This window comes from Aspergillus affinis (genome assembly GCF_023601865.1).
Source record: "Aspergillus affinis strain CMG 70 chromosome Unknown NODE_18_length_386147_cov_86_015627, whole genome shotgun sequence".
Lineage (NCBI taxonomy): Eukaryota > Fungi > Ascomycota > Eurotiomycetes > Eurotiales > Aspergillaceae > Aspergillus > Aspergillus affinis.
In genome coordinates this window covers 1-116078 of record NW_026515799.1, presented here as the reverse complement: position 1 = coordinate 116078, position 116078 = coordinate 1, and the positions used below count along the sequence as shown (strand labels likewise).

At 51.5% G+C, this 116078-nt stretch overlaps 39 protein-coding genes across 39 annotated transcripts; 19 read left to right on the top strand and 20 right to left on the bottom strand.

Annotated features, from left to right (window-relative positions):
- Positions 1-3594: 3594 nt before the first annotated feature.
- KD926_003578 (MFS transporter) lies at positions 3595-8280 on the bottom strand (the record flags this gene model as incomplete). The annotated part of the gene is made up of 7 exons (XM_053097588.1): positions 3595-4383; positions 4451-4778; positions 4841-5187; positions 5256-5600; positions 6315-6965; positions 7025-7940; positions 8018-8280. 7 exons carry the CDS (start codon positions 8278-8280, stop codon positions 3595-3597), a joined length of 3639 nt encoding a protein of 1212 aa, XP_052958408.1.
- A 1192-nt stretch (positions 8281-9472) lies between these two features.
- On the bottom strand, positions 9473-14500 carry KD926_003577 (inositol polyphosphate kinase KCS1; the record flags this gene model as incomplete). Its single annotated transcript, XM_053097587.1, has 3 exons — positions 9473-11402; positions 11489-13833; positions 14435-14500. The coding sequence occupies 3 exons, from the start codon at positions 14498-14500 to the stop codon at positions 9473-9475; spliced, it is 4341 nt and encodes a 1446-aa protein (XP_052958407.1).
- Positions 14501-17539: 3039 nt separating this feature from the next.
- On the top strand, positions 17540-24166 carry KD926_003576 (PalH-domain-containing protein; the record flags this gene model as incomplete). Its single annotated transcript, XM_053097585.1, has 9 exons — positions 17540-18326; positions 18393-18624; positions 19773-19922; positions 20011-20152; positions 20270-20665; positions 20756-21116; positions 21197-21630; positions 21692-21767; positions 21909-24166. The coding sequence occupies 9 exons, from the start codon at positions 17540-17542 to the stop codon at positions 24164-24166; spliced, it is 4836 nt and encodes a 1611-aa protein (XP_052958406.1).
- Positions 24167-24733: 567 nt separating this feature from the next.
- KD926_003575 (uncharacterized protein) lies at positions 24734-26913 on the top strand (the record flags this gene model as incomplete). The annotated part of the gene is made up of 2 exons (XM_053097584.1): positions 24734-24844; positions 24928-26913. 2 exons carry the CDS (start codon positions 24734-24736, stop codon positions 26911-26913), a joined length of 2097 nt encoding a protein of 698 aa, XP_052958405.1.
- Positions 26914-27459: 546 nt separating this feature from the next.
- KD926_003574 (uncharacterized protein) lies at positions 27460-28521 on the bottom strand (the record flags this gene model as incomplete). The annotated part of the gene is made up of 5 exons (XM_053097583.1): positions 27460-27822; positions 27879-28002; positions 28053-28069; positions 28141-28394; positions 28446-28521. 5 exons carry the CDS (start codon positions 28519-28521, stop codon positions 27460-27462), a joined length of 834 nt encoding a protein of 277 aa, XP_052958404.1.
- A 1568-nt stretch (positions 28522-30089) lies between these two features.
- On the top strand, positions 30090-31402 carry KD926_003573 (pepsin-like aspartic protease; the record flags this gene model as incomplete). The annotated part of the gene is made up of 3 exons (XM_053097582.1): positions 30090-30412; positions 30469-30995; positions 31065-31402. 3 exons carry the CDS (start codon positions 30090-30092, stop codon positions 31400-31402), a joined length of 1188 nt encoding a protein of 395 aa, XP_052958403.1.
- An 800-nt stretch (positions 31403-32202) lies between these two features.
- KD926_003572 (putative C6 transcription factor) lies at positions 32203-35806 on the bottom strand (the record flags this gene model as incomplete). The annotated part of the gene is made up of 6 exons (XM_053097581.1): positions 32203-32979; positions 33031-33326; positions 33446-33493; positions 33553-34529; positions 34581-35508; positions 35611-35806. 6 exons carry the CDS (start codon positions 35804-35806, stop codon positions 32203-32205), a joined length of 3222 nt encoding a protein of 1073 aa, XP_052958402.1.
- An 848-nt stretch (positions 35807-36654) lies between these two features.
- KD926_003571 (putative UV radiation resistance protein (UVRAG)) lies at positions 36655-38524 on the bottom strand (the record flags this gene model as incomplete). Its single annotated transcript, XM_053097580.1, has 2 exons — positions 36655-38376; positions 38444-38524. 2 exons carry the CDS (start codon positions 38522-38524, stop codon positions 36655-36657), a joined length of 1803 nt encoding a protein of 600 aa, XP_052958401.1.
- Positions 38525-38900: 376 nt separating this feature from the next.
- On the top strand, positions 38901-40011 carry KD926_003570 (mitochondrial 54S ribosomal protein mL67; the record flags this gene model as incomplete). Its single annotated transcript, XM_053097579.1, has 2 exons — positions 38901-39179; positions 39259-40011. 2 exons carry the CDS (start codon positions 38901-38903, stop codon positions 40009-40011), a joined length of 1032 nt encoding a protein of 343 aa, XP_052958400.1.
- Positions 40012-41382: 1371 nt separating this feature from the next.
- Positions 41383-43134, bottom strand: ptcG (type 2C protein phosphatase PTC1; the record flags this gene model as incomplete). The annotated part of the gene is made up of 2 exons (XM_053097578.1): positions 41383-41829; positions 41896-43134. The coding sequence occupies 2 exons, from the start codon at positions 43132-43134 to the stop codon at positions 41383-41385; spliced, it is 1686 nt and encodes a 561-aa protein (XP_052958399.1).
- Positions 43135-44141: 1007 nt separating this feature from the next.
- KD926_003568 (PPIL2 family peptidylprolyl isomerase) lies at positions 44142-46065 on the bottom strand (the record flags this gene model as incomplete). Its single annotated transcript, XM_053097577.1, has 4 exons — positions 44142-44649; positions 44712-45904; positions 45971-45987; positions 46056-46065. 4 exons carry the CDS (start codon positions 46063-46065, stop codon positions 44142-44144), a joined length of 1728 nt encoding a protein of 575 aa, XP_052958398.1.
- Positions 46066-46550: 485 nt separating this feature from the next.
- KD926_003567 (mRNA decapping enhancer EDC3) lies at positions 46551-48810 on the bottom strand (the record flags this gene model as incomplete). Its single annotated transcript, XM_053097576.1, has 3 exons — positions 46551-46798; positions 46869-48629; positions 48696-48810. 3 exons carry the CDS (start codon positions 48808-48810, stop codon positions 46551-46553), a joined length of 2124 nt encoding a protein of 707 aa, XP_052958397.1.
- Positions 48811-50974: 2164 nt separating this feature from the next.
- On the top strand, positions 50975-52899 carry KD926_003566 (synaptic vesicle transporter; the record flags this gene model as incomplete). Its single annotated transcript, XM_053097574.1, has 2 exons — positions 50975-51285; positions 51363-52899. 2 exons carry the CDS (start codon positions 50975-50977, stop codon positions 52897-52899), a joined length of 1848 nt encoding a protein of 615 aa, XP_052958396.1.
- A 628-nt stretch (positions 52900-53527) lies between these two features.
- Positions 53528-56296, bottom strand: KD926_003565 (DEAD/DEAH box helicase; the record flags this gene model as incomplete). Its single annotated transcript, XM_053097573.1, has 5 exons — positions 53528-54395; positions 54455-54873; positions 54929-55987; positions 56114-56230; positions 56288-56296. The coding sequence occupies 5 exons, from the start codon at positions 56294-56296 to the stop codon at positions 53528-53530; spliced, it is 2472 nt and encodes an 823-aa protein (XP_052958395.1).
- A 250-nt stretch (positions 56297-56546) lies between these two features.
- On the top strand, positions 56547-59318 carry KD926_003564 (BRCT domain protein; the record flags this gene model as incomplete). Its single annotated transcript, XM_053097572.1, has 7 exons — positions 56547-56568; positions 56627-56688; positions 56766-57042; positions 57107-57693; positions 57742-58018; positions 58066-58146; positions 58192-59318. The coding sequence occupies 7 exons, from the start codon at positions 56547-56549 to the stop codon at positions 59316-59318; spliced, it is 2433 nt and encodes an 810-aa protein (XP_052958394.1).
- Positions 59319-60073: 755 nt separating this feature from the next.
- On the bottom strand, positions 60074-63037 carry KD926_003563 (mitofusin; the record flags this gene model as incomplete). Its single annotated transcript, XM_053097571.1, has 4 exons — positions 60074-60435; positions 60495-62548; positions 62603-62651; positions 62728-63037. 4 exons carry the CDS (start codon positions 63035-63037, stop codon positions 60074-60076), a joined length of 2775 nt encoding a protein of 924 aa, XP_052958393.1.
- A 325-nt stretch (positions 63038-63362) lies between these two features.
- On the top strand, positions 63363-64287 carry KD926_003562 (ESCRT-III subunit protein DID4; the record flags this gene model as incomplete). Its single annotated transcript, XM_053097570.1, has 5 exons — positions 63363-63368; positions 63427-63641; positions 63713-63773; positions 63835-64095; positions 64150-64287. The coding sequence occupies 5 exons, from the start codon at positions 63363-63365 to the stop codon at positions 64285-64287; spliced, it is 681 nt and encodes a 226-aa protein (XP_052958392.1).
- A 1511-nt stretch (positions 64288-65798) lies between these two features.
- On the bottom strand, positions 65799-67437 carry KD926_003561 (FAD-dependent oxidoreductase; the record flags this gene model as incomplete). Its single annotated transcript, XM_053097569.1, has 4 exons — positions 65799-66111; positions 66213-66553; positions 66617-67185; positions 67299-67437. The coding sequence occupies 4 exons, from the start codon at positions 67435-67437 to the stop codon at positions 65799-65801; spliced, it is 1362 nt and encodes a 453-aa protein (XP_052958391.1).
- Positions 67438-69431: 1994 nt separating this feature from the next.
- On the top strand, positions 69432-71456 carry KD926_003560 (uncharacterized protein; the record flags this gene model as incomplete). The annotated part of the gene is made up of 1 exon (XM_053097568.1): positions 69432-71456. One exon carries the CDS (start codon positions 69432-69434, stop codon positions 71454-71456), a length of 2025 nt encoding a protein of 674 aa, XP_052958390.1.
- A 585-nt stretch (positions 71457-72041) lies between these two features.
- Positions 72042-73273, top strand: KD926_003559 (triose-phosphate isomerase TPI1; the record flags this gene model as incomplete). Its single annotated transcript, XM_053097567.1, has 6 exons — positions 72042-72079; positions 72234-72513; positions 72577-72651; positions 72741-72853; positions 72958-73172; positions 73245-73273. 6 exons carry the CDS (start codon positions 72042-72044, stop codon positions 73271-73273), a joined length of 750 nt encoding a protein of 249 aa, XP_052958389.1.
- Positions 73274-73708: 435 nt separating this feature from the next.
- On the bottom strand, positions 73709-75307 carry KD926_003558 (mitochondrial distribution and morphology protein 10; the record flags this gene model as incomplete). The annotated part of the gene is made up of 2 exons (XM_053097566.1): positions 73709-75132; positions 75211-75307. 2 exons carry the CDS (start codon positions 75305-75307, stop codon positions 73709-73711), a joined length of 1521 nt encoding a protein of 506 aa, XP_052958388.1.
- Positions 75308-75684: 377 nt separating this feature from the next.
- KD926_003557 (ribosome assembly factor MRT4) lies at positions 75685-76629 on the top strand (the record flags this gene model as incomplete). The annotated part of the gene is made up of 2 exons (XM_053097565.1): positions 75685-75878; positions 76086-76629. 2 exons carry the CDS (start codon positions 75685-75687, stop codon positions 76627-76629), a joined length of 738 nt encoding a protein of 245 aa, XP_052958387.1.
- A 976-nt stretch (positions 76630-77605) lies between these two features.
- KD926_003556 (U1 small nuclear ribonucleoprotein 70 kDa) lies at positions 77606-78991 on the bottom strand (the record flags this gene model as incomplete). Its single annotated transcript, XM_053097562.1, has 3 exons — positions 77606-78255; positions 78360-78662; positions 78730-78991. 3 exons carry the CDS (start codon positions 78989-78991, stop codon positions 77606-77608), a joined length of 1215 nt encoding a protein of 404 aa, XP_052958386.1.
- Positions 78992-79363: 372 nt separating this feature from the next.
- Positions 79364-79910, top strand: KD926_003555 (mitochondrial 54S ribosomal protein mL43; the record flags this gene model as incomplete). The annotated part of the gene is made up of 3 exons (XM_053097561.1): positions 79364-79402; positions 79475-79557; positions 79619-79910. 3 exons carry the CDS (start codon positions 79364-79366, stop codon positions 79908-79910), a joined length of 414 nt encoding a protein of 137 aa, XP_052958385.1.
- A 575-nt stretch (positions 79911-80485) lies between these two features.
- Positions 80486-81770, bottom strand: KD926_003554 (putative RING finger domain protein; the record flags this gene model as incomplete). Its single annotated transcript, XM_053097560.1, has 3 exons — positions 80486-80635; positions 80694-81503; positions 81606-81770. The coding sequence occupies 3 exons, from the start codon at positions 81768-81770 to the stop codon at positions 80486-80488; spliced, it is 1125 nt and encodes a 374-aa protein (XP_052958384.1).
- Positions 81771-82187: 417 nt separating this feature from the next.
- On the bottom strand, positions 82188-83870 carry KD926_003553 (WD repeat PRP19 family protein; the record flags this gene model as incomplete). The annotated part of the gene is made up of 5 exons (XM_053097559.1): positions 82188-82651; positions 82714-83177; positions 83240-83684; positions 83753-83797; positions 83858-83870. The coding sequence occupies 5 exons, from the start codon at positions 83868-83870 to the stop codon at positions 82188-82190; spliced, it is 1431 nt and encodes a 476-aa protein (XP_052958383.1).
- A 484-nt stretch (positions 83871-84354) lies between these two features.
- On the top strand, positions 84355-84906 carry KD926_003552 (DUF4604 domain-containing protein; the record flags this gene model as incomplete). Its single annotated transcript, XM_053097558.1, has 2 exons — positions 84355-84385; positions 84440-84906. 2 exons carry the CDS (start codon positions 84355-84357, stop codon positions 84904-84906), a joined length of 498 nt encoding a protein of 165 aa, XP_052958382.1.
- A 420-nt stretch (positions 84907-85326) lies between these two features.
- Positions 85327-88911, top strand: KD926_003551 (GTPase RIA1; the record flags this gene model as incomplete). Its single annotated transcript, XM_053097557.1, has 6 exons — positions 85327-85389; positions 85473-85493; positions 85567-86510; positions 86560-88077; positions 88154-88476; positions 88532-88911. 6 exons carry the CDS (start codon positions 85327-85329, stop codon positions 88909-88911), a joined length of 3249 nt encoding a protein of 1082 aa, XP_052958381.1.
- Positions 88912-89634: 723 nt separating this feature from the next.
- Positions 89635-90384, bottom strand: KD926_003550 (exosome non-catalytic core subunit CSL4; the record flags this gene model as incomplete). Its single annotated transcript, XM_053097556.1, has 1 exon — positions 89635-90384. One exon carries the CDS (start codon positions 90382-90384, stop codon positions 89635-89637), a length of 750 nt encoding a protein of 249 aa, XP_052958380.1.
- Positions 90385-91000: 616 nt separating this feature from the next.
- Positions 91001-93043, bottom strand: vac8 (protein anchor VAC8; the record flags this gene model as incomplete). Its single annotated transcript, XM_053097555.1, has 6 exons — positions 91001-91332; positions 91392-92141; positions 92197-92442; positions 92500-92613; positions 92669-92789; positions 92876-93043. 6 exons carry the CDS (start codon positions 93041-93043, stop codon positions 91001-91003), a joined length of 1731 nt encoding a protein of 576 aa, XP_052958379.1.
- Positions 93044-97565: 4522 nt separating this feature from the next.
- KD926_003548 (FHA domain protein) lies at positions 97566-99455 on the top strand (the record flags this gene model as incomplete). The annotated part of the gene is made up of 3 exons (XM_053097554.1): positions 97566-98617; positions 98673-98769; positions 98832-99455. The coding sequence occupies 3 exons, from the start codon at positions 97566-97568 to the stop codon at positions 99453-99455; spliced, it is 1773 nt and encodes a 590-aa protein (XP_052958378.1).
- A 1325-nt stretch (positions 99456-100780) lies between these two features.
- On the top strand, positions 100781-103478 carry KD926_003547 (bestrophin family protein; the record flags this gene model as incomplete). Its single annotated transcript, XM_053097553.1, has 5 exons — positions 100781-101007; positions 101067-101191; positions 102228-102358; positions 102413-102954; positions 103073-103478. The coding sequence occupies 5 exons, from the start codon at positions 100781-100783 to the stop codon at positions 103476-103478; spliced, it is 1431 nt and encodes a 476-aa protein (XP_052958377.1).
- Positions 103479-103983: 505 nt separating this feature from the next.
- Positions 103984-104814, top strand: KD926_003546 (uncharacterized protein; the record flags this gene model as incomplete). Its single annotated transcript, XM_053097551.1, has 1 exon — positions 103984-104814. One exon carries the CDS (start codon positions 103984-103986, stop codon positions 104812-104814), a length of 831 nt encoding a protein of 276 aa, XP_052958376.1.
- A 122-nt stretch (positions 104815-104936) lies between these two features.
- KD926_003545 (uncharacterized protein) lies at positions 104937-106233 on the bottom strand (the record flags this gene model as incomplete). The annotated part of the gene is made up of 6 exons (XM_053097550.1): positions 104937-105153; positions 105207-105361; positions 105412-105579; positions 105627-105749; positions 105803-106012; positions 106069-106233. 6 exons carry the CDS (start codon positions 106231-106233, stop codon positions 104937-104939), a joined length of 1038 nt encoding a protein of 345 aa, XP_052958375.1.
- Positions 106234-106481: 248 nt separating this feature from the next.
- Positions 106482-109307, top strand: vp16 (tethering complex subunit VPS16; the record flags this gene model as incomplete). The annotated part of the gene is made up of 7 exons (XM_053097549.1): positions 106482-106626; positions 106700-106806; positions 106859-106987; positions 107043-107536; positions 107585-107679; positions 107733-109003; positions 109059-109307. 7 exons carry the CDS (start codon positions 106482-106484, stop codon positions 109305-109307), a joined length of 2490 nt encoding a protein of 829 aa, XP_052958374.1.
- A 55-nt stretch (positions 109308-109362) lies between these two features.
- Positions 109363-110029, bottom strand: KD926_003543 (Alb1 domain-containing protein; the record flags this gene model as incomplete). Its single annotated transcript, XM_053097548.1, has 3 exons — positions 109363-109572; positions 109639-109931; positions 110014-110029. The coding sequence occupies 3 exons, from the start codon at positions 110027-110029 to the stop codon at positions 109363-109365; spliced, it is 519 nt and encodes a 172-aa protein (XP_052958373.1).
- Positions 110030-110332: 303 nt separating this feature from the next.
- On the top strand, positions 110333-112321 carry KD926_003542 (ubiquitin-specific protease UBP1; the record flags this gene model as incomplete). Its single annotated transcript, XM_053097547.1, has 1 exon — positions 110333-112321. One exon carries the CDS (start codon positions 110333-110335, stop codon positions 112319-112321), a length of 1989 nt encoding a protein of 662 aa, XP_052958372.1.
- Positions 112322-112812: 491 nt separating this feature from the next.
- On the bottom strand, positions 112813-113537 carry KD926_003541 (EF-hand superfamily Ca2+-modulated protein; the record flags this gene model as incomplete). The annotated part of the gene is made up of 3 exons (XM_053097546.1): positions 112813-113179; positions 113241-113443; positions 113535-113537. The coding sequence occupies 3 exons, from the start codon at positions 113535-113537 to the stop codon at positions 112813-112815; spliced, it is 573 nt and encodes a 190-aa protein (XP_052958371.1).
- Positions 113538-114026: 489 nt separating this feature from the next.
- Positions 114027-115971, top strand: KD926_003540 (bifunctional C97 family peptidase/thioredoxin family protein; the record flags this gene model as incomplete). The annotated part of the gene is made up of 4 exons (XM_053097545.1): positions 114027-114062; positions 114125-114139; positions 114192-114413; positions 114466-115971. 4 exons carry the CDS (start codon positions 114027-114029, stop codon positions 115969-115971), a joined length of 1779 nt encoding a protein of 592 aa, XP_052958370.1.
- Positions 115972-116078: the final 107 nt, after the last annotated feature.

Sequence of the window (116078 nt, the reverse complement as noted above, 5' to 3'; positions counted from 1 at the left end):
CCTTCTAAGGAGTTCCCAGACAGCCTCTGTCTGTCTCTGTCTCTCTATGCCCGTTCCTGAGGGACTGAAGCTATTGAGCGTTTTCCAACCAAATCCATGCAGGGACGGCTGCCCGCACCGCCGGATCCTTGGCCGGCTGTTCCACGGTTCGCCGCGGATGAAAGCCAGGGATCGAGCCATTTGACGGAGAATTGCATGCATGGAATATGGATTCTACTGGAAGGGAACGGCAGACAGCAGTGGAAACATGGGCCCAAAATCCGTGTTACCACAAAGTTCGGTCCTGACTCCTGTCTGGGACTGAGTCCCCCGTACGGAGTACTTCTGCATACCTGGTGCATACGGAATCCACATCCAATCTCTACCCTGCATGCTGCCAGATCTCAGACGCAGGCGGAGAAGGCCCGTCCTAGCTTCAAGAATCAATATAGACGAGGCGACGGGAACCCGACCAGTTCTAAAATAACCTACTGGAGAACGCGACCGGTCAGACATGTGGCCTCGGGTGTCTGTTTCAAGTTTCAACCTCGTCCCCATTGCCAATTTCCTCTTTCTTCTCCGACGCCAGTATGAATGGGGAAGCTTGACTGGGATGGTGATACAGCCGGTGCTTCGATTGTCAAGCGGGCCCCACTGCCAGGATGAACTATGAAGGACCACCGATGGGAATTGACAGGACATGACATCCAGGGCGTTGTTGTCAAACAATGTAGACAAACCGGAGGGTGGTCTGCAGGCCGAATCAAAGTTCCAAACAAAACATATGAAAATCGAATGGAACTGCAGCCCAGTCCGAACCAGTGGAACGTGATGGTTGGAACGTGAACGTTTCGCGCTCTCTCTTCTCTCTCATATTCTCGGTCGTGTTCCTGGCTTCTCCACCAACGATCGGGCCAATTTAATTTAATTTGTTGAATTGCATGACACGGGGTGCCTTACGGTTCCTGTCCACGGATATGGTTCTACCGTTCTACCCGTTCTCTTCTCTCTTCTCTCTCTGTCTTTGTGTCTCTACCAAATCCAAAGATGAGTCGACCTGTCGATCGCTATCTCTGCACCACCATGGCTCAAAAAACAAGCAGAAAAAAAGGGGGAAGTCAACTTACCCAACTGGCCTAAATCCACGAATTTCCGATCGTAATTAAAGCATCGAGCCGTTGGACTCTTCCGTCTGTCCCGCCCGAGGACACTTTAGGGGGTACACGAGGGCACTAGGACCCGTCCGGTAGCACCAGAAGACACGATTCTGTTGCCCTCATTTTCCAACTGATAAATGCTACTCAGTACGTCGCTAGTCCCTCTTCTATCCGTAATATCGAATACATTTCCAACGAGACCAACTCGCCACCTGCTACGTGTTCTCAGGACGAACCACAGCCGATCCATTCCGTCGGCACTCAACCTCGCCTCCAGATCGGTAAAGATGATCCAGCAAGACGGTCCGTGGGCCGCGCCATTCCCCCCAAGCCGAGCGGAATCGAATCGAATCGTGCTCGGTGACAGGACAGCGGCAACTGACAAGTGTGAAGTTACTGTCAATTGACAGGCCTTCCTGCCTCGACCCTGACTCGATTTGCCAGCCGATCTGCTGAGACTAGCCCGCATGTAGATACTTTCCCGGGGTGGATAACCTTCATATCTGCAGTCTGCACGTATAACAGAACATTGGATTTGCGTCACGGTCACGGTCACGGTCACACACCGAGTGGATCGCTGGATAGACATGCCATTCGGGCTGGAAATCTATAGCCGTGGAGTTCTCAAGACCCGTCCTTCAGCTTTCACGTACAAGTCCCAGCCGTCCGAGAATAATCCAATTATAGATCCGAGGACACCGAGTCCTCCGTCTACAATTTCTTCATCCGTGGAGCCGAATAGAACAGGTCTGCCCTTTCGACTGCCAGTAATCATCGTCCTACTATCAAATAATACCTGCCCAACCATCGTCATCCCCATCCCCGAACCCGAACCAATCCCAATATGAACCTATAGATCAAAATCGATAGATAAACAGATAGTCCGAAGCAAGTATCCGTAACCCGCCCACCTATCAACGGTACTAGTTTCTTATCCCTTCCACCCCTTCAAACATTTTTGTTTTTTCAAAAAACAAGAACGAAAGAAAAAAGGAGCGATGCATGCAAGCAAGGACCGAACCCAAATAGAACTACGGATAACTCCGTATGCATGCCTATACTGTAACTAGCCATCGCCAACGCAAGGACGCGGACACGGAATCCCACAGATCAGAACGTTACACAATGACCCCGAGCAAAATCGATAGAATCCAATAATCCGAACTCTGTGTCTCCGATTCGAAGGCCCAAACGGAAGAACAAGAAAGTAAGAAAATGAAAGTTAAGAAACATTAAAAAATAAAATCGGAAAATAAATAGAAGATAGATAGATACATAAATGGCTGCCCAACCAACTCAACCTAAACCACCGTGATGGGACTCCGTCGCGTAGTCCATCTTCCAGCCACAAAAGAGTTAAGAGTTAAGACACGGGGAGGTATTTACTGAAATTACTGTGTTATCCCCGTCTGTAACCCCATAACTAACCAGAAACCAGCCCCTCTTACAAACAAATAATATGACCAGTCAATAGTCCCCTCCCTTCTCGGAACGCCAACGAAGGAGCACAACCGATTCGAGAAACGATGCTCGAGCCAATCTGAAATTGGCTTTCGGGGATCGTAGGTGGCGTCTTCCGGATGTAAGGGGGACGAGGGGGGGGGGGGGGCGGGTTTATGATGTAAGGTGCTATCTAGTGTTTCTTGGGTACAATATGTACGTGGGTAGATTGGGGATTTTATGCATGTATGTATATACATGCGTTGATTTGAGGCTCGTCGTGTTGGGAATGTAGTGTCTTTGTACTGTTATGATGAGCTATGGTGGGGGTTGGAATATATCTTAGGTGTTGTCAGCGATATCAAGAAATCTAGATAGTTACCAAGTAGTAGTATAAACATGGTAGATGGTATGGTTAGGAAAATATATTAAGATCAGAGGCAGATGGGGAACTTCCCCCGTTTTATCAGTCTTCATCTAGGTAGTTAATCATATTCTCAGTAACTATGGAGTAAGTTTAATAATCCGTCTACGATTACACGCCAATTACGGTGCTGATCTCGTTCCTTTGCGAGTATAGGTATTGTATGTAGTTACTCCGTAGTGTTTGTTGGTCTTATTCCTAATCAAATAATAACTGGCGAACGACCTGCATACTCGGCGACTAAGTCAATCCGATCTAGCCATACTCTAGTAACAACATATAGCTTGCTGTATAATATAACAGATCTAGACATAACGGATTAAAACAGCAGGTCCTATACCATCTGATATGGGGTTATATATACTTTCTGGTTGATATCCCTGCCTCCCTGAATATCGGATAACCATCGGATATCGGATGGTAGTGGTATTTGAAGATATTCCCCGCGACTGAAAGAAGGGGGAATTAGGAGTCGAATTTCGACTTACTATTCCTTCGCAAAGTCATCGGATCGGCTCTTGCTCGGGTTGTTGCAGATATCTAGGGCCCGCTTGCTTCCGGTGAACCAGGTGGCCACACTCGTGGCATCTCCACCTAAGCGAACAACAATATTTCGAGCTCTTTCATAAAGACATCATGGGTTCTCTGGAGGGGGTTAAGGGACTCAAAGCCCGCCCGACACGAAGGCGTTCTAGCGGAGTGATCACGCACCCGCGGAGTACAGCCCGCTTTGAATCCAAGGCAAGACAGCGGGGGCACCTCATCCTGGTCGAGAGAGTAAACCGAAACAGCGCCGTGGGCGATCAAAACATCATGTTGCTTCACAGACATCAGAAGGTCCAGGACAGAGAGCCTGCCACGACGACCTCTCCTCAGATACGCCGGGACTTGGGACTGTTCAAACACCAAGTTCACGTCTGCGCCCGCCGCCACAAAGAGCGGGACGATCTCATTTAGGATATTTGTGTCGAATCCGAACCGCCCCAGTAGAAGGGCCTCCCATGCGCTCTGACTCCCCGAGCCGTTCACGTCCAGGCCTTGCGCGAGGAGCATCCGCAAGACGTCCAGCCAGGCCGGTAGGAGCGGCTTCAGCCGCGGGTTCGATCGCGTCTTGGTCAGTGTGGAGAGCACATGCTTCAGCACTTCTGCGTCGCGTCCCCGCTGTTGTAACTGCAACGTTTCCCGCCCGAGATGCTCCAGGAGGTACCGGACCAGGCCAAACGATATCACGGCCGAGAAGAGGCTGTCGTAGCGACTGTAGGTCACCATGTCCGTGACATCTCTCGACGCTAGGCTCCAGTGCGCCTCGCGCGGTGACGGCGAATGGGACTCGGAGGACGAGAAGCATCCGAATTCCGCATTCCGTCGATGGTGGCTCATGACCTCGTCCAGCGCATCGACGTGTTGCAAACATGCCACTCCTTGGGTCTCTTCGAATAAGGTCGCGTACCGGAGGCCGCAGTACGCCAGCCCATAGTCGGATCGTGGATGGATGCGACGGCCGGCCCTTCAGCACCGTGATGCACGACGAGAGCAAAGCCAGATGGATGTCAAAACGAAGGTCTAAGTTGAGTGACACGATGTATTCCCACACGTCGCGCTGGCTCAGATAGTCACGGACCGTACGGTGCAAGAAAACCACGTTGCGATAGCTATCCAGCTCGAGTAGTCCGCGGCACCGGCTGCGTAGGCGGCCTTCAACCGCGTCGGCGATGGGGCTCGCAGCACGGGGAGAAAGGCGCTGGATCGGGGCGTTGACAGCCTTGGCCGGCTCCGAGCTACTAGCCTCGTGAAACTGAACTGCCATCAATGGGGCATGGCCCTGCACCTGACTGCTCACATGAGCAATCTGCAGCATTTTTGACGTTTGTTCCCGGTAGAAGGGTCCAGCGTTTCGAGCATGTGCTTGTACAAGGCTTCAAGCTCGCGAGGAAGCGCGTCCAAGCGCAGAAACAACTCGTCGATGGTGTCGAAGTTCCGTAACCCAGAGGCCAGAGACTCGACGACTAGAATGGTCCAAAAAAACACCCCCGAGGACCGCGTGACGATCTCGGATTTGAGACGATTCACCGCTGTGGCATCCTCTTGTACGAGAACATCAATCCGGGGCCGCTTTCCGAGGACGGCGTCAATGTACATTGCCATGTCGTCTTTTGTGAGATCCTGTAAACGCAACTTCGCGCTTTCCTGGAACGCTTCCACACATTCAGGAATGGGTCGCTGGAAGAAATGACTTTTAGATTCCTCCCACAGACATCGTTGAGGATCTGGATCAACGGATGGACCTCTCCATCAAGCTCATCAATCCCGTCGATAAGGAGACATATTTTGCAGTTGTCTTCTTCCAGTCTGGATAGTCGTCTGAATGCCTCCACGATTGTTCGATGTGACGGCACCACGAGCGTTTTGGCGGCCTGCGACTGTTCCTCTGGGGAGATGGTGCTCTGGTTGGGGGCTTCTGGGCACAGATGATCGCGTAACTTGCACGAGATCATATGCAGATCTGTCGTGACGTTGAGGAGCTCCCGGTTATCCACCGTGCCGCTGAACTGGCTGATCTCGAAGCCGGCGTCGACGACCTTGGCAGCGTAATCGATGAACTGGACGATGTTCCCCGCCAGTCCAACGGTGCGGATGGTTTAATCTCTTCTCGTGGACGCCCCAGTCGGAGAGGTATTCGGGGCATCTTCTGCGACCTGCGGGTATCCGTTGCTTTAATTCAACGGCGAGCGCAGGCTATGCCTGCAGCTAGAGAGGCGGAGCATCCATGTCAAATGTGGAATGGACACATCAATTTTCCTATACGCAACCCGGAAGTTGCAAAAGTACCGGCATCCTTCTGCCCAACACATTTCGTCGACATGCACCTACTTTATCTGAGTACCATACTTCATGATAGGATTCGAAGGGACGTGCCACTGATATGTGTAACTACTCATCATCTCAAAATTTGAACAAGTTCCCAGGCCATTTCACTTCTACCCCGTGTCAACAGACAGAATCGGCCCGTCTTATGGGAAGTTTACCATGCGGTCAATTCGTATGGTTTATCACTCACCATAGAAATGAGGGCCTGAAACAACATCTTTTTCTTGGCAATATATATGCCATGTCATTCATGCAATCCTACCTTATAACCACCTAAATAAGAGCAAGCCAAAAACTCCAAAGACCTCAATGAGTTTCAATGAATCACACGCCAATGATAGCCAAGCCTGAGTTCCCAAAGTCTATACTATGCACGTCAAGATTAAGATAGATTTCCGAACCATAATGTACGATATACCAAGTCTCCAAAATGTGCCAGATCAAACGGCGATACCCTTTCGTCTCCACAATCGCCAGGCAATAGCCCACGATGCGATGGCCACCCACACGCTCAGGGTACAGCCCACGGCCCAGAAACCAAAGCATCGCCAGCCGTGGCATTGGCCGTCCGGGGACCCGTTTCCACCGTCTGTGGCATCTTGGTAGCCTCGTGAGTAGATGATGCCCCAGGCGGCGGCGCCGGCTGCAGGGACCATGGCCACGATGCCCCAGTTTGTGCCGAAGTTTTCAACGCCCCAGACAACAGAGATGATGATCGGGACGAGGGAGAAAGCGCTGCCGTAGCCGAGGCCGATCAAAGCGGTGGTAACGTGCGATAGCTGCGGGTGGGAGATGAGCAGAGGGGACGAGAGAAGGAGGTAGCCGAGGGAGAGAAGGAGCGCAGAAGGGAGGAGGAATGAGAGCCGTGAGAGAGTAAAGCGTTTGCCGGAGGAAGACGATGAGCGACCGTCTTCGAGAGTTCCTGCAATAAGATGATTTGCCGGAGGGGCGAATAGGTCCGATAGAGACCCTGTGAGTAAGCGGGCAAGAGTCGAGGTGAGCGCAACGTTGGTAACGTGTGTCGATGGGAGACCTGCTGGGGAAGGGATGTTTGGAGGGTTTGATTCTGGTGTCAACGTTTGGACGATAGTGCCCAGCTTGAGAACCCCAAGGCGTTAGCGGTCTCTTTTCCTAGAAGATAATCGGGGCGACTTACATTGTTGATATATGCCTCACCCGGACCGGTGACCAAGAAAAACCCTAGTGCAAGGAACCACATAGTCTGGTCCTTGAGGAATAGTTTGGTTTCGTAGTTCAACAACCAGTCCTTCTTGCGGCGCTCCTCTTCTTCGCGCTCTTTCTCCAGCCGTGCAGCCTCCCGCTCTTCCTCTGACTGGTTCAAAGTTCGCTCATCGTCCGTCATGTCGCCATCGTCCTGCGAGAAGGTTCCGTAGGCTGCCCTCACTTCACTGCGGGGCTGGAAGAATTCGCTCTGTTCCAAAAGACCGCTCCGCTCCAACTCATCCACCGCCTCGTCGATGTACTTATCTTCTTCATCCACGATCACCAATCCAAATGTGCCGACAATTCCAATGGTGAAAAGCAGGACGGCTAGGAAGAGGAAATACCGGAACACATTTACATCTCCACGGCTGCCGTCCTCGAGCCATTCGCATAGCAGATATGTCCCCACCTGGCTCTGCCACATGCCACTGAGTCCGAATGCGGCGATAGGAACGGCGAGCATGATGCCTTTGTGCTTTCCTCGGCCAAAGTTCTTAGCGCAGGTTGTCACCGCACCCAAGTACATACAGCTCGTGGCCATTCCGATGGCCACAAATGCCAGCACCATAATCCCAAACGGCCATCCCTCTCCGCCTTTCTCGGGAGGAGGTCCACTCTTGTAGGTAAATGCCGCAAGAAGATAACCTGCCCCGAAGACCAATGCTGAAAATAGCGACAGAGGACGTGGCGAGTACCGATCACAGAGATATCCAAACAAGGGAACGGGGAGGTACATAGAAACCTCCGCAGCAATCGAGACCGCATTGACTTGGAGCTGCGTGTAGTGAAGGCGAGTGAGGAACAAAGGCCCATACAGCGAGAACGCAGTGATGCTCCCGGCTCCCAAGCTAAATCAACCCAACCCGCCATCGTCAATATGCTAGAGGAACCTCTGCGAGTAATACGAACATGCAGGATGACTCACCAACTGATCACACCCAATGCAAAGCTGCTAATCCGCACCACTTCTTTAGCCATCTTTCGTCGGTCTCGCTCAACAATCTCGTCGACCACATTGTTCAATAAGCCGTCTTCGCCGTCAGTGGAGAGGCTCGACTCCGGCCGGGAGAGGTGATTATCGCGCTCGACTCCATCAATGCTTTCGCCATGCCCATCCAGTAGGGGTCTATTCGTATCAAAATCTCGCTTGTCTATTGATGCTCTATGTCGGCCATTGAATCCAGTCATTGCGTGTGTTGTTTGCTGGTTCGGAAGCCGCTCAACAGGAGGGGAAATAAAAGGAGATGGGGGTTTGGGGTGATCCCGGAGAGGGAGCAGCAGCAGATATATAACCTGAGGTGTAATATAATTCGTCCAAAAGTGATCACTTGTAGTGAGCTGTCCTGGTGTCCACTCTCCACAGTTTAGCCAGCTGGGCCGATCAGTTGACTGGTTGAGCTCCGGTGGTCGGCTCTCCGCTACGTCACTGAAGGGGCAGTGGTGCCTGAGCGCTGGGAAGCAATGTTTCAACAAATAATGACGAAAGCAAACCGATAATATCTTTATAATAGACCTTACAAGACGCGAGAACAAGCAATAACCCGGTAGGAATCTGGGAAACCCCCAGGGAGAGAGGAAGGAGAGTTGATGGCCAGCAGGGGTTGGAGGAACTCGGGAAGCACACCGCTTATCGCCGAGGCACGTGATTCTTATCGGGGTCACGTCAGGTGGTTGCCTGGATGCCTGACAGCCTCACTACTGAACCAGTCGGACCGAACAGGAACAAACATATGCACAGATTATGGAAAATTAGCAATTTCGGATTATTCGGTTCTTCTCTGTCTAATGGTCTGCCCCCTTTTATGTACAACACAATCATGGTATGTCTGCCTTGATGATAATATGAAGGGGTCCAGGAAATCGGACAAGTTCCCCGGGAGGTATAATGTGTAAGGCGCGTCCGAGAAAAGAAAAGCGAGAGAAACAGAACAGAAACAAAACAGATGCTCGCCACATGCATGCGCCAATCCTGTGGACTATGCTCCAGGCATGCAACAGAAATCGGCTGTGAGAGGAGCCGTATGCCATGATTAAATCGTTAGTATCGTATCATTTGACACCCTCAACAGAATTTCCATCCCAGTCATTATAATGCCGTTGACATGATTCAACGTCTGAAGGGCAGAGAATAACAGTTCAAAGAAACAGAACGACAACGCCCAATCCGGTGCCATGCAATTTCGACGCCGCATCCCGATCCGCAAGTGGGATGTTCGATCAGTGGGAATTGGAGCAAAAGAAAGAATAATAAGGAAATCAAGCAGCCGCTAACTCCAAGAACAAACAGGAAATTACAGAAAGGAGAAAGAAAGAAGAACAAAATGAAAACAATAGAAAAGAATAAATAAAAAGGTGGGGATGAGAGATGTTGAAGAAAACCCTAGAAACTGACTTCGCCAGGATCACTCTCCATCACTCCTTCGTCCCAGTATCGATCTGTGGGGTTGTCGTGACCTGATACCTGGGACCGCAAGGCAATAGCCTCACCTTCACCCCTCTCGATGAATTCGTCTTGGCTGACCTCCTTCATAATACGCTGGAAGTACATCCGCAACGTGCGCAGTCCACGAAGGTAACCGCGGTCAATATCATCGGGGTGCTTTGGCGGGCAGGGCGTATCCGGGGGAATTCCGTCTTCGCCCGTTACGCAATTTGCGAAATCGACAATCTTTAGTTGGACGTCAATATTATTATGGCCATCGTCCGTGGCCCGACGCTGAGGAGAATGTCGTTGACTGTCAACACGAGCGTCACCGTCGGGCGTGTTTTGTTCGCCATCATAGAGGATCAGAAGACTGCTGGCGTAAAGACGGTATCGTCGAAGTCGTCGAATCATGTTTTCCAGCGTGGCTAGTTTCTCCAAGATGACGGGGATTTTCCTTGCTACGCTTGTGTAACTAATACCATCATAAAGAAATCGCGTCAGAGCGTCTTGGAACTCTCGCCCGGATTTCAAGTCTCGACCGAAGTATTTATCTTCAAAGGAGTACTCCTGCTTCTTCACATTCCAGGTCTGCATGCCGCAGAGTCGCACTCCAAGCTGCTGGGAAGTTGTGGACTGACACTTTCGTCGCTGGGACTTTTTCTTCTTCTCGTTCGCTTCGATGCCGTACTGACGGGTGCCCATCTTCAAATCCAGCACGCATGGCTTGTTCATGCCAGCAGTGAGATCTTCCAACAAGAGGAAGAACTGGACTCTTTCGTCCTTCCAAGTTTGTGCCTCTTTAGGGTTGGTGGGAAGCCGAAAGCGGTTATCTTCTTTTCTTGCAACAGGGGTAATCTCTTTTGAAGGCGACAGATGCAAGACCCCATTGGTGTTGTTTTTCGGGGTAGATGTTGGCGACACTGTCGCATGGTAAGGATCCACTGATGGCATCGAAGCATCACCCTCCATGGAGAATATGCCATCCTCCTTATCGCCGCCATACCCTTCGTCTTCGAAAAACATCAATTCTCCGCCGGTGCCGCCATCGTTGCCAGGGCTCATACTCCCCCGTCTCTGCAAACCGCTGCCAGAATGGCGTCGTCTGACCTGGCGAGTCCGCGACACCGAGCTTGAGCGCTGCTGGGATTCTTCCGTTCGGATTTTCTCAAGACGATTCTGGTTGGAGTCTAGAGCGGTAGACGCCGATGAGGACAGTCCAGGGCCATCGTTAGATTGTTTTGCAATGTCGATGGCTGCAGAACGTGGTGGCTCTGTGGGCGTCGGTGCAATTCGACGGCTGCTGGCGGTCTGATCCTCCGAAAGATTGGCTCTTCGTCGGACACCATCCGAAGACGTTCTCGGTAACGCGAAATGGCCCCTAGCATGACGCCGGTGGTGGTGAATGGCAGGGGGACTAAAGACCTCCCGCAAAACTTGTTCCTGCAGCTTCCTATTCACAGTAGTAGCACCCCAGCTAATTTTAGGCTTCTTGATGGCCTGAATAGATGTTTCGTCGTCCATAGAACCAACCATCAATGTTTCATTGCCACCGATGGTTCCGGCGCCATTTCTAGTGGACATAGTGCCATCAGAAGTCTTCGGCCTCTGCGAGCGTGAAAAGAGACCGTGAGGAATAATGTGGCGGTTGTTCTCCAATATCACTTTTGGAATAATCCCGGTTACTTGGCTTTGGCTGACAATGCGAGGTTGGTCCACAACGTCTGACACTCGCACTTCACTGACAGGCGGGAATCCACCGGCCTTGACATCACTTGAATGGGTTGCGGCGTGGCCATTGGTGTCATTATGCTCAATCTGGGTCTCTTGATCCGTCTTGCTGCGCTTCGCCGTTTTAGAGAAAGTGACATTGAGTACACCAATATACCTGGAACGATGGAGAGAAACATCATCCATTAGTCATGTGTCACGTCGATCGCCGATAGATTGGAGATGACGAAAGGAAGCACTAACCTTGGTAGAAACATGAGCATTTCGGGATGCCTGCGTTCGATGCGCTCATAGAATTCATTTTCCCTGTTGTTCAGCTGTTTACACACCGCACGCCTTGAGAACCGGAAGACAGTCGTGTGGCCACCCACTTGGTGTCGGTAGGGTTTCAATTCCACTGCCCCAAGAGGAGCGTTGGAGTCATGCTTGCGGCGCGGGCGCGGAAGCCGTTGGCGCTGAGTTGGAGTGGCTGTCGGTGTCATGTCGGCATCATCCGTCACGCTCGACTCCTCATCCGGAGCAGACAGCCCACTAGTATCTTCCAGAGAGATCACATCCGATTCGCACGTGGAGGATTCGCCGCTGCGTTCCGAAATGGCACCAAGAGACTTTTCATTTAGTTCTTCTAGTGGCGGAGCCTGTATGTCTTGTAGATCGCCGTGCAGGTATTTACTCTCATTTTTAGATCGAAGAGATATATCAACATGATGGGCCTCCTGCTCGTCAGATACTTTATGTCTCTTGGGCACTAAAACGTGGCTACTCTTCGTCGGTACATCAAATGTCTCTATGCCGGGTTGACCTTGCGGGAATGGTTGCACTTGGTCAACTCCATCAGAAACAGTGACGCGTTCATGGGGGAAATATACGGCGGAGGAAATCTGCTCGTCCTCCTCGTCCTCGAACTGAGCCGAGCCACGTCGCTGTTCTTGGTCGGTATCCGACAGCGGCGAAAGACCGCTCAAAAGCGCAGGGTCCTTGGAAGAGAGATAGTCCTTGGCTCTCTCTGCATACTGCGTGGGGATGCTACTCGAGAACGAAGTACCGCGTGCACCACCCGGAGTGAGATGGAAGTTTCGGATTTCCTCGAGCAAGCTGCGAGGGAGGGCCTTATGCGGACGCTTGGAAACTTCATCGACGGCAGACTGCTGCGATTCTGACGCGGTATCCGAAGTGGGAGTCATGAGCGGAACGTCAGTGAATGACAGTTGGGACAAACTCTTGGAGCTGCGCAGGCCATGTTCTTCTACTAATTGCGGGAGCTGGGGCTGCATGTCCGACCGTTCCAGAACAGGGCGGGGCTCTGAGTGCACGACCGCAACCTGCTTATCCTGCGGCCCTGGCTGTTGCTCCTCATGCTTTCTTCCTCGGTCTTCTCTTCGCTTGCGGTCCGGTGAAGTAGTATTCTCCTTGAACAACCCCAGGTAATGACTTGACTTACGGCTGCGCACATGAGAAGCCGGCTCCGCATTGGCGAGATTCGCCTCGATCGAGTGATCTACACGACCACGCCGACTCCGGCTCGAACTTCGCTCGACTTTCACCTCGGGCATATGGTCCCCAGAGCCTTGTTCGGACGACTGCTGGGCAGTCGCGTCCCAATCAGTAACTGTGGGATGGTTATCGAACGGGGGGACCATAGGTTGAGGTGAAAGGAGAGAGGCATCACTGAGAGAGGCAGAGATTAGACTGCGACGGGGCTGCGACCCCTCGAGAGAGGGCTTGGCACCCGCGCCATCAGACGAAATTTTGCGAAGGGGTGATAGACTCTCCCAAACAGGAACCACCCGCGACTTTTCGTCCGCTATCTCGGAGCATTTCTCCGGACTCTGGTTGGAGCCGATCGCAGCTAAAGGTGAAGAATGCGAAGGGATCGCCGACGGGAGCGATGGCGGCGAACGCAAAGAATGGTTTCTGCGGACGTCAACTTCCATGTGGGAGCAGTCGACGTGACTACCATGGGGGAGGACCTTGGAAGGAGAAATGGCAGGAGCAGGAGACACATCTTCTGGTTCAAGGTTCAAATTGTTCGGCGGCTCATTGTTTATGTCCTCCACGGCGGGAAGTTGCGGTGTGGCGTTGGACTCGTTATCAGAAGGTAGATAATGGGTTGCGAAAATGCTATCTCGCTCAGACAACTGGGGGCTGTGAGACAGATCCGGACGGGTGAGCTTTTCAGGCGAGGTAGCCGAGGACCTTTTTAGAGGGAAGGCCGACGACGGTTTGGCCCATTGACGAGCCGTGGGGGATTCGGCGCGGGACGGGGAGGGAGCTTGTTGGATATGTTCATGTATGAGCTGGTCTCGGGGGCGATGGTGGTGGATGTGGTTGTGGTGGCGCCGCTGCTTGCCATGGGGACGATCGGGCCCCCCAGAGCAATCATGTTGGGCAGATGCAGCAGGAGGTGTCACCAAGGAATCCGACAGGGTATTCTCTGGCGCAGACGGAATTCTTGACATGGGGAGAACATTGGTCGAGGCTGCACGGGTGAGGGAAAGGGTCGACAGAGGCCGAGAAGGGAGAGGCGTCGCAGGGAAGGTTATGGTTGGTGTTTCACCCAAAGGCGGAGGAGCAGAACTAAACAGGATCTGCCGTCACGGAATTAGCCAAGGAAATGGGCAAATCGAAAGATCAAGGAATCTTGGCCACGTTCCGGGGCAAGGGCAGCTTACAGGCTGAGGGTGAGTGCAGGGCGGCAGGATGACGGAGAACTCTCAGAGGCCGATGGATTGGGTTTAGACAGGTAGAGAATGATGTTATGGGACGGGAGGGTCTGGGTAAGATAGACCAGGCAGAAAGACCCCGACAAGGCAGTTCTAAATGCAGTTTAAAGCACTAGAAAGTGGACGAGCATAACCGGGGGAGTTTAGTGGGAAGAGTGGAAAGGAGACTAAGAGGAAAAGCGTTTGGCTGAACCAGGAAGAAATGACGAGGATCGGCGTCACCGCCTTTGTGGGTATTAGGGGGTTTTTACCGTTTGGCTACGGGAGATTGGGAGTAAAGGGGGCAGGAGTGATCAACAGGAGAAGATTTAAGGGAGAAATATTAGGAGGAAAAAAGAAAGAGAAAAAAAAAAAGAGAGAAAGAAACTCGACGCGACTCTCTTCAGTCCCAGATGCAGTCCAGGCTGAAAGAAAAGAATCGAGGGAATCACAAAATTCAGATACAGTCACGGGCCCAATAAGCGACCCTCATGACCGCTTGAAAACCGGGGCCGGTCACCTGCTGGCGGGCTAGACTGGTGGATGCATCCATCCGGCTGGGAGTCTAGAAAGATTCGATGACTTTTCCGGGGTATATCCATTGATTGATACTTATCACCCAGAAGTGTGAATTGTGATACTACTGGAAAATTGGTTGATATCCCCATGATCACCATGATCATGGCGGTTGATTCCCTCGGGTTCTTGGACCCAATCGACCGTCCGCAGAGTCCGGACTGTGCTCGGTTAGGCAACTCCCATTTGTCTATCCGTGGCTGGTTCTCTTTTCTCGCTCACCCAGACCGAGATCTTAGACAACCACCTCAGTGGACGAACACCTACATATGATGAATACCATCAACTCCCCCTTCGATCCCGGGGCCAGACTGGTCACTAAGGAATCGGACCTCTCGGAATGCACGCTGGTGCTGTACGACGCCGTGACTATCCCTATGTACCACTTTGTACGTACGTATGTACTCATCCCGTCGATTTCTGGTCGGGTACGTATACATCTGGAATGTCTCGATTCTTGGATCGGGGATTGATCCAATTCCACTCCCAGCCGTCGCCCTTAAACTCTATGTGAAAACATCCGTCATTTGACAAGGTCCAGAGATCATTCGTGAACACTGAACAGAGATTGGACTTTTATCGCCCTCTGGCGGTAACTATCCTATCTAACTACTGTCAGCACTAGCTAGGTAATGATAGAAAGATAAGTAAACACACATTCAGCGATCAATTGGGCGGAAGCACCAGATAACATCATCCCAGAGATCTCCGCGAGACATACGGAGTAGATTGCAAGGCAAGGTGTTACTCCGTCCATCCCTTTCATGGCAACTCTTCCCCGCTCACCTACCGACTCTGAAAGGAATGGGTAACTATCTGACCTACGGTTCTACCAATCAATGGACAACGTGACCAGCACGCTGGCCATGACCGGCTGATAAGCATCAGGAATATATCGACTTTTCATCACCGTAGATATCGAAATTCTTCACCCCTTGCTTCATATCTTCTATCCTTCCCTCCCTTCTCTTTTTGCTTTTTTTGGGCATTTTTCCTAAAAGGATTTCCGCTCAACTCCGGACTGAATCCCTTCCTTGACTATTCAGGAAAGGTCGGCCCCCAGATTACGTCTTGTTCTTCTTATGGAATTCCTAATGTAAACCCTGGGTGACGTCATGAATCTCTCGAATCATATACTGCCACACCAGTGAGTTTACACGGGTAGTGTGTATAAGAGGTTCTACTGTTTGTCTCAAGGCAGGATGGTCCCCTTCTCCCGTCTACCGCTCCAAAGCTACTCTTTTCTTTTGCTTTCTCTATTTTATTGTTTTACTCGATCGTCTTGTTTATTACTCTATTCTATCATCTTTATTGTTATCTTCTTTTCTTTCCTGTTGAATGTAATCAAGTCAATCCTCCAGCCCCGTATCATCATTATTGCCAGGGTGGCGATCCATTCTCTCACACTGAATAATCATACCACACCTACGGAGTATTTATTCTACGCTTCATCGAAGTGTCAAATCCAAGCAATGCAGCCATCTGCAGCCACACTAGCAAACACGCCTTGAGAACAGAGGCTGGGTAGGCGGCTTATAGTCTTATCATCCTACCCCTGCTAGTGGTACTTTTTCTCATTTCTGGCCGTGTTATTTGTCTGTACACTTAATTGAAGCACCACTGTAGTATGGTCGCATTGTCCAGGATCAAGTTCAAATGCTTCCACTGACTGGATTGGCCAGCTGTAGGTCGTTTCGAAGGATCGATAACATCTCTAACTCCAGGTCCGGGTGAGAAGACTTGAAACTCTAGTCCATGTGTGTGGCTTGACAAAGCTGTGTTCCGAGTTCACATCAACCCAATCTTGCTAGCACGTACTATCAAGCGCTCAGCCCCTCCGTAAGTGCGGGTTGTCTAGGATACTTTTTCCCTCCTACATCTATCGATCGCCTAGGTCACTTCCATAATTTATTAGATCATCTTCTTCCATCCTTGGTCTTTACACTTGAGCCATCATCTGTTTGTTTTGTTTTGTTTTGTTTTCTTTCCTTTTCTTCTATTCGCTTTTCCTTTCATCCTTATTCTGTTTTCTTTTTGTTATTGAGTAATCTTGTGACATCGTAGGACTTTGTTGGCCCGAAAACAAATATATTTTGGGGGTAAGTGAAAGAGCTGAGAATTCGAATCTGTTTCATCAAGGATTAGCAGCTGAAATCACACTCTAGTGTGAAATGACATGCAATTGCCCGAGCAATGGCTGACAGTTCCCATGCTCCAACCTGACTGGCCAAGTTCTAGACGCCGAACAAAAGATCGCCCTCTAAGCGCCCGTCGACATTGCGGCGTAGTCAACATGCCTTACAGGCAACACTCAACTCGTCCAATGTGGTTGCAAGATGAAAAGTTCAGCAACAGTCAAGTGTGACGCGACGGACCGGTGATGTGACGAGAACCACCTACGAGTCCAACGGGAGGTTCCGAGCTGCCGCCAAACCAACGAGAATCCTTACTGGCGTGGAGTCCACGCATTATGCAGGCCTAGGAAGTTGGCGCGACGAGTGATTCCAACGACGATGGTGCAGCAGTTATTTGAGCTCTGACCATTTGGATCACGTCCTCCCCGCAGTACGATGGGTACTTCTCTCTCCACCCTGCACAGGTCTGTCCCCTCAAAGGGAAGACTCAGGTTACACTTAATGCTGCTGCCTCCCTCTTGATGGCCTTGTGTTTTTTTGTTTTTAACCCCCTCTCTCATCTCAAGCACCCCCAGCTGCTTACCTTTGTTGGCTTATGGCATCGAGTTGCGATCATCCTTGCATTATTGATGCGCTGCACGGATAGGTTTACAAACGGGGTAGGGACCTCCCCATTATTGGTACTTGTAGATCTTCCTGGAAAGGCTACATGAGTGCGAAGAAAAGCAAATACTGCGCACATCCTGAATAATTGCAAACGCACCTCACCCGCCCCATTCAAGACAGCCTCGTTTTATGCATGCATGACTGCTTAAGGTCGCATAGCAGAGCGTGACCGGCGATTCGAAAGACGAAGGTACCAATTGCAACAAACCACCACCATGGCTAGACGACTCCATCTGGATACTTCCAACTTGGGAGCAAATCAGAGATACTCATTTCTCGAAACCCCGTTGGAAATGCAAACCGCGGGCTTGCAAATTCCTTCACAGCCGCCGCAGCCGGCGACCGTGCCGGAGACACATGCGACCCAGCAAGAACAGGCTCCGCCTGAGCAAGCTCAGCCGCCACTGAATGAAAAGACACATACCCTCCCAGAAGGATCAGACCCCTCTCATTATCCCAATGGTCCGAATATAGATCATCACCCGGCAATCTATGCGCCCTTTGCCGACGAGACGCCCCAGTCAAAGCAGCATCCCGACGCAGTGGTGCCTGACTACTCGTATGTGGTCCCTCCAGGCTCTCCGGGGCCACTTCCAATCAAGACGAATCCGGCAGCCCCGGAACAATATTCAGAACGCCTGCCCGTCGCTGTGGTACCGGACGCGAATCCGCTGCAAACCCCGCAAATGCCTCGTTTCCCTTCACCCGTGGCATCAAGAGCACCCCAATCGTCAATAGCGAATGATCTCATGGGGTACCACCAACCAGGACAGGTAGCCCATCCTAACCAAGCGGTAAAGGGCGGAACGTGGAGTCATGGCATGTGCGATTGCTCGAATATTTGGACCTGTTGTCTCGGTTTGATCTGTCCTTGTATCCTATACGGTAGAACACAGTATCGGCTTTCTTCATTGTCGAGAAAAGAGGACCCAACAAACATGCTGGGCTACGAGACGTGCAACGGATCATGCACCGCGATGGCCTTATTATGTGGATGTCAATGTAAGTCCATGTGTCGGGGATACTGGTGCACCCACTAGAAGAGGGAAGGCTAACATTGTAACCCAGGGCTATTGGCGACTGTCCAACACACCCGTACGCGTAAAGCGTACGGCATCCGAGGTGACATTGCGTCTGACTGCGTCCGAGCAACTTGCTGCACTTGCTGCACGCTCATTCAGGATGAAACGGAGATCAAGAAACGCGAGGAGGAGCGAGAAAAAGCGGCCAGAGCCACGGGGACATCTTTGGCTTCGCCTTATTTACCCCCTGTCCAGATGTCCTATGGGCCTCCTCCACGGTAATCGCCTGAATATTCACCCGAGGCCCTCGATTAGGGCTCTCCTCAGACCTGGAGACCCGATCAATAATATGATAATTGATTGCGGGATGAATGAAAATAATACCGCAGCTACATTTCTCTTCCTCTCGTCTGGCCCTATTTGGCCATTTGCATACCATGTTGTGCGACTTGGAAGCAACCTGTTCTTGATTTTTCACTGGACATGTCATCGCATTGACCAGAGCTCACGGGTGGACAATTACATGTTCTCCTGTGCCATCTTCATTAACCCTTTCTCTTCTAACCTTTTATCTTATCATTCAGAAACCCCTTTGCATCCGGCGGGTGGCCTTCTGCATTTTGGCGTTATATATTGTCACGAATTCCCCCTTCTACTATTCATTTCGATGTTCTTGATCCGGTCTGTTCAGGACCACTCTTGTACAGAGATCATAATTTTGTACAGTTGATACTATGATACCAAAAGGTGTTTCTTTGCCTCAGAGCTATATTCAAATTCTAGGCCATTGAGCAAATAATGACTATTCCGCTCTTCATGGCCATATTCTAATGAGATCTATCCGCTGAAGCTGTTCATACGCCAGTTGTCCAAGTGTTCAAAATGACTCGTATGTCTTACTCTCACTAAGCAAGTACCCGGTTTAGTTACTAAATACATAGCCCCGACCCAACATTTAGAAAGTGACTATCTAATTTCTTTTTCTGTCTTATTTCGGCACTTTTACTACACAATAATCCAGCATCACGAAGATAAGGATGCAGTCAGCCAACATGTCAATCAGACATTGGGCCAAAAGAGTGGGAGAACCGGGGCTGGTCAACTGCGGAATAAGCCCCCCCTCATAGGTCATAAACCCTCTTTCGGTAATTTCAGAGCCGATCGTTGTACCTCAGCTGGCCCAGACATGGAATTAATTCTGTTTACGTCAACTTTCCATAAAATCGGGCTCGCGGTCGACCCCCATCATTATTTAACCATCAAGAGCTTCATAAGTATCCAGTTGTTTTCGCCATATAGGTACATAGCTTGGGACCATCGCCTATTTACCGCTTGCGTGAGTGGTCTGGTGAAGAATCAAATTATTTGAACTACCTGTGTTATTTCGATTCATGATGACTGTCGACAACCATGATCATAACAATAGATTAAACGCCGCGCACGAGCTGGACCAGGACCAGAAACTTGCGCTAGAAAATTTTGTCCAATTATGCAAGGAGAATGATCTCTTAGGTCGGCCGGATGGGATGGGCGATCGCGATGCTTTGGATGCGATTAACGATGAGTCGGCTTTAATGTAAGTGATCATCCCCCTCCTGAGACTGTCTTCAAGAACCATGTAGGTGCATACATACGATAGATTGAACTTATGCTAATACCGACAGACGATTTTTGCGCGCGCGCAAGTTCGACCCCGAGGATGCTATCAATCCGTTCTTCGAGGCGGTCCTGTTCCGTAAGGAGAATCGCGTGTTTGAGGTCTATGATGGGATTCGTGTCCAGGATTATGAGACCGCTGGCGCGGCTGTGAGTTTTGCCTGCGTTCTCTACCCTGTCATGCCCTGTCCATGCTGTTTCTCGATCTCTACAATCCCCACCCCCTATACTGGTAGTTCCTAAAAGATTTATTAATGACAACCACAGTACCCTCAATGGACAGGCCGTCTTGACAAACGCGGTCTACCAGTCTTCTTTGTGAACACCACCAACCTCAAGCTTCCATTACTGGGATACAAAGGTTCCAATTTCGGCTACGTGCCACGCCTGTCGGATTCGAATCCCGACTCACCTCCCGCGGAAGCAGCTCAGCAGCAAGAGCGTGTTGACGTCCTGCAGCTGGGCTCGGTAATGTTCGATAGCTACACTCGCTTTGTGTTTCCGTTGTGTTCAATGGTCACTCGAAGACGGGTTACCTCCAGTGTGATTGTCGTCGATGCGACGACGCTGTCGTTTAAGCAGGGGTTTGACATTAGGAATTTTGTTAAGGAAGCGAGTTGGCTTCTTACGACCTGTTATCCCAACACGGTGGATAAGATCTTTGTATGTGCCCTATGTCTTTCTTTTTCCTTTTCGCCACCCCCGCGATCGGGTGTCTGGCAAGTGTGCTAGTGCTAATACCGCCATTGATAGGTCTGTAACTGTCCATCATATTTCGGTGCTATATGGAAGCTCTTGAAGAGCTGGGTGGACCCGGTCACCGCGGCTAAACTGGTTTTCTTGTCTCAGGCTGAGGTGTATCCGACTTTGAAGGAGCATATCCATGACGAAGACCTTCCGATCCAGCTCGGCGGGAAGTTGGAGTTTGAGCACGGCAAACCGGTGGACTTGAGTGATGTGTTCAGAAAGGCCTTGGGTATAGATCAGTTGGCAGCTGGGCCTCACAAATGGGTCTACGATGAGAAGGGGGGAATGAGTGCCGTTGCGGTGGGGAGTGTTGATGGGAAATTGAGGAATGAAGTCATTGCGACTTTGAATGATTCAGGGGAGTCAGGTCTAGAGGGTTAGGTTCGTGCCTTACTATAGATAATATATAGACCATGGGCAATATGATCGGTTCAGCTTGACTATCAGATCCACGTAGTTTGACAGGACGTGCTTGGAACGGAGGAATGGGAAATGACACTCAAAGCGAAGGCGGTGGGGTACTGCCGGGGAATCTGGACCGCAGTGGCGGATCCTCGAACCACCTCAAGACTTGTGAATGGTCTCCCGTCATCTTCTTGATGCTGATCGGCCTGTCTCTTCCCATCTGTCAGATTGTCCCTCATTGCTCCGATACTTTCATCAGTCGACGTACACCATCCAAGAATCACGACCTGACTTCTTTCACTCCGCTCCTCCCCTTATTACTTACACTCCGACTCCCGACCGTCCTGCTTTTGTTCCGATTATCGGTAATTGACCAACGCGCTCTCTTGTGGTATCGCAATCATGGGGATTTGAGGGATTTCGATCACATCGATCTGAATGATTCAAAAGCCTATATGAGCTGCTCAGACCGTGACGTGAGTCGTGCGGATTGTCTGTTCGATTATGGGGGACCACGCTCTTCTGGTTGCTCGCCAGATATGGGCGCAACCGACGACTACCTCAGGGAAGACATACGCGCCCGGCTGTACTCCGTTTCTTCTCCCAAGTGATGGTATGTTTGCCATGAATGATTTGCTGTCCCGTTTAGTCGAGCCCGTGTGACGAGCCTCGGACTTAGTCGGAGTCGCATCGCATCGCTCGTTGCGGATGATGTGGAACTTTGACTAACATCGCCTGTGTCAATCTGTTCTAGGTGCTGTGTTTCTGAATCGCTCTTTTTCAATATCCCTTACCGCAAATGCGATCTTCGAACCGGCTTGTACAAGTGAGCCTACAAAGACCAACCATGCCTCCCCGATGCTCGACACCCGTGACCCGTTTTATTCTTCAGTGACTCCACAACTTTACGCCATTGGCTGCTCGACCGTGGTCAGCTATCTACTTGTTGTCATGCTTCTTATTACACCACGCACGTTCTACGTCGGCGGGCCGGGAGGCGGTGCCAATTTTCTAGGCCGCCATGGAATGATCAGCGGATCGTACAGCGGGAATTCCTCCGTCGTGGGGGTTGGGGGTCGACCATGGTTGCAAAAGGTCGCCGCAATCCTGGTCGCAATATGTCTAACTATCGCAACGGCGGATTCATTCACGGTCGCTGAGCGACAGTATCTTCACGGTTACTCGGACGCGGAAGCTCTGGCGGAAGAGGTCATTGATGGTATGGAGATCCGCATTGTGAGAGTCATATGCGGCACGTTTCTATGGCTTGCACAGGTACAGACGTTAATTCGACTCTTTCCGCGACACAAAGAAAAAATCATGATCAAATGGGCAGGATTCGCGTTGATTGTGTTAGACACGATATTCAGCATTCTGGACAAGTTTCTCGTTCAAACCAATACGACGCGACCGCGGTTGTACGACGATGCGATCCCTGCGCTCAGTTATCTTTTCGAACTCGCTCTCAACTTGCTCTATGCTGCATGGGTGATCTTTTATTCAATATCGAAATCCCGCTTTGCGTTTTTTCACCCTAAGATGAGGAATATCTGCCTCGTGGCCTTGATGTCTCTGTGCGCGGTCCTCATTCCTGTCGTTTTCTTTGTGATGGATATTGCAAAACCGGAAATCGCAGGCTGGGGTACCTATGTGCGCTTGGTAGGCTCAGCAGCGGCAAGTGTTGTTGTTTGGGAATGGGTGGAGCGCATTGAAGCGCTAGAACGCGACGAAAGGAAGGATGGAATTCTTGGCCGGGAGATATTCGACGGTGACGAGATGCTGGAAGTAACGCCCTCCGAAGAGGTTGATTGGCCTCGACAGAACAATTCTGGTCACGACCGAGGAGGAGGTACGGGCACATCGTCCGGATGGGGTGGTATGATGAGCTTAGGCCATCGGCCCTTACGCACCAGGGTTGGACTCCCCAATAATAGCGGCCGCAATTGGCAGTCTCGTCCTGCCACCCAAAACCATGACACCTCAGCCGATGCTCGCCGGCGGCGTCCAGCTCGACCAACACCACCGCCAGCGGCTGTAACGCCTGTCAGCCGGGCTGACACTACTAGTGCTGCCAGCACTGTGTACAATGTTCATTACCATCCCGTTTCGAGCCCGACACCACCCGTTGGCATGCCGCACATGGAAGAGGAAGAGGAGAATAGCGACGAGACGGCTGCAGCAAAGGAACTGGCAACGTCCATGGAGGGACAGCAGGCAAACATGACTCATGAAGGCCTTGAAGCGCAACAAACGAGAGATCAATCTCCCCAGATCATCAACACCGATCACAGGTGGCGGACGATTCTAAATCCTTTTAAACGTCGACACGCATCCTTGCCAAGAGAAGTTGCTTCCGCGCAGGCTGAGGAGCAATTTCCGTACACAGATGAGGAGGGCGTGGCACCCGATGAGAACGGAGAGCAGCACACTTTCCGGCCAACAAGTGATAGAAGGACTCGACCCGAGTCCGGGCGGCAGGGCGCAGACACGCAGTTACCCGTAACTGTTATACCCGCGCGACGTCGAGGCCAGCATACATGGTCACCGCAGTGGTTCAACGATTCTAGTATCCTGGAACCCTCGCCTCGCCGGCACCGTCACCATACTTCGCACAACCGGGCTAATCTCCCAGTGCGAGTAATCCAACCGCAGGCCCGGCCTTCTGCTCCGTGGACAACATCGGATGCGGAGGGTAGCTTTGGTAACTACGAACTACGCTACGATCCCGAAGCAGCGGCTCTCGTAGGATTGGACGATCCTGCCTTTGAATCCCCTTCGGCTCGGGATGTTCACCACGAGACCGTGCGAATGAGCTTCACTGATGAATATGTGGATGAGCTTGATCATCAATCCATTTCCGACGCTCATCAGGACGAGCCCAACCCGGAGTCTACCAATCGACCTCCAGCGGAACAATCCTTTCGAGCAACGGCGCCGTCTCTCGACCCTCATCCACCGCGCTCACACAATACCAGTACCGGTGCCAGCGAAAGCCCTAGACCTCCGCAATAAAACAAAGACTAAAAGGCGTTGGTTGTGCGTTGTCAAGATACGGCGTTTGCAAAAGGATAATTACTTTTCGGGTAGGGGGTCGTGTGCTTGAGTTTAGCCAGGGAGTATCGGATATATAGGGATGGAATCTTTTTTTTTTTTTTTTTTTTCTGTTTCTTTCATCTTCGTGCAATATACTTTGACTATGGGGTGCAATTGGAGCACGATTGGGCATTGATTTCGTTGGCAACACTTGGAAAGAGGAATTTTGGAAGGTAGCAGGAAAGGACTGTACAAAAGATACCCCGAATATTTTTGGATATAGCTAATTTACCACGGTGATAAATAATGAACCAAAGTCATGAACGAGCCAAAGACACAAGACAAGCGGAGAGAGTCGATCGGGCGTGGCTGAATAAGACACCGAATCCTTCATAAAACTTTCTCGGGAGCTGCTGGTCCGGCCACTTCCTCTTCTTCCGCTTTTTCCACGTCCCTCCCCGATTCCTCGAGACTGGCTCCTCTCGTCTCTCCACTCCTTGCGTTCTCAGTCGATGCCGCGACATCATCGCCCCTGGGCGTCACATCATGGCGGCTGTCAACCGGAATATGTTTGACGCCTGCGTCTCGAACGATCGGCCGCGCGGAGGGTCGTTGATGGTCCTGCCGTTGAACCTGATCGCTCGCATTATTGCTCACGTATGTGTCCGCCTTGCAGCCCAGCTACTCTCCGACTTCTTTGGGGGTGGGTGGGATATCTGGCGACTAACTTGCTGGTACAGTTAGATGATCCGGGCGACCTCGCCCGTCTTTGTCGAACATGTCGCGTCTTGAACTACATGTCCCTGCCCCAACTTTACCGGAACCTGACCTTGACGTCCTACGACAAAATCCGATACCGCAGAGATGAGCCCGAGGGCATGGGCAGCGCCAGCCCCTTCTCGATGGGTCTCAACGCCGTCATCACCCGTCCCTATGCATCCCTCGTGCGATCGCTCACGCTGCGGGGTAATTGGCGAGAACAGGAGCTGGAAGAGCACGCGCGGGTTGGCCGCGTCCCGGACTCGTCGATGATGCTCAATATTGCCGTTCGGGCGGCGGTCGATAGGATGCCGGACTTGGAGAGTTTCAGCTGGGAGCTCAGCACCAAGATTCTAGAGACTGTATACATAGGGCTGACGCAGCTCCCCAAGCTGACGTCGCTGACCGTGCGCTTTCCCTCGAGTCGTCACCCCCGGCCCATGATCACCATCCCCGGCATGCCTCACCTGCGCTATCTCAAAATCACCGATATCGATCCCCTTTGCTACCCGGACGACGTGTCGACGCTGCTCTGGAAGTGCCGCAAACTGCGGGTTCTGAAACTGCACTGGTCGCCGCGCATGAGGACGGCGCAGGAGCCCAGTGTCATGCTTCACGATTACTTTCGCAAATGCATCGCGACGAGACAACCCCTCTCCGTCAGAACCATGGGGCTGCAGAACCTCTATGCACTCCATACGGAAGATTTTCAACTCGCTTTCAATTCTAATACGGTTGATAACATCACGATCCTCAATAACATCGGGACCGACGACATCAATTACATGAATACATTTGTCGATAGCACGTGGCCGAACAATCCACCCAAGGATCATATGAAGATCAAGAGCATGCGACAGGACTCGACATCGCGGAAACATATTGATTTCCTTAATTCCTTCACGGGGTTGGAGAAGTTGTACTTTGTCAACGCAACGACCAATACACTGGATGATGTCAACTCCCCTCGACAATTGACACCGGCCGCCTTGACACCTCAATCCGTCGACCAAGGCCGTCCTCACACGAATGGTGACGGCGCGGTTCCCACCCCCGAATCCACGCAGTCCACTGCCCCCAACATGCAGCCCAGTCTGCGAGACAGCTACCTCAACACCATCATAACTAATCATTGCACCTCATTACGTCATCTCTTGCTGCCTGCCCGGTGGCCGCTGTCAAGCTCCGCCATCGCCCGCCTCGTCCATGCCTCGCCCAACCTCGAACAACTGGCACTGGCCACCGAGTTCTCGAGTATGGAGACCTTAGGGCTCATCCTTCCGTTCCTGCGGAATTTGACTGCGCTTCGTCTGCTGATCCCGACCAATAGCGGAAGCAACCAACCCACCGGGAACATTGCGCCGTGCCACATGCCCCGACCTCTGGCCGGTACCAACGTGTTCACCTCCGCTCGGACTTTCTCTGACATCGTCGAAGCCGATGACCAGATCCTGTGTGAGAAGCTGAGCGAATCGCTGGCCGACCAGCAGGTATTCAGCCGGCTGAAGATGTTCGGCATGGGCCGCAAGGTCTTCCAACTGGGCGAATACTATACGATACCGTCCAGTCAGGCTAATCCCGAGAATCACGTCACGCAATGGCAATCCCCTGTCACCGAGTCCAATGGTGATCTGGAGAAGACCCCATCCAGCGTCCAGGACAACAGCGCCAGTCCTAGCGGCATCCTCACCCCTGCACTCGCCCCCTCTATCAACATCAACCGACCACAGCCGCTGCCGGCCCAACAATCCAAACCCCCTCCACCTCCCGTCCTCGGCAAACGCAACCGAGACGATACCCTGGTGCCCACGAAACTGGCGGAAACCGATTCCCAAGGTACCGATTCTTGGTGCCAACCCCAGCACTTGAATCCGGAAACTCGTCTCTGGCGACGACGCGTCCGTCGCGTGGGATGGGAGGTCATCAAGCACTGGGAGATCTGGGAGTTGGACAAACAAGAGTTATGATATAATGACATCTGATAATACTTTTTTTTCTATCTCTGGCACATAATTTCATCTTCGCAAGTGCATACATACATAGTAGATAGGCATTCTTTGTTGATTGATTGATACACGCTGGTCTTTTTTCTTTCTTCGTGGCATATATACTGTTTTCAGGTTTGGGGAGGACCAAGGATCAGGGATGGGATTCTGTCTTGATTTGATTTACATACGATTCCCTCTTGTTTATCTATCTACCACCTTGATCCTTCAATGAAAATGCAAATACAGCGGATGAGGTGTTGGCGTGATGTGATTTACTAGGTCGGTTGGTGGATTGGCTGGTTTATTTGTGCCGGGTGTGGGTGCTCGGGTCACCTTTCTTTCTTGGATACCTGACTTTGCTGGACATTGTTTGTACAGTATGTTGATTTGATAATCTCCTATCTATTATATATCATGCATATCCTACATATATCCTCTCAGAAAGGGCTCCGAGTTGAGGGCCCAACATACTTAAAACAGCCGGCAAGTATATCTCACAGCCTTTTGCGGAATAATGCTCGCCCTTCACATACACGCCTGTATGGCACTGACCTTTGCTCTCCCGCTCAAAAGATATCGAAGTAACCTTGTCAATGCACGTGTGGTTTCAAGCCAGTCTTCTTTAAGGCACAGGTTATAGCCTCGGGTGAATTGGAGATTCAAAACCTCATTCTCTGAGCACCCCTTAGCATGTACCCTCGAAATCAAACTCTCTGCAAACCATGCGCACGCAATATGACAATGAAAGCCATGGAAGCCAGCCACGAAAACTTCCTGGCCCTGAACGCCCTCACTACTGCGCTGAACCTCAAGGCTTTTGGTAAGTTGACCTAGCATGATACTGACAGTCTCCATCAGAAATTCATTCCAGGTCTGCCCTTCATACCACTACATAGGGTTAGAGAGTTGGCCAACAGAGATATAAATGGAACACATATACTTACTCCAGTAAAGCTAAGCACTGGTAGGCGCTGGGCCGGTTGTCCCACGAAAGCCGCACCTTCCGCTCTACTGGCATATTGCTTACCACCCATTGTGTATCTGAACTTCAGCCCAGAACAGGTGAAGCTGCAATGGTCAGCACCGCGATGAAATGAATAATCAAGACCATAACTTACCGAAGGATGGGCCCTTCCTCCCTGATTCCGGCAAGATTAAGTATATAGCTTGTATCAACCACCTGATCGTGATACTCTGCGAACTTACGAAATGTCTGAAATATTCTCTTTCAGACACTCTCCAGTTCTTTCTAGGCAAATCAATCGTCTCGTTGGCCACCAGGACTCGTGAAATCCCTGTATGGTTGAGCACATTGTCTTCTAGCTCGTCGCGGTAGGAGTATAGGTCATTGAAAAAGGCATTGAATATACGGTCCCCTTTGGGCCAGTGACTTGTGTCGTTTTCATCAGCAGATTCTGATTGCTTGAAGACCCAAGGAATGAGTCCTTGTACATCCTTATCTGAATTTAAATGTCAGGAAGGAGGATCTTCTAATGGTAATCAAAGCTCACCTTCGCGGTCACGACCACTGATGTTTGGTATTAGAGCGTCGATGCCGATGATCTCAGAGCAAATTGTCACCGACATATCGTGTCAAGGTGACCGATTAGATGACACAGAGTAGGAGGCATTTTCTATGAATCTGATTTACTTAGGATGTCTCCTTGTTGGTTCCTCGATGTTTAGACAGACAGTGACTGTCCGTTGGTTGCCTGGTACCGTATCACGTGTTGCCATGCAAGGCTTCGTTTCCCTCGTCTCTCCCCCAAAAGAATCATATGGGCACCGCCGGGTACCTCGATTTCATCCTCGAGAATCCTCGCCATCAGCGCGATTCAGGTCATGGACTGCGGCTAAGCTCTTCCTGATCCGCGATCGACAGCCTTAACTAACTGATGCTAGCCATTAGCCCAATCAGCGGTGGGACTCTTCACGCATTGACTTGGCGGGCTAACAAGAGACCCATTCACTCCCTTGATTTGCCCGACATCTTCACATTCATTTTAAAGAGGGGCCGTGAAACTTCCAATCAAATATACCTCATACCGGGAGATGACACGGACGAGAAAACAGCCAAAGAAAAGGGGATGCGCGACGGTCGTCCGCGGGATGAAATGAGGTGCTTGTGACCATCGACCGACTAGGAGATAAGAGTGTGGGGTTCTGCGCGATGGTCGAAGTTTTACAGTCACATCGTGCATCTTCCACACCGGAGATAAATTGATTAGCCCTGGTGGCCCGTCGGAGAGGTGGACATTGGTCCTGCATAACATTTGAGACGAAGTAACGATACCAAGACACCAATGGAGCGCAGAAACGGCGATCGTCAGGGCCTCCGTCGGGGATTGCCCCCAGGTACCATGTGAGTCGTGACGGTCTCCATTCTCACTGGTCCTCACTGCTATTGTTTAATATTGTCCTCGCCTTTTCTCATCCGTCTCTTCTATCGTGCAATTTGACAGGATCGGACCCCCGGTCTGGCCCTCCCCTCTTCACGGCTCCCTCGACCGCCTCGAATGGAGATCGTCAGCTCATCATCGAATGAGAATGCTTTGACTGAGTGACAGTCCCTGTCCTAGACATCCATCGCGCAGGGCTCAGCCGGACATGTCCGTCCATCTATCGGCCGCGGCCAAGAAGTCTTGTTAAGTCTTGTCAAGTCTTGTCCGAAACAAGCAACGTGCTACAGACTCCGCCGTAGCATTCGCGCATGCAAGTTGCAAGCCCCTCTCCTTCAGTCACTTCAGGGGTACAGTCTTGGGAAGGCTTGTCTCGCCTGGCATCGATCTTCGCTCTTGCGCCATGCGTCGTCGCCCTTGCCTGGTGTTATCTTGGCGCAGGCTGAATGGCGTCGAACCAGCCCAGAGCTTGCGTCGTTAAGAGGAGATCTGCGGGTTGGTATACCCAAAAGAGGAAGAGGGCGAGGAACTGAGGCATGAACTACTATCACGATGACTTGGACGAGACGGGAGAGGGGACGGAGAGAAAAGCTATAAAAAGGAGCCCTGATTCCAGCTTCTTTGGGAATTATCATCTCAACTCAGTCTCATTCTCTAAGAGTCGAAGATCGAGAGCTTCTTGGTCATTCACTTCGAACTTCCTTCATACACTCTTTTCTGTATACATTCGCTTGTTTGAGTACCCAGCCAGTCATCATGGTCATCTTCAGCAAAGTCACTACCGCCGCCCTCGGCCTCGCCTCTGTGGCCTCGGCGCTGCCTCACGCCCAGCCTCGCAAGGGCTTCACGGTCAACCAGATCACCCGGCAGAGTGCCAACCCTAAGACCCTCAACCTGCCTGCCCAGTACGCCAAGTTCCTGGCCAAGTATGGAGCCACCGTGCCCCAGAGCGTCAAGGATGCTGCCTCCAAGGGCACTGCCGTGACAAAGCCTGAGGAATACGACTCAGAATACCTGACGCCCGTGACTATTGGCGGCACCACCCTGAACCTGGACTTTGACACCGGTTCTGCCGATCTGTACGTTTAACCTCCCACTTCCTATCAACCAAACAGACGCTCACCAGACCACACAGCTGGGTCTTCTCCTCCGAGCTGTCCAGCTCCGAACAGTCCGGCCACAGCGTCTACAAGCCTTCCGACAACGCCACCAAGCTGCAAGGCTCCACGTGGGACATCTCCTACGGCGACGGCAGCTCCGCCAGCGGCGACGTCTACAAAGACACCGTGACGGTGGGCGGCGTGACCGCTAAATCCCAGGCCGTCGAGGCCGCCAGCACCATCAGCTCGGAGTTCACCCAGGACAAGAACAACGACGGCCTCCTGGGTCTGGCATTCAGCTCGATCAACACCGTCGAGCCCAAGGCGCAGACCACCTTCTTCGACACCGTCAAGTCGCAGCTCGACTCGCCCCTCTTCGCCGTGGCCCTGAAGTACCACGCCGCCGGCTCCTACGACTTCGGTTTCCTCGACGACAGCAAGTACACCGGCGAGATCACCTACTCCGATGTCGACACTTCCCAGGGTTTCTGGCAGTTCACGGCCGACGGATACGCCGTCGGTGACGGCGCGACCAAGAACGACCCCATCACTGCTATTGCTGGTATGTCTCCCTTCTTCCCTCCCAACCCTCACCAAACCAACCAACCAACTAACTCATCCCCTAAACTAGACACCGGCACGACCCTCATCCTCATCGACGACTCCATCGTCTCCGCGTACTACAAGCAAGTCACGGGAGCCAAGAACGACGCTTCCGCCGGTGGCTACGTCTTCCCCTGCTCGACTGACCTTCCAACCTTCACCGTCGTGATCGGCGACTACAAGGCCGTTGTCCCCGGCAAGCACATCAACTACGCGCCGGTGACTGAGGGCGGGTCCAGCTGCTTCGGTGGCATCCAGAGTAACTCTGGCCTTGGGTTGTCGATTCTCGGCGACGTGTTCTTGAAGAGCCAGTATGCGGTGTTTGATTCCGAGGGGCCGAGAATTGGATTTGCGAAGCAGGCTTAAGCGGATTGGATATCTGAATGGGTTGTCGTGTGAAAGAAAGACTTCTTATGATGTTGATGTTGATGTTTGATATGTATGTCTGAGCATCTGGATAGTAACTAGATGAGAGACGATGAAGAGGTATATATTTGGCTGAATTATACTATACTATACTATGCTATGCTAGTGCGTTGGTTTACTGAACTCAATTGGATTGGCAGTTGAATGCCTATGTCGAGAATTATATATCTACGGTAACGGAGAATGATAACTAGTCGAACTGTTAACGAGACAATGTGATGGCTTGTAACTTAAAGAACATGCATGATGGGTCTGAGCTTGACTGTGCTCAAATAGTCATAACAGGTTGATTGCGCTTTTCTGTAGATTTGTTTAACTACCTACTGCTTTGGTTGGTTAGTATAGCTGACGTCGTTGGGTTCTCGGCTCGAAGGCCTTTCTGAGGATTAGGATGTACTACCAATCCAGCCAATGGGCACTTTGAAATGAAACAACAGATCTGTGGGGTTGAAAGATAATCATTCATCATCGGGCTATCAGTACAGCAGATACAATGACAGAAATAACTCAGGCTCGACAACCCATCTACTATCCCGGGTGAAAGAGGTTCAAAGAAAATATCCCAGTACAGTCAATGCATCAATCATGCTGACATATAGAGAACATGAAAAGGAAAGGAAAGAGAAGGAAATGATAACCTCCCGTCAGGGTATTTGTTGCTTGCTTAATATAAATCAATTGCAATTCGTTCGTTATACAGAGTGTCCTTACATGCTAACAGTGGTCGTCATACGGAGAGGTCATGATTGTAGGAACTGTGAGGGGAGATTCCCGCCACCGGTCGAGTCAAGGTGCTCACCTTGTCCGTCATACTGTTCGTTCAGGAGCACCTCTAACATGTCGAAGTCGCCGACCATCGGTCCTGTGCCTCCTAGGCCTTGATCCACGACTGCGGTGGAGCTGTTGAAGAACTGGTCCAGGGGCAGCGCGAACCAATCCGGAAGCCCGCTGGACGCGCCGGAGTTATCGTGCAGGGCCTGCGAGGGCATATTCGAGCTATCCAGGTCGCCACCTGCTGGCGGCGTGGTATTGGGGTCGTAGTAGTTGTGGTACACGGAGGGGGGTGGCGGCATGAAGGACACGTTGATATTCGACGAATTGATCGGCTGTGCCGGAATCCCCGCCAGCGGGTCATGAACCGGTCCCATCGCGCCTCCTGTCTGTTGACCGTTATTGTCGGCATACCCGATATTGTGTGTCGTGTTCTGTCCAGATGCCCATCCGGGGTTCGAACCGTCTCGTCGGCCTTGCGGGCCCTCTCGCGGACGGGGTGACTGCGGTCGGGAGACGGGTGCCGGCGCAGTGCGGTCCTGCGCCTCTCCGTCGCCGCCACGGTCCAAGGGTGCGAATCGTAAGAAGCGTGTGCGAATGCTGGTGGTAAGCAGTTCAAGGAGTCGGGCAATAGCATGGTTGAGGTGTACGTCGTCGACGACATTGGTCCGCAGAGCTTCCATAGTTCGATCTTGAAGATCGAGGGAAACGCGAACATCGTCCTCTTTTGCGCCCAGCGTGAATGTCTGTCTAAGTCAGCCTCAAGAACTTCTCTTTCCATTGACAAGTCGACTAACCTTAAGAATGAAGATCATTCCAGACAAAATTCGAAAGCAAGTGCGAACAGGGGCGTGTTTGAGGTGATCCCCCGGGACAAGACCGTCCAAAACCGTATGTAGAATCTTACGGGACGCATCAACAACCTCTTGGATATATTGCTCATTGACGCGGTAGAGCTCCATGAGCACGTTGAACCATCCATTGCTGGACGAGGACCCCGAACCAGATCGAGCCTGGGCCTGAGCAGCCTCGTTCGACATGGTTGTCCAGCGGTCGACTACCGCTTGCAGTGCAAGAGAATTGACATACAATCCTAAACACAAGGCCGTTAGTCCAAGACAATGCTCCATCTTGCGAAAGAAAAAAAAAAAGAAAAAAAAAACAAAAAACAAAAAACAAAAAGAAAAGAAAAAGAAAAAGAAAAGAACTTACGTGTGTATTCGTATTCAATCATCAAAATCATTCGCATGGCAGGAGCAACTAGATCCTTCATCAGTTTTTCGCTATCGAGTAGCAACACAAACAAATTTCAAACTCACGATCAATTGTGTCGATGTTCTGCCGCCATTCCCGCAGGAAAGGCTGGAACCGGTCAATCTGGTCTCGATACCGGCCGCTTCGAATCAGTTCTGACGTCTGCTCATTGGACGCAAACAACAATTGGTTGCTCTGGTACATGATCTTAGAGATCCCGATCCAGCAGTCATGCATCCGGTCCACTGTTGTATCACCCCCTGTCACGGTAGTCGGTTGAATATCGTTAGCCCACTGCGGCAGCGGAAGCATCGAGGGAATCCCCAATCGCCCACTGCTCTGCGTGATGTACACAAGAATAAGACGCCGAAGGCGACGTTTTCGTGTCTGCTCCGCCGGGGATTCGCCGGCAGATTTAGATTCACTCTTCTGATCAAAGACACCTAACTCAAATGCTAGTGCCTGCGCCGTGCTCATCAACATCCAGGACATCCGGTCCGACCGCCAGGCAGGCTCCAGCCATTTTTGGAACGCCAGTCGACCTTCCGCCGGGTTGTTTGACGTGCGGTTGGCACCGTTCTCGCCATCGGTCTCCATTGTATGCGCCTGGGCATCGACGTCGAGAAGTGCGTTCTCGTCGTCGCCGGGCGGGAAATGCAGGTTCCGAGGATGCCAGTCAGTCAAGATCAGCAAGGCCTCGATGGTCCCCAGAGATCTGAGATTCCCCTTGGCATGCACCATAGCCGGAGTGGGAGCTAGATCAAAAGACCGCGGCTTGTTGATCCCCATCCCGTTGCCACCAAACTTCTCTTGACCCCAGAACAACCGTTCAATCATACCACGAAGGTACGACCAAAGTCGGTCGTGGATATAAAACGCACGGGTATAAGCACCGTCTCCTTTTGGCTTCATGTGCCGAGAGGCGGTGGTAAGGATCATGACGGCGAGGACAGGCTCGTCAGTGAGCATTGTGCGATGTGTCGAGGGGTGGGAGAAATCCGGAATCACAATGGGACTTAGCGGGGCCAGGTGTTCGTAGTAGCTATACCATGGTTAGCGAATTTGTCACACTTGACGCGCTCAGTAAACGTACTATTCCACGTAGGCCATGGACTCTTCGACCGAGAGCCAGCCGGCACGGACAAAACGGAGTCGTGACCATGCCTTGACTGCGTCCAGATAGCCGGGGTCCTGAGGATTGACCGAGGGACCGGACTGGCCGCGAGCATCGGCAGCTTGGGTATCATCGGTCCCCGACGTACCGGCCTGGTAATAGGTCCCCAAGGGCATGGCGCCTGACCGAGGAGGTCGCGAGAATGACCCGCCGGCGCTACGCGGCGTGCCGGCCTGCGTTAGAGGCGAGATGGGCGAGTTGAACGACGAGACGGACTGACGGGCAGCGTATCGATTCTCGAGACTCTGTCGGTTGAGATCCTCCGTTCTGCCCGCCGCTTCGGAGAGGAGATGCAGCGCATCATGACTATTGCTGATCGCCGGCGACAGCAATTCAACGGCGGTGCGATTCATCATCGGCTGTCCTCCTTCGAGACCAAAACCTGGCACCGACGATCGATCCCCCACCGGGTACATAGGCAGCCGGGTGTTCTTGACATCGGGGAAATGCGTGGTCGACGAGGTATTGGGCTGGTATTGCTGCTGGGTAACAGTCGAGGGAGGAACCTGACTGGTGGTTGACGGCGATCCCTCGGACCATTTGCGTTGCGGGCGGCTGGCTGCGGCCTGCGTCGTGCTGGCGGCGTTGCTGCTGTTGGCAGCGTTATTGTTGGTATTGTTGTTGTCATACGAGGGGGGATCGGTCGCCGTATACGAAGAGCCATCACTAGGGGAGCCATTCGACACGACTTCGCCCACCATCATCCGTTTATCACGACGGAGAACGCCCTCGAAGACGGACTCCTCGACCTCGGAGGGTTTGCGCTTGCGGCGCGTGGCGGAGAACTCGCATCGCTTACTTTCGCGGCGGCATCGCACGCAGGGTGGAGGACGGGGATTGTCGACGCCTAGAAAATGCGTGGGTGATCACTGATCAGCTCTGAGACAATCCGGGGTAAAGGAGGAACGCCTGGAGAAATGGCATGATCCACCAGCACACTATGACTTACTGCCAAGATCGCATTTGACCTTGCGTTTGCGGCACGGGTCGCATGCCTGGTATCCGCGGCGATGTTGGGGTTGGAAGGACGGGGACTTGGGGCCCTGACTGGACTGCGAATAGAGGCTGGCGTCAGGGTCGTCGGGGGATTGTCGGGAGGGAGACTGGTGCTGCTGCTGCTGCTGGTCGTCCCCTACGGCCATCATGATCGAGTCCAGCCGCCTTCTGCCGGCGCAACAGAGTGGGTGGTTTGGGGCTTGCCGATGCAAAGCGACAAAAAGCGGTGGGGGGAACAATTGGAAATCGCTTTATCAGCAGCGGTCAGGTTGGTCGCCCGCGGAGAACTGGGGTTCCTGTTCTTTTTCCCTCGGCCAATTGTCTTGCAGGTGTTACAATGTACTGTGGGCCACCGACAGTCACGAAGAGGAGAGTTTCGATCGCAGAGGAAGTTGAAAAAGAAAAGTCTGGGGAGAATCGCGAGCCCTAAAGATACTAAGCCAAAGCGAAATGCGGGGTAGCATCGAGGCACGAGGAATTAATTCCCTTGCGTCGTGCCGGGTTGGATAACTTGGATTGCTGTTATCAATCGTAATCCCAATAGACTCGCCGCTAATGAGTGGGAATGGAGGACTGGAGAACAAGTTGAGAACAGGTAACCAGGGTCTGAGGGTCCATCCACGTGGTCAATCGCGATTTTGTTCGACAATTCAACGGTAAATTATATACATGGTAAAAAATATAAGTCAATAATTCAACAGATCAGAAGTAATAAGAGCCATATATAAAAGAACAGAACATAAACAAGAAGCCAAGCCACCTCGACCAGCAGGGCATCACTTGTCGGTCAAGGAGACAAGGCACAGTGACAGTTATCTATCCATTCTCCGGAACGCCTGGCAGCCAAACAAAAACGCTCGTATCCACGCACTCCAAATGCGTGGAAGCTTCAAAAGAATCCCAACAAATACACAAAAATCACCACTAATAAAATAAAATAAAATAAAATAAAACAGAACAAAAAAAAAAATTCTCATCAAATTCCCAGTATCTCCGTCTACTTCCCCTTGTCTAGCGCAATCCCCCCATTAGATTTCGGCATGGGCTCCAGCACCTTTCGGGCTAGGGCTGACTGGCCGTATGTAACGCTATCCTCACTTCCGCGCCGCGACGAGCTGGGCGTGAGGCGCCCTGGCAGCAGACCTCGAATCCCCCCGGCCTTGCGTGCGGGAATCTCCGCCGTGCCGGCCGTCAGCACGTACAGCAGGTACTTTAGGTTGGGCAGGGTGTGACGGATGTCGACCACCCGCAGCCCTTGCTTGTTCAGGAGGAACTCGATATCCTTGTTCAGGAGGAACACCCCGTACTCGAACCGGTAGTGCACGTTCACCGGATACAGCGGAAACGTTCGCTGCGGCAGGGCGGCCGACACGGGGTCCTGGATCAGCGAGTGCGAAAGGTTCGGATTGATCGGGTAAGGAATGGCCACCGACAGGTAGAAGGACAGCATGTAGACGAGGTGCGCCGTCCATCCCAGCGCGGCCGCCACGGCGGCCCGGTCGATGTCGACAAAATTCGAGTTCGGCAGCGCCACGCCGGCAATAGTGAAGGCCAGCGGTTTGTCAGGGATCGGCTCGATGGGATAGATCGCGAGGAGATCCTCCCCAATCCGTCGGATCTGTCCCTTGGCCTCTTCGGTGTTCTGATCCAGCAATCTGGCACTGGCGGCCAATTTCTGCTGCGCATCGGGCAAATGACTACGAGCCTTCTCCTGGCTATGACGTCCCGTATCCATGGCCTCCCTCCTCGCTCGAATGCTGGCCATGAGGTCCTTTTTACGGTTTGCGGCTAGTCGCAGCCGTTTCCGCTCCGACGAGACGGTGTATTTGGTCTGAGCGAGCTTTTCCCGCGCTCGCGAAGCTTCGCCGACCACGTCTATCGCTCGCTGCTTCTCCTCCAGGATGGAGCTGATCTGAGCCTCCAGCTTCTCGCGCGTTAGCAACGCGTCTTGAATACACTCGTCCAAGTTCGCCAACCGCATCAGCGCATCGTAAGAGGACGTGGAGAGCCCAGCTCCTTCCGGCGGCCGAATGCTTTTCGTGGGCAGCGACGCCCAGACCGGTGGAAGGTCGGTCAGACTCGTGTAGACGCCATCCGCGAAATGGAAAAGAATCGAATTGCCCGGCAAGGGTTGGTGAAAGTTATCCAACGACTTCCCCAGAAACTGTAAAGACTGCAGGTGCAGTTGCAGTTCGACAAGCAGGAAATATTCTGTCATGGGGGTCGTCTTCGTCCAGAGTTTCAGGGTCAACTGGTCCGATCGAGACACCAATGGACCGCAGATGTTCAGATCAAATTCCCGAAAGCTAGGATTCGTGGCATTCTCCACGATCTCGCTCACGTATACAGGACCTTCGTGGCCATCGCAATGGAGGGAAAACCACGTGTTGGCCATTCGAGTTCTCGTGATATCCTCCAATTTGATCTGTCTCGAGCGCGGATTGGGGTCGTTCCACGGTAGTAGAGTGTTTCTTCGGTACGATCGCAGGGTTTGCTCTTTGCGCGGGGGGGCTTCGCGGCGAGAGGGCGTAGATTGGAGATCGGTAAACGACCGGGACTGATGCAGGTGACGGTTGGCATCTTGGGCTAGAATCTTGGAGGGCGATTGTAGAGAGTTGGGGATATCCTCGTCGTCGATTGTCTTGCCACGAGCCCTATTCGATGGAGTCACGACTAGGTTGCGGACAGAGATCCCTTGAAGATGACGAAGCCTGCGGTTCTGCAAACATCACCATTAGTTATCGAGCACACGTAGATCTCCGACCGTACGGTCAGGCCTGAATTACCGATGGGAATAGCCAGGGTCTCTCGCGACGACCGCCCGCGTCATGATTATCCACCTGGGTGGTGGTCACTGTCAGCGACATAGCACAACAGCTAGGGAGAAGCTTGGCCGAATGATCGATCGGTCATTATAGCAGAGGCGATCGCAGGCCCCAGATAGCGTTGGGAAGAACAAAGCTGCAGCTGCAAGCAATTGTGACGACAACAGGGCAGGCGAGGCCATAGAAAGTGGTTGCTCCGCATGGAACGCTAAGGCAAGCGGAGAGCGCGGGCGGAATCACCCGTTCGACTCGCAACTTCTCAGGGCCGAAAAATTGATCCGCGCCCTCACCGTCAACCTTTCTCCTTCACCACGTCGTCCGCTCCGCTCCATTTCCGCCCTACGTCCCCCGGGCTTCACTCAATTCATCCACGTTTCGAAAAGAATAACCGAGGTTCCTTGCAACCTCTCCGGCCGCAATGGCCTCCCAACAAGCCGCAAAGCCCTTCCATAAGAAGATCTTGGACCCGACCAAGATCGGGACCTGGAAAGTCGCTCGCCGTCCGCCGATTGAGAACCACAGCCTGATCCAGGGCAAGTCGCGTGAACAGAACTCCAATGCCTTCAAGGATCATCAGTCGAAGGAGGGCACTCGGCTACGAAAGGCCCTGAACGCCATCACCCATGGCAAGAACATCTTCGTCTATCATAACATCCGCACCAACCAGGTGGTGTATTCGTTGACGCGGTATCTCGAGGTGAGCTTTTTCTCTCTCTTGCGAATCGCCCCCTGGCTGGTTGTCGCTGTTGCTAATATCTGTTTTGTGTGGGTTCTAGAAAAACAGCGTCCTCCGTCAACTCGTCTACCACGGCAAGAAGACCGTCCCCGCCTCCCTCCGAAAAGATATGTGGGTTCCGTACTACTCGGTGCACTTCAACGACTCCAAGATCGGTCTTCGCGCGTACCACCTGCTCCGAGAATTCTCCATGCAGCGTCAGCTGTCCCCGCCCCGCGAAATGATCACCATCGATGAAAAGTACCTCGACCAGAAGCGGCCCCGGGACCCCGAGAAGGCCAAGGAGTTCAACGAGAAGTACCAGGGCAAGCTCGGCTGGTTGATGGAGAAGAAGGACCGCGCCCGTGCCATGATGGACCAGAAGGCTACCAGTGTTGCCGATATCGCCGCCGTTCTGGAGATCCAGGAGGGTGAGATGAAGAACGGCTTTGCCAGTGGCCTGCGTGGCTATCTCACTCCTTCGGCCCGACGACGCCGGAGACAGGCCCGGCAGAAGGAGCAGCTCAAGGCCGAACAGCAGGCCGGGCGCGTGGCCAGTTTCGAACAGACCTTGAGCACGAACCAGGTCGAGTACAAGATCGAGGAGATCGAGGACAAGACGGGGGCTTTGGAGAACAACGGCGTCAAGATCCTCTGGACTGACATCCACGATGCCCGACTGGCCGAGACTTGGTCGGAGCGAGTCCAGCACGGTGAACTGGAGTTGACTCGCGACCATGTGATGCCCGGCCAGAAGCCCACCGCTGACCAGGAAGTCCTGGCCGAGGGTGGCTTCAAGGAGAAGCAGGCTTAAGGTCTGATTCCTGTGAACGGGGTGGTGTAGATTCTGTGGATATCTCCATTCGAGAGATGTGTGTTTATGTATCGCATTATACAAATTTGTACTTTTAGATACTTAGCTTTCTTTGTGTTCTGGAATGATCATTGGCGTTTAGCAGACAGCTGGGCCTAGTCTTTGTAACACATGTAGATGCACCTAAGCATATAGACAATTGGCGACATAGCTAAATCTGAAATAAGTGCCTATACATTAGACTCTAAAAGATCAGATAACCACTGAAAACTAACCAGCCATTCATCCAGTCTCTCCCCTTCACCTACCGATTCCCCTTTTGAATTCCGCAAGCTCAAACCAATACTAAATCACAAGTCACTTAACATCACGCACGTTCACCCCAGCACATGATAGGAAATTGGTAGTAAAAAATAGGCAAGCGACGTCAAAGAACTGTGTTATCTAACGAACAGTGTAATACATACAATATGGGAGAAAATATGGACACATTTCCCCTCTCTACCTGCTCATGCCAGTCAATCTCAATACTAGGTTTCTAGAACATATATCAACATCCATCATTGTTACTTACTTGCTACCATTTACGGTGTAGGTACGACTTAGTTGACTCGTGCTACAGGTATATCGAGACAGCGAGTGGATATGACCTCCGCATCAATCAAGTGGCGACATTTAATGAGCATATGTGGGTGTAGGTGACGCAATGTTATTAACATTGCTGAACTTTGCTTATGTATTGCATGCAGATAATTAGTAGCTCCAACTCGAAATGACATGTTAACCGGTTTGAAACAAATAGAAAAAAGGAATATGACGCGCATATGGATGGATCTTACATCATTGAACACATGGTCATCAATCATGATGTAGTCATCTAGTTAACTGGTCATTTAATCGACCTTGTTTATATGTATACCCAAGAGACTAAAACATCAATTAAGGTTAGCTAAGGAGATAGATTAGAGAACAATGACTAAATATAGGTAGTGGGTGTCTAAAGGCCGCATCTCGCTAGCTGATTCCGCTGAATGAAGGGGATTTGCGACGTAGACGATGCATGTAGGTAGTGTTAGAAAGGAAATAAAAATTGCATGATTAAATAAAAAGCGCGTAGTAGTTATGAATAGATAGATGAAGTACATATCTGTGTTGCAGTAGCCCCCCTTCTGCAGAATACCATATCAACGCGGTGGAAAGTCAAATAAATAAATCCTTTGATACAATAAGGCCCAGGATCCATGCCGACGAATCTGAGATGAATCTCGCAAAGTCTCTATCTTCCTTTCAAATAAGTTAAAAAAAAAAAATAAAAAAAAAATGATAATGCCAATATCACATCGAACAGCTTTCGTTTAGAAAAAGAAAAAATCAAGATTTGTTGATAGATTTGGACCCTTGGGTGTCCGCCGGCTTTGCTATAGGCGTGTCACTATGTTCGTTCACTGAGAGTTCGGGGCCAGAGTCATCGTCCGACATCTTTTGAAGTATTTCTTCGTTGGCCCTTTCGGCGGTTTCAGGGTCGTCTGATATCCCTGCGTTGGCCATGCTCTTTCGCGCTCCCTCGACGATCTTCTCGGCTTCGCTCACGCCGCGTTCCACATTCGTAGGCGGGTCACCGTCGACACCGATGGGTTCGACGACTCGGTTGGCGACGCTTTTCACACGCTCGGTGTCAAATCGAATCACCATACACGATAGGTTGTCGGTACTGAATCGCGAGAGAGCATGGTCAACGAGAATTTTCGATGCTTCCTGCGCATCATGGACGTTCCGAATAAGGTCTACGGCTTCCTGGTCGCTGCATACATCCCACAACTGTTGATACCGAATGTTAGCTATGATGACCAGCGCGATGAAAAGACGAAAGGAAAATTAACTCACCCCATCACATGCTAGAATTATAAACTCATCGGAATCCGGCTGGATCACCGTCTCTGTTGTGTACGGGTGTCCGGTGACTAGATCCTTGAGATACGCATCACCCAAGGCTCTGGTTACCGCAAGGACACCGTTCACTCTGTTGTTGAGTATTAAGCCTCCAGCGTGAGCTATCCGCTTGCCCTCATTCTCATCGCTACCTTTATGGTCATAGGACAACCGCAGCGCTCTCCCGTTCCGAGACAGGATGGCACGCGCATCGCCAACATTAGCTGTGTACAATATACGATGACGCTGGGCTTTGCCTTGCGACTTTGGGAATGATCCACCGCCGGTAGTGGTCAGCTGTGTGGGAGTATCCCCTGCTTCCGAATTGCTATCGTCTTTGCTGGCAGAATTCGTCACCGGATTCGCACCCGAGACTCTGTCTTCCCATCTCAAAAGCGCAATAACGGCAGTACATCCGCTGTTCTTCACGGGCAGCTTTTCTAATTGTTGATCAGCAGCAGTGAATGTGTGGTCGAGAAGTTCCGGGACCGGCGTATTGGGGTTCTTTCGCATGGCCTCTTCTAGGATCAGATGGAGCTTCTTTCCGCACCACTCGGCGGCGAAAGTGCCCGCGTGACCATCGAAGATCGCGAAATAACCGTTATCGGTCTCAACAACACTGGTTTTTTCCTCGGTGGTCGGAGAAACATCGCCCCCGTCGTTGGCTCCGGATTTGGCCGGAGTCGAGGGTGAGGGCGACCCCAAGAAATTGTAGAGGTACGCATGCGTATCCTCCATAGTCCGACGACATTTTCGATTCCGATCTTCCGTGACGCCAACCTTGAATGATGAATGAAAGGTCGGCAGCGATTCACCGGCCGAGTTATTCAATGAGCCCTGGGGAACGTTCAGGGCGGGATCCATATTCCCGGCTGATTGCAGCGTGGACGCGGGACGAGGGTTGTAGTTGGCGAGAGAGCTTTCGCGAGGACTACTACTCAGACTCAATGAATTCTTAGCGTTCGAGAAGAATGTGGCCGCTTTAGTAACCGTGCTACTCCGGCGCTTCTTTTCGGCAGAAGGGGCTTGGTCTTCGCTCGTTCGTCGTGTAAAGAATCCACCGGGAGGAGAGAATTTCCTCTGCGCTACACCGGCTTCTTCTGTCACCGCGCCCTTGGAAGGTGTGTCTATGGCGGTCGAGTGTGGGATGGTATCTAGTCTCTCTTTGGGTGGGCTCGAGGAGCCACTGAACATTCTGTTCAGTAACCCACCCTGGCTAGAAAAACTTCTCCGCTTGTTCCCTGCCAGCTTGATTGTCGGCGGGGGGTTTTGAGGGGGAAATAAGGATAGGTCAGGTCAAAGTGACACGAGCGAGTCGGCGACGGCGGCGGCGAATGAGAGTTGCCGCAGATTAACCAAGGGAAGGACTTGCGGCGGAAGCGAAGGAATAAAGCTGTGTAGATATAAACTGTCAGTACATGAGCGGACTAGAACGAGCTGCCGATCTTTAATAGATTAATCATGGCCATCGTTCGGGGACCTCAGATGATTCCTGTGCAGCAATGCTATCAGATGATGGATGGCGAGGGGGTCCAACGACACCGGCCGAAGTACCTCGAGGACTCCCTTTATTAATTGGAAATCAAAGCAAAGAAAAGCAATCAAAGGACAATCTATATGCTAACAAGAACCCAGCGCAAGGCTCGGGAAACCATCACAAGTCATCGTGTCAGGCTCAGGCTGATCTGTCACTTCGTAACAGGCAACCCTGAGCATTTCGTGACCAACCCCACTGCGCGCCTATGGAAATGACAGGGTGCTAAGCCACCGAATGGCCAGAGGTTTGAATAAGGAGGTCATCAAAGGCACTCACGGAGACACGGGTGGTCGATAGAATCACACTTGGGAGATCTTCTAAAGGAAGGGGAGGTGATGCAAAATTGGACAACCCCAAGGCAGAATGGGGGGGAGGTGATATTAATAGCAAGTGGTCGTTGTAAGTAGTTCAATGATGCTGGGGAGAGCAAGTCAGGTGCTTTCCTCGGGGCAGCGGCTAACTAAGCAGGGCGGGCGGTCGACCCAACGAATGCCGGGAAACGCGGAATCTGCCCAGAACTGCCGGTGGAGCCCATCGGAGATGACTGGGAGGCGGACATTACTCGGCTTCACCGGAACCATGAACATTGAGGTATTTACCATGCACTTATATATAGTCCTTAATTCTTCCGTTGCTCTTTTATCGTAAAATCCACCCCTAGTAACTAATCCCAGGAACTGAAATCACCAAAACCTCCCCTGCCCTTCAATTTCTTTCGCACGGGTTCAGGCTCAGGCTCATCCACAAATTCAACAATCTCATCCTCTTCTTGACCGGCTTGGTTGTTCAGCGCAGCCTTCAAGTACTTGCCCACTCCTCCGCCAGATCCATCTCCTGTGTCCGTCGACCCAGCTCCCCGAACTCGTTTCCCCGTCCAGGTGATGTGGTCGTCTTCTGCGCGTCGAGCATTCTCTTCTTCTTCCGCGGGGTCTGGTCCTGCCTTCCCGGCTGCCTCTTCTGCCTGCTTCTGCTTCAAGAACTCCTCAAATGGGTCCACGAAGACCGTGACGTCTTTGATCCGAATGTCTGGCGTAGGTTTGTTCGTCGTTTGATTGACGGGGTGGGTCTCTAGACTGTTTAGCGTGGGCGCTGACGGTGTCGGATCGTCGATGACATTTCCGAATATGGTGTGCTTAAGATTCAAATGGGGGAGTGCACGATAGGCAATAAAACTAATGAAAGTCAGCACCAGAACGGCATGAAGAGGGTCATGGGGAGAGAACGTAGAACTCACAATTGACTACTGTTGGTATTTTTACCCTTGTTGGCCATACTGAGAGTGCCGCGGGAGTCGTGTTTGAGAGGGCCCTCGAACTCATCGCTGAAATATTTGCCCCAGACACTCTCGCCCCCTCGTCCAGTTCCCGTGGGATCTCCACCCTGGATCATGAAGCCTTTGATATTGCGATGGAAAGTCACATCCTTGTAGTAGCCTTTCTTGGCCAGTTTGATAAAGTTCCACACAGCCTTTGGCGCATACTCGGTGTGGAGCTCCAAGTTCAAATCGCCAGATGTCGTTGAGATCCGAGCGTAGCCCTTCTGCTTGACCCGGCCTCTCTTTAGCATGTATTCCTCGTCTGATAGCAGAGCGAGTTCACCGGACGTGTGTGGCGTCATTCCCGTGCTGGTAAACGAAGCGGCAGCCAGACCAGTGGTATGCTTAGCCGCATTGTACGGCACCGGTTTCCCTGATTGCAGCGCGGCCGCCTTCTTCTGGGATGCCGAGCTGGCGGAGCCGTCCGCCTTGGTCTGGGATAGAGCAGCAGAGCCCGTCCGCTGAGCCCTTTCCGAACGCGCCTTAGCCACCGCCTCCTTCGCCTTGAGGATTTTCGCAGAGCTTCCCAGCGCATTGGCATTGACGTTTTCCGGCTGCTCACCCCGCCCAGGGATGTCGGTCTCGCCATCTTTCAGATAGTTAAACGTACTCATGTTCCTCGACTCGATGTTCTGCGGGTCCTGTAGCGTGATGATATCCTTCCGAGTGAACTCCTCGTCCGTGACCAAGTCGCGCCACAACTTCCCCTTGATGTTCAACCGCTCCACGGTATCCCACGCGAACACGTTCCCTGTATTCCGCAAGGCAACGATATGCGTGTTATCGGTCAGGACCTTGTACGTGACTGGGTCGACGAACTCCCCCGACTCGTTCTTCGGGATGTGCAACTTGATCAGATCGGCGCTCTTGAGCGGGCTGCCGTCCACAGGATTCGTGCCATGCTTCTTAATCCAGGGAAGAATGTTGGTCAGGTCGAAGACGGTGCCGGACGGGGTGCAGACGGGATGCGAAAATGGCTGCAGGGAGAGGGAGCAGAACTTGAAGGGAAGGCGCTTGAACGCCCCCTCGGCACCGCCTCGCCTGGCTCTTCCGACTCCTGCGCCTGCGTTGGCAGAAAAGGCATCCTCCGATGCCCATTCTGAATGGGTGATCTATAAACTCGCGGTCAGTTTTTGGAGGGGCGGTTGGGTGTGAGGAATCGCGGAGATGTTGCGTACATAGAGTTTATCCGTTCCTATAGAAGATTCCACGTTAGACTGGGGGGTGCAGGAATGATGACAGTATACGATGCAAGGAACTGACCTTTTCCCATTGTTGCGGGGACAGCAAAGATGCTGGGTTTGGCTTCGCAACGAGTTTACCGCAGTTGATGCCGCCGCAAAAGCATGATGTATTGCGCCGGCACCGGTAAAGAAGGCTAGCCGTTTCAGGTTAAATATATGTAATATTACGGTATCTATATTACCTACCATCTTATATTGGATGTCCTAAAATATGGACTCTTGGAAAGGAGCTATTGGGAGATATAAATGATTTGAGACTGTCCAGGAGCTGAAACAGGCTAAAGCAATAAGCATGAGATATAACTACATATATTACAGTGCGCTCCATTTTCGGAAGTCCTTTTTCCCCCGTACCTGATGCCATTCCAGAATTAAGAGCAGTAGCAAGAGTGCCTGCCTACTTCCACCTCTATCCCCTCCAATGCAAGTCCTAGGCCGTATCAACTATGTTGGCTGTTTGCCTTCGTTCCTTTTTATTCAAGTCATTCAATCGTCAGGTGGATATGAGGTGGTCTCAAGCAGTGGACGCTTGGATACGCAGAGGGACCACCCAGCGGTTCCCAAAGTCAATTCCATGTCGCCGGCGAGTACCGTATTTTCTCCAAACAATCTGCGGAACACCGATATCTGCCACTGCAAGGTTCCAGGAGAGCCCTTCTCCCAAGACCAAAGCTTGCACCACGCCGGTTTTGGGTGCTCCAAGGCAGACAACAGATTTGGAATTGACGCACAGTCGACCCCCTTCCACGACAGTTACCTCACCTGTGAAGAGTTCCGTTAGTAAAAAGAAAGGAAAAGGATAGTTTATCACGAGAATTCTTCGGGTCCTTACCACTAGAAGCCGATAGCCCGGAAGGCACATCGACAGACAGAACATCGAGGTTGCTTCGGTTGGTCCAGGAAATCATTTCGAAAGCAGTAGCCTGATCATCGGTACGGAGGTCGTCAAAGGCTATGTGAATGCCAAACAAAGCATCTACTACCAAGTCCGGGCTGAAATCCGAGGTTGATAGTCGAGTCGACAAGTCCTCCCATCTCAGCACTCGCCCACCGATCTTCTTGAACACGTCGAGTTGTTTACGACAGCTCTCCAACAGCTCGTTTTCATGCTCAATGCCGAGCATGCAGACAGTTACACGGTGACCTCTGTTGCGGAGATGGCGAGCGGCAGAAATGGCCCTTGCCCCAGTGCGATGATTGCCTATGAGGACCAATATCGTAGGTGCAGCTGCGTCATTTGTAAGGAGACCAACAGCAGCTTCTGCGATGCCTCTTCCAGCATTTTCCGTGATCATATCTTCGGTTAAACCGAGTTCCGTTACAGCAATTTGCTCGACTTCAAGAGTCTGTAGAGGGCTCACAGTCGGGCAACTTCTGTTGGTGGTAGTAAGACGCAAGGAAACTCCCGAAGCCCCAGGACCGCCTATCGGAGATGCTGAAACGGGGGTTTTATTTGGGCGAGGACTTGTAGTGCGAGAAGAACTGAGCTGGCCACGTCCGATAGTGTTGATCTGTGGCGGAACGGGCGGCTGGCCCAGCAGAGCACTGCCCTTTCGAGAAGTTTGTCCTCGTGCCGATGCCCTTGACAACTCAAGTCCCGAGTAATTTCCGCTGCTCAGTTTTGCATCACTACGCCCGTGTTCACTTTCTTCATTCTCACTTTCTTGAGGGCTGTCCAGAACGTTCTCCGTCCAGTGCAAATTCTTGCCACCATTAGTGCCTGGCTTCGGGACCTTTCTGTTAAAGCTGACCAATCGAGCTTCGTCTGCAGTTGTATCATCATTCCTGATTTCTTCGAACACCCTCCGCTTATCGAACTTCGAAAGATTGCTCTGAAAATCGAATTCGCCCAACTCTTGGATGTCAGTGGCATCTTCTGTCGCCCATCCGCTGGGGTCTTCGGCGTAGGAGCCGCGGTTCTTCTTTTTGCGACGCCGTCCGTCTTTCTCTGAGTGAGGTTGGGGAGAGTTTATCAGGTGCGGATCAGATGGTTCAACGAAGGCAGTTTGACGCCAGCCTCGGGTCTTCGGGTTCGTATTCGAAGCCCCATCGTGCTCATTGACCGCGTTCGGATATCCTCCCTGTCGAGTCTTCTTCTGTCCGTTGCGTCGACTGCGCTTTGCCGCATATTGACTCGGCGTTTTCAGGGGTGTCAGTTCGTCTCTTGAACCGTAGACAGATTCACGACGCTCCTCCACCTGTGATATGCCTCCACCGCCGGTCTTACCGTCCACATTCAGCTCCAAGCTGCTGAATGGTTCCGTCAATACCGCAGCCGGCTGAGCGTGGGCGGCTTGAGGTGGACGGGGTTGCTGCACAGTTGATTCATTCGGCAGGTTGGGCTGAAGCGGTCGATTCTCCGGTTCAAGAGTGCGACTGATTGGTTTGGTGGGCGGTTTGGAGAAGCTCAGGATAGCAGGGTCGACGAACTGCTGCTGCGTCGCAGGCACGGCCTGAGTTGTGCTTCGGTCTGCTTTGGCTGCAGGCAGATTTTGCGATTGGCCCTTGACGGCGGATCCGAGAGAAAGGTCCGCGATGTCGGTCGCATCGATAAAGTAGCTAGGGAGCACTTGGTGATTCCACGACAGTTTTACTGCAAGTATCAGTCGATTAGAGGGGCATTGCGTTGAGTGGCGCCAAGCCAGATTTTCATGCTTACCATTTCGCAGCATCAAGCGCTGGCCTATGACATCGGCCACTTCTCCCTGGACGGTTGCATCGGGCGGTGCCTTCAGGGTCACGAGAACGTTGTAGCCAATAAATTGGGACGCCATGATGAACAACAGAGCATCGAATTCAAGTGGTCAAGGCTGGATGCTCATCCTATGAGGTCGGGAGAGGAGGAAAGCGCGGGAAACGAGGCGGAGGGGAAGGACAGGACTCGTCTTGTGTCGCAAAAGTGAGTTGTCAGCCTTCAATGGGAAAGACAGAAAGACTGCAGCTGCAGCTTCCGCTCCCGTCACGTGTGATACCGCCTATCGATAAGATCCGTCCATGTGGGGTGGTGGCCTTAGCGCCTGAGGTGCACCTGCTAAAGTGCTAAACCATTGATCACTAGACCAGAGATCATCGGAGAATTCAACGTCTTGACTTCCTGGGTAGTACTAACAATGCCTCCTATTCACTCTTTTGGAATTTCCCGTGAATTTATTTGCTAACCCATCCATGGATGGAAATGGGGATAGAAAAGCATGACTGAAGCATGAGGTTCTGGTTTCCCAGATAGTGAAATATATCTCTGAGACTAGAAGTCTATGAAAGAATTGATTTCAGTGCAAGAGGTAACATTTACAGACATCAATTTCGACCAAAAGGCCCACCTGGTGATTGTGTTGGGTTGCTTCACTTCCTCAGGATACGCCGCACTACTAGCATTGAGATATAGTTTCTTGATTCTTTATCTGTGATACAACATAGACAGAACTCGGCGACGTTGAATTCCAGACCTGTATGAAAGGAACTATACCTTCAGGATTCCTTCACATCCTAAAATAAGGCCTCGGGGAATCTAATCTGTGTTCCCTCGAGGTTTTACAGTACACCTGCGCTTCTAAATCGGCTGCGTTACCACGAACTGTCAACAAGTGAAAAGCTATGTTTGATTATTATTGATCTCTAATTTGGATGTGGAGCTCAAGTTAGATCAAAAGGCGTTGGTTATGAAGAGAAAGGACATTCATCTGTGCGTAGAGCAAGTGTATAAATCTGGCCCAAAGACAAATAGACTCCCAGCTTGAGTCGACAGGGGGAGAATAAAACGGGTGCTTGAGCCGAAATTAGTCATAGCATAAAACTAACTAGTGAGTTATTTGGATTTTCAATTTTAGGAATCCCTCCAATCTGCAGTGAATTGACATTGCTGGTTCTATGGATGCGCCGTGCATAACTCTCGAGGTCAGGACTATGCAGGAATGGGCTGCATAAGAAGCACAAAGCACTGAATCAGCGGATCCACTCGGCCAACTTTGGCTGCACCAAAGGATTCCCCGAACAACTCCAGACCTTCCAAACGGCAAATGGTCATTTCCTCGAGGGCTTCCCAGCTTATTCCTGCGGAATAGGAATTGCACATCGCCCTCTCTCGTGCATAAGCTGCAGTCATGCAACAAATCGCCCGAGAACCACGGGCTAAGATCTGGCTATTCCGCCCCCCGTCTGGGTCCATTGATGGTAGCTTCCATGGCTCAATTGCCTGTTCTTGCTGAGACCATAGTGCACTTTCGTATCTTATGTGCATTATTACTACTGTTTTGATTAAACTTTGACCATCAGCTAGAAAATGGGCTAATAACTCATCACATCCCGTCCTTCATTGGCCCAACCTGCTCGTGACACGGCCCTGCAGGTGTTGCCACAGCGCAGTTATGACTCCATAACGCGCGCTCCCCTGTCACATTGTCGTCCTCACCCTGGTCCTCGCGGAATTTTATGCAGGCTTTTCTTGGATAAGGCTTAATGAACCGTTCCTTCTCCCCAGTTTGCTCCAAAATATGCATAGATACCTATCAATCACCCCGGTAATGATGACGGACAACCAAGCGCTGCTCACCGTTGGGCATAGAATAGATGGAATGGACCGGATTTTAGCAATAATAATGCACTCGAGGCTGACCGCGTCGAGCTGATGTTGTTCTCTACCCCGTTATCCACCCTTAACTCCGTTGCTCATGGCTAGGTTTTTATAATGGATCTAGAGGCCCATTAGTATCGTCCTGCAATTGATCCACTTTCTTACCTTTTAATGACTGGTGTTGGACACACGGAGTAGTCTCTTGTTTCCGTGGGTTCTTATCATGTTTCGCCTAGCATACAATTTTTCCCCCATACCTTTCTCTCTTTTTGTTCATCTGCTGAGGCTTTATCCCTCCCTACCACAGCTTTGCTCACAGGTTGTGAGGTAGGAGGCAATCTTAAGGCTCGCGCAACAGTTCTTGAACAATGGAACAGCCGCAGATTACAAGGATTCCTCACTGGAAGCTGCTCACGGACCAGGCAGTCGTCACCGATGAGATTGTCAATTACCCTTATCCAGGAAGTGGCACTGAAGATGACCCGTACCTGGTCTCATGGCTTCCTAATGACCCTCGAAATCCAATGACCTTTCCGGAGTACAAAAAATGGATGTATACACTTGCGGTGTCGATATCAACCTTGGCGGTTGCCCTGGTCTCGTCTGCTTATTCCGGCGGTATCGAGGAGATCATGGCGGATTTCCATATCGGAACTGAGTTAGCAACTTTGGGTATATCGTACGTGCATCTTCAGCACACTTTTCAAATGTCGAATGGTTGAATGGTTGAATGCTGACTCTTACCCCCGTGTGTAGGCTTTTCGTCTTAGGGTTTGCCATCGGACCTCTGCTATGGGCCCCCCTCAGTGAACTGTTTGGCCGTCAATATCTCTTCACTATAAGCTATTGCGGCCTGACTATCTTCAATGCGGCTGCTACAGGCGCAAAGAACTCTTGGTCTTTAATCATCTTTCGGTTCTTTGCCGGCTGTTTCGGATCGTCACCACTGACCAATGCCGGTGGTATCATTGCGGATATGTTCTCTGCGCGCCATCGTGGACTTGCAATGAGTCTTTTCGCTTCCGCCCCTTTCATGGGTCCTGTTATTGGACCTATTGTTGGAGGGTTCCTTGGTGAAGCTGCAGGCTGGAAGTGGGTCATGGGCCTTCTGGCAGCCTTTTCTGGTGTTGTCTGGATCGCTTGCAGTCTTTTTGTTCCGGAAACCTATGGGCCAGTCCTTCTACGAAGAAGAGCGGCTCGCTTGTCATCTCTGAAGGGGAAGGCCTATCTCTCTCAGCTTGATGCAAAGCAGGGCGGGATCCCATCGCCTAAAGAGGCGTTCAAAACCTCCCTCTCTCGTCCCTGGGTCCTTCTCTTCAAGGAACCGATCGTATTGCTCTTGTCCATCTACATGGCCATTATCTACGGCACACTGTACATGCTTTTCGCGGCCTTCCCCATCGTGTACCAACAGAACCGTGGCTGGAGTCAAGGTATCTCCGGCCTTGCCTTCCTAGGTATTCTGATCGGAATGCTCTGTGCGCTCGCCTTCACCATCTACGACAACAAGCGGTACATCGGTGTCCAAGCCAAACACAACGGGTTCGCCCCTCCCGAGGCCCGTCTTCCTCCCTGCCTCATCGCCTCCATCGCCGTGCCAGTCGGTCTCTTCTGGTTCGCATGGACCAACTACCCCAGCATCCACTGGCTCGCCAGTATCGCCGCCGGCGCGCCCTTCGGCTTCGGAATGGTTCTCCTCTTCCTGAGCGTAATGAACTACCTCATCGACTCGTACACCATCTTCGCTGCCTCCGTCCTCGCCGCCAACTCCGTCCTCCGTTCCATCTTCGGCGCCGTCTTCCCCCTCTTCACTACATACATGTACGCCGACTTAGGAATCCACTGGGCCTCCAGTATCCCGGCCTTCCTTGCCCTCGCCTGCGTTCCCTTCCCCTTCCTCTTCTACAAATACGGCGCCGCCATCCGCCAGCGCTGCAAATTCGCTGCGCAATCAGACGCCTTCATGCGCCAGATGATGGAAGGCGCTGCTGCCGCGGCCACGAAAACAGAAGAAAAAACTGAACCAACTGTTAGCGCTCCTGAAGTTTCTCCGGCCGCTGAAGAGAAGGAAGTCGAGTTTGAACGCAAACACTCTACCTCTGATTCGAGTCCTAATACTCTTAATCACTCGTCGGAGTCGGATGTCAATGCACTCCCGTCTGAGCAGCCTGTTCGACGGAGTCGCACTTTCTCGTTGCATTCGAGGCGCGCAAGCACCGTTGACTCGAAACCTGCGTATGAGGAGAACCCGTATGATATTGATCGGGTGCATACGCGGGAATCGTTCAAGTAGATCAAGCATTCGGCTCATGCTGGCGTGAAGGGGGTATAAAAGCCTGTTATACCAGTCTAAGGTCGTGTCAAAAAAGTCTCTTGAGTCGAGGGGCGGGGTATGGGTGTTTATAGATTATAATAGATTGCTTTGGTTTGGTTCTGGGGAAGTCAAGTTCCTCTCCGCTTCTATTTACCTTTGTTTCTGTTTCTGGTTTGCCCTTTTCTTTTCTTTTCTTTACTTTACTTTTCTTGTTATTTTTCACGATAAGGATCTTAATACTTTTCCTGGTTTGAGCTTGCTCTCCCTATCTTCATTGGATATCTTCACTTCTTATGTTCAGTTTGGAATATACATTTACTGCTGCATCACATCTCTTGCTATTCAATATGTATAGAAATCCCATTTTGAAACTATCATAGATATGACCGATATTGAACATATTCATCTTGTCCACGACGCAAAATCAATTATAGAGTGCATTTCAGCCGGAGGTAAGGTAGAGTGCCAGCATCAACCCACAGGTGGTATCAATATCTGGCTAGTTAAGTAATAAAATGCAACGAGTCAAACGCCGTGTAGACTTAGAAAAAGCGTAATGAAAGTCCCGAAAATTCTCGAATGGAAACAGAGCTATCTATTCCTCTATCTATATTCCGTATAGAGCCTCGAGATAATCTTCTTCATCGGAGTCTCCGGGCTCATTGGTGACTCGTCCAGGTGGAGGTTCGTTGTTATTAGTGGTGTTGGCATTGCTCTTCGGCTTGATCACCTCGGTGATGCTCACTAGGTTGGAGTAGAATTCCGTGACCTTAGGATGAACCATGACCTTGCGTGGCTCGAAGCGTGTGACTTGCAGACCTTCCTTGCTGGTGGCACGACTGAGCGCAACGTACGCCTGTCCTCGTTCGAAGACTCGGCCGAGATCGACCTTGACCCGCTGGAGAGTCTGGCCTTGGGCTTTGTGGATGGAGAGAGCCCACGCGAGGATGAGTGGGACTTGTTGGCGCTGGGCCTGGATTTCGCCGTTGGGAAGCTCGATCTTCCAGGCTTCGGGCTGGCAGAGCAGATGTCGCTCGCTTCCATCAGGCTGCACGAAGCACACCAGAGGCCATTTCTTGGTGACGGTGATTCCGCCGGCGCCGTCTTTGTGAATCATGCTTTTGAGCTTCTTGCGGGCGTGGATCGCACTCTCGTCGTCGCTTCCGCCTCCCGGCTCCCCGGAGAAGTCGGCCTCGTTTTCTCGGTAGTAGTCGAATGTTGCTTCGTCCATAAATGCAACGACACGTCCAATGGACCCGTTCACAAGGGTTTCTTCCATGTTCTTGATGAGCATCACCTGGGCGCCTTTCTTGAGGTGAATCACAGGTGGGGCCATGCAGTTCTGGAGCAGCTTTTCACGATATTCAGGTTCTTTGATCGTTCCTGAATCTTGTGCGGTGAAAGTCATCAGTTCGCCTGAGAGTCTCTGCATTCGAGCACCATTGGCGCTTTCTACTTCTTGACGAGTAGGGAATCTAAGCAAAGAGTTTAAGTTAGCAATGGGTGCATTGGCATTTTGAAAAGGGTTTCCTACAATTCTGTAGCGTCGAGGGAATCATCGAAGTTGAGGGGTCGGGCGAGTGACTTGAAAATATTGATGGACTGGGGACTTAATTTGCCTAATCGCATCTCATTCAGCATCCCAGCAAACTCAGGGTCTGCCTGACGAAAGACAGTGGTCAAAAGGATCGTGTGTTGAATTGAAGTGTTCCAAGTGGCGGCTGCAAAGGCAAACTTTGCGTCTCGACTATTCTTCTCAGGCACTGGGGGCAGCTGGAAGAAGTCCCCGGTAACGACAAGTTGGATGCCCCCGAACGGCCTGCCGTTGTTTCTGATTTTACGAGCGATGTCCTCCAGCTTATCAAAAAGATCCCCATCAACCATGGACACTTCATCGATAATCAGGACTTTTGTGCGCAGCCAACGATTCTTGGCTTTGGGATTTCTCTTGATCTGTAAAACAGTGTTAATACAGCCTGACGTTTAACGGGGACGAGGTGCGTATGACCTTCTTGACAAGCTCAGGAACTTGTTCTTTGCCCAAGCCAATGCCTGCAAAACTGTGTAGAGTAACCCCCTCAATGTTACACGCAGCAAGCCCGGTAGAAGCGGTAACAGCCACTCGATCCGGTTCCCTCTTATATTTATCCCGCAGTTTCTTGATGATCTCTCTCATGAGCACAGATTTACCAGTACCAGCAGAACCGGTGAAGAACATGCTCTTCCCGCCTTGAACCACAGCGTCAAGTACATGACGCTGCTCATCACTGAGGAACAGCGACGCAAGCTTCGATTTAGGCTTGTGTTTCGTCTCTCCCTTCTGGCTCTTCTTAGCCTGCCGACGAAGCTCTTTTTGTTCCTCCTTGATGGCACTCGCAGTCTTGTTCCATGGTGCTGTAGTCTTCGGCTTCGGGCGGACGGGAGTTTCTGGTTTTCTGTATTGGGGAGGCTGGGGTGCTGGCTCTTCGTTTTTCAGCCACGGTAGGGTTCGACGGTTGGTAGGGTTCTGGAAATGAGTTGGAGGTGAGGAGGACCAAGGGTATTGTATGCTGCTCGACGGTGCAACCTGCTCATCAGGAAGAGGTGGTAGCTCTGGGTACTTGACATCCAACGAATCATCACTTAGTGTGATAACCTCCGACTTCTTTGGTGCGGCACTCTGTCTCGAGGTATCATTCAATCTGGGTATAATATTCGAACTCGACGTTCCATTCGTCTCCTGCGTTTGAGCACTGGGGCGGACAATTTTAGGCGGTGGAACGAACGGATCTGGCTCTTCGAAATCCAAGTCATCATCGTCATCAAAGTCGTTCTCATCAAAATATACCGCACTAGTATGCAACGACCCCAATCCCGTCTGTCCGGCACTCGTCATCTCGATCTTTCGCTTGACACCTTGCGATTGAAATTGTGGAGGTGGGGGCTTCGATTGGCTGTTTGCATTGGTGTTGAATAGAGTAGATTGGAGGGACTTTGTGGGTGGCCCCGGGTGGTCCTGCACGGCCTTCTTGAACATCGCAGCTTCCTCTGTCACGTCAGAGTTGAGATGCTGAATACCGCGGAACAACTTGCGTTATCAGTGTAACTCCATGCAAAGAGTATCGGTGGTGAGAGGAAAGGTATCTTGGTGCAATCTCACAATATACAGAAGCTGCACAGTAGACTATCAATTCCAAACAATAGTTAGATATACCCACTCGCTAGAGTCAACTGCATCAGGTCCCAATGCGCCGGAAGATTTCGCGATGCTGTCGCGTCCCTCCGAACGACGAAGATACGCGCCGCCTATCGCACGTGACTCCGATAAGGGCTAGATTCCGGGGCGCAATCAATAAGTGGCGTCAGCATGAAACAGGAGTGAACAAACACACAGCATGGAAGATTGACTCACGATAAGAATGATTTTGGTATATATATATCAAAGACATAAAATCAGTCAGTATATAGAGAAAAAGGTCATTGATCTCAGGGCAGTCCTGTTCGCCTCGCGGTAATGAGGTATGTAATCACGTGACCGTGTTCCGCGGACACGCGCCAGCCAATTCCGCATCGGAATTATCCAAGCAGACAAGTCCAACACAGCACGGCGCATGAGAGGAAAGGCCCGACTCTGCCAATCATGAAGCATGGCAGAGAAATCAAATTCAAGTAAGTTAAATTGCTGGTTTCGGTAACAGCAACTTTTGGATCACTGATTGCAAATTAGACAAAGAGCATCCTCTTGCGGGGATTGTCCTTTGCTTTACCTCAATTCTACCGGAGCAGAGGGTGAGTTATCATACCGTTTTTCTCGCATTTTTACCGGAAGATAGAGAAGTGACTGACTGATGCATGGTGCTTTCTAGACTGAGTTAGCGACCATTGCAGGTCAGATGGGAGCAACTCACAAGTACGACCTGACATCCGACGTTACCCATCTGATCGTCGGCGAAACAAATACCGCGAAATATAAATTCGTTGCGCGAGAACGAGCGGACGTCACCGTTTTGAAACCGGAATGGATTGAAGCAGTACGACAGTCATGGATGGAGGGAGGGGATACCGACATTCGAGCCCTCGCAAGTGAACATAGGCTCCCAACGTTTGCGGGTTTGGCTATATGCATCACAGGTTTCGAAGACAGTGAGTGGACTCCTCGCATGCGCATTGATCGATTCATCAAGGAAACTCACAAGTGCTGCCCTAGTGACCTTCCGAAACCGCATCCAGAGCACGACGCATTCGAACGGAGCCGAGTTCAAAAAAGATCTCACGAAGAGCGTGACGCACCTTATCGCGCGCAATGCCGACGGCCAGAAATACAAATTTGCAACGCAATGGAATATCAAGGTTGTCACTATGAAATGGTTCAATGAGAGCTTGGAGCGCGGAATGGTTTTGGAAGAGACTCTGTATCATCCCCTCCTGCCAGAAGAGCAACAGGGTGCTGGAGCCTGGAATCGCTCGATATCTACAGTCAAACAAAAAGCCCCGGAGAACGAAAATGCGCCGAACCATCGGCCTCGAAAACTGCGTCGCATTGCCAGTGCGAAGCTGGGTGATCAGAATGAAGGGATCTGGGGGGATATTGTCGGCATGGGCAGCCAGCCGAAAGAAGGAAGCCAGAAACTCACAAGACGGCATTCAATTGTCCAGGAAGCCAGGTCATTCGCTAGTGAGACCACATTTGCAGAACCTCAACGGTCTCGTCAGCAGTCTACCGAGGCCACGAGTGGCAGCGATGGTTTTCTGCACGAATGTTTCTTCTTCGTTTACGGGTTCTCCTCTAAGCAGGTACGTATAACCAAACCCCGGCTATTGCAATAGCTCACCTTTCGACAGACAAATGTATTGCGCCATCATCTCTCATTTAATGGCGCGCAATTGGTGGACTCCTTGAGCGAGTTTTCTCGACCAGATATTCCAAAGAGAGGCCACGGTCTCTATATCATCGTTTCGCATAAGATACCTTCCAGCCAAATCCCATCTACGGACGATTTAGGATTTGGTTGCGAGATAGTGACAGACATGTGGTTAGAAAGATGCCTTGATGCCAAAGCATTGGTACCTCCAGAATCACACGTCGCAAACACCCCAGTTCGAAGATTTCCCATTCCAGGTAAGTCCTCAGCTCTGATCTCTCCAGCCGGTGTCTAATGATCATAGGGTTTCACGAGACGAGAGTCTGCTCTACCGGATTTTCTCGCATCGATCTTCTCCATCTATCCAAACTGGTTAATTTGATCGGTAGGTCATAGAATATCACTTAAACGATTTTATCTAATTTCTCAGGTGCATCATACAATGAGTACTTGACGCCAAGCGCATCAGTACTAGTCTGCAATGACCCCAATACCGTCAACCAGGACAAGCTTCGGCATACCTCTGAATGGGGAGTACCGGCGGTGACTCCCGACTGGCTTTGGAACTCCATTCGCAGGGAACAGAAACAATCTTTCGATCCATACCTTATTCGAAGACCAAGCTCTCAAAAACCTACTTCTCAGAGTACCAAACGCCTCGAAATGCAAATGCGCGCTAGCTCGCGTCCCGAAAAACGACCGCTTGAGAACCCAAATGACCGCAACAAAGTGGAAGATTCTCCTACGAAGGCCCAAAAGACCGGTTCAATCCAATCGCCAGACAGCCTTGGCACCCCATCTGATCGACGTTCAAACTCTCTGCAAGAGAGTATCCCACATAAGTCGAAATCAGATGTCTCACAGAAACCCTCATCTGAACCGCAACCCCAATCGAAATCAAAACCACCCTCTCCCTCAAAGAACCATAACCAGCACACTTCCTCATCCGCCAAATCCCAACCCCCAAGTGAACCGACCACCACCTCCGCCGACCTCGCCACCGTCAGCGGCTTCCTCAGACAAGCCCGTGAAGCCAACTCCCGCTCCAATTCCGACTCAACAGAACAGCAGCAGCGCCGCAAGCGCAAGCCTCTCCTCGGGCGCGCAACCTCCCACACCTCCTCCGCCCGCAACAACGCCCTCGAGCAACAGCAGCAGCGCGGCTTCTCGCGCGCCAGCTCCATCGACACCCTCAACGAAGACGGCTGCGGCAGCGCCATCGAAAGCATCAACACAGACGGCGGCGGGATTCCCTCGCTCGCGAACAGCGGCCGTTTCGAATACGCCGAAGACGAACAGCATCTGTATCGCGAGGACAAGAACGAGCCCGAGTCGCCGCCCATGACGCAGTTGCACTACGAGGATCCCGATGCGCTCGCCATGCGCGAGAAGTTCCTTTCCCATGCAGGGAAGTTGGCGGATAAAACCTCTTCCTCTTTACAAAATAAGACTCAGGACCAGAACCTGGTTATGGGGGAAGTGAAGGATCTGGAAAATGCGGGATGGGGGACTGGGAGACGTACGAGGAATGCTAATAAGGTATTGAAGGATTTGTAGGTTGGGGATGTTGGGTTGGTTTGCTTTTTTTTTTGCTTGTGGTTTGTGGTTTTTGTGCATGTGCATGTGCGTGTTTATTGATTTTGGTTTACTTATTTATCATGGCTACTTCTAGTGTTAATGAATTGCATGGCGGGGCGTCGGTCGTTGGTATCCGTCTCATCACAACCTGGCTCTCTCTCTCTCTTATGTTGTTTTTGGTTCATCGTAAAGGCGCATGGGATTTTCTTCTTGCTGTGTCGACTGTGTCCTGGAACTAAGCAACAGTTCTTGTAGCATAAACAGATCATGATAAAAACAAATTGGCAATTGAATTCAGGTTATGTAGACGCTATGGAAACTTTTCAAGTCAAGAAAGAGGTTGGAGAATGAAAATCTATTGCAAAGTAAAATTATAAATAAAATTACTAGCGAACACACCAACGCACGCCATGTGGGATATCGAATTATTGAAGAAGCTGAATACATCGTGCGCATCCTGAGAAGCATGGAGCATATTCAAAGAAGCCAGTGGATGAAGAAACAACCTCATGATAAAAATAAAATGAAAAAACAAAAGAAGAAAGGAGAAGGTGAACTCTGTCCGGAAGGAGGATGTTGAATAGGGTAGTGGGGATTCAAAGAAAGGGGATTGAATAATACAATATGGGAATAAGTGAGAAAAAAGGACAAAACAGAATACAAGCCATCAATCCAATCGAAACAGCAACAATTCTTCGTACAGCATCGTCGTCATCGTTTTTTTGTTTATGAACTCATAGCCCATGAGCCGCCATGCCACCGGGCAAGGGGGCATCAAGATCTATGGAGTCAACGGATGTTCTGTTCTCGCCACTTTCGCGGAAGAGGTTGACGAAGTATTTGCTTGCAGTTTCGCTCTCGTGCTTCGTCTTGCTGACTTCTTGCTTGCGCCGTCCGAGGTCCTCGATGCCCTGCGCAAGGCTGGTTTGGAGGTTACCGGCAGGAAGGCGAATAATGCGGCGGACTTCTGATGAGATGCGGTTGGCGTTGGAGTGCACGTAGTCCATTTCTGAGAGGGTAGCGGCAAGTTTGCGGGAGAGACGAGGAGGCAGGGTGGATGGGATCTGAGAGACCATGTATGCGGCGGTCAAAAGGGCTGTGGAGGTTAGCGAATGCTTCTCAAGAAAGAGAGGATAGATTGGAAAGAACACTCACCAGCAGCGATCACGCCGGGGAAGAACAGACGTCGCACATTGTTAGGGCCGAGAATCTTGACAGCACTGAACATGCTATCGACCCAACTGACACCGCCCAAAGCTCTACCTCCAACCACAGTCAACGCTGTCATGGCCATGCCTGTTCCGGCCACCTTCTCCTGTCGCTCCCAGAGGCCAGCAACATCGAAGAAATCCAACAGCTCGACTTCCGTGTCCATTTGTCTGGCAAACGTATGACGGCGACCGCGACGGAACATCATATCTGCGCGGAATTGGAGGGGAGCGAATTTGTTTTCCCCAACGTGCAGGAGACCGATGTTCTGGATGAAGCCGACTCCCTTCACGGTCCGGTCACGTGCATAGTCCTCACAGTTCGAGACGGAGGATGCAATTTGATCGAGCATGGCCACCTTCAGATCCTCGGCATATTGGAACGCAGAGAGGAACCCGGGGTACTCGACACCAAGGTCGGCATCAGATACACGATCGATGGTGTCGGAAAGAGTCGTGCGGGTGTGGTTATAGACGTCGTCACAGGAGTCGTCGATGCATTTGTCAACCTGAACGTCAATCTCAATCTTCTTCTTCTTGCCATCCTCGAAGGCTGGCTCAAGTTCCGCGAGTTCATCTGTAACACGCTTGAGTTCAGATTGAGCAACATCACGATTGACCGCGGCCAAAGAATTCAAGTCCGTAAGCAAGTTGAGAAGGTAAGTCCTGGCGGGAGCGAGCTTCGATCGGGATCGCTTCTCCAGGACGAACCGTCGCAGCGAGCTCTCCAGGTTTTCGAAGTCCTGGAGCTTCTGCTTCTCTTTCCCTTTGTCCTTTCCTTTTCCTTTGTGATCGTTTGAATCGTCATCATCATCATGCGGATCTGAGTCTCCCCCACCACCGCCGCCACCGCCGGAACTTTCAACGGACATCGGAGGTGCAACTGGGACGGCATTGCTGGAGACGAAGTGGACGAGTTCCGCAGCTTCCTTGTATGTACGAGGGCTAAGTTTGTTGATTTGGTCCAAGATCATCCGCTCACATCGTTGCTTGTCCCGGATCTGATCAAAGCCGTTGACAACCATAAACATGTAAGCCTTCTCATGCGCAGCGTTGTGAATAAAGTCCTTGGCGGAGAGTGTAAAGTGGTTTGCGGCAGAAACCACAAAGACGACAACGTCGATCTCTTCTTGTCGCGCGAAGACCGCCGTAGTCTTTAGGGAGTCCGAGTTCAAGCCAGGGGCGTCAATCAAAGCAATATCAACCACTCCATTGTTCAATAGAGACTCATCGATGGTTCGCACATCCTTCACGTAAACCTTGCACTGCATGTAGTGAGAGTTGTCGATCACAATGTTCTCCAGCTCTTTCAGGGGGTACACATCGTATGTGCTTTCGTCGTTGCGGTTGTACTGCTTTTCCTTGTGCACCGCATGTACCTCCTCCAGACCGCTGTTCTCTCGGGCATCTAGAACTTCGCAGAAGATACTGGTACAGGGTTGCTGATCTTCCGGAAGCACCTTGCGTCGCAGTAAAGCATTGCAGAAAGTTGACTTTCCGGCGTTCAGGTCACCCGTGATCAGAACCTTACTTGACGTATCCTCGATTCTGTCGCGCAACGAAAGAAGGTGTTTGACACTTTGGCTGATCTTTCCATCCAACAGAGACGCAATCGACGACTTCTCCAAGGAATGCACAAGCTCGGCCTGGGACAAAGCACCCAGCTTCAGATCCAACTTCAAAATCGAGAACTCTTGCGCAATCTGGGGGCTCATCAGCCTCGGCTCGGGGGTGGTTCGACGCTCCGCGGTGGAACTGGATTCGGCCAAATCGTCGTTGGTGGGCATCGTCGCTGCTCGCTTCATCATTCCGGGTCGTGGGTCTTCCGATTCATCAGTATTTAAGCCGAACGACTGTGTATGCTGCAACGCGGGTCGAGAGGGATCGGGGTTCTGGACGGAAGGGTAATGGGCCGGCCACTGGCGATTCATATTCTGGAGTTCTTTCAGGGTTTCGATGGTGCGCGAGATCGCTCGACCTAGCTTGGTCCTGTTTTGGTTGCTGCGAAAGCCTTTAGCATCTCAAGTCGCGTCTTCCGGGTTGGAGAAACCATACTATTGTAACTGATGAACATGACTCGCCACCACTTGTCTTTCATGTTCCGCTGCCATTTCAGACCGTCAGTATGCGCCAAAACTAAACTTATCCCACCATATCCCCAGATTCAAAAGTAGACTCACCGGCCTCACTGAAGTACGCTGGAGCATGCATCGGAGTTGGTCGGTCTTCGAATAACTCCGGTCGTAATCTACTGCCACCATTCCCGTCGATGGCGCTGCCACTCGCGACGCTGCCACCATAGCCGGAATCCTCGTCCAGCGAAGCCATCAAGCGCGAGGCGCTCCCCGAAGTCGAACCATTGCCGACAGTCATATACGCGGGCGGGGCGTTCGGAAGGGGAGGGTTCTGCGAAGACTCGTCGGGAGCGTGTCTAGACGATCCCTCGCCGGCCGAGGAACCGCCCATGCCGGGAAAATACTCCTGACTCATGACGAAAGGGGTGTTGTTTGCATGAGAGTCCGAATCGATGGACGGAGAAAATATAGTGAGAGAGATTGCGGAGGCGAAATGACAGTATGGAAACGTTTAAAGGCGGAAACTTGTTTTTCTGGTTCGGAGAAAGTCGATAATCTGCTTACATCATCCAATCTTCACCCGAAAGGGGCTTAGTCGCTGCATGTGACTCGCCGTAATCGCGGCGTATCGATCGGTGGGCTGAGCTTGATGTCACCGCCGCTGGGGGCCTCAACGCTGTGAGTTTCGTTGCTGTTCTCTCTGTTCTATGTGATTGCCGGGTTGCTCTCTTGCTGCCATCATGAATGTATGTCATCCCTTGAGATCGTCCCCTCTATCACCTTGACTGACAACGCCCTTTTTAGATCGTCGAGTGGGCTTTCGGAAAGCGCATGACGCCCGCAGAGCGTCTGCGCAAACATCAACGAGCGCTGGACAGGACGCAGCGTGAACTGGACCGAGAACGGGTCAAGTTGGAGAACCAAGAAAAGAAGCTGATCTCGGATATCAAGAAGAGTGCCAAAAATGGTCAAATCGGTGCTTGCAAAATCCAGGCGAAGGATTTGGTTCGGACGAGAAGGTACGCTGTCTACAGACCGAGGGTCGACGCCTCTTCGTCCAATTTTATCTAACGAGCCTTGTACTGCTCAGATATATTCAGAAATTCTACCAAATGCGAACGCAGCTACAGGCCATTTCTCTTCGAATTCAGGTACGAGTCTTCGCCACTTCCCCGCGCAATCACATGCTGACCTGCCATTTCTTTTGTACAGACCGTTCGCAGTAACGAGCAGATGATGCAGTCTATGAAAGGTGCAACCATGCTCCTTGGCAGCATGAACCGACAGATGAACCTTCCCGCGCTCCAAAGAATAGCCATGGAATTTGAACGCGAAAACGAGGTTATGGATGAACGACAAGAGATGATGGACGACGCGATCGACGAAGCCACTGGAATGGAAGGGGAGGAGGAAGAAGGAGAAGACATTGTCAAGGAAGTCTTGGATGAGATCGGTGTCGACCTGAACCAAGCGGTAGGTCTTCTCTTAACATTCCGTCAGCTATGCGTTGATACTGACTTTCCACAGCTGGGCGAGACTCCCACAGACATACAGAAGGCGGCAGTGGCAGAGAACCGGGTCGCTCAGCCGGTTGGTGCTGGAGGAGGAGGTCCTACTACGAGTGACGATGATTTGCAAGCAAGGCTTGACAGCCTCCGTCGATGATTTTCAAGTTCTGTTTTGTTTTGTTTGCCTTGGCCCGTTTTCGCCCCTAGTATTTCCACATTATCTCTACGAGATGGGGAGATCAAGCGTGTTTCTTTGCATCAACTAAACCAGACATTTTGAGGCCGACTGTTGTCACTGGCACAGGCCCTTCAATGGTTTGGTCCTTCCGTATTATCCCACTACGAATTGAACGCTCTAACGCCATGAAATTTTATGATAAGCAGGTTTATAGAAGAAATTACAATCAAAGAACGGGTGACCCCTAGGACATCTTTAGACAAACCCTTGGAATTGTTAATAGATCTTCACTTCCTAGATTTGTATATACACTACGAGATATGGTAAAGGCTTCTTCGAGTTGGTAGATACCAATAAGGATGTTTCCGGTCTTTGATACCATGCAACTTTTGGCAAGACCCGCGAAGTAGAGACTGGCTGCCTAACGAGGACATGACGCAGGTATGATGAGCATCGTCTATTTGATAATCTTTCAATGACGTTGTAAGCACCTTATTAGTGGGTCTTAATCAGACGATAATTGGAGAGTACATGGGAAAGGCGATCACAAAAAGATAATATGAGAATGAAGGCAGCTTACTAGATATGCTCCTTCTACACGACCCTTACCATGTTTGTGCTTTCGGCCCACAAGTGACAACGCTACTGGCTATCTCTTCAAGCAGAGACACCGAGTGCAAAGATGAGTACATCTCAATCACCCAAGATATATGACTCATTGTGATATTGCTCAGTACTTCCCCGGACCTACCAGCAAGCTCAGAGCACTAGTCACACTGGAGGGGACACGCACGACAAACACGGGTCCGGCTAGTGTTAATGTTGATCATTCTTGTGTACCCCAAACTATGTACTCCGGTGGGGGGTGGGGTTTAGTAGGTTTTCTTCTACAGAGTCCCTATCTTTGAACTAGTACAATTTAGCTGCAACACTTCCTTCCTAGTCTCTACGCAGTATGTTATACAGTAGGTACTCAACGGACCCACCGAATTGCTCACTCAGACACAGTAGGTCAATCCACGGTCTCTGAAGATACAAAACTCCATCCGGTAATGTTGCATGTAATGAGAGACACAGGAACTGCCGTGTGGCTGGTGATGGCCGTGAGTACAATGGAAATGCATCGCACTGCGCTAAGGACTCCTGTCAGACTCCTAGTAAGCGCTGGTGCCTGTCTTGGCTGCGCCTTGCTGCACCTCCGATTGCAAGAACAGACCAATCACGACTTTCAGCCCGTCAGTTTTCAGCTGTGATTGAAAAAGATGCATGGAGAAGTTGATGGTTGGGTATCAGTCAACCCATACTAAAAAAAAAAAAAGCAATAAATGCCACTATGCAATGTCACCGGGCAGCATTAAGTATCACCTAGTAAATATAGTAGGTAAATCTTGCACTTTAGACAGCCATTTTTATATTACAGGACTGGGCATTATAGCTCAGAAATATATTCTTTGTAGCATTTCCAGGTCACAGATGGGGTTTCTTTCCATTCAGGACCAATCTCCTTCATCTTCAACGGACCCGCCACTTTCCGAAGCGTCTAGGAGTTCTTTGACAGTCCATGGCTTGTACGTGTATCCAGGTACCGAGTTCGTGTTCTTGAATGGTATATCCTTGACGAGGTGCTCTGCACATGCGTCGTAATTCTCATATGCGTACTGCTCGGGGTCGTGGTGTAATAGCCAGTCACCAACCATTTTGCCCATTATCTTCGGGTTCTTGATCACGGCATCCCAGTCGGTGTTGTGGAATACCTCGCGATTTTTGAATCCCATTTTCTGTGCGCAGGTGACTCGCTCAAACCTGTTATCGAGTGTGTATTGTCAGACCCTGTAATCTCTACTCTTATACCCCCGCCTATGCAAAATTGGGCGGAGGATTAGGGCTTTTTGACGGTCACATACCTCAAGTGGTTATGTACTTTGGTTGCCAGAGACACGTCCTTCTTCCCAGCAATACGCAAGCACGCTGCCAGAGAATACGCATCCTCCATGGCCATAGTCCCGCCACTCGCTGAGGTCGGTAGAAATGGATGTGCGGCGTCCCCGATCTGAACGACGCGGCCGCGAGGTGACGCCCATCGTGGCTGAGGGTTACGCCACATAAGTTTCCAGTCAAGAACGGTGTGGTTGGGCGTCGCCTTGATCAGCTCGGTCACGTATGGCTCCCAGCCTTCGACGGCCTTGAGAGCCTTGTCAATCGATGTTGTTTTCTCCCAGTCTTCTTCCGCATTACTATCATGCTCCTGTATGCGGTGAAATTAGAATGTAACTGCACAGTGTAGACTTTGACACACAAGGAAACATACCCTGCGAGTGAGTAGCCAACAAATATCTTCCCCAGACTTGCAAGTCACGATATGCGCCCCCGGGCCTGCGTGTAGGAATGTCCGGTCTTTGAATCCTTCAAGCTCCGCCGCAATGACCGGATTTTCGAGAGCCGGTGCTACGGGGAACGTGACGCGATAAAGCACGAATCCTGAGCTGATAGGGGGCTCTTTGTTGCCAGTGATCAAGACCCATGATTTGGAGCCAACTCCATCCGCCGCTACCACTACGTCGGCCGTGAGACGGCGCCCATCAGACAGGGCCACGCCACCATGGTCATCCGCTTCGAAGAATTCGGAAGCTGTCGCGGAAAACTCGATTGGGATGCCGAGCTGTTCGACATACTCATAGAGCACGTTATGGAGCTTCGATCGGTAGATGGCCAGAGATGGGTCGTCTGGGTTACCGACGGGGAAGGTTCCGATCAAGCTCCCGTCGAACTTTTTCATGGTGACCACTGGAGCAGTGTCCTCTTGCCGTGCCCGTTCCATGAACCCCGGCCATTTCTTTGGGGTCTGGAGGGCAGAGCTGGTGATTGTGATCACCTCACCTGCGGAAAGCGTTAACGTGCAACTCAACTAGCTAGTAGGTGCAGCATGGTGGCGGTTGTCCATCTTCTGGCGACGTGTGTTTAGATTGGAACGGATTGAAGACCGTGCTCACCTGCAGTTTCTCCCCGGAGTCGCCGTTCGATAACGTGGACGTTGTGTCCCTTCCGGTGAGCCTCAATGGCGAAGGTCAAACCCGCAATGCCACCACCGACAACAAGAACAGAGATTCCGGTGTCTTGTTCTCGTTCCATGGTTATATTTGCACACACCGAGGAAGATATAGACCCTTGCTGGCCGATGAAGTTTTATTTTGTTCCCGCGCTGGATTGTACATCCCGAAATAGCCCATACAGAAGTGCATTGAGAGGTTGACTTTATACTGGCCGATACTTCAGGTAGGCACTCTTTCTTGACCAAATTCGGAATTGGCATTGATGCCGTACCCGCTGACTCAGGGACTTGGCTCTTCTAAATAAGTGGAACTATCAGGTGTATTTGTCTCATGTCAATCATTTGCTGTATTTGAGATAAGCTTGTGTTAGTTTGATGGACGCATCAAACGCTTTGAGACCCATTGGTAGCATATTGCAACAAGTGCCACACCGTATTTAGTAGTTACATGGAGCATGTTCGCGCGCTACCAAGCAGGGGACGAGGAGTTGCATGAAATGTCTCCACTGTGGTCCGGAGCTTGCCTACATCAATGCCGCTGTGGGGATCCAGACTATGGAAAAAAGGCGTGAAGACTCCCTCAGCAAATGAAGGTCTCTATCAGGTCTTAATAAGCGGCGTCCCGGAACTTAACTAGGCACTCTCTTAACAATTGCCAAGCTACGATGCTGTCACCGAGCGAATGCCTTAGGAGATCAATGGGTGGGCTAGTTCTACCCAATTTTGTACGAGTATGGCACTATATGTGGAATCCCGCAGGCATTCCTTGTAAGAGTTGGTCTTTTCGGCCCATGCCTGATGGGGAGTGTAGCAGATCACTCACTGCGCGGCTCTTACGATTTAATGCATCTTAATGATCGAGAATTGCGTACTGCCAAGCCCCTGAACTGGGCGAGCAGGAGCCTGTCCGGGGTCACTCCCGGACGGCTCAGGGCACTCTGGGAGCATGCAGAGCAGCCGATGCATGCGCAGTACAGTAGTGACTAGGCTACCACTTCACTGCATGAACAGAAATCCCCATCAACGCCATGCAGCCTGGGTGATACAGTGGGCGTGCTTGTTTCCTCTGAAGAATTACCACGATGATGATGACACTTTGGCCCCAACTCCATCATGGCTGTTTTCTTTTCTTTTCTTTTTTCTGACTGCGTACTCTGCGAACGCAGCCTCTTGCTTCTCTGGCCTTTTCGCCTGTGGCTGACTCACGTTTCTCTGGTTTTACTGTATTTTTCTTTTCTTTCTTTTTTCCCTTCCCCTCGTGATGGAGGGTGGCTATCCTGGACGCTTCGCATAGCCCCCCCTGGATCGCGGCTGAGAGGTCTTCCATACATCATTCGGGGGCGCTACAAGGGGTAAATCAAAAGTAATCAGGGCAAAAACCAGAATCCTTTTACTTTTTTTTTTTATTCTTTGAGGGGGAAAAAACCCCCCCTCTCGAAACTCCTCCCTTCTGGCTGATAGCCTCACTGCCTGCAATGCCCGGGCTTCTTCTGCGCCCCGTCCTTCCTCGTGTCGACGGGCACCGAGGCAGGTCTTTCACCCTTTCACCCCCATTCCAGTCGGACTTGAGCTTCACTTTTTTTCTCTGATCCCGTCGGACCAATCATCGACAGCGATAGCTCCAACGGACTGTTCTTTCATGGTCCTCGGTCCTGAGTTCTGACCTCCTCTCGGATCCTGGGCGTCTAGGTACTCAACCAATCCGACTGATGGGCAAGGCAGAAAGGAACAGGGATCTTCACGTCCTGAAACATCTTTTACTGACTGGATGATTCCATGCTGAACAGCTGCCTAGTATGACTCTTATCAATTCAAAAAGTTGCTCATCCCCGCTGCATCGGGGCTCCCCCTTCTGGTATTCTCTCTCTTTGTTCCCCACGTTTTTCTGTGAACACGGTTATTGTTCGTTTTTTTCTAAGTCTCTGTTGCAAACGTCGTACCCCGCGTGGGCTGCCTTACTTCTTCTTTTCCTTTCTTATATAAGACTTCGTCAGCTTCCATAGTCCAGATCTAATATCATCTTCTGCTGTTGTTCTTCAATCTTCTCCACTGAGAAGTCCTCTCTTGAGACGACATGGTCGTCATCAATCAAGACATGATGCCTCCAGTGCCTCCTATGCATCACCCACCTGGTCACCAGGCCATTCATCCAAACGAAGCCCCTCGTGCTTTCCACCCTCAACACCCTCACCCACCTGCCCCCGTCAACCCCGCACAGCTGGCTGACGAGATGGCCCGTCTTCGTATGAATGCCAACAACCTCGCTACTGCCAACGACCAGAAGGCCCGAAGTTTCACTCCCCACAAAGACTTCGAGGTCCGGGTTCCAGCACAGTATGTGGGGTATACCTTTTTCAAGGCCGACGCGCCTCCCGGTCAAAAACCCACCTGGAGCCATGCCGAACGGACCAGAATGCACCTGAATCAAGCAGATCTCATCAAGTTAGTGCAGAGGAAGGGCAAGAAACTGTCCAGTGCCCAGCAGTACCAGACACTGAAGAAGCTGAGACGGACACATGTGGACCAGTTGATTAACGAGCACCGACAAAGCGACCCGCGGTTCGAATGGACCTGCGTCTATGTGAACGAAGATGAAAAGCCGTTTAAGGGTAAGAATTCTCGACGGGGGGATTACGAAACGGTCTCCATGGATGTCATCCTTATGAGGAAACCCCTCGACACGGCACACAACCCTAAGACTCCTAATGTCGGAGTTGAGAACTCGGGGTTACCTTTCACGGCTAAGGATAAGCCCACGACGAATGTGGAAGAGTTATTGGCTCGTGGTGAACAACAGCAAGCGAGCCATGATTTCATGAAGAGCGCACAATGGACCAGAGCTGGGATGCAGCAGGGGCAGACACCTGGCATGGTTAACCACCCCGCTCAGCAACAACAGCAACAACAATTACCCCCACAATTTCAGCAGCAGATGTCTTCACAAGCTCAAGCTCAACTGAACCATCTTCAGGGTCATCCAGCGGGCATACGACCACAGGTGAACCAGGTCCACCAAGCCCCCTTGCCACGCGGCATGCCCGCTGCCGTCCACCAACAGCCAGAGTTCCTCAGCAATCCCAAGTCGGTCCCGAGCAAAGGCCCAGAAATTGAGATCTTGCAGCAGGGCATGGGCGGCTTCCCAGCGAATATGAACATGAACGCACCTCGCCAGACACAAGGATCGAACCCCGCTCAAAATCCGTTTGCTCAGTACTTGAATCAACAAGGCCTAGGCAAAGAAAACCTCGCCCATGGAGGTCTTCCCGGCCACGGAGGTATCCCTCACCAAGGTGGTCTTCCTCACAAAGGAGGCGTCCCTCACCAAGGAGGCATCGCTCACCAGGGAGGCATCCCTGGTCATGGAACCATCCCGACTCACGCAGGTATCCCAAATAACGCTGTCCCGAATCATGCAGCTATGCCCAGGGCCCCCAATGTGCCGGAACCGGAACACGAATGGGGACCGGAAACCAGCAGCATAGGAGACGACGAGTCGATACTGTTCGACGACGAGGACTTCAGTTCAATCACCGACGGCTCCTTGGGGGAGGAAGAGGAAGAGGGAGAGCATGAAGGCGACGCCGACCTCCACGGCAAGACACAGCCCTGGCGCGGCAGTCTCTTTCGGCGACACTCATCCAAGTCGCGACGCCAAGAGCCCGTTTACCGAACGCATTATCGAAAACACTCCAAGACTGGAGGGGAGGGCAGGAACGGTCGCACCAAGTACCCAGCCGGCTACATCGATGTGGTCCCGGCGGAGAGCAAAAACAGCGCGAACCGGTTATCGAAGGTGCACACTCGGGAAGTCGCCCGACCAGCCCGGGATCGGCCGAAAATTATCCATAGCGCTTCCGACAACTTCGACATGGTGGCCTATGACGAAAAGTATCGCGGTCTGCGGGCCCGCAACGATATTCGAACCCGAATTCTAGACGACCGAGAAGCGAGGGTTGAGCGCAGGGAGAAAATGGTCGATTATCGGACGCAAATGCTCGATGACCGCCTAGACGAGGCCCGTTACCTGAACCGATGCATGTCGATGCGCGAGCGGGGTGGTTTCTATCCTCGTCGGTACTATCTACGGGATGCTCTGTGATTTGGGATCTTCATTTTTCTTACTCAATTTTTCTATTGCATTTTGTTTCCCTCCGTTGTTTTGAGGCTTTTTCTGGGTTGGTTTTGCCGGCGCGGTTGGGGGTTTGGGAAACGGTGGGTAAACAGAAATAACGTCATAGGAAACGGGGCTGTATACTTTCGGGCGTCTAGCAACCAAAATGCAATGTAGTGATGTACGACCACAAGAATGTCCAGAAGAAAAGAGGAGATGTCCAGAGTGAAACAGTCCAGTCCACTTAAACAAGTAGTAGTAGACAGCCAATTCATCAAGGGGGAGGAACAAGAAGAGGATATGCAGTGACAGCGCATTCTGACTTCCAGTTTATCGATAAGCCCCGCCAGAGTTTCCCTCTCGTCTCGCCTGCCCCACCATCGCTGCCTGGATCCTCGGGCTTTCTTTTCGTCATCGTTGGCTCTCTTCCCTCCCCTTCCCTTCCTCTCTTCTCTCTCTTTTATTAACCACCCTCTTTCCCTTCCTCTCCAAACCTTCTTCACATTATCCCACTCCATTCTCCCTCGACCTTCTCCCCCGTCTCTCCGACACTATCTCAATCACATTACCAAAATGCCTCGCCAATTCTTCATCGGTGGTAACTTCAAGATGTACGAGCTTTCCTCAACACTGCCCCGCAGTTGCTCCCTCCCTGACCTCCCCTGAAAAATAAAAATAAAAATAAAACGCCAACCTGCGGCTGTGTCCTGTCCCACCCCCCAAAACCTTCCAATTACTGATAAAATTCTTCCTTGCTCAATACAGGAACGGTACTGCGGAAAGCATTACCGGCATCATCAAGAACCTCAACGACTCCAAGCTCGACGAGTCGTCCGAGGTCGTCATCTCCCCTCCCGCCCTCTACCTGCTTCTCGCTCGCCAGGTCGCCAACGAGAAGATCGGTGTGGCTTCCCAGAACGTCTTCGACAAGCCCAACGGTGCTTTCACTGGTGAAATCTCCGTGGACCAACTCAAGGATGCTAAGATCAACTGGACCATCATTGGACACAGCGAGCGTCGTGTTATCCTGAAGGAGTCCGACGAGGTATGTTTGATTTACTGAGTGGGGAAGAGCTAGGAGTCGCTCGGTGTGCTAATTGAGAACTAGTTCATTGCCCGTAAGGTCAAGGCTGCTGTTGCCGGTGGCGTCAGCGTTATTTTCTGCATCGGTGAGACTCTTGAGGTATGTTCACGTGCTCACTCACACCCCCTCAAATAAAAAGAGGGGTTAAGAGATGCAACGTTGGTAGGTGCTAAAGCCTCGATCTGCAGGAGCGTGATGCCGGTAAGACCATCGAGGTCGTCACCAAGCAGCTCAACGCTGCCGCTAAGGAGCTCTCCAAGGAGCAGTGGGAGAAGGTTGTCATCGCCTACGAGCCCGTCTGGTGAGTGGATGCCCTGCCTTGTTCCTTGTTTTGCTTTGCCCGCAGCCTCACTCGAGAAGGCTGCGATGTCTGTCTGACTGGAGCTAACCTAAGTAATTTCCCAGGGCCATCGGTACCGGCAAGGTCGCTACCACCCAGCAGGCCCAGGAGGTCCACGCCGCTATCCGTAAGTGGCTGAACGAGACCATCTCCGCCGAGGCTGCCGACAACACCCGCGTCATCTACGGTGGCTCCGTCAGCGAGAAGAACTGCAAGGAGCTCGCCCAGGAGCCCGATGTTGATGGTTTCCTGGTTGGCGGTGCCAGCTTGAAGCCTGCCTGTAAGTTGCTCTCTGCCATTTGATGTGCAATGTCAATGCCGTCGTCGGTCATATACTAATTCCTCATCGCAGTCGTCGACATCATCAACGCCCGTCTGTAAACAAAAGAAAAGTCGGACTTATTAGCACTCAATGAGCAATCCTATTGCCAGCAGATATTAGCCGGCTGATACTAGTCGAGTCTTGAAAGATAGACGCCGACTTTGCTAGGATACCCTGGCTTTGCCTGACAAGGCAAATTCACGTTCAGTCATGTATAAATGTCCAAAATGGTTATAACGAGTTCAGAATTTACATACCATGAATGCTATTTAATGAACTTTACTTTGTTTAACAGGCTTATCTACTCTCGGGGTAGTAGTAATATTTCTATTTCTACATAAAAACACTAACGATCTATATATACAGATATAAAAAATCCCACATCATATACATCATCATTCCTCATCGTCTCTCTCCTCTCCTCTCTTTTCTACAAAGAAAGATCAACTACCTCCCTAAACCCACTCACTCAATGTAAAGGTAGGTGGTAGGCTCTAAGAAGAATACAACACCGAAACCCCCACCCCCCTCCAATACGACTTCCCGGGTCCTCCTCCCCCAGCACTCTGTCCCGACGACGCATTCGAACTCGCCCATGAAGACGACGACGACGAAAACGAACTCGGCCCTAACCCAACCCCCGCACTCACTAATAACTCTTTCACCCGACCCTCCCATAAAAGTCGTACATTCCACGACTGATCAACCCGGATCTTTAGCACTGAGCCGTTCGCTTCTTCTTCTTTCTCTTCGCCTAGCGGGGTGAAGTTGGAGATTGTTGGGGATGTTGAGGGTTCGGGTTCAGAGGACCGGGGCGGATCATCCCAGGTGCGCATCTTTCGACGAGCCCATTCTAATCCGTCCCAGTTTGGATCATCCTGGTTGTTGCGGGTTGGGCTGCGGCGCCATAGTTCGCAGCCTGCTACCATTTCGCTTTCCCAGCTGTAGACGTTGAAGCCGAAGCGGGAGCTGAAGGCGAGGTTTGGAGATGCGCGGAGGGAGTAGGTCGTTGAGAGGGAGCCGGTGAGGGGGGTTAGGGTTAAGGTGAGGGTGTAGGGGAAGGTGGAGATAGGGTGGGAGTTGTTGTTATTATTGGTGTTACTGGTTGCGGAGGTGGTGTTGGTGTTAGAGGAAGAGGTGGTGGAAGGTGGAGATGTAGATGTAGATGTAGATGTCATGGAGGACGGAAGGTCCGTGGCAGCTGGGAGTGTGCTGAATCGCAAACCGGTAGACATGCCGATCAGCGAGGAGACGGGGGAGTAGTAGGCCTCTGCGCCGGCGGAGAGCAACGAGAGACGCGGCGAGGCGGCATCGCCCTTGGAGGTGCGCGGGTCGGGCCCGAAGTTCCACAGCCCACGCCATCCGAAGAGCGCGTTGTCGGTGCTGAACAGGTACTCATTGCTGTATTTGCCCGTGTCGTGGGACAGCTGCGTCAGGAGTGAGGCCTGCGGCGCGGATTTGGACAACGGCGGGCCTCGCGTCGAGCAGACGGCCAGGGTGAGCTGCATGGTGGGCGAGATGCGGCGCAGGAAGAGCGCATTGAGGGTGGTCGGGGGGGGGAGGTGAAGGGTGGCATTGAGGAGGGTAGCCTTTTGAGAGAGGGGGGTTGGTGAAGCCGCATCGAGGTTACTGTGCTGTTTCGAGCCGGATTGCGCGCCGTCGAGGATCGAGTCCCATCCCCAGTTCTCGACGGGTGCGACGGGGGCCTGGACCTGGCGGTATCCCGGGGCGAGTTTGCGGAGTGGGATCAGTGCACTTCGGCTGGGGGTGTTGTCGAATGGCACCGTGCTGTAGAGATACGATACGGAGCCATCGATCAAGCCAACGGTGCCGAGGGTGTAACTCGTTGCAAAGTGTGGGGTGGATAGGGAGGAGAGGTGGACGCGCAGACGTTCGGGTGTCTTGAAGTCAAGGAGCGCTAGATTAGGATAGTTAGGTATGCACCAGACTGGGAAACCCATAAAGGGAGCCTGATATGAATCAGTTGTTCACATACACTGCGCGGTGGCCGTGAGCGACGAGTACGAATTGTCGCGATTCCAATCCGTCGCCTCGGCGAAGGCGAGTTGGATGTAATCCATGAAATCGAGCATTGTGGGAGACGATGGCCCGACACTATAATGTCAAATTAGGATACAGGCACCCAGCAGCCACACATGCTGAGCAATCAAGACCGAGTAAGATCGAGAGAGAGAGAGAGAGAGAGAGATGGATGGATGAAGAGAGGCATCCGCTGCTCCTCAGCTCATTTCCCCATACGGGATGGGGTGCGGATCGGATAAGCCCCGCATCAACGATAATCCGGCTGTTATCAGCGAAGAAAAAAAATAATTGTATTTCGATCTCTCCGAGCGTCGACTTTTTTTTCTCCGCGGTTGTATATACTTCCCCTCCATCCAGCATCCCGGGTGGTTATATCATTCGACCCCTTTTTTAGATTCTTTACGTTTTCTTTAATTTCATATTCACAATGCCTCGATCCAAGCGTGCCAGAGTCGTCCACGAGTCGAAGACCGCCAAAAAATCGCACAAGGAACAGACGAGACGGCTGTATGCCAACATCCGCGAGGCCGTCGAGAACTATGAGCACCTGTTCGTCTTTGACGTGAACAACATGCGAAACACCTACCTGAAGGATGTACGCACTGAGTTTGCCGACAGCCGGTGAGTTTTACATTGTCTTGTTCATCCACGAGCATGCATTCCACTTCCCCCGCAGCCACATTCTTCTACGATACGATCTTTCCCTCCATTGCATATCAACCTGCATGGTGTGAATTAGGGAGCGAAGAGAATGCAAGGGAATTGCTCTCCAAGAAAACCGCTCAAACTACGATCCCCACCGAACAAAATCTTCTAACACCCAACCAGTCTCTTCTTCGGCAAGACCAAAGTCATGGCCGTCGCCCTAGGCCACAACCCCGAATCCGAAGCCGCCACGAACCTGCACAAGCTCGCCCCCCACCTGACCGGCGCCGTCGGTCTGCTTTTCACCTCGCGCGACCCGCAGTCCGTGACCGAGTACTTTGAGAACTTCCGCCCGCTAGACTTCGCGCGCGCCGGCACCGTCAGCACCCGCTCCTTCAGCCTGCCCAACGGCCTGGTCTACTCGCGCGGCGGAGACCTGCCGGCCGACCAGGACGAGCCCATCAGCCACACCATCGAGCCCGAGTTGCGGAAACTCGGCATCCCCACGCGTCTGGTCAAGGGGAAGGTCATGCTGGAGTTGACGGAGGGGCAGAACTCGTTCCCGATCTGTAAGGAGGGCGAGACTCTGGACTCACGACAGACGACGTTATTGAAGATGTTTGGTGTCGTGAGCTCTGAGTTCCATGTGGCGTTGAAGGCGCACTGGATTCGGGATTCTGGGGAGGTGAAGATCTTGGAAGGCGGAATGGATGTGGATGGTCAGTGAAGAGAATGAAAGAAAGATGGAGGTTTTTTTTTCACAGGAAAAGTTTACGCTCTGGTTCCGGTTCTTTTCTTATCATTTTAAACGAAATCCCCTGGGCATTTCATGGAGTTAGGTTTAGGCGCCTTTCTTTCTACATTTCTTTGAAATTATCTTATTTCGATATGATTTCGGATTCCAGGTTCATTCTGTGCCTTTGATCTTATGTGCTGGGGGTGGTTTATACCTTTGGGTTGATGAGCGTATGACACGGGTCATACATGAATACCAGACAGGGAAAAAAAAGTTATCTAGGAACTAGAGATAGACAAGGCAAAAGTGCCATCTACGTTCTTGCTGCAAACCAAGAAATATCAAATCACAGTTACAGAAAAGAAAAAGCAACTCAAATAATTCATTACCTTGATTTACAGCCCATACGAAGATGTCTGGCATCGGTCATTGTTTCTGGAAAGAAAAAACCTTACCTGATCTTCTTACCTCTGAACGTCCATGAAATCCCACCATTATTTCCGCCAGAAAAAAAAAGAAATGCTGAACTACCTAAAGTACATACTTACCCCTCAAGAGTCTCTTGAACCCCTGGAAGAGATAGAGAAATAAAACGGGAAAACAAGAGAAAGAGAAACAGGAGATAGAATAAGAACATGAGAGATTCAAAAAGGGGTCGCGTCGCAATCAAGTCCTTGCCTGTATGATATCTTTCAAGATATCATGCTTTGTGTTGGCCAAATGACGCATAGAGCCCTCGTGACAGACGGTGCATGACACTTGGGACTATTGTAAGTAGGTGCAGTTCGAGCTCGTAACCCTGGCTTGATTGTTGAGTTTTTTTTCCATTTGCCTTACCCATTGCCATCGAGGACGATGAGGGAGAAAAAGAGAATAGAAGTCACGATCAATCAATACCCACCAGCATACCGTGTTTTTTTTAAGTACTGGAATGGGAAGAGAACCCCGTCGTGGTATCAAGGAACTCTCAGTATCTTCTTTTGGCGCGGGGGTCATCATAGGCATCGTCTTCGTGATATCTCTTCCGTCCGTAGTCCTCACGACCTCCATACCTGTCACGTTCGCGGTCGCGATCCCGGTCCCGGTAGCGGTAGCTATCCCTGTCGCGGTCTCTGTGGTCTCTGTGTCGGTCACCATCACGGTCGCGATCATGGTCCCGTCGATCGCGGTCGCCATAGCTATCCCTGGGTCTGATAGGTTCGCTGTTGCTTCCGGTTGCGCCTCGGTTGCGGTCGTGTCGACCAAAGCCACCACTTCGCCCACCGCCAGGTCCAGAAGGTGCGTTGGGGGGAGCCTGTCCGCCAAATCCGCCACGACCACCTTGGTATCCAATGCCGCCACGGGGACCACCAAAGCCACCACGATCACGGAAACCTCCTCTGCCTCCTCTGCCACCGAATCCACCACGGAAGCCACCGCCATATCCGCCAGGTCCTGAAGGAGCTCCGAACGATCCTGGTCCAATGGGTCGAGAGGGCATAGCCTTGGTGTAACCACGGCCTCCAAGACCGCCACCAAATCGGCGAGGCTTCCAGCCCTTGACAGTGCGACCGCGTTCAACGTCTACCAGGACGCGACGGTCTTTGATCCGGATACCATCTGTCTCCTTGTAGGCAGCTGGAGTCAGACGAAAAGGGATGAGGTTAGCGAACAAAAATCCTTGCGATGGATAGAAGCGTCATCTTGAATCAGAGACGGCTCGGGAGACACAGCGGCAATACCTTTCATATCTTTCTCACGCTCGTAGACAATAAACGCATATCCCTTGTGCGACTTCTTAGCGCCCTTCGGAGTTACATTGTCTTTAACGATTCGAATCTTGGATTTGTCAGTGGGCATTTCTTGGGGGGTTGGGGGAGGTAAAAGAACGTCACAGTTTGCGTTCTGGGACAGTACCCTTTCAATAGGTCCAAAGCGTCCGAATTCTCGTTCCAGGTCCGACTCTTTCACATCGTAGCTGAGCCGGGCAACGAACAGCGTCTTGAACGGATCGCCTCGAGCCTGTGCGTCGGCAGAAGGATCAACTAGACAGAAGTTAAGAAAGTCAGCCACAGGTACATAAATTCCAATGAAACATAGGGGGAGACATACAGCTTTCAAGGTCTTCCGTCAATTGCTTGTTGAGTCGCTCCTTGGACTCAGCCTTCTGGCGGAACTTGCGCTGCAACCAGCAGTCGGTGGCATTGTACGGAGCTTCCTCTTCGAACTTCTTCGCCTCCGGAAGGAACTGGGCAATGCCGCTGATGGTACTCTTCTTTGCATCCTCGGGCGCCCGATCAATAGGAGTGACATAGCGCAGGGGCGGCCGCGGCTGGAAGAGGGCAAGCAACGGAGGGGGGAGTTTGTCTGTCATCCTGGCCCCTCAAGCAACTTGTTGTTTCGATGAGTGGTTGCCAAAATAGAGACGAGAATAAACTAAAGTTGCAGACACATGAGGGGAAGAAAGAAGTTGGTGGTGGTCGATATCTCACCCTTTCCTCTTTGTCTTCGGACAAGAGTTGATGAGTTTCGTTTCGCGTTCTGCCGTCCGCTCACTTGACTTGGCTCCAGTGCCGGGCGGACGGCCTGAGGCCAACTAACGACGGGTGCTCCTCGAGGACCGCCAGGCGCCGCAGCCGAGCTTGGCGCGAGCCAATGAGCAACGGAACCGTCGGCGTTGAAAAGTCCCCGGTGTTCCTGGACTTTGGTTGTTGCAAGAGATCAGAGCGATCAAGATACCCCAACCATGCCTGTGCAAGGGATTCGGACAGTGACTTCCGCCAAGGTACGTGCCGGTCTCACCGGGAAGAGGTTCAATATTACGCTTTTGCAGGGCTAATCCATCTCTTCACTGCAGAACGGCGTCGGCGCCTTCATTCTACAATGCAAGCGTCTGGATTTCCACTACTGCGACTGGGCAGGTAGCTCACGGGGGATGGTGTACGTTATCACTCGCAGAGGCCTCATCAAGATTCTCTACGCTAATTCGTCCTGACTACAGGAGCTTTCTGAAAAACAAGCTTCCCGCCTTCGCCAAAGCACACCCTCAGATCGAGATCCGAGTATCCCCCCGACCGCACAAGCACCCCATGGTCAAGGGCCACTATATCAACGGCCGCGAGAAGGTCGTCTGCTTGCGCAACCTCGAGCCCGAGCAAATATTCAACAAGACCGTCGCGTTGAAGGAAGCCAGCGGCGAGAAGCTGAAGCGCACCAACAAGCCCGTGACGAGTATCAACGACAGCGTGCGAGGCATCTGGTCCCCGTACCACGGCGACCTCAGGAGAGTGTAAAAGCGGAGACTTGTTTCTTGTTTCCTTGTTTGTTGGGGTTAAATCAGCAACGGTGTTATGTTTTCTGGACTGGGAGACCCGGGAGACCCATTTCCAGCTTGTCATATTATGTCTAATGGGGGCCTTTTTTTTCGTTTCTGTTTGATCTATTCTTGCCCGGGGGGAGAAACCCGAAGCTAGCTGTATTTCTTGTTGAACGGGTTGGCATTAAATGTACAAAATGCAGTATTTTTGAAGTGCCATTTGGTTGAAACGTCCGTGTTATCTCAGCAGGTATCGTAGCCCACTGACTGGTCTTTGTTTAAATTAAGATATCTAAGAAAATGAATATCAACACCAAACTCCTAGGAACCTGAGATTTCTCCGAAACCATATGTACGATCTTTTGTAACATATGAAAGAAAGATGATATGAGACCCATGTCCACCAGTTAGAAAATGCAATGAGGGTATCGAGAAAAGTGGCTATGCGTGATGAATCGAAAGAGAGAACGTAATGATGCGACCTGAACACCGGAACGATACAACCGTTGGAATAGTAAGGCGTTAAGAAGAGAGTTCGTATCTTTGGAGTCTCTAAATAAAGACTTGGAACATCGCTTTCGGTGCACTGACTGACTTGCCGCAGTCAAAGACTTGACATTTAGAGAAGGGCTTGACTCGTTGACTGGCGGCCTTCTTTGCGCTCGATTTCGACCGATGGGTTGCACATTCGCCACAGTATACCTAGGATAGACGTTAGCACCGACCAACGAGTAGAAACCAGATCATGGAGAGAACGAACGTGACCACATTGCTTCGCCACCCAAATCTGTTGTTTTGTGTCGTCGCCGACGCCTAGCTCCGCGTCACAGTTCGGGCAACACACAACCTCGTCTTCTCCCACCGTTCTCGTGAATCCCTCCGGTGCTGGGCTGGGGGGTTTATATGAACTGGCAGGCGGTCCTCTGTCGGGCGGCGTTGTAAAGTTTCGAAACATGAGATCCATGTCCAGGTTGAAACTGGTCAGATCCATCGCACTGCCCGGCCCTCCCACCCAGATTGCATCCACGTCCAAAGGAGGGTGTCGGGCAATTTGCCGTGCTCGTCTCGCAACCTCTTCCCTGAAGACATCTCGGCGCGGGACCCCATGGATCCGGGGGTCGTGGAGATGCAGCATTTGCAGGAGGTCGTTGCCGAAATTGTGTTCGCGTGGGCGTGCGAGAGGCGGACGAACAGATGACCCTATAAATTGGACCTCAGGCGAGCTGGGTGCCTGTCCACTGGCTTCCGGCTCTTCTTCCAGGTCTACTACCTCAGTCATGATTGGTCTGCCGAAACGAGGGGGTCGTGGTTGTGTGTTAGATCGACCCCCTGTGTTCGTACCCCGGGACTGAAAGGTCTGCGGAGGTGAATCTGGCTCGTTCGTGAGATCGATAACGGCACCCTGTGCGGTGCTCTGCGCAGGTCTCCGGAAGTCGAGGCCGTCTCCGGGGTATCGTAACGGTGGTGGTGGCGAGGACGGTCGCCGCGGATGGGATCTAGAGGACGACGCTTCGGCGTTTTGTCGCCAGGACTGGCGGCTATGGGATTCAGTCATTTCACGATGGTCCCGCTGTCGGTTTCATTCAATTGTCAGTCGTTCCTGAGGTCTCTCTTTATCACTGGCAAGGCACGGAATGCCCCGCTTCTTTGAAAGATGGACAAGCAAACCAACCTTCCGGGGCCGGGCGGCCACGAACTGAACGCCTGAGTCGTTATTCATAGTAGACGGTCCAGAAAACCAAGAGTGAAGGGGGAGTAAGGGAGGAAGGGTGCGAAAGAATGGAGAGAGGGCAGTTGCCGGCGGAGTCGGGGAAGCCTCAGTATTGGTGGAGGCCATGATTAGTAGTAATCCTGTAGGGAGTTTGGGTCCGAGTCCATGCGGTGGAGAGATGACATGCCGCCCCTGTCACAAACAGCTGGCCACCGCGGCAATTATAGATGAAGGACAAAGATAAAATGCCCACGTCACAAGGAATGCTGAGTGGATGATGAAATGGAGGTGAGGGGATGAGGTGTGTTTAAAGGATTGTTCCTGCTGGTGATCAGACTGCACTGGAGTCCCGTGATATCTCTACCATACCGATAATGCCGGTCTTTATGACTTTTGAATCCTCTCTTCCAACGCAGAATGAGTTCACTGAATTTGCATTTAGGATTTCTCGGAGGGATAACATGCGGCTAAAAGTACAGATAAAACCAAAGAAGAAAATTTTGATTTTTCGAAAGGTATCAATCAATCAATCAGTCATCATTACTACTGCCCTCCCAACACCGTGATCACTCCCTCGCCGTTCAAGGCCACAATGCTTTGGGCCGCGGCGCCCCAACTGACTGCAACGGCCGGAACAGCACTCCGCAACGGCTCCGACCACGCCTTGGCGGATTTGGAGTACTGCTGAACGGTCAACCCACTGGGTCCTCCAGTAAGCAGGAATTGTCCGGTGTAGTCCCAGCTGAGCGAGTCGATCTGGTTGCCCGTGTCCAGAACCTTGACTTCCTGGGAGCTGCGCAGATCCCAGATAGACACGGCGGTGGACTTATCCGCCACAGCCGCCAAGAAGGTACCGTTCTCCGAGAAGAAGAGACACTTCACGGGGCTGGTCATGGCGTAGTTGGCGGCGGCCGCGCCCGTCTTGACATCGAAAATTTTGATCTGTCCGTCCACACCTCCGGCAGCAACGAGGTGACCGTCGGGGTGGAACTTGACGGACAGCAGAGCTGAGAAAGAAAGATACTGTCAGCTTGAGATCCAAGATACAGGTACCGGAAATTATGCTTACATGCGTCACTGAAGATCTGGGTGATCACCGAGTTCGTCGACAAGTCATACAAGACATAGCTCTTATCGGCCCCGACAGAGGCAACAATATCGCCGGTGGGGTGCACAGCGATGGCTGTGGCCGCACCCGCATGCAGGCTAAAGTTGGCGACTTCGCCACCGTTCTCGAAAACCTTCACAGCACCCGTGGAGGAGGCAACAACGGCCTTGTCGCCTGCCCAAACGGCGTCGGTGACCGGGCCATTGGCTTGCAAGCTCTGCACGACCTGTTTCTGAGATAGCGAGTAGATACCGACAACTCCGTCGGCCCCGCCGACAAGGGCCAAGTCTCCCGTGGCGTTGATGGACAAAGCTTTACCTCCAGTCGAAAGAGGCTCGGAGTTCGCGATAGGCTGGTATGCGGAAAGGGTGTCACTGGTGGCCCAGTTCTCAGGGACCGGGCGCTTACGGCGGGTTTTCGAGAGTCTGTTATTGAAAGATAATCAGCGATGTGTCCACACGTAGAGACCGTTTTAGATCCAACATACGATGCTTGTGTGCTATCGATCCGAGCCAACACAGCTTCGGGAAGTCCAGCTGAGTCAACCTGCATGGCTTCATCGCCAGCACCGGCGGTGCGGCTGGCACCGACCGTAACCTTTGACAGCGCATCACGAGCCTCGTCTCTCTCCTTGGTCAACCGAGCGACCACTCGCACCGCGGCATCATGCTGGTAAAGCGCCGTGCTGAGTTCCTGCCGGGTTTGTGCCAGAGTCTGTCGCAGAGTGTAGGCCTCCAAAGCCAGAGCGTCCCATTCTTCTTGGAACACGTTGAGCAGGGAAGGGATCGAGGTGAGCGTAGGAGGTCGGGGTCGGACAACGCGCTGGGATTTAACATCGATCAGATCTTCCGTCGAGAGCTCTTCTCCGTTCACGGGGTCTTTTCCATTTTCAGCGATGTAGGCCTCGATGAGGCGCTTCTCGAAAAGGCTGCCTATATACGAAGTCAGCCCTGCGACAATGGCCGACCGAACGCTTGCTTCTTTTGAGGTTGCAACATACCGCTCTTGGGCGAGACGACTGGCACTTGAGGTGCCTCTCCCGAAACTGTGATCAATTCCATGTCAGCGAGAAACTCCAATTAAATAGGGGCGAATGATCACATACTTGCGCACAGCATAGTTCTGTTGTCAAGGTGGGTTGATGTAGAGGGGAGAGGGGAGGTTGGATTGACGCGAAAGCTTGCCCTTTGGACTTTTCGACTCCCGCCCGATCTGGGTTTAGCCGCGCCGCAGAGCTTGGGATTGCGGATCGCTTGGCATCGCCCGGGTCGAGTCCGCCTCGGAGTTCTCCTCTAGCCAGCTACGATTGAGTCCATCTTGTCTGTCAGTCCCTCTGGCTCGTGTCTGTAGCGATGCTGGCCACGACTTGAAACCAAGTACCCATAGTTATTGGGTTCATTTATCATTACACGGTTACGCGCGAGTCTTTCAGCGCAAACTCTCAAGCACCGATCAAGTCGAGTCGCAACAGAAACAGGACTATGAACAATTGACTACTTATCATATCCACTAGCTCTTGATCCTCTGTGCTTCAATCGTGCCTGGACGGGTCTAACCTATGCCGAGTTGATCCAGAAGACTAACAGACCTGTTTATCGCACCATGTCATTCAATGCGAAGAACCTTGCCTACGGTATGATCTCCATATCACCCTACATCCATACTATCGTGGCTAACTCCAGAACAGAGGCCAAAGAACCGGCTTTTCTACAGAAACTAAAGGGCCAATACGGCGATACATCTGGCCGCCTCCAACAACCCATCTCCCGACCCCGTCGACCGAAAGATGACAACGGTGATGATGACGAGCCCACGTATGTCGATGAAGAAAGCAACGAAGTAATCTCCAAGGAAGAATACGAGGCTTTGGTTCGCGGCGGTGCCCCGAAAGAAGACGAGTCATCTGAAGAAAAGACAGTCAACAAAAAAGACCCGTCTGGGGCCGACGAAGGGACCCAATCGACGACCGAGAAGGATGGGCCATCGAAACAAAATCTAGCTGAAATCGGAGGACAAAAGAAGCGGAAACAGGTTAAGGTCATTGGTGAAGATAAGCCTGAGGCAGAGAACGAGGAACTGCAGCCCAAAGAACCTGCATCTCGAAAACCCAAGCAGAAAAAGAAGAAAATAAAGCTCTCGTTTGATGAGACATGACTAATGATATTTGAGGACTGTTATAAATATCTATAAGACAATGCATACTGTGCGTATAGTCTATCGTTGCCTTCCGGCTTCATTGAGTCATGATGACTGAGAATGAAACATAACAGGCGCAGTAGTTCCACCGGAATAGAGTCATTAATAATCGGAGAAAATATAGCGTAGACCTTGACACATCTGAAGACTTCCGATAGCTTCTTCAGCTTGTGAAGAAGGAGAGTTGCGGTATTAGAAGTATTTGAATCCTCCGCGGCCGAGCGAGTCCCTCCAGCCTGTACAAATCCCGGCTTCGAATTTTTTTTGCCCCTCTGACGTTCATTCATCTCTTAACTCTCCTTCCGCCGCCCAACCAACTTCTCTTCTTAGGCTAGAATTCTTGAATCTGAGCGCTGTCAGCGCCAGTCGAGTGTCAAAATGCCTGTTGTAAATGTCGACGATTTAGTTCGCCTGCAGCGGAAACCGGAAGATATACGGAATGTACGTTTGCCCCTCCATCCCACTTTGATGTCACAGCCCCGGGCTCGTTGTCAAACCACCCAACAGCGCTAATCCCACCGCAGATATGCATTTTGGCCCACGTTGTAAGTCCCTCCAGGGTCTCATTCTCGACCGGAGATTGCGCACGTATTAATCCCAGCTCTTACATGGTTCTAGGATCATGGCAAAACCTCCTTGACTGATAGTCTTATCGCCACAAATGGCATCATTTCGCCCAAGCTGGCGGGAAAGATCCGCTATCTGGATTCGCGGCCGGATGAGCAGCTGCGAGGTATCACGATGGAGTCCTCGGCCATCTCGCTCTTCTTTTCCATGATGCGCCGCCCTGCGCCGGACGCGGCCCCGATCCCTAAAGAGTATCTGATCAATCTGATCGACTCCCCTGGGCACATCGACTTTAGCAGCGAGGTGTCCACCGCGTCACGGCTGTGCGATGGAGCCATCGTGCTTGTGGATGCCGTAGAGGGCGTGTGCAGTCAGACAGTCACCGTGCTGCGTCAGACCTGGGTCGAGCAATTGAAACCGATTTTGGTCATTAATAAGCTCGATAGATTGATAGGCGAATTGAAGATGAGTCCCAGCGAAGCATACAATCATCTGAGCAGGCTGTTGGAGCAGGTAAACGCCGTAATTGGCAGTTTCTATCAGGGTGAGCGCATGGAGGAGGATCTCCAGTGGCGAGAGCGCATGGAAGAGCGCGCCAATGCTACCGCCACCCAGAAAGACCGCTCGAAGAAGCAGACGCAAGACGGCGAGTCGACGCAGGGTAGCGTCGTTGATGCAGCCGAGTTCGAGGAACGCGACGATGAGGACCTGTACTTTGCGCCGGAGAATAACAACGTGATCTTCTGCAGTGCTGTTGATGGGTGGGCCTTTACGGTGCGGCAATTTGCTGCAATCTACGAGAAAAAGCTTGGGATCAAGCGTTCCGTTCTAGAGAAGGTTCTTTGGGGCGACTATTATCTGGACCCTAAGACGAAGCGCGTTCTCGGTCAGAAGCATCTGAAAGGACGGGCGTTGAAGCCGATGTTTGTTCAGCTTGTGTTGGATAGTATCTGGGCTGCTTATGAGGCCACCACTGGCGGAGGAAAAGGCAAAGGGTAGGTTTTGAATTACCCTCTTCATTTCTGAGAATGCTGACATTTGTAGTGATCCGGCATTGCTGGAGAAGATCACGAAGTCTCTGAATATCAACCTACCTCCTTATATTCTCCGCTCGCGCGATCCCAAGAATATCATGACTACGTTATTTTCCATGTGGCTTCCCCTGTCTACAGCTGTGCTGGTGTCTGTCATTGAATATCTGCCCAGTCCCCCAACGGCCCAGGAGTCTCGTCTGCCTGCCATGATCGAAGACTCGCCAGGTGCGAGATTTGTGGACGAGAAGGTGAAGAATGCCATGGTTCAATTCAAGACCGGCCCCGAAGAGCCAGTTGTGGCGTATGTCAGTAAAATGGCTGCCATTCCAGAGAGCGAACTATCATCAAGCAACAAGCGATCCGGCAATACCATGTCTGCGGACGAAGCCCGCGAGATTGCCAGGAAGAAGCGTGAAGAAATCGCCAAATTACAGGCAGACACCAGTGCTCCGGAGACAGACGAATACACTCGGATCACGTCGACCTTCGAAAGGATTACCTTGGAGGAAGAGGAGCAAAGCGGCGAGCCTGAGGAGATGGAAGACCCAGAACATTTGATTGGATTTGCCCGACTTTACTCTGGCACACTCACGGTGGGCGATTCGATTTATGTCCTTGCACCCAAGTTCTCGCCTGAAAACCCTCACGCAAGCCCGGAACCTCGAAAGGTGACCGTCACGGACCTGTATCTCCTCATGGGCCGGAGTCTCGAGCCCCTCCGATCAGTTCCCGCGGGTGTCGTGTTTGGTATTGGTGGTCTTGCTGGCCATGTCCTCAAAACGGGTACGCTGTGCTCTCAGCTCAAAGGAAGCGTCAACTTGGCCGGTGTTTCCTTGCACACGCCACCTATTGTCAGAGTCGCACTTGAGCCTGTCAATCCCGCCGACTTGGGTAAGATGGTCACTGGGTTGCGTCTTCTCGAGCAGAGTGATCCCTGCGCGGAGTACGATGTTCTTCCCAATGGAGAGCACGTCATCCTGACGGCCGGCGAGCTGCATCTCGAGCGTTGCTTGAAAGATCTTCGGGAGCGGTTTGCTCGATGCGACATCCAAACTGGTCAGACCATTGTTCCATACCGCGAGACGATCATCAACGCGCCAGAAATGGCACCTCCGAAGAACCCTGAAGTGGGACGCGGAGGCGTCGTGGTAGTTTCGCCGTCCAAGCAACTGACCATGCGTCTGCGAGTCGTACCCTTGCCGGCCGCTGTCACAGAGTTCTTCACGAAACAGGTCGGAACGATCAAGCGACTGCAGTCTGAAAAGCGAAACGCCACTGATGTCACTAACGGATCCTCCGAGAGCAATCAACAGATCGAAGCCAGCGATGCTACCGACGAAGCCCTAGAGGGAAGCATTCTCACCCTGCAGGAGTTTAAGCAGGAACTCAGCAAGCTCTTTGACGAGAACGCAAAAGAGGAAAAAGAACTGTGGAACAACGTCGTTGACAAGATCATCGCATTCGGTCCCAGGCGCATCGGCCCTAACATCCTGGTTGACGCCACGGCAGTGAACACCTGCGAGAAATTGTCAGTCCAACCCATCCCAACTTCATCCCCTCCCTTCCCCTTCACAAAGTGACATGCAACTGACACCCCATCACAGTTTACTGGACGACCCAAGCAAGCAACCCAGCGTTTCCACCGAAGAAAGCAGCCGAGACGCCCTCTTCGTCCGCGACTTCTGCGACAAGATCTCCTATGCATTCCAGCTAGCCACCGGCCAAGGACCGCTCTGCCAGGAGCCCATCCAAGGCACGGCCGTCTTCCTCGAAGACCTCGCCGTCAACGCCAATGAAGACGAGCTCGACCTCGGCCGACTTACTGGCGAATCAATCCGACTAGTCCGCGAGAGCATCTCGCAGGGTTTCCTAGACTGGAGTCCCCGAATCATGCTTGCCATGTACAGTTGCGAGATCCAAGCATCGAGTAAGCCCTTCCAAACCTCCCCCCCAAAAGAAAGCCCTCTCTAACAACCCCCCAGCCGAAGTCCTCGGACGAGTCTACGCCGTCATCACGCGCCGCCGCGGTCGAATCCTCTCCGAAGCCATGAAAGAAGGCACGCCGTTCTTCACCATCCTGTCTCTCCTCCCCGTGGCCGAGTCGTTCGGATTCGCCGAAGAAATCCGAAAACGGACCTCGGGCGCTGCGCAACCGCAACTGATCTTCGCGGGCTTCGAGGCCCTCGACGAGGATCCGTTCTGGGTGCCCGCGACGGAAGAAGAACTTGAGGATTTGGGCGAGTTGGCGGATCGGGAGAATGTGGCGAAGAGGTATATGGATGCCGTGAGGAGGAGGAAGGGGTTGGTTATTCAGGGACGGAAGTTGATTGATGCGGAGAAGCAGAAGACACTGAAGAAGTAGAACGAAGAAAAGCTGAATTGGTTTTTCTGGTTGGATTGGTTTACATGGCATGAATGGGTGTTTTTTTTTTTTCCGGTTTGCTGTTTTTGTGGTTTTTATATATGCTAGGTTGTATAGAGATATAGGCACAGGTACATACGTTTCTTATGTCCGGAGAATATCGTCAAAAGTACCCGTGTCAAACACCAGCATCGAAGTCAAGTGAAACGACTACATTATAAATATTAAACCGAACTGAGATCTAGGTACTATGTATGGAAAAAATCTTTTTTGAATGTTTTTCATTAGTACCATCTCCTCTAGGGGAGACAGCATCTCTATCGATTTGACTTAGTAATTCGTAAATTCATCAGCGCGTCATCACGGAATGCGATGATCAAGGTAGAACCTTCTGAGGTTCGAAGTGTGTAGAGCATGCGCCTGTCAAGTATCGCTGCTCATCGAAGAGATCGATTTATATCAATCCCTTGAGTCCAGTGATGTCTCTGTTTAAGAACCGTTCTGAGCAGGTCCGAGCAGGCCGACTGACCGGACAAGACTGATTCAAGTCCGCAGTTGAAAGTCCAGAAATAGTCAAATCCAGGAGATTCCGATCATCCGTGGCAGTCTAGACAACAAGGCCAGAGCAGAGCGACCCAGTACTCTAACAGGCGTTATGGAGTGAAAAGCAGCAATCGGTGGGGAAGAAGGGAGGCAAAACCCGCCCACGAAATCCACTTTCAATCAAAAAGGCCTTGCAACCTTCCTCAGCTCCGCAGCCCCCGTAGCTGGATCTCTCATCTCCTTCCAACTAACAGGGAACATCATATTACCCGCCTCGCTGCGCGCCATGACAACGCCGAGATCATTCCTCGCTGTAGTGATATAATAGAAGCTCTGGTCGCCGAGAGAAATGACCGTGCCGCGTACAATATCGCCAACCCGGAACATCTCGTCCATGACGACGCGGTCCTTCTCGACGGCACGCACATCCTCCTTGCGAATCAGCGCCTGGAACCGCAGTTCGTCCGAGTTGCTGTGGTTCTCGGGGTTTGCGGCCGAGGTCAGGATCGAGGCGATGTTGTCATTGTCGGATGTGGTTTGGGACGGGTGTAGGAGCTGCGCATTGCTTGAGTCGTCGAGCACGACGAGGATCGAGACGGTGGCCTGGCGTTTCTGGACCCGTGTGACCCGCGCCAGGACGACGGATTCGACGGCCGGGAGGGTGTTGTATTTGGGCTTGGGAGTGGCGGTCTTTTCTGCGGAGGAGGATGGGGTCGTGCTTGATGGTTTCTGGGGGCGGTTGATGCTCCGGGTGACGCTGAGCGTGGATTTCACTTTGGAGCTGGGTTGCGCCGGATCGAGCACCACGGGGCCGGCGATTGAGGCGTAGATATTGGCATTCTGCACGTGGGTGCCGGGCCCGGCAGAGTAGGAGGCAATTGGGCCCAGGCGCTGGCCTGGGATAGCTAGAGCTGGTAGGGTGCTTGTCATTTTGTGTAGCAGCTCTTGGGAGGCAGGGAGAGAATGAACAAGACAGGAATGGCTGGAGAAAGAAATGAAGAGCTCCGTCCCGTTGGTGGATATCAAGCGAAAGAAAACCAGAAGAGACAGCTCGGAATAATTGGTTTCGCCGAGGCTCCGGCCACGAGGGACCAGAACTACCCCGTAGTTATTCATCGACTAACTATTATTCCAAGTGACATCACTGGCATTCTCGCTTTGCTCTAGACAAATATATTTAGATTGATTGGCTTGCATAATCGCGGCAAAAATTTACACTAATATCAATATCACTACAAGTCAAATATAGAGGCCAGTTGCTGGGATAATTACAAACCTCAACCGCAGGTATACACCAGCACAGTAGCCCTCAAACGTACAAAATGGCAGGAATGGCGATAATCAACAAGGGCAGATGAATCCTATCACACCGAATGCTCGCTGACAGAAGAAAAAAGTGACACCAAAGAAAAATGCCCGCTTAACACCAATAACAAGTGAAGTTCGATGTACCAAGGACAACAGGGACCGAATGCCAATTATAGACTTGCGTTTGAGGGATCGAATGATATGACGTAGGCCTTATCCAGGCAGTGTGATATTTGTACTAACCCTCGACAAGGGTCTGTCGGGGTCCATTTCCAAGAAACTCGAGGCATCGTCGTGCCAGCGCAATAACCTCACCCTCTCCATCTTCGGTTTCATCATCATCGGACTCGATGTTCTTGTCGGAGATGTTCTTCACCATCTGCACGACGTCTTCCGATTTGGCGATATATCCAACCAACCTCTGATCTTCGGATTCAAGAAGCTGGAGAAGGGTCCAGATGGCGATATGCTGGAACGTGGGGTCGCCGCTTGCAAGGAAGCGGTTCAAGTAGCCGTGGATTCCTCTATTGGGATCCGCCCAGTCCCGGACGAAGATCGAGTAGTCTCCGACTGCAATGCCTCGTTAGCCTAGGTCAAGTGAATTGGGTTTGTATGTATGTTAAGCGTACCTTTAGAGGATAGGTTTCCCAGAGCTGCGGCACTGTTACCCTGCACTTCGATGCTCTCCGACTCGGTTAATGGAATCAAAACGTCAAATACCCCAAGGTTGAGGAGATGGGGTTTCAACTCGTCGCTGAGGGCCAGCACAGCGATTGCGGCCGTCATCTCAGATTGGACACTGAGAGGCACCCGTAGGACAAGGTCTTTACATTTCTGGACTGCACCAGCCTGGAGGACCAGCTCTTTGTTACGGTCGGAGCTGGCCGCAAGGTTTCGCAGAGTCGAGATCGCGTGGCATTGGATCTCCTCGTTGTCGGTGGAGCCAAGAAGGTCCACCAGAGGCTTGAGGAAGCCAGCATCGATGATCGGAGATTCGTTGAGAGGGTGGATGGAGATGTTGCGAATACATGCAACGGCGGAGAGGATGAGAGGAAGGTAGGAGGACTGTAGGAGACGAAGGAGGGGAGGAAGACCCTTGGCGCGCACGATTTCGAGCTGATATTTCTCATCGGACGCAAGGTTTCGGAGGGCGAGAGCAGCTTGGCACTGAACCTTGGGTGTGGATGAGTCCATCAAATGTACCAAGGACTGGACTAAGCGTGATTCGGTTTGAGCAAGTCTCTTCCGATTCGTAGAGTCGACCGCGATGTTGCTGAGAGCTGTTGTACAGTAGTATTGCACGTCAACGTCGGTGGAGGAGAGCAGTTGAACCAGTACAGGAATGGCGCCGGCGTTCACGAGTTGTTGTCGATTGTCATCTACCCATCAAGTCAGACTAGAGTATAAACGATACTGTCCATATCACCATCTTACCAGAGTGTGTCATGTTAAGCAATGCTCCGGTAGCATTGCGTTGGACGCGCATGTCCTTTGATTTGGCCAGGCGGATCAACGGACCAAGAGCACCCGAGCGTGCAATCTTCGCCTTGTTATCTTCGTGGGTAGCCAGGTTGGTAATGCAACCGACGGCGTTGCATTGGACCTCGACGTTGGGGGACATCATTTGCCTTATTAGAGGGGCCAGCCCTCCCAGGGCGACTATCAACACCTTATTGTCCGCTATGAACTGTTAGCCATGCGAGACCCCGACCGATGGATGGTGCGACCAGTACGAACCATTTACAGCGAGGTTGCCAAGAGCCGCACTAGCAGCCCGTTGGACTTCAATATCGGAGCTCTGTAGTAGGAAGAGGATAGGTTCAAGGGTGTCCCGGTCGACTTCGCGCACGTCTGGAGAACCGAAAGTTAGCTACAGCAGAGCAACCTGTAGATAAGCCACACACACCTCGTTCTGTTATCTCAGCGAACGTTAAGCTGGCGCTGCGTTGAAGATCAACATTATCGGAGTAGACCAAAGTGCTCAGCGCGCGAAGGGGTTCTCCGGAGAAGAAATCGGTTTCGGCTCTCTAGTCAAAGGAACATCGTCAGAAATCAGAATGTAAAGGCAATAGATCGAGCGAAAGGACAGCAGAATGACTGCGACGCAACTTACGTTCTCAAGATAGCCCAACAAGTCGGAGACAGCTTCCCGCTCATTGTCGGCGAGCGTCGTTTCGTAGATCCCGTCCCTCGAGCGACCACCACCGAGACAAGCGGTGATATGACACCAGCGGTCGACCGTGGACAGGCAGGAAAAGCAGGTATTCACAATGCCCCCCATGCCTTCAAGAATGGAGGCCCGCAGGACCAAACTGCGGCCCCGCAAGCGTCTAGCTCAATCAAAAACAAAGGAGGTGGAACCGATGTCAAATCCGACCGGGGAGAGCAGCCGACGGTGTGTTATCCTAGCTGATTCGTTTTATTTATCGGCTTAAACGATGGAGTCGATAAAAGCGACAGACGGATGACGAACTTGGAGGAAAATGGAAACGCGGGAATTGAGGGAAAGCGATTGGCGATGAGACGAAGGCGAGGTTGGGAGGCTCTGCGTCCGCCTCAAAAGTTGGAGCTTTCGGGAACACAAGCAACGGCGCGTGATCGGAGGGGAGATTTCGGGATGTAAGCCTATTCTCCCTCGATTTCTTCTCTCTTTTTCTTTTTTTATAATTTTTGAGGTTTTCTTTAGTTGATGACCCGCCAAAGGGGGGGAATCGAAGATAATGGAAGAGGGGGGAGGTGGTTGGTAGAAAGAAGATGAGAAGATGGGAGGACGGGCAGGTGAGTAGTTAGCATTAAGTTAGTATGCGACTAGCGGTGGTCACTGGGCTAACGATCACACGCAGATTGGAGGGAGCTCATCGCTCGTCCACCACCACCACCACCACCACCACCCCGGTCACGGCCACGCCTTGGTTTCTTTCCTGTCTTACCGATCTAATTTTAAACTCAATAGACGCAATTCATCCCGGACGGAAGTCGATCTCCCATCGACCGTTTCTTCACCTCCACGCCATATCAATGAAGGGATAATTATTTATCTATTGATCGGTTGCCCACTCCGTACCTCCTTCAGCCCGACTGCTATCTGTCTATCCCATCCTGTCCCATCCTGGCATCTGATGGATCTTGGCAGTCCATTCAGCAACTCATCCTTGCCTATCCCTTCGTCCCTTTGACTCCTGCCTATGGGGTGTGCTATATATTAGGAGCGTCTTATGATCGGGCCACCGGGCTGTCTAACGACATTAGCAGCTCAAACCTATACATCTATCCACGTCGATGTCTTCACTTTCTACGTACTCCGTACAGCAATGACGGCATATCGCGCGAACCACACAGCAACTGCAACGCTCCGTAGTAATCAGGCATGGGGTCATCCTGGCCCACCTCGGAAGCTAATCATCGGGAACACCGCACCCCGTGTGGTAGCCCTGGAATGTATCAACAATCCTTGAAAGGCGAACCACTCCCGTTACAATGCTCAACTAGTGTTCATGGTGTGTGCAACTAGTTGCACATCCTTGGATTTGAGTCATCGATCACTCAGAACGGTTTCATGTCACATGTTGGCGTTGGATAATATATAAACGTTCGAGCGGTGTTTCCATTTCTTGATCGTTTGTTTTTTGCTAGCTGACTAGGAAGTATTATATATTCCATAAGGCCCTTTCCCTGGGATGTTCTCACCAGTAAGCTATTTACTTCTCAACCAGGCTCAGACTCAAAATATCCGTGTAGAACGGTAAGCTCACTTCGAAGGATCCCTCCAAAGCCAAGTAGGCGCAGTATTCCGGGCCATCAGCCTTCTCTTCGTTCATCATCGCTGCTTCGCTAAACCAGTAGTAAATATGGATAATGATAGTGAGACGCGAAGTACTCCCTGGCGATATAGGTCTGAGACAATGAGAATCTCTAGACAATTGAGAAAAGACTCAGCCAGTGGATTTCGACATCACCTAAGAAAATATAGCCATCACTTTTGGGTGCTTGGAGTATCGATTTGAATCAAGCATCTGTGGTCTTGAGATAAAATCAAATCACTAGTAGGTCTTTATCAAGTATGACTACCTCCTTCCAGACTTATCTTGACTCAGTTTTCCAATTGGAGTGAGCAATTGTGTGTCTGCCCAGGAGGCTGAGCATACAAAACAATGACAGGGATCTAAGGCGACCTATTTTTGAATACTATTCTAATTTCAGAAAGTTTCACAAATATCGACGATAAACTGCCATGGTCTACGGGCCGTAGATGTCCCAACCGTGGTTTGAGGATCTTAACGGTGAACCATCAAAATCCTAAAACGGTGAGACCGATGATGAAAAAAACACATCACTGAGGCTGCAAATCGGAAAATTGGAGAAGCGGTAACTAACTATCTTGTTCAGGTGCTATTAATAATAGATGTGATATAATGTCAAGGCAAGTCGCCAAAAAGCCAGCAGAATCCCCCCCAAGTCCCTGACTAGCCCGAACCGAACTAGTGTCCTATTCCTGCTTCCAAGTAAACAGGGCCCATTGCATGATGTCATTTCTTGCCTAGTCCTGAGAGATCTTTCTGCAGGTGTTTGTAGAGACTGGAATGTAACGCCTATGATAATCTAGGGTGGATTTCTACGCGCATGAGTTGTGAATGATGTGCGATTTGCCATCATGAACAGAGTTCGAGAAGGAAACGACAGATTGAGCAGCAACTCAATCATGATGGCCGTGTACAACAACAGGTTCCGTTTATTCGGTGAGATCGTTTCTTGTCTTTGTCAACGGTCGTAATGCGACCTGGTCACCGGACTACTCAGAAAGAGACGGATGATCAGCAGAATGGATCAAGTCAACGCCATGGTCGAACAATCCTTGAAAACGGGACATTATGTGTTGGGGGTTGATATCGATGATGGTACGGAGTAAGAACTGCATATATGAGTTTTTCTGACCCTTCTGCACGAGCTGTCTGCAACTACTACCGACTAGATCAACTAGACTTATCGTGGCCCCTTTAATAGGCAGGAGGAGCGTTCATCAAGCGATCTCTTGGACTTGATAGTTGACACTTCAGAGAAAAAAAGCACGGTCCTCGTTCTGACAGTTTACTGATCGGATGGTGCCGAGACACGAGGCGCAAACAGAACATATCTATTCGAAGAACATGTCACTGCGATCGTCCGGCGTAAGGTCGCAGCCAGATGGACCAAGTTGACCACCGGAGAACCACGTGAGCCGGGTCGATTGTCGCGTCACACGGAGCGCAGGAGAAGCCCAAGGGAGCGCCAAACCAACAATCCCGGAATTCTGCAGAACCCCGCAGGAAGGGCTGGATGCCATCGAACGTACGAGTAAGTGGGTTCGGCCTCATGATGTTATCTTATTAACACAGAGTACTGATTTGATTTGTGTTTCTGTTACTCTGGACCGGATCAACTGTGCGCTCCCTGTGGTCAAGGTGGAGCTGAAGAGGGAGACCTCGGCGGTCGTCCTGGTTTTCCCCCTGGGCCGTGACCTGATCGTGGATGGTTTTGGCCTGGTTCGCTTTGGTCGATGGGTCTCCCTAATTTAGCTTGGTCGGTCCCAATTGAAGGATTTAGAGTGGCATCATGTTCGTCCTGCACCGATGATGTATCCTGTCGGCGCCGGTCTGCGGGTCTGGTCTCCATCGATGGACTGTACAGTGTACACTTGTATATGTGTACCTACGCTGCGCGGTATCTACCAAGTACCAACGCACGAGGTCGGCACCTGGCAGTGGTAAGTAGCGGACAAGAACCTGGAATCCGAATCGCTCGGTCTACCATGGTCTGCAGGACTCAGGAGGGGGACCCACGAGGTAAGGCGTCAATTGGGTTAAAGGCAAAACTTAAGTTGCCCGCCGGGGGCACAAGTCGACACGCTCCCATACCGAACAAGGGGGTTTGTCTATGGTGTGGTCTCTTCCTGTGCCGTGTTCGAGCATGCATTCCTCGTCGCCCCACCGAGTAGATCTTGCCATACCTCTGACTCGCATAGTTAGTTGCTTCGGTGTTTCTGCAACAACTTAACGGGACAGCTCAGGTATGAATGCCCTCATTCTTTTCGATCGGAGTCAACTCGTTAACTCTCCATTCATTCGTAGAGCCGTAGACCACCTCGAATTCTCCCTCCTGCTAGGGTTTCTCTCTTTCCTTCGTCTTTCTTATTTTGCCGATCGCATCTTTGCCCCGTCTACTAAAGTAATTACTAAATCGGCATCTTGATCGGATCTCTCCACCGAACCATTGCCGTGCTCCATCGCAGAGTCCACTTAACCAACCGATCTGGATTAATCCTCCCAGAAGAAGATCCCAATTTAGGGCTTTTGTGACGATCCCACGAGTTTCAGCGTGTGGTTTGGGTGGCTAACTGGAGATTGGCATGGTCATTCCATGATTCCGCCATAGAAAAATTCTTCTGACCGGTACCAGAAGATTGATATTATTTGAATATAATTAGAAATAAAACTTTTTGATATTTTGACTTCGGAATTTATTTGATCTTATTTTCTTTATTTTTCTTTTCTTCTTTCAGACCGGACAGGAACGAAATTTCTTTCCCTTCTTCTCATCTGCCAATCTTTCCGACTTTCTCCTGACTACTGACTTCTGACTTTGGGGGATCAAACATTGGTGGTACAACTTAATCGGAATCCTTGGCTCTTGATTACGTTGACCAAAAGAAAAAAACGATTGAGAAACGCGAAGAAGGAAAAGAAAAAGAAAAAAAGAAAAAAAGAACAATAAGACCAAAAAAAGAGGAAAAGTCGCCGTCAGGGCCAATCAACGGCACATCGGCAGGGATGTCGACCTTCGTTGCCGCCTCCGCCTCCAACAGCGACCTCCCAGCCGACTCTCGTGCTGGGCCCCTCCGCCGACTGAGCCAGCTGCGCGCCTATACTCACGGTCATCTTTCGCCTCAGCCTCCGCTCTCTTCCTCAGCCTCCCAGCGTTTCACTCGCCAAAACACCCTAGGCAGTCGAGTGAATCGCTTGTGCCCTGCGCCCTTCCTCACCGTCATCGAGGACGATTCTTCTGATTCTGACGACGCTTCAATAGTGGAGACGCCTAGCAATAATCCGGCTCCATGCCCCGAACCTGAACAGCCCGCCCGCAACAATAGTTCGACCAGTTTGTCAAGCTTCCGCGGCTTACAAATTGAGTGGCCTTTTGAATCGCGCCACTCCGAATCCTCGAGTTCGACTCCTTCCACCGATCTGGCTGAGAGTTTTTCGCAAGAATCGATGGCGCGGCTAAGAGGATCCTCCCAGCCTTCGGAGTCTCGAGCAGCAGACGAGGGGGCTCCCACGTCCGCTCCGGCTGAACTCCAGAGTGCCCTGTTCGACTCTCCTGACCCCGTCGCAACCGAAAATTTTTCCTCGTCCCCTAAACCCCGACAGAAGGCGACCATTCGGTTTTTCCCCCACCAGGAGTCTCAGTCGAGCGCCCGACCGTCTCTGCCCTTCATCCCTGTCTCGCGAACGCTCCCGTCGGAAAGTTGCATTATCAAGGTTGGTCGTTACTCCGAGCGCGATGGCCTGCCGCAGCCCAACCCGACGGAACCATCGGATGCGCCCGTGGGATTTAAGTCGAAGGTTGTGAGTCGGAGACACTGCGAGTTCTTGTACGTAAATGGGCAATGGCACGTCAAAGATGTTGGCAGTTCCTCCGGAACGTTCCTGAACCACATGCGACTGAGCCAGCCGAACATGGCCTCGAGGCTATACACGGTGAAGGACGGGGATATTGTGCAACTGGGTATTGATTTTCGCGGTGGCGAAGAAACGATCTTTCGGTGTGTCCGCATACGGATCGAGTGTAACCGATCGTGGCAACAGCAGCCCAATGAGTTCAAGTATGGGGTTCCCGACCGTGAATTTTAACCAAGATGGTGCTAATAGGGGGTTTAGCAAAAACACCGAAAGTCTGATCAAGAACCTGGGCAAGGGAGAAGCCGCGGATTATGCTGGTTGTCGGGAATGCTCAATCTGTCTGGGCTCGGTCCTGGTATGTCTTTCGTCTATGGATTGATGGTATCTGGAAATCTCATTTGCTAACTTTTGATGTAGCGACCCTACCAGTGTTTATTCATGGCAGCCTGCGCCCACGTCTGGCACTACAAATGCATCATGCGCCTGATCCACACACCCGATTACCCCATGTTCCAATGTCCCAACTGTCGCGCCTATACGGATCTCAGCGCCGAAGTCGACGACTCGAATGATTATGAGGGCGAAGACACCGAACAGAAGAGTTCCGCGGCGGAGGGAAAGCCTTCGTCTTCATCGGAGGATATTCGACCGGAAACACACCCCGCGTTGTCGGAAAGCAACCATGCCACCAACCATTCCATGAGCTCGGTGGAGGAACCGCCGAATGGCCTGCCGTCTGAAGCAGGTCTCGCTGCTAATATCGAGAGCATGCGCTTAAACGACTCCGAGGCTGCGCGAGAGGCGGCTCAAACGTCTCAAGAACAGGCTACCAGCTTGAACCTCGAGACTGTTCATACGCACACCAGCGCGGACATGCCCGGTTGGCAGGCTGTAGGCCAAACCTCCGCCCCTATTCAATGCCGACAAGCTCAGCTTCGCTCTGATACGCCTGTCCGCTCCGAATCATCTGAGGACAACCCTCTGACGCCACAGAACGACTCCGGACCATTGGCGTTCGACGGTCGGGCTAGCATGTCGTGACAGGTCTAGGGGGGAACATGAATCGCCATTCGCCTCGACCGTTTCTACACTACCAACAAACGTATGCGATCATTGAGATTCGCAAATCTCTCGACGCAATGCGTTCCACACAACAATTTATGTCAAATGGACGCCATCTACACCCTTTTCCGCTTGTCGGAATACTTTCTTTATCTTATCTTATTTTATTTGTTTAATTCACCTTTCATCACTGGCATTGACGTTCGACCACGTTGCATCGCACAGCCTACATACAACCTTATACTACATTTCCCCACCGTCTGAGAATTATACCCCATCATGCTGCAAATATAGCCTTTTTTCATTCCATTTTACCCTTTCAACCAGGGCCGTTGAGTCTATCGTCTGATCTATACATCTGACTGTCACCATCCCGAACCCGTTTCCTTACGTTTTTCCAACCACCATTGATCTGGACTTTTGATCCATGCATGGCTTCTGCGTTCTGGATAAGGCTGGCGTATAATACTGTCGACGGCCGTTACATTGCAGGATGATCTCTAAAGCCTGCTACTTTGGCTTCTTCTTGGACATGGCCTAATCTTTTTCGTCCCCTTTTCATCATTCCTATGCCTCCTTAGCGTTAGTCGAGCATATACATATGTACGCATAGCATTGGCTTCTAAACCCATGAAATGAAGATTTTGCAAAGACCTGTTTTCCTTTTTCTTTCTTGGACTAAATATAAGACAGGGCCTTCACCGACTATTCATCAATTCCCTTGTTAACATTCTCATCGTGCTTTCACTACTCTATTTCATCTTTTTTCATCCGTCGGTTCGGGAATCTCTTCATTATATCTATGAGCATCCCTACTAGGTAGGATGTACTTTTTTTCTAGACGCCCTGGGTCTTCCTATCCCGACATTCACTACACGGTCCTCCCACGGTGACTTTACCTGGTATCATCAAAGATACCTACAATCATGAAGATGCTCGCCTTACCTGCTCCTGCGGCAGCAGTAAGAACCCCGGGCATGTGGTAGTGAGAAATACTACTATCCCGGCATTGTCTTCATTCGCTCTTTCCTTCTCCGCACAGAAGGAGACTAGGTAATCATTCCAGCACGATCAAGGAAGGTTGGTCACTTCAATGGAAGTCACGACCAAGTAGCGCATTTACCAACAGTTTCGTGGAATCCTCGTTTCTGCGAAAATCCATCTATTCCAGAAGTTACTACTCCAAGAACAATCTTTATAAACCTCTACAACCTATTACTATCACTCAATACACGCCTTCATCTGCGCGTGGTTACTGCAACGCACTTGTTACTCCATTACCCCCTGATCCACCCGTCAACCAAATGGCGCAGCAGGAGGAGTGGTTCCCAAACGATACCTGGATCGGTCGATCATATGAATTCGACGATGGCGAGGCTCCGGGCTCCATTTGGATCCTGGATAGAAAGATGTGGGAAGCCGTACACCCATTTGGTACCAGCGGCTACCGATATGCAGTAGGGGTATTTCAATGCCGACCGAAAACCAACGCATGCCTCGCATACACAGCTATGATCAAGATCTATATGCAGTGAGGGGGCTGGATATCCTAGTACGCACTACGTGGTTCCTAACGGCTTCTGGTCACAGAGTTCCTGCTGCAGTATCGGCCACCAACGGGCACCCCCCGCCGGATCAACCGATCCAGCCAGTTAGACAGCCTCCTGTTGTAGCGCAGTTCGCTGTTGACGCTCAAGCTAGTCAAGCGAATCACTGTGGGCTATCACGCACTCTTTTTGGTAGAAAGCACCTACCTCAGACTCAATCTCAACCTGTTCAGGGGGGTTTCATAACGTGGTACCTTTTGGCATGCCGCCCAGGACCAATTAACACGACAGACAGACACTTTTCGGTTCAGGCCCAGATCCCTCTCACTCCTACGCATTGTCGACCTGGGCCGGATAGAGTTGCTAATTGTTATGCGGAATTCATTCGACATCAACTATGCACTTATGATTCATAGAGGAAACTTTGATACGGCGAAGAGCTGTCATGTTGTCTGTTTTGTACCCGCTCATAACTAGTTATCGGCTGTTATAAGAATTAATAAGAGCAGTTCATCTTTTGAACTAAACACTGTGCACATACCATACTCCTCTTGCCGGGAAAACCAGTTAACTACATCGTATACATCTTAGAGTGCACATGCCAGCCGCAACGTCATTCCACAGGAGATCGCCAAACAAAGCACCAACCATCGTTCGAGTCTGCACCGGCAGTCGGCACTCCCCCAACGCGCAGATGCTTGGCTGCTAATGTGATTTGTGGAGCTTTTTGATATGCCCCTCCAGTAGGTCCGGATAACGAGAGCTGAAGTTGTGTTGTCGAGGTCTTTCTCAACCCCAGTGGTTTGTTGTTGTAGTCTTGGTAGATGGTCTAAGGTGGTCCAAGCACGCCTAAGATTCATTTAGATTAAATTGCGACTGCTGACCGCTAGACTGTTTTTCTCGCTTTGTTGATCAACCTACTCTGTACTCCGTACTGTTATTCGAATTTAATCCTTTGACGACAGGATTTTCTCAATGACATTAAATTTTAGCGAGCCCCCGACGCCTACTCTGAGTCGTCCAAATACTGGCCTTCTCAATGGCCATCAGCATCCTCATCATTATCGCCAGGGCACGCATCCGCATCTGCTGTCCGCTCGGAGGAAACCTCGAAGGTATCCACTCGCCAGCTTTTATGCTCTTGTTCATATTGATGCTTTGGACGCGCGTTGATATGATTCTATTCGCCACAGATGGCCTTTAGTTCTTCGGTTCGTCAAGGGCGCCATCCACGGCGCCATCCTGCTACCGGTCACTTTGCATGCTATCTTTTCGGCATTCGTTGTCTGTCTTGATTTGTATATCTTTGACACCGTCGGTCTTCCGAATAGTATTGTATGTTTTCCTACTAGAAGATACTTGTTCAGTGATACGTCTAACTCAACCTAGATCCCCTCTCTCTCCATCGTGGTCGGTTTGATGCTGGTCTTCCGCAACCAAACATCCTACAGTCGATTCTGGGATGGTCGCAACGCTATGAATACCATCTCCACGAGCATCCGGAACCTGGTGCGCACCACCGTCACGCACGGATACAGCAGCACGGGGCCTCCCTCTGCCGCTGAAAAAGAGGACATCGAACGCACCATCCGCATCCTCATGGCGATTCCCTACGCCGTCAAGAACCATCTCCGCGCCGAATGGGGCGCCGCATGGGCTCTTGGGAGTGATGTCACCGAGAACGGTATCGCTGGGTATAACCCTGACTATGCGAGTCTTTTGCCTGCGGGCCTGGAAGGCCATGAGGATGAGGGGCTGGGTTTGCCGTTTCAGTTGACGTTCTTTGTGGATGGGTTCATCAAGCGAGGCGTTGATCGCGGTTGGTTTAATGCTCCTGGTTCGAGTCAGATGCAGGCGCAGTTGAATACCTTGATGGATGCGTATGGGAAGATGGAGACGATTGGGTTGACTCCGATTCCGGTGGCGCATTTGTGAGTCTTATCTTCTACAACCTTCCGGGCTCTTTCTTTTTTTAGTCCGCCTTCTTGTCCACTATATACCCAGCATCGCACCACCTACTGAACCAAACCCACTAACCAACTTTCATAGAATCCATCAAAAACAAGTCCTCGCCCTCTTCGGCTGTGTCCTCCCCTTCGGCATGGTCGATGACATGGGCTGGTGGACCGTCCCCATCGTCAGTCTCGTGATCTTCACCCTCTACGGCATCGAGGGCATCGGTTCCCAGCTGGAAGATCCCTTCGGCTACGACCGCAACGACATCAAGATGGACGCTATCGTGGGCGACGCTAAGACTGAGATTGATGTTGTGTTGGATGAATGGCGTCGTCTGATGCGATCTGTTGAACTGGAGTCGGGTGGTCAGGCGGCTGGTGATGCACTTGGGCTTGGGATCAGGACTGGAGTTGCCAATGATGTGTCAAAGGATGGGAACCGGGAGTTCGTGCCTCCGGAAATGTTTTTAAAGCCAAGGTCGAGGATGGCGAGGGGGTGAGAGTTGCTACTGCAAAGTAACTACTGCGTAGTAGTAGGTAGTACCTATCCCTGTATTAACTAGATCGGCCACCAAGATACCAAAGGTGAAGAATCCTTGACGATCCCGGACAGCAAAAAAAAGAACAGGTAACTCAAGTCAGGATCAAAATTATCGAATGATCGAAAACCAAAGGATCGTCAGGGGAGCAAAGCAAAGCCAGTGGCGTAGCTAGTTCCGGTAAGGATGACCCTGGCAGCCAGCCAGCAAAGTGATATATCCAAAATTCAGTCTTAGTCTTGATACAAACTTTCCTAGTTAGGATCTATGAATGCCCCTTTTAGAAGCGTCTGCAGCCTGTAGTAGTTCCTTGTTTGTCTTAAATATCCCCATTCATCCTAATATTCATCTATACCTTTGTTGGACATTGTCTTGCTCATCTGGATACTCAATTCCGAAACAAATATCTTCATACATTCTAAGCTACCACCACCATCCAAGAACCAAAAAAAAAAAAAAAGAGAAAATGAAATGGCCACCCATCCTCTCCATCCTCCTCACCACCCTCCTCTTCTTACCTTTCGATCTCGCGCACGCGCACGATCAAAAACACGCCCATGCGCACACGCACACGCACTCCCACCTCCCACCTCGAACCTCGAAACCAAACCTCCCTGACTGCGCGAACTTAGAGAAACTCAACCACACTTTGACGCGCATATCCCCGATCTTGGAGCGCTTGTTACATCTGGATGGGAATAGTTATGCTCATGGTCATGGTCATGGTCATGGACACGGTCCTATCCATCCCCACGGCCGTGGTCACGCACATGCCGGAAACGGAGTGCAAGCGAATACGCCTCAGAGTCACACTAGGGACAAGAATGTCGACGTGAGCGAGGTAGCTGAAAAGATCCAGGCCGTGAAGGAGGCGATGGAGCGGTCGAGAGAGAAGGTTTCCGTTGGGATGTTTCGGTGTCGGGAATTGAATGGAATCGGGAGTGGGAATGCTAATGCGAATGCGACTAGTTTGGAAGGTATGAGGAGGAGGTGGTTGAGGAAGCGAAGTGGGGATGGTGCTGGGAAGAATGATGAGAGTGAGAGTGATAGCGATAGCAGCAGTAGCAGCAGTGATAGTGATAGTGACAGTGACAGTGACAGTGACAGCGATGATGAGGATGATGGCGATGAGAAGGATGAAGGGCAATGCACTCTGGTGGATGTGTTGGATAACTTGGTGACTACACTGGAATGTCTGTTAGCGTTTACGGGTGGAGTGCTAGATGGGGTGCTGGATTTGGTGCTAAATATGCTGAGTGGTATCATTAATTTGGTTGAATCTTCTTTGGATTCATAGGTTTGGAATAGATAGTCAATTTTTTAATGCTACTTTGACAAGCAATGTATACACATACTGGAGAATAGTACTACATTGGACTATGGCTGGTAGTTGACCGCCAGCAGTCATCCGTTCAGATATCATATAGGGGTCTCAAGAGCAAGGACACTCTCCAATATAGTGTCAGGAGTAGCGTAAGCCAGAACCTGGGACACCGTTTTCAAGTCACTCCCATACTGGAGGCTGCGATCATCTTCTGGTTTAGCCACAACGATTCGATGCCGAAAGACCTTCTTTGCGGCTAAGGCCACGATAGACGGGGTGAGATAATCTATCCCATGGAGCGTAGCTAGCAGTCTGTGCGTCATTGGTTAGTTGAGCCCAGGGTGCATGTGCGGGCTATGACATACTTCGAAAGTGTTTTGAAGTGGATATTAGAGCGAACTGATATGCCTCCCACGACTGCACGGCTGAGACGAAAGAACACAATAATATCCTGTTGATACCGGACAATGTCGGCTCCAGCTGTGACGGCATTGCTAGCTCGTTCCAGTTTATCTAGAGTCTGGGTGACTCATTAGACGGGCTGTCGTGCACATGAGGAGACGCACTTACCTTTCGGTCGATGTTCGGGTTGCGCTTGTTCTGCGGTGCTTCGGATTTGCGCACCACAGACGATGCCGACATTTGACTGTCTGACAGCCAATCGTCATTCTCTTCTTGGTAGATGTAACCATCGCTATCATCATGAAAATGGGATATGATGAAATGGTCGTTCTTCAGCTACATCAGTATCGAAGACTTCGGCTTTTTAGGGAAGGCAAGCCAACCAAATGAGGGTTCAATCTTGGTTGATCCTGCTCTGAGCGACGAGCTAGGAGTGGCACAAAGAGAAAATCCGCCGGGGCCTCGAGCACACCATCTTTGAGGGCCAGTTTCTTCGAGCGCATCAACTAGAAACGAGTCAGTTAGACCGAACGCACGAACCTGCTCACCTCATGCTCACCTCAAGAGCTTGAACTTGAATATCTTCAGCAACACTGTTGAAATTCTTGGCTATCACCACGTCGACTACCCTGTGCTCAGTTGCGGCCCTGACAGCTGTCGATCTTCTGCGAGCGTCCGTTGGTAGGATCCCGGAGCAGAAATCATCGAAAGATGTGGCCTCAGAGCAATCGAGAAACGCATAGGTAAGATTGAATGTGTTGGTACAAATCTAGGGCGCCATTAGCTACTGTTGAGCGCAATGTCTCGGGTCCAGAAATTACCTACCAGGGCGAGCTCTTTGGCAACGTCATGAATGTTCCCGCTCGTGGTATCGATACGGCAGTGTTCGCGCACCGCCAGACAAAGCAAGAGGGCGACCTCGAGATCCGACAGTTCCACGGCTAATCTGGTAATTTCCAAAGTATCATCCATGATACCTGACGCCTGCATTCCTCCTCATCGTGGCCAGTTATAGTTCCATTGCAGAGCGAGTCCGGAGCAGAGAAAGAACGCTGTGGTACAGTAACGGGTCTTGGCCAAGTCACGGTAGGGGGACGCCCAACGGGGTTTAGCGCCGGGAAGCACATGTGAGCTGGAGCTTCCGACCAAAAGCAAAGCGGCGCCTGCATCGACCACTCCCTCTCTCTCCCTCCCTCTGCAGCATTCAATTCCCTTCTTCCATGGTCCCATCCTCCTAAATGGCGCCGTCGAACCCCCTGGCGAACTGGGAGAAGCTGGGCGATAGCTTCTACCGAAAAGTACCCGTCTACGATGCCATCTTTGACGATGACGTCCAATTAGAGAACTACATTGTTGTTGGCGCCCCGTACGGAGGGGCTATCGGTATGCGCCGCACCATTTACTGATGGCATGGCCTGTTCACTATGGTAGAGAGCATACTGACACGAGTCTATAGCCCTCCATCGAGATGAGAGCAAGGTGTTCCGGTTTCGGGATGCCCAGACCGCCAAAACAAGCATTGACATCTACTCATGCTCGGGCAAACATATTAACCGAATAAACGTCAGTGGACTCGTTCAGATCCCTGTTTGGGGATAATACTAATCGCTTCCAGTGGGAGTACGGCACGATCCGTGGACTGGGTTGGTCGGGCCGGGAAGAGCTACTAGTCATCACGGAAGATGGTACGGTGAGGCGATATTTTGGCCTGCATGGCGATTTCACATCGTTTTCTCTCGGAAATGTAGGCTTCGATGTTTCTCCAATCTATGTATGCCCCTTGAAGCTAACTTCTCCAGGGTGCCGAAGAGTACGGGGTCCGGGCTTGTCGATTCTGGACATCTGGTTTCGTCGCTCTACTCTCGAATAACCAGCTGGTTGCTGTCTCGAATTATGATGAGCCGAGACCCAAACTTCTTGCGCCATGCCCCGAAGGAGAGGTATCATCGTGGTCTTTGATTCCTCCAGTTTATACGCTCTCTCGCTCGGTTGAAGTGTTGCTGGCAGTTGACAAGACTGTCTACTTAATAGATCCAACTGAAGCAGAAGACAAAGTTCTCCAAAATGGACCGTTCAAACATGCTAGTGTATCTCCTACGGGAAAGTTTGTGGCTCTCATCACAGCGGAGGGAAAGGTCTGGGTTGTCAGCAGCGATTTCCAAAGCAAATACAGTGAATATGACCCTGAATCCCGAGTCACGCCGCGGACAGTCGATTGGTGTGGTGATGATGCAGTGGTGATCGCCTGGGAAGATGAAGTGCATCTCATTGGGCCTAGCGGTGTCGCTGCTCGGTAAGTTTCTTAATTTCCACTTTCGCGTTACTGCTCTAACCGATCAAGATACTACTATGATGACACCGTTCATGTTATACCCGAATTTGATGGCGTTCGATTGATCACGAATGATACCTGCGAGTTCCTACACAAGGTTACAGGTGAGTCGGCACACAGGATTCTTTCATCCAGCGACTAATGGTATGATATGAAGATGTGACAGAAGCGATTTTCCGACTCGGATCGACTTCTCCGGCGTCAGTCTTATTAGACTCGGTAGATTTACTGGAGAAGAAGTCACCCAAAGCGGATGAAAACATCCAAAGAATCCGTCCCAGTCTCCCGGAGGCAGTCGATGTTTGTGTCAAGGCTGCTGGCCACGAATTTTACGCCTACTGGCAGAAGCGGCTCTTGAAAGCTGCCTCGTTTGGAAAATCCGTCCTCGATCTGTATAACAGCGACGAATTTGTCGAGATGACCGAGAAGTTGCGAGTTCTGAAGGCCGTGAGAGACTACCAAATAGGTCTCCCAATCTCTTACGAGCAGTACATTCGATTGACTCCCGAGAAGCTGATCGAACGCTTGGTCAATCGACATGAATACCTCTTAGCTATCCGGATTTCCGAATACCTTCAACTTCCCGCCGACAGGATTTATGTTCACTGGGCTAGCCAAAAGGTCAAAATCTCGACGGTCGATGACGAAGCGGTCTGTAAGCTCATTGTACAGCGGCTGGATGGAAAGCCAGGAATCTCATTTGAATTGATAGCACAAACCGCCTTTGATGAGGGCCGGTCTCACCTGGCAACTCAGTTATTGAACCATGAGCCGCGCGCCGGAAAACAGGTTCCATTGTTGCTGAACATGGAAGAAGATGAGATAGCCCTTGACAAGGCCATCGAAAGTGGAGACAACGACCTTGTTAACTACGTACTCTTACACCTGAAGAGTAAACTTCCTCTCGCCAGCTTCTTTAGGATGATCAACACACGGCCCATGGCATCAGCACTTGTGGAAACGAGTGCCCGTGAAGAGGATACAGAGCTGTTGAAGGATCTTTACTATCAAGATGATCGCCCGATTGATGGCTCAAATGTCCTTCTCTCGGAGGCATTAAGCCAGACGGCATTACCGCGCAAGACTGAGAAGATTCAGCTTGCATCTCGCCTGCTAACGGACTCAAAAGATGCGACCGTGGTGCTGCAACAGAAACTACTCTCCGAGGCATCGCAATTGTTGAAGGTACAGGAAAACCTGGACAAGGACCTTACTGATCGATCGGAATTCCTCGGCCTTAGTTTGAATGAGACTATCTACAGGCTGATCAGATCGGGTTACGGCAAGAGGGCACAGAAGCTCCAAAGCGAGTTCAAGATGCCAGAGAAAACCTATTGGTGGTTGAGATTGAGAGCCCTAGTCGCCAAACGAGATTGGGGTGAGCTAGAGGAGATCGGAAAAAACAAGAAATCGCCGGTAGGATGGGAGGTGAGCATATTCCCCCTTCTTTTCTATGGATGCACAAGCTCACTGGAAATGACAGCCTTTCTATAACGAGATTTTGGGCGCTGGAAACACAAAGCTTGCTTCACTGTTCGTCCCCAAATGTACCAACCTGCCCGTCGAGGACAAGGTGGAGATGTGGGTTAAATGCGGAATGATTGTAAAAGCCGGAGAAGAAGCCTTCAAGGCCAAAGATTTCAATACCCTTGAGCTACTCCGTGGGAGAGCTTCCGGACCTGCCGCCTCGGATATCGAGCGAATGATCAACCAGCTTAGGCCAAGGAAATAGCCGACACAGACCGGTCTGATACTTCCTTTGCGTTTGGTTTCCCCGTCCTGGCAATTCAGGTAATATCCTCATCTTCGTCAACACCTGCAGGTTCGTCCGCGACAGGATTCTGGGTCGCAATTGTTTGCCGGGGCTGGGATTTCCTCGTCTTTGCAGGAGGCCCGGAGTCGTCGACCATAGCATCGTCCTCGTCGTTGCCTGCCTCATTCTCAAGAGCTTGGAATTTCGACGCTACGGATTTGCGGTTCAAGTCTTCCCATTCGCCCTAGAGTAATATGCGATTAGAACGTGTTTCAAGGTGGCACCCCAGGGAAATTGGTATCGCTCATACCCTGCGTGCATTCACGGTTTTCGCGCGGCTGACACTCTTGGACACCTTCTTCTCCCTCTGATCCATAATGTTTTCTGCTCTTTCTATACCCTTCTGTTGTTTCTGGCGCTGCGCTCGCGATTTGTTCCGGGGCTTCGCCTGCTTTTTTGATACACCGGCATTTGCGCGGTCGACAAGAATTGAATCGCGCGGAAGTGCGGTCTCCTCAACTCGCGGCGCGGACATAACAGACTTGTCGACATCAAGACTCGGCGAAGCTGCCCGCCTCGCAGCGCGGGAGTGCTTTGACTGGGCTAGTAAAATCCCGTAGAGTTAGAGAAGCAATTCACAAATAGGACGCTTGTTGTCCAATTATGGGAACAATAGATCACTCACTTCTCGTCTTAGCCATGGTTCTTCGTCCACAAGTGAGCAAAGAAAAATAATGTCCCAACGGTCTATGATGCCGGTAGAATATTTTGTTGTGGAGACTTCCGGGCTATCGATAAAAGATCTCTCCGGTTGACGGGAGCCACCTGGAACGCAGCTTACTTATCCATTTCATCTTATTAGTGCTGCGTCGGCCGACGCTGCCTCGAAACCATTTGCCGCTGGTCTGGCACCATACACGCACGCCGTGGGAATTGTCATTCACTCTTTATGAAGACCACGGTACCGTCTCTATGCTGTGGTATTCTGTCTGTTTCTATCAGCCATGAACGCTCGCAGAGGGGGGATTGATATCCTCACTCAGAGTCCTCGGAACACAGCATCAAATAACCATTATGACACTGTGATACAGCACCTGCAGAGCAATTCAAGCCTAGCTTACATTTTAGTGACGGTGATATCAGTCTATTTCATACTCAACCACTTCAGATTCGTCCCTGCCTCGTTAGTCCGCGTCCTCTGGGACATCCTTGTCTACCTGACGCCTTCCAGAATTGTCGCCGCTCTAGATCCGCAGGCGACAAAATCAGATTCGGCTACCGACGTCTCTCCTTCGATGAACTTTTCCGCCAAAAGCGAAGCGATGCAACGAATTCTCGGACTGAATAACTCTTCTTCCTTTTCCTCTCTATTCCCGGGGTCAACTGCGCTGTCGGGTCTCGGTACTGCCATTTTGGGAAACAAGGATACCCTGCCGCCGGGGTTGGGGAACTGGGACAATTCGTGCTATCAGAACAGTATTATCCAGGGACTGGCGTCGCTCAGGTCTTTGGATGAATTCTTGGAGCGCAACATCGAACTTCTCGGAGAGAAAGGGCTACTGTCAACCCATCAGGCCTTGAAGGATATCATCGAACGACTGAACAGCGCATCCTGCTATGGTCAGCGCCTGTGGACGCCAGCGGACTTGAAATCTATGAGCAGCTGGCAGCAGCAGGATGCGCAGGAATACTTCGCGAAGGTGGTGGATCAGGTCGACTACGAAGTGCATCAGGCCACGAAGCGACAGACTCGGAACTTGGGCTTAAAGATGGCAGGGCCACAGGAGCATGTTATCGGGTCTGGATCTACGGTTCAGGAAAAGGAGGAAACTCCCACAGCGAACAAGCCTCATGAGCCCCCGTCTTTCCGTAACCCGTTGGAAGGCCTTCTTGCGCAGAGGGTGGGATGCATGAGATGTGGCTGGACCGAAGGTCTTTCTCTTATTCCGTTTAACTGCCTGACTGTGCCTCTTGGCGCAAGCTACGGGTACGATGTCCAAGACTGTCTGCATGATTACATGCAACTCGAACCGATCGAGGGGGTGGAATGCGCCAAGTGCACGTTGTTGCACGCCCGAGACCAGCTTCAGAACTTGCTCCAGCAAATTGAAGATGATAAGGCTCTGAGCAGCACACCCGACTCGCCCAAATTATCAGATGCTCTCCGAAACTCGGCCCAGGAACGGTTGGAGGCTGTGCAGGAAGCGCTTGAAGAGCAGGATCTTGCCGAAAAAACCATGTCCAAGAAATGCCACATACCCGCGAAGAATCGCGTCTCTTCTACCAAGTCAAGACAGGCCGTCATCGCAAGACCACCCAAATGTCTTTCGATCCACATCAACCGAAGTTTGTTCGACGAGAACACGGGCATGCTTCGGAAAAATTACGCCGCAGTGCGATTTCCCAAAACGCTGGACCTGAATGAATGGTGTTTAGGAAAACAGTCTATGGTTTCCGTCGATAACAACACGGAAACATGGGATATTGACCCTCGCGAATCGATGCTCCCACCGGCCGACAAAGTTATGGATTCTTTTGACCGCCAGTATGAATTACGAGCAGTGGTCACGCATTACGGCCGTCATGAGAACGGACACTACATCTGTTACAGAAAGTACTCGACGGAGACCTTCCCCGTGCAAGTCCCAGAGTCTGTCATAGATGCGGATGGGGACAAAGAGAAGCCGGAGCGTTGGTACAGACTCAGCGATGAGGATGTCCAAATGGTCAGCGAATCCAATGTGATGAACCAGGGCGGTGTCTTCATGCTCTTTTATGAAGCCGTTGGGTCGCACTCCTCTGGATTGGCAGATTGGGAAGAACCCGACGCCACCGAAGTTGAAGAATCTACAACCAGCCCCGAGGATATGTCCACCCGATCTACACGATCTACTGCGACGGAAGGGTCGATCTCCGACACCTCGCGGGCGACTAGCGTCTCCGCTCCCGAGCTGGCTACCGAGAAGTTCCCGCCATATTCTGAGATCGAATAATGGCCTCTGCTTCGTGCAGATTGTTCTATAGTTTTCCGTTGGCTTGGTGGAATGCCGCCCGGAATTATGTATACCAAGCGTTCTATGATACCCCGAAGGTGCAATGTTACTACATTGAGAGGCGTTGACAGTTATCATTAGCTCAGTGGCCTATGTTGGAGGGACTAGGTTGTCTATTGGAGAAAACAATATCTCATCAGATGTATTACTAGCCATTACCATGCATTGGACATTATTTGAAACGGATACATTTATGACTTTGAAGCCATGCAAGTCTTCCAGCCACACAACCCCTCGAGCTCAATCAGCAGGGTATTTCACCTTGAAAAGCACAGAGTATGAGTACGTACAGCTCCCACGAGCTTGATAGTTAGTGAATACATATTATAAACAGAAGAGTACCAAAACCATCAAACACCCGCCAAAGAATCATAACCCAGTATTCCGACAAACACCTAGAAACCCCATATAAAGCAAAGCTAATCCAACAATCAAAAAACGCCCGCCCTCATCATAACATCATGAAACTGCTCCAACGTCACCCCCGCCTGGACGCCTGCCCCGCCATTCGCCTCCAAGATCATATCCCGGAACAGGTCATCGCCGAGCCCTTCCTCTTTCAGCTCGCGCGCGATGCGCCGCAGATGGGACATTGTGATCGGGCCGTCTGAGCCCTTCGTGAAGAGCTGGAACGCGGCGTCTACTTCGGCGACCATGGCGTCTTCGCTGCGGGATCGGAGCTTCGCGGCTGCGACGGAGAGGAAGGGTTCGTATGGTACGAAGCCGGTGTCTGTGGGGTCGAGGGCGGAGAGGATGGAGTTTAGTTCGGAGGAGGTGGAAGGGGATAGGCCGAGGGCTCTGTTTTTTGGTTAGTTGGTTGGTTGGTTGATTGAAGATGTAGGAGGGAAGGGAGGCATACACCAAGGCTTTGCGAACGTCTTCGCAGGGTATCACGCCTTCCTTCTCATTTTGGAATTCTTCATTCGTGGTCGAGAAGATGTGGAAGACTTCTTTGATCTCGTTCTCTTCTTCCCCGGTCAGGTCGTTTTCTTTGGCGAGTTTGGACTGGCGCGCTCGTTTGGGCGCCGATCCGGCGGATGGCGCACTGCGCTTTTTGGGAGGCTGGAGGCATTATTTGGTTAGCTGGTTGTTTTGTTGGTTGGTTGAATGGATGGAAGTTAAGGAAATGCGATCCAGTGGGTATCTTGCTTACCATATCGCTGTGGTTTCAGGATGCGCGCGGAGCAGTATTCGCGTGAATTGGTTGTCGCAATGTCAAAGGGAAAAGATATGCGCGGGGCGGACAGCCATTGGTAGGGCGATGGATGGTGATTGGATTGCAGAAAGAGGGAGTCGGGACTGGTCGCATGGCACTGTCGTTTCCGTCATAGATCGTAGGCGGCCATGTTGGATTGCGAGATCCGGGGATCAGAGAGATCAAAGAGATGGTCGTTGATCGAAGATCACCGAATGCTTGATTTCCCCGTGACTGATACGTTGCTGACGTAACCGGATGATGCCTGCGCTTTCCTTCGGACTTGATAAACGCTCCTTTGTCCTGCTCGTTGAGGGTGCTGAACTAGACTATACTATTGAGTAGACAATCCGCATAGATCTTTCAGATATTATTCAGCTATTGATATTATTTCTTTCTGGCACTGTCGACGGACCTTACCTCCAATTCCTAGCTCGTTCATCTGCCACCATGGATGTGGAGCTGTACGTGTACGACTTGTCCAAGGTGATTACTCTGAGTTGAATATCGTGCTACTCTTGCAAAATAGACTGCTAATACATTGACAGGGGCTTGCACGGATGGTGTGTACAGAGGATCCAGACTGATTCTGTTGGCAACGTTAACGCAGTCTAGTACTCGCTCCCTTTGACGGGAACGCAGATCGATGCCATCTACCATACCTCTCTGGTACTGAATGGAGTCGAATATTTCTTTGGGCAGGGCATCCAGACCGCTGTCCCTGGTAGCACCCACCATGGTCAACCCATTGAGAAACTTCACATGGGCCGGACCGAGTTGCCCAGTGATGTAATTGAAGAGTACATCTCGTCGCTCGGAGAGATCTATACTCCGGAGGTATTATGCCCGTGCTGTATCCAGTGGCCACGAAATAGTAACCCGTTTTTAGTCTTACGATCTCTTCCTACACAATTGCAACAACTTCACCCAAGACCTGTCTATGTTTGTGGTCGGGAAGAGCATCCCAGATCACATCCGCAACCTGCCCAAGACGTTCCTGGACACCCCCTTTGGCCAGATGATGAAGCCTCAGATCGAGATGGCTCTTCGCGGAACGGTGCAGGGCTCTGCACCAACTCCCCAACCTTATGTCAATGGTTCCTCATCTGCTGCTGCTGCTGCGCAGCCGGTGCCGCTTGCACCCTCCCACGGCACCGTCCGAGTGGTCAGCAATGTTCCGCAGCTCGAGGAACAACTCGCCGCTGCATCGCAGTCCTGCGCAATCATCTTTTTCACTTCGGCGACATGTCCCCCTTGCAAGGTGCTCTACCCTGCATATGACGAGCTTGCCCAGGAAGCCGGTGACCAGGCCACCCTCATTAAGGTGGACATCAGCACGGCTCGCGACGTCGGCATGAAATACAGCATCCGCGCCACGCCAACCTTCATCACCTTCCTCAAGGGCTCGAAGCTCGACCAGTGGAGCGGCGCAAACCCATCCCAACTCCGAGGCAACGTGCATCTCCTTATACAGATGGCGCATCCCTCCCACCCTCATCGCCAACTCCACCTCCCAAGCCTCCAGCGGTCCATCACCAAATTCGTCCTCTACCAAAAAGTTCCACCCTTTGAGAAACTACTTCCGAGACTCCAACCTTACCATGAAGACCCGCGCCTCACGTCCATCATCGAATTCATCAACCGTCGCACCGCCTCGCCCGTCGACACCCCTCTCCCAGACAACCTTCCTTCTTTCGCCACCTACCTCCAAACCACCGTGCAGACGCTCCCTCGCGAGAACGTCTTTGCCGCCATCGACCTTGCTCGTCTCCTTTTCCTCGACCCGCGAGTAGCCGGCTACTTCGCCGAGGAGCCCGACCACAAGACCATTCTCACTTTACTCTCGCCCTCTGAAACCCTCTCCTCCTGCCCGTACCCCCTCCGCATCATCATGCTGCAACTCGTCTGCAACCTCTTCAACACCCCCCTCTTCTCGAACCTCCTGGTCACCTCTTTCTCTCCCGCCTCCCCACTCCACGAAACCACCATCCGCCTCGTCACCGGCTGTCTCCTCGACTCGCATCCTAACCTCCGCGTCGTCGCCGCCTCCCTAGCCTACAACATCGCGGCGCACAACCACAACGCTCGCTTCAACGCGACTGCCAGTGCCGGATCACACGATAAGCTCTCCGAGGAAGACCAGGTCGAACTCACCGCGTCGCTCGTTGAAGCCATCACCCAGGAAGAAGAGAGCGTGGAGTCCCTACACGGCCTCCTCTTTGCGTTGGGGCTCATCGTGTACGAGGCGCCTATGGACGGGGAGGTCGTGGACCTGTGCAAGGCGATGGGGACCGCGGAGGTGGTGCAGCAGAAGAAGAAGGTCGGGACGTTGGCAAAGGAGTCATTGATTCAGGAGGTTGGGGGGGAGTTGTTGGGGAGGGGGTTGTCTTTGTAATTTTGTCTAGATTTGGGTAGATTGAGTGCATGTTTTTTTTTTTTTTTTTTTTTTTTTTTTTTTTTTTTTTTTTTTTTTTTTTTTTTTTTTTTTTTTTTTTTTTTTTT